The sequence below is a fragment of the Nuphar pumila genome, chromosome 3 (genome assembly GCF_984573655.1).
Source record: "Nuphar pumila chromosome 3, dmNupPumi1.hap1.1, whole genome shotgun sequence".
NCBI lineage: Eukaryota > Viridiplantae > Streptophyta > Magnoliopsida > Nymphaeales > Nymphaeaceae > Nuphar > Nuphar pumila.
In genome coordinates, this window is record NC_143251.1 from 143874591 (window position 1) to 144003381 (window position 128791).

The 128791-nt window shown below is 38.0% G+C and overlaps 4 protein-coding genes across 9 annotated transcripts in view; 1 reads left to right on the plus strand and 3 right to left on the minus strand.

Moving 5' to 3' along the window:
* The window catches only part of LOC149844227 (sucrose nonfermenting 4-like protein), a 16932-nt gene extending 1269 nt beyond the window's left edge, over positions 1 to 15663 (plus strand). The window contains exons 3-14 of one of the 4 annotated variants that reach the window (XM_090000431.1): positions 1373 to 1460; positions 1896 to 2075; positions 2315 to 2449; positions 2560 to 2619; positions 4882 to 4971; positions 9476 to 9592; positions 12918 to 13062; positions 13149 to 13319; positions 13572 to 13635; positions 13787 to 13856; positions 15051 to 15168; positions 15237 to 15663. In XM_090000431.1, coding sequence (XP_089856557.1) covers positions 1373 to 1460; positions 1896 to 2075; positions 2315 to 2449; positions 2560 to 2619; positions 4882 to 4971; positions 9476 to 9592; positions 12918 to 13062; positions 13149 to 13319; positions 13572 to 13635; positions 13787 to 13856; positions 15051 to 15168; positions 15237 to 15328 — 1330 coding nt within the window. In that variant the 3' untranslated portion in view covers positions 15329 to 15663. Of the gene's footprint in view, positions 1 to 1350; positions 1461 to 1895; positions 2076 to 2314; positions 2450 to 2559; positions 2620 to 4881; positions 4972 to 9475; positions 9593 to 12917; positions 13063 to 13148; positions 13320 to 13571; positions 13636 to 13762; positions 13857 to 13935; positions 14506 to 15050; positions 15169 to 15236 lie in introns of those variants that run through there. The other 3 variants (XM_090000430.1, XM_090000432.1, XM_090000433.1) reach the window with 3 other exon arrangements.
* A 3091-nt stretch (positions 15664 to 18754) lies between these two features.
* On the minus strand, positions 18755 to 44836 carry LOC149844228 (zinc finger CCCH domain-containing protein 32-like). 2 transcript variants are annotated; one of them, XM_090000428.1, is made up of 7 exons: positions 44484 to 44836; positions 44189 to 44340; positions 43310 to 43360; positions 41400 to 41513; positions 40855 to 41142; positions 40375 to 40755; positions 18755 to 19875 (listed from the first exon to the last, which is right to left on the minus strand). In XM_090000428.1, the coding sequence occupies exons 1-7, from the start codon at positions 44575 to 44577 to the stop codon at positions 19495 to 19497; spliced, it is 1461 nt and encodes a 486-aa protein (XP_089856554.1). In that variant the 5' UTR covers positions 44578 to 44836; the 3' UTR covers positions 18755 to 19494. The 2 variants fall into 2 exon arrangements, with proteins under 2 accessions (XP_089856554.1, XP_089856553.1); XM_090000427.1 differs by having other exon boundaries at positions 43310 to 43363.
* Positions 44837 to 61357: 16521 nt separating this feature from the next.
* LOC149844229 (uncharacterized) lies at positions 61358 to 62320 on the minus strand. Its single transcript, XM_090001059.1, has one exon. It carries the CDS (start codon positions 62318 to 62320, stop codon positions 61358 to 61360), a length of 963 nt encoding a protein of 320 aa, XP_089857185.1.
* A 26390-nt stretch (positions 62321 to 88710) lies between these two features.
* MFP2 (multifunctional protein 2) lies at positions 88711 to 116774 on the minus strand. Of its 2 annotated transcripts, XM_090002102.1 has the most exons (18): positions 116557 to 116774; positions 100293 to 100364; positions 100142 to 100207; positions 100006 to 100062; positions 99866 to 99933; positions 99699 to 99780; positions 93026 to 93081; positions 92629 to 92931; positions 92446 to 92532; positions 91335 to 91509; positions 91091 to 91212; positions 90852 to 91015; positions 90521 to 90775; positions 90021 to 90142; positions 89799 to 89920; positions 89430 to 89578; positions 89203 to 89341; positions 88711 to 88942 (listed from the first exon to the last, which is right to left on the minus strand). In XM_090002102.1, the coding sequence occupies exons 1-18, from the start codon at positions 116651 to 116653 to the stop codon at positions 88907 to 88909; spliced, it is 2172 nt and encodes a 723-aa protein (XP_089858228.1). In that variant the 5' UTR covers positions 116654 to 116774; the 3' UTR covers positions 88711 to 88906. The 2 variants fall into 2 exon arrangements, with proteins under 2 accessions (XP_089858228.1, XP_089858229.1); XM_090002103.1 differs by lacking the exons at positions 100293 to 100364; positions 116557 to 116774 and having other exon boundaries at positions 93026 to 93095; positions 100142 to 100153.
* Positions 116775 to 128791: the final 12017 nt, after the last annotated feature.

The following is a 128791-nucleotide window of genomic DNA, read 5'->3' on the forward strand; positions in this document are numbered from 1 at the left end:
TGAAGCACTGTCAAACCAACCAACAAACATTATCTTTCTGTACATATGAAACCCCTATATGTATATTATCACAAATCTTCTTTTCGCATTCATTCTTATCTAGAGCTACAAGTCTACTCGCTTCATAATTGTTCATATAACCTCTCACTGCCTCTCTCTAAGAGCCCGTTTGTTTCATACACATGATTTTATTTTTTTATGTTACTAAAATCGTGTGAAAATCATTTCAATATGAAAGTAATTTTTGAGTGATGGTTACATGCTACCTGAGAAAATGGTCCTACGACTGGGTCCACCAAAAAGAAACTGTCATGACACTTGTGAAGGGATGCATTGTGAGAAAGAAACATGAGAAAACACTGCCCAGGGGGAGAAGTAATTCAAATTTCGTAGGAAAGGGTTGGATAACAGGAAACACAAAGCCCATTGACTGTCCCACAATTTTGATGAGTTCTGTTTTACATGAGAAAACAGGCATTTTTCATGTGAAAATGGGTAGTTTTCTCATGTTTTACTGTTAAATAAATGCACCCTAAGCCTTCAATGGTCTTCCTCTTCCTACTTCCTTATACTTGCATTATGTCATATATATATATATATATATATATATATATATATATATATATATATATATATATATATATATAGAGAGAGAGAGAGAGAGAGAGAGAGAGAGAGAGAGAGAGTTGTGTGTCAGTTAAGATGTGCATCACACTGATTTTTTACCAAGTTAATAACCGTTATTTCATTCAGTCTGACCCATAGTGTTCTCAACATGATTTATTCACTTGGGATCACATTCAGAAAAAGATCACAATTTTTAGAGTCATATACATTATGGGCTGTTGAGTTTTTAAATCTTTGGATATTCTCCTTATCACATGGTATAAAACCTGTTAGTTACTAAACAAACCACGTGGATCACATCTGTAGTTTTTTTTTACTATGATAATTTGATTGGATGGTACAGGGTCGTCATATGCAGGTGCAACACCTACCAATTTTTCAAGTACATGCATACATGCATACCTATCTATATATATATGTTCTCACAATTCTTTGTACTTTTATACTGCTTATTTTTCAGTTTTGGCTTCAGATTTTCTGTGGTTCTCAATTCAGTGTTGATGTGTTTTTTTGCCTGGTTGTGAGTCTGTAAAGTGTCATTTGACCCAGTACCTGTGGACCATGTTGCATTTTCTCAGTAGTTGATTGTGAACTACTTAGTGCATCATAGGAGTCTGATCAATGAAGTTTGAAAGAATTTGATGCAACAGTTTTCTAATTTTTTCTTGTATGGAAACTGAGAGGTGTTAAGAGTGCTAACCCTTTTTGTTAACATGCTTACAGTGTTCTTGTTTTCCCCTCGTAGGTGGTCTGAGCCTATATCGATGTCCCCAATGGAGGGTTGTCCTACTGTATTTCAGGTTATCTGCAGTGTGATTCCTGGATATCATCAGGTCAGTATCTGTTCCTCTGATATGCATAATGGTATCGTTTGTTTGTAACTTTGTATTCTAGGGTAATTGGTGGGCTTAATGCTGTTTGAATCTAAGTAATTTACATATGAATGCATTCTAGCATAATTGGGTATATTTTATGGAGGATGTTATCCGGCAAATGGAGTGTTGTTTACATAAATGTATTGAAATTTTGTTCTCATAAATAAATAGAAATTCCTGTATTTCCCTTGTAGTAATTTGTTAACATGGTGAGATTTAGGAGCTTGAGCAACTATTTTCCCCTCCTCCAACCTCTCATGCATTAAAGGATGCAATTTTAGTAGCTATCTTTTCCTTTTTTTCCCCTCCCCTTCTCTGGATTACATAGTTCCCGTTTATCTTATATGTGACACACTTAGAATGCTTGTGTTTTTTCTATTTTTCTGATTGCAGTATAAATTTTTTGTTGATGGGGAATGGCGTCATGATGAACATCAGCCATGCACTAGTGGGACTTATGGAATAGTGAACACTGTCACGGTCACCAGGGAACCGGACCCAGTTTTATTGAGCCTGGAGACTACTGGCTCTAGAGTGAACATGGATGTGGATAACGAAACTTTTGATCGTGTAGTAAGTTTCTTTCTTTTCTTTCTATTTGTTAAAATACTGTTTCTTTACACCAATTCCTTGTGGATTCTCACAGTTGGCTGTGTGATTAGTTTGTTTTTGTTCAAAATTCTTCTGAAGATGTAAAGTTCAGTCCACGCTTTGGTTTCCAATGACTTCCCTTTGTCGGGCAGTACACTTTCAAGTTTACTGGACTGAGCTGTTTTAATTGTCTTCATGACTATTCCTGTAACACCAAACAGGTCACATTGTCAGATGGTGCTCTGCCAGAGCCAATGTTGAGAATGTCAGACACTGATATAAATGTATCACGCCATCGAATATCTGCATTCTTATCTGCTCATACTGCATATGAGTTGATGCCTGAGTCAGGCAAGGTTTGCATTCCTCACCCGCCTTTTTTGAACCATTGTGCAGTAATCACTTGATATTTGTTTCCTGCACCAATGTGTATTTCTCTTTCTGATACAACTAAGGCATTCTTTAGGTGATTGCATTGGATGTTAACCTGCCTGTGAAACAAGCATTCCATATCCTTTATGAACAGGTATGTTCTCATGTCTTATTGCAGATGAAAAAAAATATACCATCTGTCTAACCCAAATATGAATTTGTAATCTATAGCTGCTTCAGTCATCCATCCCTTTTACATAAAGAATCTTTCTGTTCTTTTTTGTTTTTAGCCTGATGAAAAGTGATTAGACATGGTCATAACAGTTTTAACTATGTGAAGTAATACAGATAAAAGATAGTTAAGTAAACAGATAAAAAGAAAGAGGGAAAAACTACAGTGCTCTTCTGATTATTATGTATTATGATTGCAGATTGAATGAAGGAATGAGTAAATTGTTGCTATACTCTTCTGTGGTGTCTCCATGAGACAAACACATCAAAGATATTCAAACCTGTCATGTTCTTGTTGGCCTCTTATCAATTTTTGCAAAATTCTGATCACGGCCAATTTTGCTTGCCTCCAAACAATTTTCAAGGGTTTGGTTAACGTGTCCTGTTAGTTCAATTTTAGAGATTGTTGATCTACCACCAGGCTGCATCACCAAGAGTGGTGGCTTTTAGAAGTTGAGAGAGATTCATGGTAGCTAAGATTGTTTTGGTAAAATGTGGACTTGAGCGCATGTCATAGACATGGGATTTAAATGCTAAACTGTAAAAGGGTTCAGGGTGATTGACAGGTCAAAGATTGCTTAGGCTCGAACAATATGGTTATATAGTTTTATTATATAATACACAAATATGTCACATAGGTGCGGGTGTGCGTGCGGCTATACGGCATTTTCAAAAAACTTGGGTGTAGGAAGGGGGTATGTATATAATTTATTTATTTATTGGTCAGTCTGAGTTTAGTTTGACCAAGGTCTGACTCAGAGCTGAGCCAAAATAGATCCTGATCTGGTTCAGATCTGAGTTGCTTCGACCCAAGTCTGGATTAGACCTGGGTATAAACAGATCTAGTCCTGGTTCAGATCTGGGTCAGTCCAAGCCTGGTGTGAGTCGTGACCCAGGTATGATCCAGATCCAGGCCTGGTCCAACCCACGTATCATTCAGATTTGTAACACCTGGCTGCTTGTTTGTGCCAGATGTTATAAGGTTGTATAAAAATTTAGAGAGAGAGAGAGAGAGAGAGAGAGAGAGAGAGAGAGAGAGAGAGAGAGAGAGAGAGAGAGAGAGAGAGAGTATCAGCGTGGAGAAAAGAGGCAGAGGAAAGTGGGGGAGGAGGAGGGAGTAGCACAGGAGGAAAAAGAGGAGGCAGAAGAAGGAGAGGAGGAGGAAGAAGAAGAAAAAGGAGAGAGAGAGTCGGGAGGGGAAGGGTGGTGTAAGCAAAGGAGGAGGAGCAGCATCGGAGGGCAAGGGTGCATAAACGGAGGAGGAAGAGCAGTGTCGGATGGGGGTGAAAATCATACCCTAAATTCTCCCACCCTCCTTTTTGTTTTTTATTTTTTTTTACTTTTAACCAAAAAATGGACTGTCAGAGTTGACTGAGTCCATTTTTTTTGGACAAAAATAAGCTTTGGTGCGGTTGACCGTACCTAGTGCTGCAAGGCCCATGTCCTGCCGCACCAGGTGCTACACCCCCATCATGTCGCTTCAACGCGGGTGTGGGGGGCCTCTTAGGTGAGCCTATGTTACATAGATATGCAAATATTGTACAAGTAGTAATTATAAAAAATCTGTACCAATACCATTGATGTCTAACAAGCTAATATCTAGATCTGATTTTAATTGCTCATAAAGATTGGGGCATTTTAAACAAATTGTTGTGGAGCTTTTTAGTCATTGGTCTTCTTGCAATCGAGCTTAAAATCTTAATATTGGGAAAAACCGAAAAAGGGTTATTGGTTTTTTTGCTTGATTGAAAAGGAGAAAAAGAAAGCATCTGGTAAAAGAGGTGCAATCTCAGTAGGTTGGCATGGTTTGACTGGTTCTTGACCACTTTGTGAGGGCAACTTGAAGCTTGTTCTAGCATCGTTCTTGCTCGCCAATCAGAAAATTAGGCTGCCCAGAAAATTGAAGCTCATTTTCCTAAGCCACGTCAGGATGATCAAGAGAACAGAACGCAAGATAACGGAGGAAAATTTGGACGATATTGTTCAGAATGAAAAGGAAAAATGTTGCGCTGGAATCTGTGGTTCTATAATCATAATCTGGTGTCACCTATTGTGTGAAGTATTTTTTATATGAAGTTTCTTTCTAGTTTTTGCTTTACTTGTATAATGCTTGATGAATTGCTTTTAAGCTTCTCTCTCTCTCTCTCTCATCTGAGCATTAAATTTTTTTAATATAATGTTACAGGGAATTCCTGTAGCTCCTCTTTGGGACTTCTACAGAGGACAGTTTGTAGGGGTGATAAGTGCATTAGACTTCATTCTAATTTTAAGAGAAGTAAGCATAAATTATTTTTTTCTATTTTCTCTTGTTTGAATCTTCTTCTTTTCTTATGGCTATATTTTGTCCTTTCACTTTGAAAGGGGGATTATTTTGATGGAGTTATTTTAGTCATGGTCTTATCCATGGTATGCAAATTGTGTCATGTTTGGAAATATCCATCAGGAAACCTTGTTATATGCTGCATATTTTGATGGAGATTATGTGTCTTGTGCAACTGCTTAATATGTTGCCAATGTAAAGATCTGGCTTGGAACTTGGGTGTGTTGACATGGCCTTATCCGACTCTGTGATTAGAATTATGAATCTTTAGGTATGTCAAACATGTGGGTTTGGGTCAGATATCTGACAAAATTGGATCTGTTTAGTTGGGATTGCTAAAGAAACTTAAATCCAACTGTTTGTGTTGGATTCAGTTTAATATATTAGAATATGATCAGATTCAGGTTTGGCTTGTCACTCTGATCTGATTGAATTCTTATAATACATACATGCATACATATATATCATAGTCAGCAGTATTCTTCTCAGTAAGGTCTTTTTGGGGAGTGTTTTTTTTTCAAAAGGTTGTTTTTCTCGAAAAAATCTTGGGAAAATATCAAAGTATTAATTTTTGAAAAATATAATGTGATAAAAAAACAAAATAATAGGTTTTATAGTATTTTTCTTGAAAAAATATAAAGAAACAATTGGAAAAGTTTTATAATATAAAAGAAAGAAAAAAAGATACTTAAAACATACAAGAAAGATTTTTTTTTTGAAAATATTGGCAGACCTTGAAATATCGCTAATATAGCAATATTTTCAAAATATTGGTGATATCGGTGACTATATATATATATATGATATGTGAACCTCACATTTGGTGTTTGGAGGGCATACCTGGTGTCAGCTTGTTCTAAGGTCAAGCACAAATCAATAATATCTTTACAGCCTGCTGCCAAGTTGGAAAGCAACAATAAGAAAAGATGTTACAATATTTATACTGGGAAAGTAGCAGATAAGTTTATACATGACTCGAAGTTGACCAAATCCAACAACAGTTCCAATTTCGGGTCAGATTTGGATGTTGCAGTTTCAATTGGAGTCAAATTCAGTTGGAGTGATTTGACCATGAGTTTGAGTCCAAATCCAAATACGTGCATCAGATTTAGTCGTACTTAGTATTACCTAAATCCAAACCTAGTCCGATCCCTTTACATCCCTTTTTCACCTTGGTGGACTTGCTGAGTTGCTTGAGCTGGTAGCAATCCTTGAATTGCCTGACATCCTCAACTCTAGTTTGATGTCCAATCTTGGTCCATATCAATGTCACTGGGATACACCATTTTGGTGGTGTACCCTGGTGACATGACCAGACACTGGCTCATACGGATATTATTTCAATGTTTTTTGTATAATAACCTTAATAATATTTAAAAAAAATTATTGATTAAAAAATTTAAAAAATCTGTGTGCTCGTGTCCTTTTTTCCTGAAAGATTTGTGAATATGTGCTTAGTACTTGTGTTGCATGTTGGGTTGTACCTGTATCTCCATGACAAAGAATTTAGACACTCACTCATAGTGATAATGATGTTAAAGTTTTTTGTTGACATCTCATAATATATTTTTTGAGAAGCAAAAAATTTATTAGTAGAAAGCACATAAACTAAAGTCAAGTGAGAAATTTGTTTGCCAATCTCAGATGAACCATCCAAGATAATCAGGTGGAGGCCGTTTTTCTATTGAACATTCAGTGATATATTACTCAATTTCATGATGAATGGTATTTAGCCTGGAGAAATAATCCCTAAAGATTTGACCATCCCTTTCTAACAGAAAAAACCAGCAAGGCTACAATAGCCATCACTTCCATACAAAAGATTTGACCATCCCCTTCTAACAGAAAAAACCATCAAGGCTACAATAGCCATCACTTCCATACAAACCACCATCTTTTACTCATACAAGTCTTGATAGTATTGGCAATCTCTAATGCAATTATTTGATCCCAAAGAAGTACTTACATGAACTAATCCAAATAGGTCTTGGAAGAAGGAAATGTACCAAAGCAGGCGCTTAGTTGATTATTTGGCTATTTCTTACAGCTAGACATAATACATCAACCAATACTCTAGACCTTTCTTTGTAATGTTATTTTGGGTATGTGTCTTAACTAAGGTTGTCAGACTAGGAAGCGGAAGCGGAAAACGATACGGGAAGCGGAAGCGAGAAGCTATGCATTTTAAAATGTATAGGAAGCAGGAAGCAATGAATAAAAAAAAAGAAATATAAGAATTGAATGAGAATCAAAATGAAACTCAAATAAAAACTAAAATAAAAGTGACTAATATTAAATTTTATGACTTTTAGTTTTAGTATAAGAATTAAATTTTTAACAAAATCTAAAAATGATAACTACCAATTTAGAGAAAGCACATGGAAGTAAGTGAGAAGAGTGAGAGAAAACACATAAAAAACATGAAAAGTTGTAAGAGAACATATAAGAAGCTATGTCACATGGGTGCGGGGATTCGGCACTTCCAAAAAACCCGGGTGCGGGGGTGCGGCAAAGGCAAAAATGTAAATATATATATATATATATATATATATATATATATATATATCATGTATAGTGTATATGTATGAATGTATGATAGCTGTTAAGGTCCATGACATTTATGCATGTTAGCACGTTCACCACAATTTTATGCCCCTAACAAATTTAAAAATTGATATGGTGATTAGGTGTATTAATTGTCACAATTATGGACATTTTAGTAATTTTTATTAGGAAAACATATTAATAATTGTGCATTTTGAATGCACAACTAATAAGTGTGTAACTTATTTTTACACAAAATTGCAAAAATAGCTACTGGTGTCCATTAATGCATAGAACCGCCAAGTCATTTTTAAACTTCAAGGGTGTATTTTATGGTCATGTGTTAACACCTGCAGATGGCTATGGAAGTCAACACACTTATTAACTTCCTAGACTGATCCCTCTTCATGAGAAGCCTTTTGTTTTATGTTTGGAGAGGCATTGATTTTTTTTAGATGTATATCTGAATGTGTGCCCAACTTGCTTTTTACCATTTTTTTATCTTTTATGGTTGTCCGCAAAGATGAAAGTGATGAGTTGTGGAGCCTGATTCATTGTTTTTGCCCTTGCAGGAAGGGGGGTCCGGGGGCTCCTCCCGGCGTGGGTCCGGGGGGGGGGGGGGGGGGGGCTGAAGATTTTTTTTTAAATTCCGCAGCCCATTTCATAGGGCAATTTTTAAAAAAAAATCCAAAAAATGGACCAAAATGACCCACTGCTAGCCGAATCCCTGTTACATAGATAAGAAGAATAGATAAAGTGTGTGGAAAGCGTAGGAGAAGCATGGGGGAATCGAGGTTCTCATCAAGTTTCGGAAGCGAGGAGTATCGCCTGTCCGAAGCGAGTTTCTGAGAAGCGAGCTTCCCACCTATCTAAGAAGCTTCCAGTAACTCTGGTCTTAACTATGGGAATCAGCAAAGTGAAAACTTTTGATCTTTCAATGGGGACTGAAGTTCCATATGGTTTCCTTGGAAAGAAATGCCACACCAGGTTCAATCTGGGATTTGTGAAGAGCTTTAAATGATAAATAGGCATGATTTGCTGCACCTTCGAACAATTTGATCATCCTCCTTCCTGGCTTCCATTATGAAGTCAATAGTCCAATTATCAAAATCACTGTTCTTGAAGTTTCTTTGAAAGTTGACTTCCATCCCTCTCACCCTGTGGCCAAAAATTAATTTCTTGTTCATGTCTTTAGCAATTCTGAAAGGTACTGGAAACTTCTCAGTCAAAGTATATTAATGGCACCATTTATGTTTTGAGAATAGTTAAGAAATTCTCCTCCCCAATTCAGCCTTTATATCTGCTTTAGGTTCTTTAAGAACAGGAAATCATCCCCTCCCGAACCTGTTTTCCACATGCTTATCAGGACTTTGTTAGGAGGTCCTTATTCATTTGACCTAGTCTTCTGATGCCTTGACCTCCCAAATCAAGTAACCATATAACCTAGTTCTAATTCACTAAACTGCCTCCTCTAGTGTTGTTTAACCCCCTTGATAAGAAATATCTGATGATCTTAGTTATCGTCTTTCTAATTTTCCTTGGGATATTTTCCCTACAAAAATTTTTGGGATATTGAAAAAAATTGTGATTTGAATATGAAGGAATACTAGCTATGACATGCTTAATCAGAGTGCTTTCAGCTGGCCATGCTCGGGGTTTTCTTGGTCACTCTTTTGTAAATAGTTGCCTGTTTAGAGTCTTGGGAGCATCATTTGATAAAGTGACTTTCCAAGATATTCGATGCTGTAATATGCATTGAGTACTAACAAAAAGAAATAATAGATATTGTAATGTGTTGTAAGCTTGATGATAGGTGATGAAGGAGGGAATCTATCTAGAGAGCTGTATTACTGCAGTGTCTGAAGTTCATTAGTTGCATTTGGTTATAATCCTCTCTAATGTTTTCTTGGTGCAGCTTGGAAACCATGGGTCAATACTGACAGAAGAAGAGCTTGAGACTCATACAATATCTGCTTGGAAGGAAGATAAATTGCATCTCCACAGGAAAACTGTTCGAAGACCACTTGTTCATGTGAGAGTTTCCATCTTTGCATTCAATAAAAATTTTCTCCCTTTGTTGTACCCTTGTTCATTTTCTATCTTGGACCACCAAATATATTCTTGCCAATTGTATTTTGTCTCAGCTTGTGTGAGTTATGTCAAATTTGCTTCAAGATACTGCAATTTTTAACCTGCATATTCTTCAGTTTCACCATTGAATTTTTTTTCTCTTGGCATTGAGTGACTCATCTGCTTCAGCAGTTCAGCCCAAAACAAAAATTTAGTTTGCCATGGATCGCCTGTTTTCTGATTATGTAACCTTCTCTACTATTTCTTCTTTGTTATGGAGTGTAGTGGAGTGCACATCTTATAGTCTACTATTGAACTTTAGCATATAATCTAGTTAAACTATTGTTTATCAAGCCAAAGAAGCTTCAAGCCACAATAAAGATTGGCCTATGAATTTGTTCCTGCCCTGGTAGTATAATCCTTGCAATTCTGGGGCGTAGAACAGATGTTTTATCAATTAACTATGAAAATATAATGGAAGAAAGATTTTAGGATTTGGATGGTATGCTCTTGCTTTACTTTATATGAAAATCACATTGGAAATGTCTAGCGTCTTTTAGTTTTGATATATCTGATGAGTTGAGAACTTCTTGTTTGGATGCTTCCGTTAGTTACTTGAAGTGGTGGGCTTTCCTCACACAGGTGGTTCATGCTTTTTTATTCCTTGTTAAATTTCCTGGAAGGTTGAAAACTAATCCTTCACATGAATATTAGCGAGAATGTGGAACTTGGGGTTTTGATCTTTTGTGATGTATCTTACCTGCTTATTGCCTTTAGTTCATAAGCATTTTGCTTAGATTTGAAGTTAGATATCTTTTTGCAGGTCTACCTGTTATCTATGTTTGTGTTTTTTGTCTTCTTGATATATTCATTTGGAACTTTTTTTGCATTTCTTTCCTCTAGTCCTGTGCTTGAACTTGGGTTTGACATTGATTGTGCTCAGTGTTGTGAAAAGCGTTGAGGCGTAGCGAGGCGCTCTACCAAAAACTGAGGCGAGGCGTAAAGCGTAAGCCTCAAATTTTTTTGATAACTTTAAAAAAATTATAAAAAATTATCTAAAAATACAAATAAATAAAGAAATGCTTTATTGATGAAATAACAACCAATAAGACATAGAAAATCTCAAATAAGTACTAAAAAATATGAGATTAACATATAAAAGTAACTAAAAACTGATTACATAACTGTAAAATATATGAGATTCACCAAAAAAGTTAAAATATACTAGAAAACTGATTACATAACTGAAATAACTGGAAAATATATGAGATTATTCTAAAAAATATGAGATTAACATATAAAAGTAACTAAAAAAATGATTACATAACTGGAAAATATATGACATTAACCAACAAAAGATAAAATAAAATAAGAAACGGATCACATAACTGGAAAATATATGAGATTAACCAACAAAAGTTAAAATATATGAGATTATTCTAAAAAATATGAGATTAACATATAAAAATAACTAAAAAATTGATTACATAACTGAAAAATATACGAGATTAACCAACAAAAGTTAAAATATACTAAGAAACTAATTACATAACTGAAATAACTGGAAAATATATGAGATTAACCAACAAAAGTTAAAATATATGAGATTATTCTAAAAAATATGAGATTAACATATAAAAGTAACTAAAAACTGATTACATAACTGGAAAATACACGAGATTAACCAACAAAAGATAAAATATACTAAGAAACTGATTACATAACTGAAATAACTGGAAAATATGAGATTAACCTACAAAAGTTAAAATATATGAGATTATTCTAAAAAATATGAGATTAGCATATAAAGGTAACTAAAAAACTGATTACATAAGTGGAAAATATATGTGATTAACCAAGAAAAGTTAAAATATATTAAGAAACTAATTACATAACTGAAATAACTGAAAAATATACGAGATTAACCAACAAAAGTTAAAATATAGTAATATACTACGAAACTGATTACATAACTGAAATAACTGGAAAATATATGAGATTAACCTACAAAAATCTTGTTGATTATGCCTCAGAAATCTTGTTGTAAAAAAAATTAATTTTTTTACGCCTTGAGGCACAAAGGGCCTCCCCTTTTGCTCCTCAAGGCACATTTTTTATAACACTGATTGTGCTTCTGATATTTGATGGATCTGATTTTTGTCTTGCCTCTGAATGGTTGCAGAGACAGTCATTTATATCTTTGGGGAATTAAGACCATTCTTTTGGGTTTAGCATAAATACTACAAAGTGTGATATGGTACATCTTTAAATGCTCGGGAGCTTTGTCTAGGTGTTCCGCTCAGGGCTGTCTCTTGCATTATTATATTTAAAGTTTTTTTTCCTAGATGTGAGAGATTGGCCTAGTTCTCTCTAGAGGCTATTGATCTTGATGATCATTTCCTATCTCTCCCACCTCCTGTACTGTACATTGCGGATTCATGTTGTTCAGCGGAGGATTTTAACAGTCCATTGGTAATCTTTATTTTATTTAATTTTGTGCAGATGGCCTCTTTGTGTCCTTTAGCTTGGTCTTGTTCTTGTTCTTTCATTTACTGAACAAGTGAACATCTTATCATTAATTAAAATGCTGGAATATACTTCAAAATCTACTCATAATTTCATGGGTTTTGCATTTAGCTAGTTTCACATTGGGTGACTTCCTCTCTAAAGAAAACCGACTGATTGGGCATTGAAAGTCATCAGTCATTCTAATTAAACTCAGGCATAGCTCTATTTGGACAGTCGTCATTCCACTCTTCAAATTGGAGATAAGAAACTCTTTTAAGAATAATAGCCTTGCTGAGACATCTGCTACTGAACTGATAGTCACCTGTTTCCGAAATCCTTATCTAGTGCACACCATTATTTGGTGGGATAAGCTGTTATTTATTTCAGACTGCTTTTACTACTTTTCTTTATAATAATTCTGGATTTTCTTGTTTGTTTACCTATTCTAATTGCACAATATGTTGTATGCTTTTTACTTTTGTGTTTGAGTTGAAAAATATGACTTCATTTTTCTTTCATTTTCATGTGTTGGTCTTTTGGTCCTTAGGTTCCTTTCTTCTATGATTTTTTTTAATAGTGCAATTTTATTTCTTCTTTGTTTTTTTTTACTGTTCTAGTTATAGTTTTTTTTATTACGTAGTTATAGTTATTCCAGTATATATATTTTTTAAATTGTGTTGTGTTCAACTGAAATGTTGCTTATTACTCCTTTTTTTATTTATTGTACTCTTTCGCTTCATATTTCAGTGACCTTCTAATTAGTAGTCGGATATGTGCAGGCAAGTCCTTATGATTCTTTGAAGGATGTAGCTTTAAAGATTTTACAGAACAAAGTTGCTACGGTTCCTATAATCCATTCTTCTTCACGTGATGGGTGTTTCCCCCAATTGCTGCATATTGCATCACTTTCAGGAATTCTGAAATGTAAACTTTGTGCTGTATTTTTTGGATTATGATTGAAGACATTACTGCAATTATTGTTGACATTTACACCATTGAAAAAATTCCAGGTATTTGCAGGCACTTTAGACATTCATCCAGTTCTCTACCAATTCTACAGCAACCTATTTGCACAATGAATTTGGGTTCGTGGGCTCCAATTGGTGGATCAAATGAACGCCATTTAGCCACACTCAAATCAAATGCATCACTAAGTTCTGCACTATCTTTGTTACTCCAAGGTAGGTTCCTTTACTCATTTTTCTAAAGGTGCATGCCAAAACAACTTACTGGTAATTGCAGTTATGGGATTTCTATTCTTCACTGGTTTTCACATGCCTTACATTTTGGAACTCAAGCAGGGACTGACATGAAGATGCTTTCTTGGCCTTCAGTTCCTAAAAGTTTTAATTATCTGGCCTTTAATTTTTTATTTTTTATTCTATTTTCAACTACTTGGAAGATTTATGATCATGATCCTTGCCTCTTTGCAGCTGAAGTTAGTTCAATACCTATAGTTGATGATAACAATTCTCTTGTTGATATATATTCTAGAAGGTAAATCTTTCTTTCACCATATGTGCAACCTCTCATTCCATCTATAAATACTAATTTTACGAGACATATGATGTTAAAGCATTCTATGAATGGACCATCAAATGACTAAAATTCTGTTTCCATCCAGAAATAATGTCTTTTTCCCTGACAGTGATATAACAGCCTTGGCAAAAGATAGAGCTTATGCACAGATTCACCTTGATGAAACAAATATTCATCAGGTAATTACTATTTGTTTATTTTATTTGTTAATTCGTCCATTTCTTTTTCATTTGATGAATTGTTCATGTTCTGTTCTAGATTGCACTCTTATGTCATATCCACACTGCCTGAGCGCACAAGAGGCCTCAGACTGTTAGGCAACCTGAGGGGTCTGTATGGGAGGTTGTTGGTAGTGGCTATGTCGCATGGGTGGTTGCTGCAGAAATTCCGATCTTTGGATTTTTTACTAGGGTTCTTTCTGATGTGAGGACCTCTTGAGTATGGGTGAATGTTCTTTTGTGATGAAAGTACAATACTGTCATAGGCCAAGCCCATAAGGCAGCAAGCTTTTTGTCTTGCATTGGCGACTAGTGTGGAGGCATGTTACTTGGTTGCACTAGCGAGTGTTGTATCCCTTCTCCAGCTCCAACTCAAAAAAGAAGCCTTAATTCCTATGGAAACTCTTTTTTGGTCAGACTCCCAATGGAGTCATTAAAAAGAAGCAACAAGAAAAAACAAAAACCATCACCTATAGACTTATTATTACCTATAGTTCTTTGGAAAACGTCTGCTTGCATGGCCATTTCCAAGCATATTTATGTGGTCCATCTTTTAAAGGAGAGTCATTCTGCCACAGTTCACTTTATTTCCTCTGAATGTTATGTTCTTAATCCGTCCAAAAACTTGAAACGTTTTCTATTTGCTGTTTGAATTAGTGGTTACCTCATAACAGCAATAGCATACAACATAAGCAACAGTCTATTGATGCTGTTAGATCACAACAATTCCTTCTACTAGCCTATTATATTTGATGGTCAGCAAGTTCTGCTTCTCTCCTATATGCTCCACTGTTTTCTTTTCTATCCTTGTTTGCTGCTTTTCTTCTCCCTGTTTGGAAGAAACTTGACCTCTCACCAGACACCCACTTAATTCTTCTGGATCTGCCTTGCTGATGCATCCTCTTCTTGCTTATGTTTCTGTTGAATCCTGATGAGCTGACTGGCTTTAAAAGAGTAATAATGGGGTAAAGATTCAGAATCTTAATAACACCAGGCCATTTGATGTGTTGCCACGATTACAGAAATAGTTGTATTTGGGCATTAGGAAAAGTTAAAGAGTTTGCTGAAAAAGCAGTCAGGGGCTTGTTTTTGAAACCTAGTTTGGTAGTCATTTTCCATTTTGAAGACTTGGTTAATTTCAGTGGAATTTTCCAGGCATTGCAATTAGGACAAGATGTGAATTCGCCCTACAGCTTCTTTAATGGGCAGAGATGTCAGATGTGTCTTCGGACAGACCCCCTTCAGAAAGTCATGGAGCGCTTGGCTAATCCAGGTAATCATTTAAATGATGGTGAAATTTTGCCTAAAGGCTGAAATCTTAAGACCATTTGTCTTCCTTAGGGGTTCGACGAGTAATCATTGTGGAGGCTGGCAGCAAGCGGGTTGAGGGCATTGTGTCATTGAGCGATGTATTCAACTTCTTGCTTGGCTAGCTGACGTGCTTCACAAAGTGGCTGTTAAGGCATCGCTGGTGCTCCTTGCAATTGAAGAAAACAAAATTCAATACTTGCCTCTGCTATTTGTGCCAGTGGGGGCAGCTTAAATTTCATGGTTGAATATGGATCTCAACATTGTCTTTGATTGGATGGTCCTTGGTTTCAGAGCCTGTTTTATTGGGATGCAGGTTCAACTTGAGGCTGGAATTCAGGGATTTGATATTGCCTTTTTAAATTATCGATGCGCTACCATGCTAATGGCCTTCATATTTTATGATCTTGTACTTCGTCACACGATCATGAAATTAAGAAAATTTTCCATTCTTGGATTATTTTCCCACTTGAAGATCTTTTTTGGCATTTCTGGGAGAAATTTGATGGTTGGTAAACTCATGCCTTACAGGTCGTGCATTTTTTGGCCAAAACTTTATTTTCTGCCTTGGGAATTCACAAAAAGGAGGCAGCTGACTGTGATAACCCAAAAGTTGGGTGGCTTTATAATTTACTCTTTCTTTATTTCTCATCTTATTTCCCATCTCTGAGTGGTTCACGCAGCCTAGTGGATGCGAGTTTTGCATGTATGGCTGTTGTTCTTACACTTGCTTCAACTGCAGGGACCCTGTTCTGTGCGTCGTTTAGTCCGAGGGTGGATTGCTTGCAATTTTTTGTGGCTTTTTATATTTAGAGGTGCCAAATCGCATCATAACACGATAATGATTTCTTAGCTTTGGGGGATACGTGGTATACTGAATGAACCTGTTCATGAATGGCATTGCACTAGACTGCTCTTCTGCTTTCACTGATTGAACACTCTGTCTTGCTGTCTATATCTTGTTTACATTCCACACAAAGGTGTATCGTGATTCGTGCGTGTATAATGCATGGTTCTGATTAGAAGCCCTGAGCTGTTTGCTTTTCCCCAAATTTATGTCATTCCTTGGATCCTAGAACAGATTTCAGTCATCAAATGCAACCTGTGGGGCGTTTTGTTGTAGCTCAATTGTTTTGCAGCATTCCAAGAGCTCTTGGATTGGCTACATTTCCTTAAGCAATGCAGGCTTGAGAATTGAACTATGCATCATTATCTGATTCTTCTGAACTATATGAACCAAAAGCTCTTTTAGGCAACCCAAAGGGGTTAGCATAGTTGGAGCGGGCAGTGGGGGTTCAATTACTGAGGGCAGTAACCCCTTGCCCAAGCCAAAGCAAGCATAGGCCCTGTCATTTTCCTGCCCTTGTAACACAATGATGTCTCCTAGGCTGGGCTCAAGGTTTCCCCAGGTTAAATATGAAAAAAAAGGCTCTTTTAGGTTCCGTTTGGGAAATGCCTGTCCAAGGCAGTTAAGGTTGCAAATATGGAATACCCATGGTTCGCGGATTTGACAAATCCAGGTGACTTTTGGGAGAAGTGGTAGGCATTAACTGGGGTTTCACCACTTCCACTTCTGTGCTTGTTTGGAACGCAAAAATTTGGAACTGGAGTCGTCAAATACCAGTTCCCTTCCTACAACTGTATCTATTCCAAACAAATTTGGCTTTAGGTATTTACTAGTGATGGGGAGTTCCAAATAGAGCCTTACTGGATCGAATGGGAACTGAAAGCACTTATCTAAATACAATTGAATTGAGTTGGGAGGTATGGTTCTTCAAACCAAAGATAGAATTATGAGCCTGACAAGAAGTGATCTTGCCGAATCGCCTGATTCACCTAAATAAGTATGCTCAGATTGGTTTTTCTGCCAAACAAAAAATGGTTGCAGCACTAGGAAATCAGTGAGATCATTTGTAAAATGGCCCCATTGAATTCAGCATTTGTTACAAGAACTTTGGATTATGGATTGATTTCCACAGAGATCAAGTATTTAATGAATAACATGGTGCCCTCATTGGATAGGTCCGTCAAGCAGTTGGCCTTGAAAGGTTCGCATTCGAATCCGTGGTTGCACCACTTAGCCAGGCAAATGCATCAAGTAAGCAACATGAGATTCAAATTTGACACCCCACATGGTGGTCTTAACTTGATATATGCACTGCAAGAATAAACTTGTTACAATCGTTAAATGCCTAGGGGCGCAATGCAGACTCAACAACGATAATCATTAGTAAGTTTGATTTGAATATTTGACAGAATCCTAGGATAAATGGGAGAAAAGCAAGGAGCTTAACAAGTTTGTATAACATATTGTTGGTTGAAAATTTCGTTGTGAAGTTTATAATGGAAGAATGCAAAACACCATCACTTTCTTGGCCACCATGAGGAGCGGGTTCACATTTGACATGATTTTTTATTTATGTTTTTGTATTGTTTTTTTTTTTCAGCATTGCACAAAAAAAAAAGGTGCACTACCTGGGTTATAGCCCGTGTTCTATATATCTGATCACATAAATCACTTTGTCAATCTGGATATTACGTAATTTAACATGATGCATCCATCTCCCTTTCCTGTCAACAATAAGTCTTCTTTCGATCATTCTATTTGATATGGGTATCTGTGGATCAGATTATGGAAAGGTTTCTTGATGCACAATATTAAGCAATCTCCATCCACTTATGGAAGCAGAGAGAAAAGGATGATGAATATTGCTTTTTCAAAGAACAGTAACAAGAGACCTTTGCAGGGGAATAACACCTAAAAGCCCCAAAGACTGAACTGGTATATATACATATATATATATATATATATATATATACAGAGAGAGAGAGAGAGAGAGAAGGGCATAACAGTGGATGGAACATTTCATCCACTGTTATCGGACAAACGTCTGCCGCTGATCAGTCATGACCACAGCTAATTGTCATAATCTGATACTGGATGGGCGTTCGTCTGCGTGTCTGACAATTGGGCGTCCACTATTAAGCCCAATCGTGTATGTATACTTGGCTGAGCAAATCAAAGCAGGATATGGGAAGGGCTCCATGCAATTATTTGGTTCACTTGGGTTACGTTTCAAATGAGATTCACTTTGTAAATCTCATTAGAACTCAAATCTCATGAGGTCTCATGAGCTTCGAGTTCTCACACAAATGAGATTCACTTCTAAAATGAATCTCATTTGCAAATGAGATTCATTTTTTCATGAGGGTATTTTTTGTGTTTGGTTGCTTTTGCAAAAACAAAAGCAAATGAGATTCACTTTTTAAAGTGTAAGGAAGTGAATCTCATGTGATCGAACCAAACGTACCCTTAAAGTTGGACTACAGTGCCGGTTTGAGATTAGGCCATCCCATGTTTTAAATAGTGACAGAGATCATGAATCTGAGATCCCCAAATCTCATATTCGCACTTTCTGAGATTACCATGAATCTGAGACTGAGGCAACCACATCCACTAGAAAATCAGGGTTCTGCGTAGCTATGTATGATGCAATGCTTGCATGTTCATCTTGCATTTTTCTAAGTAATGGCCACAAGATAACTTATAATTATCTACAATTAAACAAAAATAGATGGTGTAAGTTACACTATAAATAATAACAGTCCTTGACAATGGCTTTCAATTACACAAGCCCTGAATTTAAATATAGGCTTTATACCAAATAACAATTGTTCAATGATGCTTCTCCTTGTAGGGGTGAGCATGAAGGCTTGGTTTTCTCTCCGTTCATCACTCCCTGAGCAAAAAAACAGGGGAAAGAAATTCTCCCAAGTCTTTGCAGTCTTAATAAACAAGCTAAATATAACAAAACTGGCAGCCTGTTGAGAAAACACCGGCAAGTCCATACAGTGCTGAAAAACAAAAAGTGACGGCAGCAGTGGAGATATACATGATACAATATACCTGATCTTCATCCTTCCAGAAAGATCAGAGCATAATTGTAGTAGAGGGGATCAAGGTTCTCCTTGTGGGGGATTTGGTTTTATTGGGACAATATTGAGGTAGAGGATTGTTGGGTTGATGTACCTTTTGACAAGGGCTTGTTTATTCAAGATAACAAAGATTGATTAGGACTAGTATAATATAAACACAGGACGATGAGACCTAACCTAGGTTAGACCTAGATCAGATAGAACCTAGAGGACCATCAAGAAATGGAGTGGTTTTTACTCAGACATATTTATGTATATATAAAGTTTTTGAAGGGAATAGAGCACATACCCGTACCTGGGTTCATGAAGTTTGGTCGAGGAGGAAAGTAACATGATTGATGTGTTTCACTCGGCGTCAACTAAGAAACTTGCCACCATGATCAGTACTACTGCTTGGAGGAACAGTACTCTGACTGGCGGCAGTGGAAACCTGTACATCCTTTGAGAAAACTGAACCACTTGATGTGGTTTCAGAAGAAAAGACTCCATGGCTCTCCCTGACTGGAAAAGAATCTTTGATGAATCCGGCCACATATTCAATCCGGATCTCAGAGGATGAGGAGGACGGAGCTAGAGTTGCCATAGACGATCCAACTGGATATGGTGCAACAGGCATGTCAGCAAGAGATGATGCAGAGGGGCTGTAACTTATATTTCCCATTGGATGATCAAATTTGCATGTTGGTCCGAACTTACAAACTCCATGCTGTGCGTAGAATGTACAAGTGGGAGCCCCCTGCAACATCCATAAAACAGGGGTCAGAATAAAAGAGTCAAATTATTACATTGGCAAAAGTGATCAAACTACAAAAATAATTCAGTTACGCTCTCATACAACAATTATGTTTTTGTCCAGTCAGTTCTCCAGGTATTCCTATAATGGTAATGTTTGGTCACTAGCATAGTTTGATTCCTTTCAGAAACTATGCCAGGTCTAGCATCATGTTGATCTAAACAGCATTTTATACAAAAGTTATGAATCTTTGTTTCAAGGTTCAACCATAGGAAATTTCCAGTCTTCCACAAACCCATTTGAACAGTGGATAAGACAAACGGCAGGGAAAGATTAGGCAGAAAAGGCATCGATAAGATGATCTCTGGAATAGAACCTCGAGAAATACTGATGCGCAAGTCAAAGATGGTCTTTACATCTCTTTTGGTCACACAAAGAGGCAGAGAGAGAGAGCTTTAAATCTCTTTTGGTCACACAAAGAGGCAGAGAGAGAGAGAGAGAGAGAGAGAGAGAGAGAGAGAGAGAGAGAGTTGCGCCAGAAGTGTACCAATTACTGATTTGTAAGAATCTTTACCTGGGTACCACTGACTAAATTGGAATATCACAACCCTAACAATCAAATCAACTGCACAAGGAACAGTCAGTAGGTTGAGGGTAATTAGTTCCTATATACAGGGCATTATATATTTGTTTTCCATTACTGTAATTATTCAAGGGTATTGGTAAGTAATTAAATGAGAAGGGTGATTGTCGTATCCTAATCCTATTCTCTCAATCTCCCTTCTCACCTGATCCTTCTTCCCCCTCATTTCTTCATCTCTTCTTCATTTCTCTACCTGTTTTATGTACCTAACCAACTAAAACACAAACCTTCAGAAGGTTGACAGAAGAACTCGGTATAATAAAAAGAGCTGTGACAGTTTGGTATGACCTCTTTTCTTTTCTTCTTTTTTTTTTCTTTTTGAGAGGAAGAAAAAGTTTATTCTACTAAAGCAAAAGAAGGATAAATGCGACAAGGTATCACCAAACAATTATGTACACAAAGTTTGAGGACAAAAAACAAGGGGGCCCTAGCCATGATAAACCAGAGCCTGGCTACTTAACTGAAGCACATAAAAAAGGATCAGATCGAAGGTGCTAATGGAGAATACAAAGTGAAGAAGAGACTTTCTGTAAATAGCCTATTGTTCCTCTCCAACCAAACCAGACACTAAGCAGTCATAATCCAACAATTCAACACAAATCACAATCTATTGCTCTAATACACAACTGATGCAGAATATAGGCAGATGGTTCTACTGCAGCAGAACTGGCTAAATCATACGTGGGCAGTGGATAACAGGCTTCAGAGGAATGGTATGATACATCTGCTACTAAACAGAAAGGGAAGATGAGCCATGACTGGTCTGTGGACAAGCTAATAGCCTAATACCAAAGTGTTTGTCACGAAGAAATTAAAATTAAAATCATAAGCCTCCCACTGAAAGGAACAATGTGTTCATTTTCAAGCACTTTCCAGGTAGTTCCTTAGTAAAAACTTCAGTTTCTTCATTTCCAGTTTCTATCAATATAAATTACAAATAAGTAACCCTCCTACTGTTTTTGTCCAGTCAGTTCTCCAGGCCATGTTTGGAAGCAAGAAAAAATATCATAAGAAAAGAAAATTTTAGCCATGAGAATTTTTTATATGAGGACTTTTCCAAATGAATTTTTTTTACTTCTTTATGTGTAATAAGAAAATCAGGGTTGGAAACTCGCCCTCTATTGGAGGAAGATAGGGATAAGGGGATTGATTCCCTTTCACACACACACACACACACACACACACACACAAACATGAATGAAGATGGAGGTGGAAGATGAAGGCAGCAGAGTGGCAGCCAATGGGAATGAAATGCTTTGAAGGTGAGGCATTGCTCTAATGAAAAACAAAAACTTTCGACATGAAAATTTCCTCCACCCACCCACCCACCCCCCTAGGTGAGGAACTTTTCCTATCAAAAATATGAGTTTCTAGAAAAAATCTCCTTTCCTCATTTGGAACAGAAGGAAAAGTTACCATTTTTTCTTTCCTACTTGCATTTTTCCTACTATTTTCTCGCTTTCAAACATGCCCTAAAATTTTAGATGAGGGTGAAATGAAATGGGGATCTTCGAAACACGAGCTTAGATTCACAAGGGCAAGTGTCAAGAATGACACTAAAGCATAACCCTTAAAAAGGGTATAACTGGAAACAAAATAAAAATAAAAATGTATTCTTTATTGATATGAAAAACCAATTGCTTAAGAAGCATTGGAATGAAATACAAGAGGGGTTGCACCCCTTTATATACACAGCTGAAAGAGGATTCAATAGAGCTGTTGAACACAGTCCAACAGCTCTATTGCTAGTCAAGTCTGGACAGGACTTGGCTAGCAACAGTCATTCTAGTTCAAACTGAACTAGATAACATAAAGACAAAAAATAAAAACAAAAGAAAAAATTTACAGAAAAGAAAGAAATGAAAAATGTATTTATATATATATAATAATAATATAATATTATATATATATATATATATATGTACAATTTTACATTTTAACACTCCCCCTCAAACTTACAGTACAATGAGCGAAAGTTTGTCTAAGAGAAAGTGAAATCGGGGAGCAACAAGAGGCTTTGTAAAGAAGTCTGTTAACTGATATTCTGAAGTGACATATGGCAGATCAATTATCCCGTGTAGATATTCCTCTCTGACGTAGTGACAATCCATTTCGATGTGTTTGGTGCGTTCGTGGAATGTTCTGTTACTGGCAATGTAGATCGCACTTTTGTTGTCACAACACATTTGTGAATCCTTTGTTGTTTCAGCTCCTATGTCAGCAAGCAGTCGTCAGAGCCAAATTACTTTCATGGTCGTGGTTGTCATGGATCTGTATTCAGCTTCGGTGGATGAGAGAGATACCTTCTGCTGCTTTTTACACTTCCACGAGATCAATGATTCCTCTAAAAAGACACAAAAGCCAGTGGTTGAGTGTCTGTTATTGGGATCACCTCCCCAATCAGTATCAGTATATGCAATTAAATCAAGAGAAAAGGAGGAAGATAAGAAAAGTCCTCATGAAAGAGAGGACTTGATGTATCTGATAATACGCATGACTGCTCCCATATGAACAGAAGTAGGAGCATGTTGAAATTGACTTGCTGTGTAAACAACATGTGCTATATCTGGTCTGGTAATGGATAGATAGGAAATTGCCCCGACAAGTTGTCTGTAAGGAGTAGGGTCTACAAGAAGTTTTCCATCATCAATCTTCATTTTAACATTAACAACTTCTGAAGTGTCAACTTTCTTATCATCAGTAATACCAGACCTGAAAACAATATCAAAAGCAAATTTAGTCTGAGATAATAAATATCCTCTAGGAGAATAAACAACTTCAATGCCTAAAAAATATCTCAACAAGCCCAAATCAGTCATTTCAAAATGAGATTTAAGAAGTGTTTTGATTGTTTTCACTCCCTGTTTATCGCTTCCGGTGATGATCATATCATCCACATAGAGAAGAAGCACAATGATCCCTGCATCAGAATTCTTAATAAACAAAGCAGTGTCAGTTAAACAGAATTGAAAACCAATATCAATCATAACACGACTAAACCTATCATACCAAGCTTTTGGTGCTTGTTTAAGTCTATAAAGAGTTTTTTCTAAGCAAATGACTTTACCCTTAGGAATACTTAGACCAGGAGGGGGTTCCATGTATACTTTTTCAACTAGCTTTCCATTTAAAAAAATATTTTTGACATCCATTTGAAAAATAAACCATTTTTTGATAGAAGCTAAGGCAATTAAGGTTCGAACAATTGTCATACGAGCCACCGAAGCAAAGGTTTCTTCATAATCAATCCCATATTCTTGGGCATAAGCTATGTCACAGGGATTCGGCTAGCAGGGTGCCGCACCCGCGTCGACGCGGGTGCGGCACCGGGTGCGGTCAACCCGATCTTGGGTGCGTTGACCGCACCCAGGATCATTTAGGTCCATTTTTTTTTTTTTTAAATTTGCCCAAATGGTTGCGATTTTTTTTAAAAAAAAAATTATGCTGACAGCAGCTGTCTGTCAGCTGCTGACAGCAACTGACAACTGCGAAATTTGAAAAAACCCGCGTGTTCCCCCGACCCCCTTTATATATATATATATATTACATTTTTGCCGCACCCACGCACCCGGGTTTTTTGGAAGTGCCGAATCCCCGCACCCGCACCCACACTCGCGCCTGCGCCCGCGCCCGCACCCGCACCCGCACCCGCACCCGCACCCGCACCCATGTGACATAGGGCATAACCTTTGGCTACTAAACGGGCTTTATATCTTTCAAGAGTACCATCACTCTTGGTTTTAATTTTATAAACCCATCGATATCCTATAGTTTTCTTCCCTGGAGGAAGATTTGAAATATTCCATGTAGAAGCCTTTTCAAGTGCATCTAATTCTGCTTTCATGGCTTCTATCCATTTGATATCATTTTTTGCTTGAAAATATGTGGATGGTTCTTCATATGAGTGAGAAAGACTCGTATGATACAAACTTTCCTGGAGGCCTTGAGACTCGGGATGATTGTCTAGTTGGAATGTTAGAATATTTTTCAAGTGCACATGGAGGATTAGACTCTTGTCGCCTGGAATATTGAATATTAGTATCTCTATGAACTTTTTCATTTTCAACATTAAGATCAATAATTCTTTGATCATCATCAAAGTTACAGTCAAGGTCATATTCATCAGACGTTGATGTTAGATCTAGCAAAAAGGAGTACTCAGTGACGTCTTTTAATTTTCTAAAATCAAAGAAGCTCTCCTTTTCAAGAAATGAAACATTTTTAGACACATATAGTTTATTATTTTTGAAGTCAAAACATCTATAACATTTCTGGTTTTCAGCATATCCTAAAAAGGCACAGGGAATCGCACGAGGGGAAAGTTTATCATTTTTGTCAGTAAATATGAAACATTTGCACCCAAATATTCTTAGTCTAGAGTAGTCTGGAGAAATGTTCATAAGTTTTTCAATGGAAGTGATATTTTGTAACGAAGAAGATGATATCCTATTAATAAGATAGGTGGCAGTTAAGGCAACTTCTGCCCAAAAGTCTTTCGGGACTTGATTTGCTATTAATAAAGTCCTAGTGGTTTCTATAATATGGCGATGTTTTCGTTCTGCCAGTCCATTTTGTTGAGGTGTATAAGGACAAGATCTTTGGTGTGTGATGCCATGCAATTTAAGATAATTTTGAAAATCTGTGGATAAAAACTCCCTCCCTGAATCTGTGCGAAAAAATAGTAATATCATTTTGAAACTTGTTTTTAACCATATTATGAAAAGTTTGAAAGTATGAAAATACTTCAGACTTATGTTTGAGAAAGTACATCCACGTATGTCGGGAGAAATCATCGACAAAAATAACATAGTAAACAAATCCTCCTTTAGAAATTACTGGTGCAGGACCCCAAACATCCGAGTGTATTAATTCAAGTGGTCTTGAAGAGAAAAAAGTTCTGTTCTGAAATGGTAATCTTTTCATTTTGCCGAGAATACAATCTTTACAATCAAATGATTCAGAGTTACAAAATTTCCCTAGATTTGGAAAATGTTGGATTTTGGCTATATGTGGGTGACCAAGTCTCTTATGCCACAGTTCCAACTCTATTTTTTGAATATTATAACAAAAAGATTTCTTCGGCATTTCCAAAAAATCCATGTAATAGAGTCCTCCTTCTCTATGGCCTTCCTCAATCAGCTCGCCTGACTGGCGATCCTGTACCTAACAACCATGAGAAGAAAAAAAATATTGCACCCATAATCAGAAATTTGAGATACAAATAAAAGATTTAAATTTAATTTGGGAACATGTCTAATTTCTGGAATAGAAAATTTCTTTGTTTTATAAATTTTTTCAAAATTTCCTATTCCTTCTATTTCAAGAAAAGTCCCATCAACAGTAAACACCTTTGACACACTTGTTTTATTTTTAACACATTTGGATAGACTTTGATTATTTGGGGTCATATGAAAAGATGCACCAGAGTCAAGGAGCCAAGAAATTTTACCTAGATCAGAAAAAGATGAGGCTGCTGCGCCGGTTGAAGCTTCAGATGAGAAAGAGGCACCTTTGATGAGAGGCTGAAGAATCTCCATTAGTTGGGCCAGGGAAACTGGTGCATCCTGATCTTTAGGCTCCGATCCAGCAATTGCAACTCTTTTTTCTCTCAGCTCCTTAAGTTTGGGACATTGTGGCCTGTAGTGTCCCGGTTCATGACAGTGATGACAAATAACTTTCTTCTTATCATAGTCACCATTTTGTCGGTTAAAGTGAGGAGGCCTATATGATCGAACATGATTCCCTGGTCTAGACACGGCTAAAACAGAATCATCTTCAATTTTTAAAGAACCTTTCCGAAGACGATTTTCTTTCATTGTTAACTCTTCAATAGTTTCAATAATAGAAGAAATTTTTCCCCAGTGAAATAGGGCCGATTTAGTGGTTTCAAATTCCGGCCTTAATCCAGTGATAAACTGGCAAAAATGTTCAGCATCGAGTTGTTTCTGACGAAGCTCGATGTCTTCGGCACAATGCCACTTTGGTTCTAAAAGAGAAAGTTCTTCCCAAAGTTCGGACAACCCATTGTAATATTCACGAATAGTTTTGTCTCCTTGTATCATCATTCGAACTTTTTCTTGGAGGTTGCACACGCGTGCAATATCTTTAAGGGAATACATATTCTTAAGGTATTCCCATGCCTTATCGGCATGATCAAATTTGGCAAGACTTGAGCATTTTTTAATGTCAACGTTATTGATAAGCCATGACATTATCTTCGCATGAGATATTCTCCATTCTTTCCATTTCTTCTCGTATGAGGCAATAGCCTTGATTTTCTCTTCTTCCGATAGAGTGACATCTTTATCTCCCTCATTTTTAGTAAGAGATAGCTTAGGTTCCGAATCGGAACCATCCACAATCCCCCATAGGCCTTTTCCCCATATATGGTGTTTCATGATTGAAGCCCATGTTACATAGTTAGTATCGCTTAGTTTCATAGGCATGATGGTGACTTTATCATTGTCATCCATCGATTACAAGGAGAGAAAGAATAGGGATAGAAGAGAAACAAGAAGGAAAATGAAAAAAAAGAAGAAAAAAACAATACAACAAGATGTGAAATCTTCCCCAATGAAGTGATAAAACACTTTTCTTCAAGTGACGAACACTTTTGCAAACGGGCACGAAAACCGAGGCAGCTTTTCCTCAAGATTTAGTACTTCCGCGGCTCTGATACCATGAAATGAAATGGGGATCTTCGAAACACGAGCTTAGATTCACAAAAGCAAGTGTTAAGAATGACACTAAAGCATAACCCTTAAAAAGGGTATAACTGAAAACAAAATAAAAATGTATTCTTTATTGATATGAAAAACCAATTGCTTAAGAAGCATTGGAATGAAATACAAGAGGGGCTGCACCCCTTTATATACACAGCTGAAAGAGGACTCAATAGAGCTGTTGGAATGTGTCAGTCCAACAGCTCTATTGCTAGTCAAGTCTGGACATTGACTAGCAAGAGTCATTCTAGTTCAAACTGAACTAGATGACATAAAGAAAAAAAATAAAAATAAAGGAAAAAATTTACAAAAAAGAAAGAAATGAAAAATGTATTTATATATATATAATAATAATATAATATTATTATACATATATATATATGTACAGTTTTACATTTTAAGAGAGGGAACCTCCATCAGTCCAAGACACTTGAGAAATTCGTCATATTGGCAGAGTAGCAAGTTGAGAAGTTGCAGGCCTCCAAGTTTAGAATAGCATTAAAATCCCCCCGACGCACCAGGGGAGAAAGCAAGTGTCTCTAATCCCATGAAGAAATGACATTGGTTACAAGAGCTTTTGATACCACATGGACTCTTATATGCAGTTGAAGGTATTAGTCTTCCTTATAAGCACAAATAAGTATCAAAATGAATACAATTTGATGAAGAAATATTGGCAGAGATAGGCAGTGAATGATGAAATGCATGGTCTGTGTATTTGTGGCACAAGCATTTGGCAGATCCGATGAGAATGTCACAGAATAGGGATTACTTACAAAATTCAACATAACACAAATGGAAGTAAAAAAGAAGTGATATACAGCTTGCAAAAGATAATGGTTTTGGTTACAATTTTATAATCACATGTGGAAGCATCAGATTTCTTGTAAATGAATAAATGGTAAAGTTCAAAAATAGGTGTATATAGTTTATACAGCCTCTAAAATATGGTGAGATGATGCTAACTAAGATTTGCTAATTCAATAAGGGAGTCATGAGAACCCAACTTTGTGGCACAGCCACACAGCTTTCACCATAATCACATTCATAACTCATTCTTTACAAAAAACCAACTCTGACATGCTCCTTCATCCAAAAAAAACTGACATGACCACATTTTTTTATGTTAACAATGGTAGTTGCATGGAGCTTGAAAGGATAATGTGAAAGAGATCCAAAGGAACAGTTTCAAATAAATAAAATAATTTCCTCGAGTTAAAAACAGACAAGGAAGTAAACTAATAAATTTACAAAAAAATTATATTGCTGAACGAAACAATCTAAGTCCTTATCAACCAATCTATTGTAAAAAAGGTCAAGAAAAGACAATAGAGAACACTATATCTGGATCATAGTCACCTGTATCGTTCAAGGTAATTTCTCGGCAAGGGTATTTCTCAGAGATTTTCAAAAGTTGATAAATCTCGGGAATATCTTGGGGGAGTTTAAAAATTAACAACAAAAAAGCTAAGAAAATAATAAGTTTTTCATTATTCTTTCAAAAATATAAAGAAACATGTTTTAAAGGTTTCAAAATATAAAAGAAACAAAAAATAGGAAATGCAAAATTAAAATAAATAAATAAATAAATGAAATTTTCTCAAAAAAATTCATGATATTTTGTTTCTGGCGATATTTTGAAAATATTGCGATATATTCCCGATATTATCAGCTACCTTGAAATAGCCGATAATATCACAATATTTTCAAAATATTGGCGATATCGGTGACAGTGATCTGGATCAAGTTAGAAACATTACAGAAAAGCATCGCAATGCACTCACTAGTCATACAGATCTGCTTTAAGTTGTAATAAAGCCTTGCCAACTTACCCATCCTGTTTTATCTAGTTATGAAGATTTGAAAACCCAAAAGGTGTAATCATCAACACATAGCATCTATCATTTTCTTTTTGGATGTGGAGTGGATGAAACGTGATATATGTTAATATGTTTTAGGATATTGCTCACATATAGAAAATTTAACTTGAGCAACAAAATCGATTTAAAAATGGACAATCAAGTAGGAATGGAATATCTATTAAGGCCACCTTTTACTTAAAAAAATATGACCCTAGAATTTTATGAACTACATATCCACAAGGCTACAATGGCACCAAAGTATCAGTACCACTATCTTTTCCAATAAGTAATGTTTTTTATTATGACCAAAAGCAATAAAACGTGGCTAAGATAAACCCACCTTGTAAGGGAGTTAATAAAAGATCACAAATCAGAAGCTCAATCCATTGGAAAAGATAACTACACTAAAAGTGCTCTCACCAAATAACTAAGAAAAGCACCAATATTCGGAAAGCTGCAGACTGTTTTCATTAGGGGTGGCAATCGGGTCGGGTTGGCGGGTTGGCGGGTCGGGTTGGCGTGTCAGCATACCTCAACCCGAACCCGACCCGTTTGTTAAACGGGTCAGCTGTGGCAAACACGAACCCGACCCGTTTAATAAACGGGTAACCCGACACGACCCACCAACCCATTTAATAAATGGGTTGGGTAAACGGGTTTTCAGGTTCGCGGGTCAGGTTGGCGGGTTGACGGATCGGGTTGGCAGGTAGTCAGGTTGGCGGGTCGGGTTGGCGGGTTGACCCACCCGCCTAACCCGTTTATTAAACGGGTCAGCCGGGTTGGCGGGTTGGCATACCCCGAACCCGACCTGTTTAATAAACGGGTTATGTGGGTCGACCCGTTTATTAAACGGGTTGGCTTAAGCCCAACCCGAACCCGCCTAAGAGGCGGGTTGGCGGGTCGTGTCAGAAATTGCCACCCCTAGTTTTCATCAGTACACAACTTGAGTAGGGCTGAACACGTGTAATTTACATGTGGATAATCTTTTGATATAAATTGTACTAAGGGGTACTATTGAAAAACTATGAGTCTATATGGCCACTACGGATAAAGTGGGCATGAGCAAGAAGGTATTATTTCTATAGTTGATCACTTTGCACGTGTATTGTTTGATTCGGGTGCTTCCCATTCTTTTATATCAATAAATTTTGTGAAAGAAGTGGTCACTCTTCTGGGAATGAACACAATCTGTGTTGAATACATTCCTAGTATAGAAGTGTCTATTGAAGGACACAAATTACTAACTAATCTCATTCTATTGAATATGACAAACTATGGCATCATACTTGGGATGGATTGATTATACAAGCACTTTGCCAGTTTGAAGTGCTGTGAAAAAAAGGTTATGTTGGAACGACCAAACCACCTGGGCGATCGAGTTCAACTCAGTAAATCACTCCAAGGGTAAAAAGATAATTTTTGCAATAACAATGTGAAAATACATTAAGCAAGGATGCCTGGTTTTCTTTGCAAGTGTAATAGCCTTAAGCAGTGTAGTAGTGATAGAAGATCTGAAAGTAGTTTGAGAGTTTAAAGACATACTTCGAAGACTTGCCAGGTCTACCAACTTTGAGGGAGATTGAGTTCTCCATCGACTTGATGTTTGGGACTGCTCCAATCTCGAAAGCACCTTACCATATAGCTGCAGCTGAATTGGCAGAGCTAAAGAAGTAACTGCACGAGTTAATGGATAAGGGTTTTATTAGACCTAGTGTATCTCCATGGGGTGCACTGGTTCTTTTCATGAACAAGGACAGATCAATGCGGTTATGTATTGATTACCGCATGTTGAATCAAGTCACAATAAAGAACAAATATCCTTTGCCCAAGATTGAAGACTTGTTTGATCAATTAAGGTTAGTCAAGGTGCTCTCAAAGATTGACTTGAGATCAGGCTATCATTAGTTGCGTGTCAAGGCTGACGATGTTCAGAAAACAACATTCAGGACTAGATATGGCCACTATGGGTTCTTGGTGATGCCATTCGGACTCACCAATGCTCCAACGACTTTCATGAATTTAAATGAATTGTATTTTCAAAAATTTCTTGGACCAATTTATCATAGTATTTATCGATGACATAATGATACATTCTAAAAACGAAGAACACAGGATCCATCTCTGGATCATACTAGAAACACTAAGAGAACACCGGTTGTATGTCAAATTCTTGAAATGTGTGTTATGGTTGGATCGTGTCTTACTCTTAAGACACATTATTTCTAGTAATGGCATGGAGGTAGATACAATCAAAGTAAAGGCAGTATTATCATGGGAGCAACCAAAGAATGTCTCAGAGATCTAAAGTTTTTTGGGATTAGCCAGGTATTATCGTCGGTTTATCCTGAACTTTGCGAGGATAACAACTCCAATAACTAAGCTACTGAGGAAGGGGGCCAAGTTCGTGTGGACTCCTCAGTACGAGGAGGGCTTCCAAGAGCTGAAGAGGAAATTGACCACAACTCCAGTATTGACATTACCCTATGGATCAGGAGGCTTCATCATTTACAGTGATGCCTCAGATATTGAGTTAGACTGCATATTAATGCAACATGAAAAGGTAATCGCTTACGCCTCCACATAGTTGAGAGTCCATGAGCAAAAACTATCACACCCACGACCTGGAGTTAGCAGTTATGGTATTTGATCTAAAGATCTAGCGTCATTATCTTTATGGTGAGAAGTTTGAGGTCTTTTCTAAACATAAGAGTTTCAAATACGTATTTTCTTAAAAGGAATTGAATTTGAGGTAGAGAAGATGGTTGAAATTCTTGAAAGATTATGAATTCTCCGTTACGTATCACCCAGGAAAGACATTTAGTTGCATATGCCTTAAGCAGGAAAGCTTTAGCCTCCTGTTTAATCGGTCAAAGTTAGAAACTATTAGAGGATCTCATTGCCCAACAGATATTTTTGGAGTCAGGACAAATTCAGTGTTCGAACCTGGGTGCACGACTTGAGATTTTCAATAGAATCACAGAATCGCAAAAATCAAACCTGAAATTAAGAAATTTATGGCTGCTACACGAAAGCTTGACTCCCAATTCATTTATGATGAGAATGACACCATAAAATTTATGAGAAGATAGTGGATCCCGAGCAATCAGGCCTTGCGAGAAGAGCTACTTGCAGATACACACAGATCCAAGTACTCTATCCACCCAAAGAGTACAAAGATATTCAAGGATCTACAACGAACCTTCTAGTGAAACGAAATGAAGCGTGATATCATTGAATTTGTGTCGAGATGCCTCTATGAAAATCTCTACAAAAAGAGATTGTGTGTAACACCACAATACAAGAAATACAAAGAGTGCACAAGGCACAAAGGAGAACACTCACAAGTGCACGAAGGCACGAATACACATGCACAAAAGCATGAAACAAAATGAACTTCAATTCATAAGTTCCCAAGAGGGGCTTTACAAAAGCATTGTTATTGCATATGCACTCACAAAAAAGGATATGTTTACAAGGGCCACTAAGGCCTATTTATAATGCAAAAAGAAGCCACAGGTGCAGCTCAATATGACTGTTGGAGCTGCACCCAACGGTCACATTTGTGACTGTTGGGGCAACTCCAACAGCTATATGGAGTTGTCCCTTTCACAACAGTCAAAAAGAAAAAAAAGTGTAAAAAGCAAAAGTAAATAAAAAAAGAAAAAGTAAAAATGTTAGCCCATTAGGGTGGCTGACACCTATTGAGTAAAAGGACTGAAATACCCCTGATGGGTATTTCAGTTTACAGTTAAAAGAGACATAATATTTTAACACTCCCCCTCAAACTTATGGTGTCACGACCGAAAGTTTGCCAAGAAGGAAGTTAAATCTTGGAGAACACAGCGCCTTGGTGAAGAAGTCTGTCAGTTGATATTCCGATGTAACATAAAGAAGGTCAATGGTTTTTCTTAAATATTCTTCACGAACATAGTGGCAGTCCATCTCGATATGCTTCGTGCGCTCATGAAATGTGTGATTTTTGGCAATATAGATTGCACTTTTATTATCACAACATAATTTTGTGGGCCCTTGAACTTGAATATTCATATCATCCAACAAGTTGCGAATCCAAACAATCTCCATGGTAGTAGATGCCATGGCTCTATACTCTGCTTCGGTGGATGAAAGAGATACTTTTTGCTGCTTCTTGCATCTCCAAGAGATTAATGATTCACCTAAAAAAATACATAAACCAGTGGTGGAGTGACGGTTATTTGTGTCACCTCCCCAATCAGAGTCAGTATAAGCAATTAAACTTAATTCAGACGTAGAAGATAGAAATACTCTCTTGTTTACTGTACCCTTTATGTATCTGATGATGCGAAGGATGGCGCTCATATGGACTGTAGTAGGTGCATGTTGAAATTGACTAGCAACATGTACTGCATGAGAAATTTCAGGCCTGGTAATGCTGAGATACGTTAGGGATCCAACCAGTTGCCGGTAAGGTGTGGGATCTTTTAAGAGAATCCCATCATCAATCTTCATCTTCGAACCTACTATTTCAAGAGTTTCGCAGACCTTGTCATATGTGATTCCTGATCTATCAAGAATCTCACAAGCAAGTTTAGTTTGAGACAAAAAATAGCCTCTCTGAGAATAGGCAACCTCAATTCCCAAAAAATATGTCAGAAATCCTAAGTCTGACATTTCAAATTTTGAAGTCAAAATAGATTTAATGCTCTTGATTCCTTTGATATCATCACCTGTTATTAACATATCATCAACATATAACAATAATATAACAATCACTGCATCAGATTTCTTAACAAACAATGCAGTGTCAGTATAGCATGAAGTGAAACCATTTTCAGTCATTACATTGTTAAACCTATCATGCCAAGCCTTGGGTGCTTGTTTCAGTCTATAAAGAGCTTTACGAAGACGAAGAACTTTATTTTTAGGGATTTTCATACCAGGTGGAGCATCCATGTAAACTTCTTTATTAAGATCTCCATTTAAAAAGGCATTTTTGACATCCATTTAGTAAATATTTCATTTTCGAATTGAAGCAATGGTGATAAGACATCTGACAGTAACCATACGAGCTACTGGAGCAAATGTCTCTTCATAGTCAATCACATATTAATGATTGTACCTTTTAGCTACAAGACGAGCCTTATACCTTTCAAGAGAACCATCACTCTTAGTCTTGACCTTGAACACCCATCGACATCCTATAGTTTTCTTGCCATTGGGAAGAGATTGAAATTCACTCTCCATGGCTTTCTTAAGAGCTTTGAGTTCACTCTCCATGGCTTCTCTCCATTCAGTACATTGTTTGGCTTCTCCAAAAATTTTTGGTTCAAAATAAGAGTGAATGACACTCAAACAAGCTCGATATTTAGGAGAGAAAGAATCAAAAGATACGAATCTAGAGGGAGTCCTAGTTCTTTCAGTTCTCCTAGGATGAGAATCATGAGTGGAAATAGTCTCACTAGGTTCACTATATAGTTCAATAGCACTCCTAAAGGTGCTTCTATCTCTATGCGAATAAGTGATGGGTTCTCTAGATACATTTTCTTCTGGAGGGGTAGAAGGGTTAGAGTTATTGTTGATCACAACCATTTCATTTTCACTATTATATGTTGATTCATCATCACTAGAGATATCATCATCCTTAGATAAAAGGTCAAAAAGAAAGGAGTAAACGGCATTTTCTAAATGAGATTCATCTTTTTCAAAACCACTATCATTTTCCAAAAAAGTTACATTCCTTGAAACATATAATTTATCATTCTTAGAGTCATAACATCGAAATCCTTTTTGAGTTTCCGAATAGCCAAGGAAAGCACAAGAAATGGCTTTTGGTGAGAGTTTATCATTTTTATCGGTAAGAACAAAGCACTTACAACAAAAAACTCTCAACCTATTATAATCAGGTTCTTTTTCATATAGAATCTCAAAGGGAGAAATTTTATCTAAATTTTTGGATGAAAGTCGGTTGATAAGATAGACAGAAGCAAGAGCCACTTCGGCCCAAAAATTTTTAGGAATATTTTGGGAAATGAGAAGGGTTCTAGTGGTTTCAATGATATGTCTATGCTTTCTTTCGGCCAAACCATTTTGTTGTGGGGTCTTAGGACACGATCTTTGATGGACAATGCCACAATCCTCAAGATATTTCTTAAACTCATTAGAGAGATATTCACCTCCGGAATCGGTCCTAAATATCTTTAAATTACTATTAAATTGATTTTTAATCATCATATGATATGTTTTAAAACATGAAAAAACTTCATGCTTATGTTTGAGAAAATGTATCCAACAATATCGTGAGAAATCATCCACAAAAATCACATAGTAAGCAAAACCACCTTTGGATATGACAGGTGTCGGTCCCCAAACATCCGAGTGAATAATTTCAAAAGGTTTAGTACTAAACATAGTTCTTGGTTCAAAAGGTATACTTCTCATTTTTCCAATAATACAATCATTACAAGAGAAAGTATTTTTACAAAGATCTTTAACAAAATGTAGATATGATAACTTGGTAATGTTGGGATAACCAAGTCTCTTGTGCCAAACATTTATGTCCTTATGTTGGGCCACATTACAAAAGGTGTTTTTAGGAATTTGAAGAAAGTCCACATAGTACAAGTCTCATTTCCTAGAGTCTTCCCCAATCAATCTCCCGGACCGGTGATCCTGTATTAAACATTTATTAGATGAGAATTGAATGTTACACCCAAGGTCCGTGAGTTGAGAAACGGAAAGCAAGTTTAAATTTATTTTTGGTATAAGTCTAATTTTTGAAATAAAGAAGTTTTGGGTTTTAAAATTTCTAATTCCCTTAATTTCTAGAGAAGTACCATCCGCGGTCGAAACAAAAGAAGGTGACACATTTTTAGAATACTCGGAAAGAAATGAAATGTTTGGGGTCATATGAAAGGATGCACCCGAATCTAAGAGCCAAGAAGTTTTACCTAGAGGAGAAGAGGTGGATACTACGACACCGGAAATAGCTCCATTTAGAAGAGGTTGAAGAGCCTCCACAATTTGATTGAGAGATAGAGCTTCTTTTGAAGATTCCTCTTTGGATGGTTGAGATGTAGTTGCCATTGCTAGAAGTTTCTTCCATTTTGGGCAAACCGGTTTGATATGACCCGGTTCTTTGCAAAAGTGACACGAGATTTTGCTATAATCTCTTCTTCCTCCTTGATTACCTTGATTTTGATTCTTAAAATGAGGAGGTTTATATGTTCTTAAATTGTTACCGGGTCTAGAAACGGCATTAACACCATCACATTCTTCTTGATTTGTGGACATTGCAAGCACACTAGGATTTTGCTTGCTAATGCCCATACGGGTTTCCTCTCCACTTAATTTAGTTAAGACATCTTAAAGAGAAGGAGAGGTAAAAGAGGATAGGAGAGAAGATCTTATTTGCTCAAACTCGGGCCTTAGCCCATTCAAAAAATTGAAGAAACGTTCTTCTAATTGCTTATGATGAAGCTCTATGGCTTCTCCACTCCACTTGGGTTCAAGTATGGCAAGCTCATCCCAAATTGAAGAGAGTTTCGCAAAATACTCTCTTATAGACATATCACCTTGAACAAGAGTTAACGCTCTCTTTTGAAGATAATACTTATGGGACAAGTCCCTAGAAGTATACATCTTCTCAAGATACTCCCACGCTCGAGAAGCCTTTTTAAACTTTATAATGTTGGCATTAATCCTTGTCTCAACGGAAGAGAAAATCCAAGACAAGATCTTGAAATTCTTCATTTCTCATTCCTCATGTTTCATACTATATTCCTCAAGAGCATTAGTTCTTTCATCTCCCTCAAGGATTTTGATTTCCCCTTCTTTAACCAAAGTAATTTTAGGCTCGGGTTCCAGAATCGAGCCTTGAATGTAACCCCAAAGCCCTTTCCCTTTGATGTGAGCTTCCATATTTCCGGCCCACACATGATAATTTGAGTCATTTAGCTTGAAACCAAGAGAAAAATTAGAGACTTTCTCACCCATTAGAGAGGAAAGAAGAAAGAAAAGAATACGTACCACAATAAGATTTTAAATCTTTCTTGTTGTAGTAATCTTCTAAAATATTGAATGAAGAAGAGCCTCCACTCCAATCACCAAAAAGTTGAAGGCACGTTTTTCGAGGCACTTGATATTGAGAAGAATCACACCAATTTCTTTTTCCAAACAACCTTGCTTTGATACCATATGAAAATCTCTACAAAAAGAGATTGTGTGTAACACCACAATACAAGAAATACAAAGAGTGCAAAGGCACAAAGGAGAACACTCACAAGTGCACGAAGGCACGAATACACATGTACAAAAGCATGAAACAAAATGAACTTCAATTCATAAGTTCCCAAGAGGGGCTTTACAAAAGCATTGTTATTGCATATGCACTCACAAAAAAGGATATGTTTACAAGGGCCACTAAGGCCTATTTATAATGCAAAAAGAAGCCACAGGTGCAGCTCAATATGACTGTTGGAGCTGCACCCAATGGTCACATTTGTGACTGTTGGGGCAGCTCCAACAGCTATATGGAGTTGTCCCTTTCACAACAGTCAAAAAGAAAAAAAGTGTAAAAAGCAAAAGTAAATAAAAAAAGAAAAAGTAAAAATGCTAGCCCATTAGGGTGGCTGACACCTATTGAGTAAAAGGACTGAAATACCCCTGATGGGTATTTTAGTTTACAGTTAAAAGAGACATAATATTTTAACAGCCTCACCTACCAACTTAGTTGTCAAAAGTTGCGCCCAGGTTAACTAGGCATAGGGCCATCGCCTAGGCTTATGGGTCTAGGCGGTAGGGCCCTATTTTTTTACCTAGGTTGCCTCTAGGTTGTCCATGCCTAAGCCACAGGGACATAGTTGTCATATTTTTTTAAAATTTGTTTCTCTTTTCTTTATTTTTTTTTCTTCTTCCTCTTACCCCAAAAGCTTTCTTTTTTTACTCTCGCATTTTCTTTTGTTTTTATTTTTTACCTTATTTTCTTTTTCCTTCTTTCACCCCTCCGCTTAGTTGTCAAAGGCAGAGCCTAGGCAGCCTAACAGAGGTAGTCTCTCGGTCTGATGTGTAGTTGCACACACATGTATATATTTTCTGTGTAATTGTATATAATTATATATATACATATTTGTGTACTTAATTCATATATAATCTATAAGCGTATGAGTTATCTATTTGATTGTTTTTATGTAATATAATTGTTTTATAGTGTTCGACAACATATTATTTGTCTACTGCTTATTGTTGATTGATTTAATGTTGTATACATGCTTGTTATTAATTTTAGTAGTTTGTTTATATATTTTGTATGTTTTTTTAGTTTTTTTATTTAGGGTACCACCTAGTCCGCCTAGGCCTCGCTTAGTCTTTTTTAGAGGCTCACCGCCTACGCTTTGCCTAGCGCCTTCAACAACTAAGCCTGCCAAAAGGTCAAGATAGAACACCAAACACCAGGCTGTTTGTTACGGCCTTTGGAGATTCCAAAGTGGAAGTGGGACAATATCACCATGGATTTTATTATTGGGTTACCTCGAACCCGCAAGCAACACAATTCTATATAGGTGATTGTAGACCGTCTCACTAAGTCTACACAATTTTTGTCTATTAGAATAAATCAAACTCTATAAAGCTTGGTAGATTTATACGTTGATGAGATAGTTCGATTACATGGAGTGCCCTTGTCCATAGTATCTGATCGTGACACGTTATGGTTCTGGCAACAGTTGTAAAAGGCACTAGAAATAAAATTACAATTCAGCACAATGTTCCACCCACAAACATATAGACAATAAAAAAAGACCATCCAGACCTTGGAAGATATGTTTATGACGTGAAATTTGGATTGGTCTGGTGAATGGAATCAATATGTGAATGTTAAAATGTATCTCCAAAAACATTGTTGTAAGTATATATATATATATATATATATTATTCTTTTACCCGAAAAGGGTATTTTTTGTAATTTCACATCTTATGCATATTCCACTTGGAATATGTTGTAATTTCTTTTTTATTTTTCTGTATTTTTCTTTTTTTTCTTTTTTTTTTCTTTTTTACGTTTTTTTATAAAGTTACATTGGGGCCCCCCCCCAATAGAGTCGTTGGGGACCCCGAACGGTCACAAATGTGACCGTTGGGGGCTCCCCAATGACTCCTTTGGGAGCCCCCCTCTTGTACCCCTTTGCTTTTGTATATATAGGGGTGTTCCCCCTTTACTTTGATAAGCTTGAGAGACTCAAGCATTGCTTTTTTATGAAGTGCATGCCTGAAGTTGGCAAAATTCGCCTACAATAATAGTTATCATGTCAGCATTGAGATGGCACCCTTTGAGACATTATATGGTAGGCCTTGTCGATCACCGACATGTTGGAGTGACGTTGGAGATAGAGCACTGAAATCACCGATCGTCATCCAACATTATCCAGATTAAGTGAAAAAAGATCCGACGACTACTAATGGTACATAGTAAACAAAAGAGCTACGCAAACTAGAGATGCCGCAAACTCGAATTCGAAGTTAGAGACCATGTATTCATAAAAATATCGCCGACCGGAAGCGTATTTAGGTTTAGTAAGAAGGGCAAGCTTTGCCCTAGATACATTGGTCCGTACTTGAAAAGGTAGATAAGTAATAACAATTCATAACATGATAACAAGAATCATAAGCTGGATGACCCTAATCATAATATTCTTTCATCAATTTCCAGTATACTCCACCCTGGACCTTTGCTTACAGGCCAGTTGGATTCACACCTGTTGTAGGCTTTCTCAATTAATTTCTCAGCTACGATGTTTGAGGTAAATCAGAAAAAAAAAGAAACTGTTAGAAAATTTTGAAGAATGAATCTAGATGCAAAATAGAAAACTTAAACACAGCAATACAACTCAATTTTGAGAAGTTCTTAAGCAATTAAACCCAAAACTGATTTATTATTGTTTCTTGTCATTATAAAGATACAGATCTTCAAATTTTAAGTTAATTCAGATGGAAAGTATCAGAAAAACCAAACTGGCATAAAGCAGAAAGGTGATAATAATAAGATCATTATGGAAAGATAGCAAAAACTCTTTGTCATTATTCATATTATTAATTTCCACCGCCACCACCACCACCACTGCCATCATCATCATCATTATCATAATTATCATATCTATATAATTATTAGAATAGTATTACCCAAAGTTGCTGTTGCTTCTACCACTGCCACTACCATCATCATCATTATTACCACTGCTACTACAACTACCCACCATTACCACTTCTCAAGATATGGGAATTATCAAACATTACAAGAACATACCAGGCGCATAGGCAGACCCATGGGGCTGAGAACATAGTTTGTTTTTGGAGTAACCCGGTCCTGTGGATGATGATATCTACAGGTGGAGCCAAATTTACAATCCCCTGTTTTCATGTAGAACCGACATTCAGGCTGACCAGGTCTTTCAGGAAAAATATTTTCCTTCTGGCTGCTGCTTGAAGGTCCAGCAACAGAAGATAAGGAAGAAAAGGATCCTTGATATGCAGCCGCAGAAGGAGATAGCTGATGTGTCAAACCATAGAGTGAGCCTCTTCCGGCTGGATATTGTGTACCAGGAGATAGCTGATGTGTCAAACCATAGAGTGAGCCTCTTCCGGCTGGATATTGTGTACCAGGAGATGCTAGAGGTGCTATTGATGACTGTTTCACATGTGATACCAATAATCAATGCAACATACTATCAGATACAGCCACCAAAAACCAATTGAATGTTGAAGATTTGACAGTAATTAGACTTACTTGGTAACTACTCCAACTTGGAAGTGGAACCACTCCTGGATGTAAAAGCATTGGACTATAAGGCCCTTGGACATATGAACTGGGTAAAATTGGTGGCCGAGCAACTTGCCAGCTAGTCACTCCTGCTCCATATGGCTGAGGAGAAGGAAGAGAAGGAGACTGCACCATTGGATAAAATGCAGGCGCAGTTGGCAGTGAGGTGCCAGATGGTTGTGGATGATGGAATTTACAGGTTATACCAAATTTGCAAAGACCTGTTTTCATGTAATAATTACACTCTTTTTCACCCTGCAAAACATAGGTTATCTCCAAATAAGCACTTTTAATTTATCCAGATAAGATGAGATACAATGAACTGTGTTGCAGCTATTGATCAAATTCTTCTAACTAGAAGATAACATTTTGATGCACATGAAGAATGGTTTAAACCTCAAGGACTACACGTGTAAATGAGAACAAAATGCTAGTTAGTTAGTATGTTCCTCATTGGCATTCATGAGCAAAATTTTCTCAAATACTGCATGAAGAATGATAGGGATTCCAACCGGTCGAAGTGGATAGCCAAAATAATTTACTGGCACTGTGTTCATTGACCCATATCTTGGATGGTGGTACTTGCAGGTTGCACCAAACTTACAAGTCCCAGTCTTCAGAAAATACTGCACAACCATAAGGAGAGTAAGTTTGATTGCACAATTCCAAGTGAACAAATTAAATGAATCTCAAAAATATAAAGCACCCACAGAAAGGTTCAAAATAAACCACCATATCTCCAACAACAAATTGATGCACTGATAGATTAGACAAGGAAAGTGATAGCCAATTTAAGTGGTATATAATGTAATCTCTGAAGTTTAAGAGTGGTTCGTTCACAACATAAGTTCTGCTTGGAAAAAAGTTATGCCAGGCCTTCAGCGGAATGGTGTAGATTTCATAGAATCAGCAACATAGTTAACAAGTGAGCTTTAAAAGTGAAAATTGCTTGCATAAAAGCAGCCAATTCCTGGTTATAACACGACCTTATCCTAAAACAAGAAGTATGAAGTGAAGTTGTGCAAGTTTGTCATTCACACATTAGGGAATAAAGAACATACAAGACTTCAAGAGATAACAACTAATTATAAACCAACTGTAAAAGCATAAGATAAGATAGATGTATAAAAACAACAAACAGGTAAAATTAACTCCCACGGATGTGACATATTGATCTTCAGTTAAGCAAACACAGGGAACTAAAGACAGATGATTAATTCTCATAGATGTGACAAGCCAGTGAATTTAATGCCAAATAAACTATAGGAAGTTATAAGTAGATGATTTGACAATGAGTTATCTCACTACTCAAAGCAAACTATGACTTCAATACATGTTTGATCCATCTCAGAAGTCAAAGATATTGTTAGTTGTCCAAGCCAGGTTAATATGAACTGCATATATTGTTAATTCTTTGAAAGTATTTTATAATTCAATGAAACTTCTAGGGATGTAGTGATAGTGCATTAATTAAATGATTTAAATCAACATTCTACTCACAAAAGCTAGATTTGGGAAAGCCTACATTATGCAATATCACGTTCTATCTTTTATGTCACGAAAATAAGGGGATCATTTAGAAAGGTGCAGTTCTGTATGTTGGTTGTTTCCTGTTGTGGCCAGAAAAGGGCATTTTGTGGGTATGAATTGCAAACTAAAGTACACCCACCTTCTAATTCCATCCTTTACAACCAAGTCCATCAGCCCATCTCCCAAAGAAGACCAAAAATTAAGAAAGAAAAAAATATATATACAATATCATGGTAGGATAACAGTCAAGAGAGGTCCTAGAAAAGTACTTTAAAAGTTTTTTGTTTTCCCAGGCTCTTTCAAGGCATGGTGTGGCAAGAAGAGAGGGTGCAGTTCCCTCCTGTCTGGAAAGAACCAGGAACAACTTTCCAAGGCTCTTATTGAAGAGGAGGCTATCCAGTGAGATGCTGGTTGCAACCAATATGCTGGCTGTATGCATGTTAAATGTCTGGCATCCATGCTTTTACACACAATCTGATGGATCCTCAGATAAACCAAATGGATGAATTACCAGATGTGCAAAGTTTTTATCAGAAAAACTCAACTGAGGATGACATTGAGACTTTCTGGTAAAACAATCATAATGATATGCCACTAAGGCCAGGGACTCAGCAAATGATTCATCATATTTCAGTGAGATTAGGCATGTTTCCGTATGAGTTACTGTTTGTGTGCCTAAAAGAAGCTTTGGTTGAATAAAAAAATGTACAATGAAAAGTGCTATGCAGAGAGAAACTAGTAGACATGGATTTTAGTGCAATGATGACAGAATTGGCCAATAACTAAGTCTCATTTCTCATGAAGGAGAAACACAAGTCTTCTTTTGATGTTCACATATACCAAAAACGGGATGGGGGTCAACAGACATTGAAAAAGACATGGAAGGATGTACCTGGCAGACAGGCTCACCCACTCTTTCTGGGTACTCCCCTAAAACTGCAACCTGCTACAATGTATAACACAATTCACAAAATTAATATCACTTACGATTATTGGTAAACATATTTAACAATATATGGAATTTAGAGAATACATTGTTGACGAAAGACAGCTGCAAAGGACACCCCTAGAACAAAAAACCAGGGAAGACGAAAGGTCCCAAGTAACACACTTACCAAGTGCCGAACAACCAAAGAGCCATCATTTAGATAACACACTAAACTCATCCAGTCAATACAAACATAAAACTATAAATATAAATAAGCCAATTGAAAGCAGAGAAATGGAGATAAATTCTTCTACTTATGAGTACAATGCCTACTAACAAAATCCAATATCCCTCATATAACAGCAATTATAGAACACCATGCATAACACACACACACACACACACACACACACACACACACACATCTCAATCCGATGTCCGAAAAGGGAACACCATGCAGACTTCCAAGAAAGATCTAAAGCTACCCTTCAATCATCTCAAATTCATTATTATAGCTGCACTAAGTGCAAGCACGATTACAATGCCCAAAAATGGATACAACTCCAACATGATATTCTAGAACCAAAATGGATGCTCCATCTCACCATGAAAAGCATCTGAGATAAAAGAAGCATGCACCCAATCCTACAATCGAACAACAATAAGTAAAGAACGAACTGAACAATTTGAATCTCATTAGCTTTAGAATTTGAATCGAATCAATTGATGTCTTGGATGTCTCACACAAATCATAGATCAATCCAAACAAAATCAACGGACTGCACTGTTCGATCCAAATTAAGAAACCCAACTTAGCAAATGCAAGAAAAGCAAGCAAGATACCAGATTCTGGTCGCGGGGATGATTGTACCGGCAACTCATGCCGTACCCACAGAACCCCGTCCGCATATAGAACGCGCAATCAAGCTCCCCTGGCCGCTCCGGATACGATTCCCTGCCGCCGTCTCCACCGAGTCCCAGCTGCCACATGGGTTCTACAATGCGAACGACACAAACCCATCAGCCATCCGATTCATCAGACCCCATTCCCCAATTCCCCCAAAATCCCACCTGAAAAAAACCCAAATTCCGGCTATTCTGCAACCGGAATTCATCAATGCAACCGCAAAAACCTCACCTTCGAGCCCGGTCTCGGCAGTCGAGGGGATCCACTCTAGGGCAGGACCAGTAGGAGATCCCTCCATTGTAGGGCTCCTACCATAGAACTCCATTGACAAGACGACCTCTCCCGGGTATCCCCCACCGTCCCCCGCGTGAGAAGAGAAGAAGGTAGAGTCGGGGGAGGGAAAGCGGGAGACTTTCGGCTTCTGGAAGGTCGGAAGGGGGCTCTATATGAGGAGGGATATGTGGAGGCAGAAGCACAGACGTGAACCCTCTCACTCTCGCTTCGCTGCTTCGAGCCCACCCTTCGCCCCCATGCTCTCTCTCTCTCTCTCTCTCTCTCTCTCTCTCTCCTGTTGTACCCGCCAAAAGATTGTTAATTGGTAATAAGGATTAAATATTTCATGTTTTCTATTGTGTTAAAATAAATGTTGTGTTAGATTTGCCCGGAAGAGCTTTGTTCATTTTTGCTCAAATGACTTGTGAATTTCACCATTGACTGAATGTCACGAGCTCAAAACCCATAAACAACATCCTTTATTGCAAGGTCAAAGCTAAGTGTATACCCCCAATAGAAAAAAAGACCTCAAAAGTTTTACTAATCAGAGGCCTACCAATGTGAGGTCTAGAGGGTTTTCCCTTTACCTATTTAAAAATATATATATATATATATATATATATATATATATATATTGTATTTCATAAAATTTAATTATTGTGTTAAATTTTTGGGACTTGTGAATCTCACTAAGTTGATGGGACATCATGAGCTCAAAACTCACATGAAACATCTTTTACCACAAGGTCGAAACTGAGTGTACTTCCATGGACATGAGACATCAAAGATTTTACCAACTAGAGAGGCCTACTAATATGTGGTTAGTGATTGAGTGTTTTCTCTTGGCCTATAAAAAAAAGAAATACAGTGTTTTATTTTTTTGAAGAATAATTACTGTGTTGAGTATTGAAGCAATTTGGTTTGAGTTACTTGGGTGCACACCTTTGATGGGACTGGCTTCATGTTGGTTATTGAATTGTGATCAACATGAGACCAACAAATATTGTTGTGGTAATGCCTTTTTTTTGGTGTTTTCATGTTTAAGGGACTGGTAGGTGTGGTTTTGATTGTGATCAACATGAGACCAACAAATATTGATCCAAGACGTGTATGCCTATTGGAGAGTTTTAACTGGCTACCATTTGTCCATTTCTTTGACGGGTGATTGATGGTGCAGATGAGAAAATACAAATGATTTCCATGAAATTACAACAATCAGTGATGCAATTGGGTATTACAGGCTCTGTGACAAATATCATGAAATTTATAAAATCCCCCCATATATTGCGAGAAATTGTGATATTTATATATTTTTAAAATATTTATCATAAAAAAATCCGAGATTTTTATTTTTAAATGTGTTTTATTTATATTTTCTTATACAAATAATTTTTTTGTATTTTTTTAATTTATTTTTTATTCCCAAGATTTTGCCAATAAAAAACAAGAATTATGAAAATTTTCCAAATCTCCAAAGTATTTTTTCTGCGGAGATTTTGCCGTTTTTAACTTTTGTCACTATGATTACACTTTCACAAAGATGGACAGTACAGACAAGAGGAACTTAGGGTTTTAGGCCAACGAATGAGGGGGGACAGTTTTCCTCTAATCGTCCAAAAAAGATGAAATTGGTATTTGGTACCTCTTTTTTTTTTTTACGATGAAAAACCCTCACCGAGAACCGGGTCACTTAATGGGTCCACGTCTCCTGCAAGGTAAACCCCGTGTGAGTCACCGACACTTAAGCCCTTATGGAGCTCACCATTTTAAGGCACCCACCCGCACACCCAATGAGGGTTGAACCTAGGACAAAGGAGTCTGCACCTTTTCCTCAGGCCGGCTGCCACTCAGGCAACCCGGGCAAGTGTAGATTTGTACGAATCTTAGTGTGGTTTTTTCCTTTGATGGATTTGTTGCTACTTGGTACTTTCTTCTTGGTGGGACCTCAATGCAACCTTCTTCTAAACCCTATGACAGGTGTCAAGTTGGTAAAACTCTTGAGGTCTCCCTGCCTACCAAAAAATACACCTTGCATGTTAAATCTTACAACTACCAACCACAATCTTTATGTTAATTATATGCCAACGGTCAATTTATAAATTGGCACATGGCTTTGTTATGTAAATTGGATGTGGTATCTGATATTGTTACATATAACTAGGGTGTCAATGGACCTGGCTTACCTTGACCCGACCTGAACCAAACCCTATAGGGTTTGGGCATGGTGATAAATAAAATGATCCTATTAATACTTGGGTCCAGACTCAAAGGTCAAATTAATACATAGACCCGAGTATAGTATGTGAAGTTTTATACTATACCCAGACCCAACCCGAGTTCCAATTAAGACCCGCAAATTTTTAATGTAAAAATGATAAAAAAAATATGGTTTTACTGAGTATGGTTCGTGTAGTTGTTATAGGGTCCGAGTATGATTTTTTTATAATGGACCCGATTAGACTCGGCTACAGACCTGATACCATACTCGAAAATCTTGTCCAACCTGGGTCTGAACCAAACCCTACCCTTAGACACCCCTCCGTATAAGTTGAGATTTTGCTTTACCCTTCTTATTTCAATAAAGTTTTCCATGTGTGTATGTTTGTGTGATGTACCCAACCAACCAAACTTCATACAATTATTTGGAAAATATTTATGTGGTAAGATGTAGCATGTACCAACATAGATATCTGTCTGTCACAAAGACACGCCATTTTGGGTGCATATCCTTCGTGACACGAGCTGACAACTCTACTCACACTGACATGTATGAACATTGATCATCATGCAAAAAATGAAATAAATTACGCTTTTTTACCTATGTTTATGCCAAACTGTGTTTTTTTTTTTGCGCACTGACCGTCCATCAAGCGCACGATGGACGATCAGTGGGATTAAGTATGGGTTCAGCACCTACCCATCACTTTATTTATATATATATATATATATATGTGTGTGTGTGTGTGTGTGCGTGTGTGTGTGTGAGCGGGCTTACTCAAATTTTCCATGTAGGTGTGCTTACTGTGATGTATTCACTAAGAACCATATTTTTAAATATAATTTATTTGATTTGAAGCTTGATTTTTGTTTATAAACAGTTCTTGTGTGTTCAGAATAATAAAGCATTTGTTGCAAACATCAAAAAATCAATGTGGCCGTATAAGTCACAACAAAATTTTAGATTTCATTTTACATTTATAAATTGTCATAGATCAGTTATGTTGCATACATGGATAAGTTAGGGGGTAAACCCTAGGGGTGGCAAAACCTGACAAAACCCCGCCAACCCGACCCGCCAACCCGCCGCTTAGGCGGGTTCGGGTTGGGCAAAAACGAACCTGTTTAATAAACGGGTCGACCTGCCTAACCCGTTTATTAAATGGGTCAGGTTCGTGTTAGGGGTATGCCAACCCGCCAACCCGGCTGACCCGTTTAATAAACGGGTTAGGCAGGCGGGTCAACCCACCAACCCGTCCGCCGACCCGCCAACACGACCCAACCAGTTTATTAAGCAGGTTGGCAGGTTGTGTCGGGTTACCCGTTTAATAAATGGGTCGGGTTCGTGTTTGCCACAGCCGACCCGTTTAATGAACGGGTCGGGTTCGGGTTGAGGTGTGCTGACCTGCCAACCCGACCCGATTGCCACCCCTAGTAAACCCCATCACCTACCGCACATTGGCAGGCCTTCCGGCCCGGCTCATTGAGAAGTACCACCAGCTTTGACCTTGCAGCAAGTAATGCCACTCGTAGGTTTCGAACCGTGATCGTCCCATGTCAAGTGACAAATCACAGTGACACGTATAATTTTCACGCAAAGATGAACTGATTTCAGTTAAACACAGTTTTAGAAGAGTATTGTATCTAAAGCGCCACTATTTCTCCTCTTTTCTCATATTTTCAATAGTTATTGATTGTTCATTTATAAGAGGAAAGAGAAATATATATTTTTCGGCACCATGACTAGGTATGGCAGGTTAAGCGAGTGCAACCAGGTCTTAGTGCCGGGTGCAGTTTCTTCGAGTTATAAACTAAAAAGAAATGGCCGCCTTATAACAAAGCACTCCAAATACACTATTTTATCTAAAAATGTTGGTGCTAAATTGCAGAATGCTTTACAAGACCATCTTGATATCCACTTACACTTGGGATGGGGATGTAAATGGGTTAGATCAAGGATGCAGGTTTTGCAATTTTTGGCTATTCCGAATTCAATTCCGATCCGAATCACTATGTATTTAGCTGTTTCGGATCCAAACTGTTTGCATCCCTAACTTAGGGGGTGTTTCTACCATGGGAAGCGGGCTGTCCGCCCTGAGACGCAAGAGTCAGACCTTTCCCCTTCTGACCCTTGGGTTTCAAAAATATGAGACAAAACACATGGGGCAGGATGAATTTTTTCCGGTCCCCATGTGTCCCATGTTTGCAAGGTAGATTGGTGTCCGTGTGTGTTGCAGGGGGCACCACTTATGGGTCTTAAGTGTTATGCACCATGCCCATGCTTTAACCAATAAGCCAGCCTTTTTTTAAAGGCAAGCTGGGGTTAGGCAGACCCCTACCAGTTATACAACTATATCATTGGGTTTTGAACCTACAACGTCCCAACAGAAGGTGACCTGCACTAGCTGCTCCTACCAAACAGGTAGAAGCACAAGCTAGTCAAGTTCCATCTGTTTTTTCTATCTTCCAATACTTGGGTTGTTTAAATTTGTTCTTTTAACTATTTCAGGAGTTATTGTGGTAAAAATTAATCCTTGTGCACTTTCGAAATTGGATTCCAAATTGGTACCAATCCAAAAAGCCACAAAGCTTAATCCACCAAACTTAGTGGGAAAAAGAAGTGTGATCGGTAGAGCGACAAAGATCCAGGTTCACACAATCTCACTACAGGGATAAGATGTAAGGTATTATTGTTATCAAAATGCACAAGAATCACAAACTTTTTTGAAATCCACAAATTATCAAATTAAGTGAATCTCAAACTATGCATCAAATGTTAAAACATATATTAATTAAAATAAAAAATAATTAAAAATGCAAAAAAAAAAGAGGACAAAAGAAGTCCAAATATGAAAGGATACTAGTTGAATCTAGACATCTTTTAAGTAGTTCCATCCTCATCTTCTCCCCCATGCAGTTATAGCTTGGTCCAAAATGCACCACTAGACCATATATTATATACAAAATTACCTTACATATCAAATCGAGGGTTGGATTATTTATCTGACGAATGAGGAATCATTTAGGGGTCATAGGGGGTAAAAAAAGATATGATCTATGATAGAGACGGCGGAGGCAAGGGCATTACTAAGTCATTAAGAAGATGGAATTTGGTGTGAGACCCATGTCAAGTCTATGATTTTTAGAAGCAAATAGTACATCAAGATTTAGGGATGGCAATGGACCGGGGCGGGGGCAGGGGATAAGGTCTCCACCCCCGCCCTGTCTCAAAATCTGAACTTCCATCCCCCCACGGGTATGGATTTTAACCTCCACCCCGCCTCCATCCCCGTTTCATGTCTTTCATCCCCAGTCCAAACGGGGGAAAGGCAGGGTGGGGCCCCATTTTATCTCGATTTAGTGTCATCCCTTAGAAGGATTAGGGACGGGGCGAGACGAGGCAAGGCAGGGATCAAGACGGGGACGGGGCAAAGCAGGAGAAAGCATAAGTCCATCCCTGCCTCCATCCCCGCACGGGGATGGATTTTAACCTTCATCCCCACCTTCATCCCCGTTTCATGCTCTTCATCCCCGGTCCAAACGGGGCAAGGAAGGGCAAGGCGGGGCTCCGCTTTCCCCCGGTCCACTACCATCCCTATCTTGATTCATGATTCACTGCTCGAGGTGAGACTGGGAGAGGATTGGGTCACAACTCATAACTCTCTCTCTCTCTCTAACGCACGTACACATACATTATCACACTAGATTTTAAGTTTGAGGGTGCCTTTGAATGTTCAGATCTCAAAATCACGAATAGAATCTAGCGTGGGTCCCACACCAAGATATAAGATAGAAACAACTAAGGGGGCATTTGAATGGTTCAGATCTCATCTCAGATACTCCTAGTATTCTAAACACGACCTAAAGGTGCCAGATCTCTCTGATTCCAAGTGGGAGATCGTTGATGTGTCACCGAGCTCAGATCTGATGTTCTCTCTCCTCCTCTATCTGTTATAACAAACACAAACCCTCACAGAGAATCGGGTTGGGTATAACTGGTAGGAGTCTGCCTAACCCTAGCTTTCTCTCTGTCCAAAGAAAAAAAACTCCAGATTGAGATTACAACCATCCAGCGCAATGACAGTCCCATGATCCTGAGCCTTCAACTTGACACTGACCACTCGGTGGTAGTTTTTTGACTCATCAAACACGGTGAGACCATGATTCTCCTATCATTTCAAATTTCAACCCAATGAAACTAGGGATGGCAGTGGATCGGGGCGAGGGTGAGGGACAAGGTCTCCACCCCGACCCTATCTCAAAATACTGCCCTCCTTTTTTATTTTAACTTACATCCCCGCCTCTATTCCCATTTCATGTCCTCCATCTCCCGTTTAAATGGGGGTGAGGCAAGTCCTCGTTTTCTCTCGATCCATGGCCATCCCTAAAAAAAAGATTGAAAATAGGGTAGGGCAGAGCAAGACGGGGATGAAGTAGAGAAGAGGAAAGCGTAAGTCCATCAGCATGGGTTTTGATGTCCTCCATCCCCACCTCTATCCCCATTTCATGTCTTCCGTCCCTGGCCCAAAGGAAAAGGGGCGAGGTGAGGTGGGCTGTCGTTTCCTCCTGGTCCACTATCATCCCTAAATGAAACTCAAACAGAGAAATTGGTTTCCAATGCCAAATTCCACCAATTCCAATTTCCTTGGAAACCTAGACTCTTTGTAAACAACGCCACATGGGAAGATGCCAGTGAGTGACGACTCTACTTGAAAGTAAGCATCTTGTTGATTATAAATGGGTCTATAAAATTAAATTTCGGTTTGATGGATCCATTGAACAATATAAAACCCGCTTGGTTACAAAAGGGTATACTTAAATTGAAGGCCTCGATTATCATAAGACTTTTGCTCCCATTGCCAATATAGTCATAATTGTTCGTTGCCTTCTTGCCATTGCTTCTATTTGTTGTTGGCATCTCTTTCAAGTCGATGTCAACAATGCCTTTCTCCATGACAATCTTGATGAGGAAGTTTACATGTGGCTTCCTCCCGGATTCTCTCAAGAAGGGGCGCCCTCAGTTTGCTGCCTACACAAGTCACTTTACGATCTCAAACAATCATCGCAGAATTGATTTGCCAAGCTCTCTTCTTATTTATAGAAAATTGGTTTTGTTCAATCTAAGACCGACTATTCTTTATTCTCTCAAGCAGGGACTGGTTATCACTTATTTTTCTTGGTATATAGATGACATCATTCTTGCATGTGACAATCTCGATCAGATTTGTGCCCTCAAACAGAATTTAAATCAATAATTTTGCCATAAAGATATTAGTATTCTCAAATATTTCCTAGATATTCTGGATGACATAAGATATCTTGGTTCTAATCCATGCTCCTTTCTCATGGAGCAATATTCGAAGTTCAATAGTACTGATGGTTCGATCTTGGAAGACCCAAGCATGTTTTGTCGGTTGATTAATCTATCTCACCATTACTCACCCTGACATCACCTACGTTGTGCATCTCTTAAGCCAACTCTCCATTCAACCACACACTCTTCACATGGATGCAGCCCTCCAAATATTGTGCTACCTTAAAGGCACCTCGGGCCAAGGCATTTTAATGAATGCATCCAGCCTGCTAACTGTTCTCGGTAATTCTAACTCTGATTGGGCCTCTTGCCCCATCACTCGTAGGTTTACCTCTGGATATTGCATCATGCTCGGCTTGAGTCTGATTTTCTGAAAGTCTAAGAAACAGTCAACTGTCTCTCGCTCTTCTGCAGAGGTCGAGTATCATTCCATGGCACTCATCACTTGTGAGCTTATTTGGGTCAAATATTTACTCACTGACTTCGACATCTCTCACCCTCAACCCATGACCTTCTTTTGCGATAATCAAGTCAGTCTATATATTGTCGCTAACCCTATCTACCATGAACGCACCAAACACATCAAAGTCGACTATCACCTTATTTGGGAGAAAATTCAAAGTGGGCTCATTAATACTCAACTTGTTTCAATCCACTCACAGTGTGCCGATATTTTTACCAAAGCCTTGGGTAGTGCGCAACTATCACTCTTGAAGACCAAGTTGGGCATGCTCGATCCGCATGCTCCAACTTGAGGGGGCATATTAGTCAACACAAAATAACTCGATAATGAGTTATCGTTTGGTGGTTACAGCTAACATTATCGGATAACTCATACTGAGTTATTGTTCCTCTCAAACTCTTAGGTTGTTATCGCAGACCATTTGGTCATACTGGTATTCTTCTAAAGATAACCATTGACCTACATTTGAGGCAACAAATCAGGATTATTGTCATTTGTAAAATACTATAGAATATAAAACTCTTCTCTTTCCTGTATTGCTGATAATGCATATATTATAACATGTAGAGTTAATGCAATGTGTGAATATTCAAAGAATAAGAATTATTGTCTTTTTTCCTGCTTTTTTTTATCACCATGTTTGATTATTGTAATAAGAGTACTACTTACAAGTTGACATTTTTGTCTAAAGACTAAATGTCAATATTGTGTTAGGTATCTTGTGATGGGGTTCACCATATTTTGAATTTGTTAATTACAGTTAATGCATCTATATATGTATATTGATTGTGAGCTTGTTGTGGTGTGTTTGTTTTGTTCTTGATTAAGTAAATGCTTTTGTTTCTATAATATGTGCAAACATTAATTCAATCATTGTTTTGAATAGCACAAACTTCAAAAACTAAAAAAAAATGTTATGATTGTTCTCGGGTGTATGGATTTGGATCTTGCACTTCGAGAAGATCAACCACCTACTCTCACAAATAAAAGTTTCGTTGAGGATAAAAGGAACCATGAGAAGTGAGATCAATCTAATCGCATGAGTCTTATGATCATGAAACGTGCAATTCTGAAAACTTTCAGGTGCGCTATGTCTAAAGTGGTTAATGCCAAGAAGTTTCTTGAGGAAATTAAGAAACGTTTTGCTAAAAATGAAAAGGATGAGACAAGCACTCTCATTACGAGTCTTGTTTCAATGAGGTATAAAGGAAAATGAAACATAAGGAAGTCCATTATGAAAATGTCTTATCTTGCTTCAAAACTAAAGGTACTAAAGTTAGAGTTGTATGAGGACTTACTCGTGCATCTAGTTTTGATATTTCTTTCTGTATAATACAGTCAATTTAAGGTCAGTTATAACTGTCAAAAGAATAAATTGACTCTAAATGAACTCATTTCTTATTGTATGCAAGAAGAATAAGGGTTAAAGTAAGAAAAGACTGAAAGTGCTCACTTGACAACTACCTCTAAAGACAAGTATAAGAAAAGGAAAAAGGGTAAAGAAGCTACAGTAGGACTTTCATCACATAAGAAACATCATGATACAAAGTTTAGTTATTTCTTTTGCAAGAACTAGGGTCACACGAAGATGGATTGTACCAGATATTATGCTTGGCGTGAAAAGAAAGGTACTCTCCTTACTTTGGTTTGTTCTGAGGTTAATTTAACTTTTGTACTTAATAACACTCGGTGGGTAGATTCTGGTGCTACCACTCATATAAGTATGTCTATGCAGGGTTGCCTAAGTTGTCAAACATCAATTGATGCTGAAAGATTCATCTATGTGAAGTGATGACAAATCAGTTCAAGTTTAGGCAATAAAGACTTTTAGGTTATTGTTAAAGACTGGTTGTTATTTAGATTTAAAAGAAAATGCATTATACCGTCATTTAGATGAAATTTGATTTTTATTTTTGTGTTGGACAAATTGAATTATTCTTGTTCATTTGAAAATAGTTAGTTTAAATTGTTTCTTTATTCAAATCTTATTGAAATTGATTTTTTATCTGTGGTTGATAAGCTATATTTGCTTGATACTGTTGTCTCGTCTAATGAAACCTTACATGCAAGTTCACGTGGTATAAAATGTAAATTAGTCAATGAGAATTATGCTACATTATGGCACAAGCGTTTGTGGCACATTTCTAAACAAAGAATAGAACGACTTGTGACAAGTGAAATTCTTGATTCTCTTAATTTCACTAACTTTCAAGTTTGTGTTGAATGCATAAAAGGGAAGCAAACAAACATAAGGAAATTAGGTGACAACAAAAGTATAGATATCTTAGAACTCATTCATACAGATATTTGTGGGTCATTCCCTACAACTTCCTAGAATGGTCAACAATATTTTATTACGTTTATAGAAGACTATTCACGTTATGACTACCTATATTAGATTCATGAAAAGTCTCTGTCACCAGATGTGTTCAAATAATTTAAGGCTGAAGTTTAAACTCAACTTGGCAAAATGATTAAATCCATCAGATCTGACCATGGTGGTGAATACTATGGTAGATATGATGGTTTAGGTGAACAACGTCCAGGGTTATTTACTAAATTCTTAAATAAATACAGTATCATTTCACAGTACACCATGCTAGGCAGTTCTAGCATGAATGATATTGCTGAGAGACAAAACAAGACTTTAAAGAACATTGTAAGAAGTATGATTTGTTATTTTACTTTACTAGAATCCCTTTGAGGAGAGGCTCTGAAGACTACAACTTATATACTAAACAGAGTACCAACTAAAACAGTAACCAAAACCTTATATGAACTGTGGAAAGAAAAGAGACCTAGTATGAAGCATTTTCATATTTGAGGATGTCTAGCTGAGGCAAGGCTATATAGGTCACATGAAAGAAATTTGGACTCAAGAACGATTAGCTGCTATTTTGTTAGATATTCTAAAAGATCTAAGGGTTATAAATTTTATGACCCTTTGAATAAGTCTTTTTTTGAGACGAAAAATGCTTAGTTTTTGAGGATGTTGAGTTTGGAGGAGCTTATAAGGTAAGAGACATTGCTTTTGAAGAAAAAATTGTTTCTCTTACTACAATTGTTGTTAACAATAGTCAGATTTCAATTTCTGACATTATTCAAATAAATCCAGAATAAATCAATGTTCAAGATCTCTCTATCCAAAACCAAGAGTTTACTCTTTAAGAACAAACTCAAGACCCTCAGGAAACACCTCAAGAAACTCAAGAACAAGTGTCATTGAGAAAATCTACTAGAATGAGGAGAAGGGCAATTTTAGATGATTATATTATTTTTCTTCAAGAACATGAGGATGACACTGGCTTAAAGAAAGACGATCTAATCAACTTTCATCAAGTTATACATAGTTATAACTCTCAAAAGTGAATCGATGTCATGCATGAAGAGTTTAAATCTATGAAAGACAATAACGTATTTGATCTTGTCCCATTACATGAAGGTACGAAACCCATTGGTTGCAAATAAATATTTAAAACCAAACGAGATTCAAAGGGTGATGTGAAAAGTTATAAGGCTTGTCTTGTTGAGAAAGGGTTTACTCAAAGAAAAATCATTGACCATACAGAGACTTTCTCTTCAGTTTCTATGAAAGACTCTTTCAGAATAATGATGGCACTTATGGCTCATTTTGATTTTGAACTATATCAGATGAATATAAAGACTGCATTCCTTAATGGTGACATTGACGAGACAATATATATGATGCAACCAAAATATTTTGTCTCAGGCAATGTAAAGAAAATGGTTTGCAAATTAAAGAAATCTATATATAGACTCAAGCAGGCTTTGCATCAATGGTATCAGAAATTTTATCAAGCCTCGGTTGATGAATGCATATACTATAAATTCAATGGTGGTAAATATATTTTCCTAGTTTTATATGTCGATGACATACTACTTGTCAGTAATGATATAGGCTTATGTATGAAACCAAGAGATTTCTGATAAAGAAATTTGAAATGAAAGATTTTGGTGACACCTCTTTTGTATTAGGGATATAAATACATTGAGATCGTTCTCAAGGTATTCTTGGATTATCACAAAAGAGCTATATTGAAAGGATTCTTGGTATATTTGGCATGAAGGATTGTAAACTAGGTGACACCCCTGTTGCTAAGGGAGACAAGTTTAGTCTCGCTGAGTGCCCCAAACACTAGTTTGAAGTAAAGGATTTGAAAAAGATTTCCTATGCATCAACTATAAGCAATCTTATGTATGCTCAAGTGTGTACACATCCAGATATTGCATACATTGTTGGGATATTAGGCAGATATTTGAGTAACCCAAGAATAGATCATTGGAAAGCAGTCAAACGGGTTATGTGATACTTACAAAGAATAAAAGATTGCATGCTTATATATAAAAAGTCAAATCAGTTAGAGATAATTGGGTATTCTGATTCTGACTTTGTCGGTGCCAAGACAGTCATAAATCCATATCGGGTTATGTTTATCTATTAGCTGGAGGAGCTATCTCTTGGAGGAGTACTAAAAAGACACTCATTGATTCTTTCACTATGGCGGCATAGTTCATAGCCTGTTATGAGGAATCCAATCATGGAATATGGTTGCACAATTTCATCACTGAGCTATGAATTTTTGATAACATTGAAAGACCATTAAAATTATTTTGTGATAATAAGTCGGCATTACTTTATTTCAACAACAACAAGAGCTCGTCAAAGTTAAAGCATATAGATATCAAGTTCCTTGTTGTTAAAGAAAGAGTGAAAATGGTCAAATGTCTATTGAACATACTGACACAAAATCTATGATTGCGGGTCCACTTACCAAAGGTTTACCACCCAAGGTATTCCACAAGCATACTCTTTGAATGAGTATTGTATCATTTAATGATATATTGGTTTAGTGAAAGTTTATATTTGGATGTTCTGGAACAAAGATAAAGTTTTTTTTTACTGCAGTATAAGGTTCAGGTTCCAATTTCACTCTATATTCATTTATTGTGATCTCACTAAATAATAAGGCATGACCAGTTAGAAATAGGCATGTTCAGATAACATCACATATAATTTTCATGTTTTACATTCATACTTGATCTATATCGTTGGTTATATCAATATATATGATTATTGATGGGTCTATTTATGATGAATGTAATAAATATTGCTTTGGTTCTATGCTGACATGATCAATGAACCAAATTGTTAGAGATGTCATTTGGTAAGATAGTGTTATTGAGCTCATAAAGTTATTGTATAATGCATAATTGTATAATGACATATGTGCCCAAGTGAGAGATTGTTAAATATTTTGTGTATGCCTACATATTTAATTAATCACTCATTATAAACTATAAGTTATGAGCCCATTTAAAGTGATCTTATGTGGTTGGGTCATATGACATCTCATAAAGTATGGTTATAGTAATGCGTAGATACCTAATATACACTCATATATCAATTTCTGATCTTATGATGAGTTGAATTGAAAAGAAAACAATATGGCGATTACAAATGGGTTATGGTTCCCAAAACCATATATAGTGGTGGTTTCTTTTTCATCTCCCACCAAGAAAGAGACTGCTCCTCTATCATTTGACTTAGAGAAGAAGGAAAAACCACTAATAGAGGTTTTGGAAGATCAAAACTCCATCAAGATCTACTGGCGCAATGATGGATTCGGGTACGCTTATGCACTATGCTTTATTTTATTTTTTTAGATAAGTGGTTTGACCAAGACGCCAAAATTTTCAAGCAGCAAAAGGGTAAAATTATCAGGAAAAATTAATTGGCCAGATTTGTCATGTTTAAATCATGAATTGGCCATGTTTGTCATATTTTCTCGCAAAACATAGAAAAGTGAGTGCCTTCAACCTAAAAAAAAGTACTACAATTGAAAAAATTGTTAGAAACTTAGAACACGGATTTCTTTTTAATAACTGTTTATTTAGGGATGGCAGTGGCCCCGCCCCGCCTCGCCCCGCCTCGCCCCGTTTGGTCCGGGGATGAAGGGTATGAAACGGGGATGGAGGCGGGGACGAAGGTTAAAATCCATCCCCGTCCGGGGATGGAGGCGGGGATGGACGTGCACTTTTCCCCGCCCCGCCCTGCCCCGTCCCCGCCACGATCCCCGCCCCGACCACTTTTCCCCGCAATATCCCCGCCCCGCCTCATCCCCATTTGAACCGGGGATGGAGGACATGAAACGGGGATGAAGGCGGGGGTGGAGGATAAAATCCATCCCCGCCGGGGATGGAGGCGGGGGTGGAGGATAAAATCTTGAGGCGGGGCGGGGGTGGAGACCTTGTCCCCGCCCCGCCCCACTGCCATCCCTATGTTTATTAGGCACTTGCTCAGGATTCTTTTGGCATCACTTAAAATGTGGTCAAATTCCAAGCACCAATTTTCATTAGCTCAAGTTCATGGCCACACTCTCCGCTAAGGGTGTGAACGTGTGGGACCTTCACCAACAGTGGGTGCGTCTAGATACAGATCCAACTAGAAGTTGCTGGTTCTGGCCCAGACCCATGCCCGATTGGATCTTTCATAAGAAAAACCACGTGTCTGATAGGGATTACTAAACCAGACCAGGTCCACACTCTGAAAAATGAGTATTCTTTATGCTTTTTATATTGAAAATTTGTGGATCTTAATAGGAATGTAGTCAGACACCATTTTCCAGACCATGGTCCGTTTATCAATCGAAACTCACATCCAACCCAAATAGTTAATCGGACTGCTTCCTTTGTAACCAAACCCTGACCTTACCGTATTCGGGTTGTGACCGGATAGTAACCGACCCATTGACACCCCTAATCTTGGCACATTTGCTTGGTCCCTAGCGAGAATTGGTCTCACATTTGTGAGACAATGATTATCGCCAGCCTCATTTTCTCACGTCTATGTGAATGATTCCCATGAGAATCCCTCGAAGGGCCAAGCAAACGTGTCTGCATGTGCTACCGGGATTATTACCAGAATCTCAAACCAAGCCCAGTCCCCCAAGTCAATCCCAACCAACTAGTTTAAGCTGACCCGGGCACCCCCTAACACACTCTATAAGCCTCAGAATTCTGATGATGTTGACCTCAGTCATCTTTCTTACTCACTAGCAATAGAACCAACACAGGACCAGAAAATAGGGATGGCAGTGGACCAAGGAGGGGGCGGGGGGACAAGGTCTCCACCTTCGCCCCGTCTCAAAATCCTGCCCTCCATCCCTGCGCAGGTTTTGATTTTAACCTCCATCCCAGTTTCGTATCCTCGATCTCCTGTCCAAACGTGGCGAGGCGGGACAGGGCCTCGTTTTCCCTCGGTCCATTGCCATCCCTAAAGAAGGATTGGGGATGGAGTGAGGTGGGAATCGGGACGAGGACAGGGCATGGTGGGGGAAAGCATAAGTCCATCCCCGCCTCCATCCCTGCATGGGTTTTGATTTTAACCTTCATCCCTGCCTCCATCCCCGGTCCAAACGGGTCGAGGCGGGGCGGGGCCTGTTTCCCCCTCCCTTCCACTGCCATTCCTACCAGAAAACTTAGATGGGAAACCAGTGGACTTGGTCTGAGTCCATATAGATACTAGGAAGAGAACTCAACTCATCCTAAGTCGAAACACCCCAGCTGAAATAACTCAAGCCTTGGTCAAGCTGCTCAAGCCACCGAATTGGTCAAATGGTCCTGGTCTCGAACCAAGTTGGCGAGCCACACACCAAAGCTGTTTAAGCCTTGAGAAGTCTACCAACCCTTACTGAGCCAACATCATAAGTAGTCCTGGTCTAAGCCCAATTGACCAAGTCAAGGACCTTGTATAGTCAATTGAGTCGAGCATTGACTACGTGAGCATACATATACTCTCTGTGACAAACACTGGCCATATTTTGAAGAAAAAAAAAGACAAAAGATAGCAGCTTTACATGTCAAAGTATCACAGTTTTTTGTTAAAAATGTAAATATCATTGCATCACGTTATTTATGTTTTTATCGGCTATTTTTAAGAAAATGGGTGATAATATTTTTACAATTTTCATTTGATTTCTTCTTACTTATATTTTTACAATTTTAATTTATTTGTTTTTTTTTCAATATTTTGCTGATAACACTTTTCAACTTCTCACAAAAAATCAGCAGCCATTATTTTGCCGTTTTAAACGTTTGTCACTAATATACTTCATTCAATAGGAGAAACAATGCAGTTAAAATCATTCACAATCTGTTTCTTAAAGAACCCCTGACTCGAATTGAATCGACAACATTTTAAACATCAGATGACACATGTTAGACAATAACAAAATATTTAAAAATATTAAACAATGTTCTAGCCTATTAAAAATTAAGATTGAAGTGACAGGTGAATCGGTCACTTCCGAATCGGTTAGGGACCGCCGATTCAGACCAATTCTCACAACATTGGGAGGAAGTCTTCTTTAGCAAAAAAAAGTCCCATCATCAGACACATAATCTATGTCGATCCAAAACGTCCAACTGATGCATTAGTCGGTTGGGATTGGTCCACATGAATGTGGACTAATGCAACCCATTGGTTGGAAACTTGGACGGCTAGGATTAATAAGATGGATCCCATCATATCTCCTTCTTTGGTTCTCCAAAATTTGATTTCATCACGTTCAAAACACACATACACAAACCAGAGAGAGAGATTTATATAGATAGAACAAGTCCATGTTGATTCTCTCTGCCACGAAGGAAACTGCTCAGAAAATTTCTCTAGCATGAGGAGTCAAGTTTAATGATGTGACCATGCTGTCTATCTAGAGGAGTCCCAAGATCTCAACATTCAGAAAGCTTGAATAAGAAGAAAAAGAAAAACCAAGTACTAATAACAACAAACTGCAAGACTACAGGGTCACCCTCAAATCAATCCTCAGATTGGAAAGAACCCAAGTCAAAGAAACCATCAGTGAGTGCAGGAACCGACTGATTGAGCCCTTCTGGTACCTGAGACATGAAGCACCCAAGGAAAGGGCTCTGCATGACCTGTGGGTGCAGGAGCCCTAGGCACTCATCCACCATGAAGGGTTTCTCAATGGCAGCAGGTAACTCACAGTGTCTCTCTTCCAAAGGTGGCAGCAAGAACCTCTCCATTTCACCCCACAATCCCTGACTGATGATCTCATCAGGATCACTGCCTCCAGTACTGCTTGAATTCACATCACCATCTTGGTTGTGGAAAAGATAGGCACCCTTTGAAGCCTCCTCAGCTTCCAAGCCTCCAAAGTTGCAGTTTCCATTGTTTGGCAAAGTGGGGTCTGCAGTTTCAGTTGATCTGTGCAACTGGGATTCTGGAATCATGCTGCTCAAGCAGCCTGACTCAGAATCAAAAGAGGCCAAGAAACTACTGCCACTGGTACTTCCAAAGTGTGGTGAAGTGCAACAAGCATAGGTGGCAGGAACTGGTTGGGGGACAATGTGGGGTGCATGTTGGTGTGGGGTGCTGTGGTTGGCAGTTTGAATGGGGAGGGGGTGTAAAATGATGGGTGTCAGTTCTTGGGAAGTGTTGAAAAAGGGCTTGGTGTCAGAGTAGATGAAGTTGGTTTTGGCCTGTGTGCCCTTGATGGAAAGAGCAGCTCTGTCATAGGCAATGGCTGCTTCATGGGCAGTGTCAAATGTGCCAAGCCAGTGCCTCTCCTTGGTTGTAGGGTCTCTGATCTCAGCAGCATACCTTCCCCAGGGCCTCCTCCTCACCCCAAGAAACCTACCTGGCTCATTCTGTTTCTTTCTCCCTCTCCTCTCATGCAGAAATGAAGATGGGTTGGCCTGGTTGAAACAGAGAATTTGGGTTGTTGGGTCAATTCCTCCTAAATTTGAAGGATTGTCCATTCTTTTAGACATTGGAGAAAATGGTTGTGGAACTATAAGGAAATTAATGAATATCTAGAAAACCAGAATTTGGGTGGAGGAAAAAATTGGAGAGTTGGATGAAAAAAGAGTGAATTTTGATGGCAGTTTGAGGAAAAGAAGAGATTGAGAGAAATGGAGAGGTAGAGGTTGAGAAGAGTAGGTAGAGAATTTGAAGGGAGTGGGGGTCTTTAAAAGGATGTGGTTTGAACACAGTGGAAATGACACTTGAGATGGGATGGAGGAAGGTGTCAATTGAGTTTGCTGACTTTTCTTTAATTTTTCTTCCTTTTATGTCCCACCATCTTTTGATGTTATATATGGTGCCCGTAACATTGCGCGCCTTAGAGGACTGCAAAACCATTCAATTGAATTATTAGCAGATGGAAACTAATGGATGGTAATTAGAATGTAGGGGGCAAGAGCATTCATTGCATGTTGAATCTACACATTCATTCTTATTTTCAGCTTTAAATATTGCATGCAAATTTCCTTTCTATCCTTATTGATTTGTTAATATAAAATTGAAATATGGTATCCTAATAATAATCTCCTGTCTAGTTTTTAGCGTTTCCTGCTAGCCTATTTTCTTATAAAACAACTGAGATTTTATTGGAGTGGGAGGCATCTAATATTCCCACCTATAATTATACACTGGTAATAGAGAAACTTGTTGGGGGCCTAGTAGTTGATAGGAGGCTTTGTTCATGGGGGAGGTAGTGACAAAACCTTCTCCTAGATCTTTGAAAGGGACAAAAATTCCACCTAATTTTAACTTATGCATAGCTAAATGATCAAAGCATCTCAAACTTATAATTTTTTATTGTATAAACATGATTTAAGGGTATGCTCGAAGCATCATCAAAAAGAGCAAAATTTCCTCCTTTTTTGGCATTGCTACTAGTTGAGGAAATTGAATAAAACTCAGAAAAATCAGCAATTTTAGTGGCGCACAAGTGTATGCTGTATTAATGCTGCCATTTCCATCTCTTGGTCACAGTCACAAATCTTCTTATCAGGATTTTCTCTGGAAAGGAAAATCTCACGGTAAATTGAAAAAATATTTTGAGAAAATTTTAGGGAAATATTCAAAATTTATATCTTAAAAAAAAAAATATATATATATATATATATATATATATATATATATATATATATATATAAACACTAAAATATTAAACATATATAAGATCTAAATATGGCATTAATAATTAGATAATATGGGGATACAAATGTGATAAGTTCGAAATAGGCGATATTTTGAAAATATCACTTTTTTTTAAGGTTTGTGTCTGTTTCTGAAAATCTCGTGGCAAAATTGTGAGATTTGGAGAGAAAAAAAACACGGCCATATTTTTGGCTATGATCTTGGTGCTCCTTCTAGTAAGAGGAAATTTTAAAAAGTTTAGGAAATCTTGGTTATTTGGTGAAACTCTTGGCCGTCACATCTTCCCTAGGTTCACATCCAACCCCAGTCTAGCTAGACCTTCTCTGGACTCGTGCATGGGCGCATTGCATGGGATACTCCCTAGTTGTAGCATCCAAATTAGGTGAAATAATGAACCATGGAGCATGTGATACAATTGCATACAATGATAAGGATAAGCAATCCTTGTCATCTTTTTTTTTATATGCAAAATAATGTAAGCTAAGTCTTAATATTGTCTTATAAAAAAAGACTTATTATTGGGATTTGATTTCAAATTATTTGAATGTTGACAGGCAAGCCCCCCCCCCCCCCCCCCCCCCCCCTGAACAGTACACACTGAACACATCCTAGTTCCTCTTTGTCCTCACTGTAGATACGCGTATTGATCCAATAGTTTAATTTTTAGTTGCCAAGCCTAATTTTCATCATAAAATAAGGGTGCCCATGTGCTCCCTTCCTCGAAGCAATATAACTGATGGAATTTATTCAGTGATACTTTATTCCAAGGATTTAACAATGGAGTAGGTGGGATGGTCTCAAACTAGAAAAAACATATAATGTAATAACATATATTTAGTAAGATCTTGGTTCATGTTGCACTCTCACGAGACAAAATGAAAGGATAGGAAAGAACTAATTGAGAAAGATTGGTTCTAAACAATCATCAAAGGCATTGTCTTGAAATTAGCAAGCAGTAGTCCTATTTGCAGTTGGCCCTACAATTTTCCGATGTCTTCTTCAGGCAAGTCCTTTTTATTGCCATTGATCAAAAACCTATGAGATATTGATCTCTCATTGCTTTTAAATTCTGAACAATAGCAGAGAGAGAGAGAGAGAGACAGCATGCTCTTAAACTGGACCTACTACAAAGTTTGGATCCAGGTCTGAGTCTTGACTTTTAGGGGCATTTAATTAATTGCCTTGGTTCTCAAATTTGAGGGTCTGATCCATGAAATATCATTTGTTTTCCAAACAAGGGATTTTAAATCCAATGGCTTGAGATCCTCAAAATTTTCTAAATACATTGATCTGATCTGAGATCCGAGGCAATCAAGAGGACAGATCAGGTGCCAGACTGCCCTCCATCTTTGGCATACAGCCAGTCTGGTTGCAGGACCTAACAGCTGATGGAGTGGTGCAGCAGCACCGCGTGCAATGTGATTGCACCTAATTTGCCATTGGCAATTAAACACACCCTTAGGGTATGGTTGATGGCTTGTTTAGGGTTGGACGAAATGAACAAAAAAGATCGAACAGAACATTAGTTCTGTTGGTTCCGTAACAACTGTTCCAAGTCCAATGTTTGATTGGACCGTACTCAGATGCTATGTTTCAAATGTCCGTTGTTTGATGACGATGTGCAGACAACTTGGACAGTCATGGATAATGGGTTGAATTACTTTGTTTTCGATCATATGACCCGATCCATCCATCATTTTACATGTTTTAACAAGTTTTAACAAGGACCCACCTTACACATACCAGGATTTTATCACACATACCAATGGGGGATCCACTTGTCAGGTAGGAGCAGCTAGTGCACGTCACCTTGGTTGGGACGTTGCAGGTTCCAAACCCAATGGTATAGTTGTATAAATGGTAGGGGTCTGCCTAACCCCAGCTTGCCTTAAAAAAAAGTATTTTATCACATATGACAATTGAAAAGGCTTTACCGGATTCCCTTCCTTTTTGGGTCCTTTTAGGTTTACATCTAAAATGTGTTGGGCCTGAATAGGGATGTAAACGGTTCGGATTCGGATAGGATGTAGCCAGTACCATATCCAACTAATCAGATCTTGGCTAAACGGATTTGAATTTGGAAGGTGAAAAACTCATACCAGATCTGCTTTTTAATTACATGTAACGGGCTTGGATATCCATCAACTTCAGATATGTCATATTCCGTAACAGAAAATCAAAACCATATCCGCATCCGATTATAATCGGATATGGTTTTGTCTTACCAAATGCAACTAAACAGAATCTAATTCAGTCTGATATCTGATAACATTCTACACATTGACATCCCTAGGCCTGAATTAGAACATTTTGTGCATCAGGCATGACCCAACCAGGGTTTCACTTCCACTGCAACTTTATATCCTAAACAACTGGATCTGGTTTTCTTAAGTTGGGTTTTTGTCCTGGATCCATGCTATTGATGGCCCAGTGGTGAAAATTACTCAAGTGACAAACAAGTGTATAAATTAGGGGTGACAATCGGGTCGGGTTGGCGGGTTAGCATGTCAGCATACCTCAACCCGAACCCGACCCGTTTATTAAACGGGTCGGCTGTGGCAAACACTAACCCGACCCATTTAATAAACGGGTAACCCGACATGACCCACCAACCCGTTTAATAAATGGGTTGGGTCGGGAAAACGGGTTGGCGGGTAGCGGGCGGGTTGGCGAGTTGGCGGACGGGTTGGCGGGTTGACCCGCCCGCCTAACCCGTTTATTAAACGCCGGGTTGGCATACCCCCAACCCGAACCCGACCCGTCTAATAAATGGGTTAGGCGGGTCGACCCGTTTATTATTAAACGGGTTGGCTTAAGCCCAACCCGAACCCGCCTAAGAGTCGGGTTGGCGGGTCGTGTCAGGTTTTGCCACCCCTAGTAGAAATGAATATATGACGGTTAAAAGTGTGCAGCAAACTCACATGGATTGCACACGTTTCATGGCTCCAAACTACATGCATAACAAAAGAAGAGAGAAGCTTGTCATGTGCCTTCCCTATTTAATACTTTCAAAGTTCAATTTTTTGGAGTCATGAAGTAATTGAAAATCAAATAGTTGGTCCATGGTCTTCATCTGGTCTATGGTCTTCATCCATTATTGAACTGGAGATAAAGAGGGAAAATAGAATGAATAAAAAAACAGCAAATTTATTAATATAAAAATTAACTCTAAGATCATAACATGAACATTCTGATTTTTATATCACCTTAGAACTTCCATCTTCATTATAGTTGATTCATAAAATACTTCAATTTCATACCTTTTTCGAGTGTATATGACCTAGATTGGAATCTCTGACTGTTGACTTGGGCACTCAACTTTTGGGGCATTCTCAACATCATTAGTCACTTTTAAATAACATATTGTATTTTTGTTACATGCTGCCTTTTATTCTGGTTGAATAAGAAAACACAAAAAATCAGACAGACTAGTTGCATACTTCTTATTCAGTAGAAAAAAATGAGTGCCCCAACTAATCTCCCATTTTCAATTCTCGTCCCAATGGGCCCCACAGTTTCTTATTCAGCTTGAGGGTCCCACCATATGTGCATTGCATACACATCTAGAGGATCACCTATAAAGATTGAATATACAAACACCAAGGGTGCTTAAGCTTTTGTGGAGTATTTTTTTTATTTTTTTTCCTTTTTTAACAAGGAGAAACCACCCTTATGATTTGGACGTTCCATTATGTTTTGAGAGGCGCCATGTTGATCGTAGGGATGCAAATGGGTCAGATCTAGGATGGAGTTTTTGCAATGTTTTAGCTCTTTCGGATCCGATTCCGATACAAACCTCTATGTATTTAGCTGTTCTGGATCCGAACCGTTTTCATCCCTTGTTGATCATGACTCTATCTCAGTGTCTATGGTGTACGTAAAACCCAATGAATACTTCTTTCAGCCTAATAGACATAGTTTCCTGTTGATTTCGACCCTGCACACCTCGGGTATTGAACTCAGTGTCTTTCAACTTGAATGCCTTGAGCTGACCCATCTAACTTAGATGTGCTGATCCTTTATGAGCTTTTTTGGAGGTTATAATGAAAAAAAAAATCATTATGTTTGAATGACCAGCAAGAGCAACATGGGCCCAGTATATTGTTGGTTTCTTCTTGTTTTTTTCTTTTTTTTGATAAAAAAAATGCTAGCTAGCACTATGAAAAGCGTGGAAGATATATCAAATTTCCAGCTACGAACCAAGGAAATGAGTCAAACCTATCTCAAAAGATGCGTATAAGGTGACCCAATTGTGCTTATTTTAGAGACATTTACTTTTGCTTCATTAATGTCATTTTCCCAAGTAAGATAGATTGTGGTTTGTTGGGCTTTGAATGCATTTGCCACTTTTCACTTTTTCACGGAACACATGTTTTGTCCGAAGTGAAGAGTCGCCCGGGTTTTGAGGGAACACATAGAACTCTTTTATATATATATATATATATATATATATATATATATATATATATATATAGAGAGAGAGAGAGAGAGAGAGAGAGAGAGAGAGGTCTTCTTCATGCAATTCATATTCCCATTCCCTATGCATATTTTGGGCACTATGCTCCTCCACTATAACGAGAGAGAGAGAGAGAGAGAGAGTTAATTTGGGTGAGCACGCACAAACTCACACGTGCTCATAATGTAACATGGTTCGACCTAGTGTAGGTCTGGGTTCACGATAAAAAAAAATTCTCTCTATCTCTCTTCAACTGATTCAGAGATGAGAGGTTCCTTTAACGAGTATATATAGATTACATATGTTTGTGCAGGAGAGTCTGCTCTCTCTTTGATTAATTTAATATAAGTTAGACTCCCACCAGGAGTCCTGCGCCCTTGCCTGTATGTAACATGTTTTTGCAGGACTCTATTAACCGCAACAGTCCTACTGATCTTTCTTGCAGGATCAGGATTCTTGATTGCTTGGTGTTCTTGATTCTTGAGTTCTTCATCTTGACCAGGATTCTTGATTTCTTGGAATTCTCGATTCTTGACTTCTTGATTTCTTGTAATTCTTTGATTGTTGCTTTCTTGATCTTGATCAAGATTCTTGGAAGTTATCCAATGAGGTGTGGGACCCACTACTTGGGACATCTCTGAGGCATCTCTTTCGAATGTGGGGTCCAAACCTGAACTTACATTAACCCCGCCCCCCCCCCCCCCCCAAGCTCAACAGCCTAGGCAAGGTGTTGAGCTTGTCCGGCAAGCCATTGAACCCACAGGGGTTTAGTCATAATGTCAGTCAGTTGAACCATAGAAGACATATATTGAACTTGGAGGTTCTTCTTAAGAACATGGTCTTGAATAAAATGTACATCAATATCAATATTTTTTGGTGGTGTTATAAAAGACAGGATTAGTAGAAAAATACATGACACTAATATTGTCACACCAAAGCATGGGTGGGCTAGAACTAGCAATGTGAAGATCTTTTTAGTATAAATGTGATCCAAACTGCCTCAACAACAGTATTAAACATAGATATGTATTCAACCTCAGTGCTCGAGCGAGCCTTAATATAATGTTTCTGAGCTGACCAAGAAACACAGCAAAGCCACCAGTGGATTTCTTATCATTGACATTGTCAACCCAGCCTGTATCTGAGAAGGCATATATGTTGAAGTTAATGCACCTGGGAATAAACATGCTGAAGTGCATTGTATGTTTGATGTAGCAAAGGATCCATTTGACAAGAGTCCAATGAGTAGCGGTAGGTTAATGCATATACTGACATACTTTGTTTTCCATAGAGGCTAAGTCAGGTCTGGTCATAGTCAGATATAGTAGAGCACCCACAACTTGCCTATATTGGGTTTGATCCAAAAGTGGTTCGCCGTCACGAAGTGACAACTTAATAGAAGTAGCCATAGGTGTGGTTACTGGCTTTGCCCCAGTCGAGTTGGTATGGTCCAGATCAATCTCATAATTTTGTTGAGACAGAAACATGCTATCAGAAATAGAAATAAATTCAATAGCCCAAAAGAAATGCAAGTATGATGCCACTGCTTAACAAATGTTTTCTCTTCATTTTGTTAATTGATTGAAATTGTAATGATTAGTAATGTAAGTTTGAAAGTTTGTAATTGTGAACCTAGATGATGAAATGAGGGATACCTTGATGTATTTGAGTAGTCCTTAAGTGAAAATTTCACTGACGAAATTTCTTTAAAGAGTGTAGAATGTAATAGCCACAATTTTTTTGGGATTTATTTAGTTTATATGGCATTTAATTGGGAATCTATGAGGTATTTGAAGTGCACCTTAGTAGAGATCCAAGATGATCAACCCTCACATGCACAAGCTCAAACTATTCGAATAAGTACATTGGATCCACTAAATCTTAAGTTATCCAGATTTGGATCTCTGAATAATTCAAGTCAACCCAAATAGGTTTGGGTAAGGTTTATACCCATATTGAGATTTAAACCAGATATAGAAGAATTTTAGATCCATCTGAGACCCAAATAGTTCTAGTTAAGGATTTGGATCCACTAAAGACCCAAACAAATCTTTTGAAGGTAAACAAAATTTTGGATTCATTTGAGACCCAAATGGATCTTACTAATACTAAATAATAATTTAGATCTAGTTGCGACCCAAATGGATCTCACAAAAATTAAATGAGGATTTAGATCCACTTGAAACCCAAATAGATTTCAATAAGGTAAAAATGATTTGGGTTCATTCAGGACCCAAAAGAATCATATTAAATATAATATACATATATAATATTATATATATATATATACACAATGGGTTGGTTTTGATAAGACCTAAATGGGTCTCACCAAAGCCCAAAGCCCCTTTATTGTTTTCACCTCTTGTTTTACAACTCATGGTTTTTACCCCTTGTTTTACAATCCACAATTTTTATCCCATGATTTTTACCCCTTGTTTTATCTTTCTCTCTTGTCTATAAAATAATTTTCATCCTCTTTCCTTTTCATATCTCACTCTCTCATAGTGGTTCACACCCTCACCCAGTTCTCTTCTGGTGAGCAGAAGTCACCTATCAGTTGAATCATTATGAGTTTCCTTCCCTTCTTTTTCTCTCTGAGGGGGTCAACCCTCCATGCTGTAGAGTCGACTCACCTACTGCCACCTCCCAACATGTGCCATGATGCTCTGTCGCCATCATCGTCAGACCCGCTCAAGTTTCCATACTTGACACAAAACCCATGGCACACGAGTTTGTTTTGTCGCATTCGCATCATCGATGAATATATACTAGCCTCATGCATTTTGAGGTAAGTTAAATTTATACTAACTTTGGTATTTGTGCAATTTTAATGCATGATTTAAATGTTATAGATGCTCACATGCATGATTTATATATATTTATATTGAAACTATATATATCATATTTGAAGATTGTATAGTTGAATACATGTATGAGATACATGAAGTTGCTCGTATGCATGATTTGAACTGCGTATGTATGACATGAACTATATAGAAAATGCATATGCTTGAGGTTTAAATATTTTTATTATAGAATATGCATGTCTATGTACGCATGCGTGGAATATCATGTTTTATATATGCATGCTTGGATTCATGTACACATGATTTAAATTTACTTGTTTTGTCGATGCATGCTTCGAGATTCAATTTACGAATACATGATGAATATGATGTGCATGTAGCTATGTTATGATATTAATGCATGTGATAAAATGTTTCTTTATGATTGAAATGTCACATGATGTAAAGTTATGAATGCATGTGATAAATGTTTATGCTCGGGATTGAGCTATGGTTCATGAAACCCTATTGGCAATATCAATGTGTGTGATTTTATACCACATGATGTGATGAATTGAATTGAATGCTCGAGCCCAAATGAGTGGCTCCCAACCTTATGAATGGTTAAGTGAATTGATATGTGCTACTGCCCCCAAAGTGGTGGCCAATAATCTTATTATGACATTGCCATATGACATAATTTATTATGTGATGCATGTTGAATGTATATATGCTTGCACCCAAATTGATGGCCATTGACTCCGTGAACGGTCAACTATGTTTATGCATGTATAACAATAAAATCTACTTGATAAAATATCTCATTGAGGAACTATTTTTAAAATGACGATCTTGTGGAGTTTTACATATCCAAGACCAAATAGTCCAGCCAAGATGTGTGTGTGAGGATGTATAGGTCCAACACCAGTAGTTTAAAAGAGACAAGCATGTAAAGGTGTATAGGTTCAATACCAGTAGCATGTCTAAGACGATTTTATGAGGGTGTACTGGTCCAATACCAGGTAATCCAGCAAGAATGAGCCTGTGAGGATGTACGTTTTCAAGACCAGGTAATCCGATAAGAATCGTGTTTCAATGTGTGGTAAATCACGGTGAGTGTGAGTATGTTAAATATATTAATTATGATGGATTTTGATAATCGAATGAGCTGGTTGAGATATCCAGTTGTGAATCTATGAATTTAACTGTACTCCAATTGGTGTATCATGATTACATGTTGAACTTAGATCGACTATAGATCACGGTATGATTGAAATAAATATATTAATATGTTTGGTGAATGACACATCTTGCCTACAAACGAATATGTTGACTTATTAGGTGAATGACACATTACATCTACTTAGTCATGTTGCTAATAAATGCATTAGGTTTTTTTTATTGACATATATCACGTATGTGTACCATGATGTATGTATATCATGGATATCTGATTAAATAGATTATGTTATAATTAATGTCCTACATGTATTAGCTTTGTACATTCACGTATGTTCTGCTGTAAACCTACCAGGCTTTCATGAGTCTGGGCCATTTTTATGTGCATATAAGTAATTACAGATTTATCTACGAATGCGGGGTGATGTGACGGCATCGACAAACCAATCATTTTTCTTTTTCAGGAACTGAATTCGAATACATGCTATTATTGTGTTGGTTTTGTAATACTCTATTCTTTTGAAATTGAAGTATTTTAAATGAGTCATGTTATCCGCATTTAAATTCAGTATAATCATTTTTTTGTGAAATGTAACTCGCCTAAGGTTTTGAACTAAAGTTAAAAATGTTTTCACTAATGATTATTCAATAAAATAAATAGATTTAATTTTTATGTATTTTACAAATAGTTAAAAATCTTAGGTATTACAGTCTAGGCAAAACATGGGTCCAAGTGCCATTTTTTAAAAGTGCATTGAACTTCTGAGCCATAGCTTGACACCATTAAGGAAGCTTGTGAGCTTTAGTGAAGGAAGAAGGAGAGTTCAGTAAGAAATACTTGAGGGATAGGATATCTGGTGGGAAGATAAGCTTTGGGTTTCAGGAAACTTGTTTGAGACCGAGTAACCATAGAGTGAGCATGACCAGATGGTTGGGTTGGTTGAGGGGCTGGATCAATAGGGTGAGTTTTTGGGTCCCCAAAGGGAGGGCAGAACAGGGGAGGGAGATATAACAGACAAACTGGTAGGATTAGGGAGAAGGACCGAATCAACATGAGAACTTGGAGCACTTTGGGGTTGGTCCAGGGATAGGGGAACAAGTAAAAGGGGAATAGTTGGAGACACGGGAGGTAGTGGTTGAGTGGATTAGCTTAAATGAAAATTTTGTCTCATCAAACTGGACATTACAATTGATGATGATTTTATCAGTCATAGGGTTAAGCCAAATATAGCCTTTGTGTTGACCACTATATCCCAGAAAAGCACATTTTTTGCTTCTAGATTAAAGTTTGTGTTTGTTAAACGATCTGAGACAAGGAAAGTAGGCACACCCAAAAGTTTTGAAAAAATTATAATTTGGTACAATTTTAAACAAGATCTGAAATGAGGACTTTTTCTAGGTGACATCAGATGAAAGTCTATTGATTAAATTGACAATAGTGAAAAAAACATAGTCCCAATATTTCTATGGAATATTGGCTTGAGCCTAAAGGGTAAGCCCTGTTTGAATAATGTGAGTGTGTTTTCTTTCAACACAATCATTTTCTTCGTGTGTATGTGTGGGCAAGTGATTTGTTGCTTAATACCCCTCATTTTCAAATATGTGTAAAGTGGCTTGTAGTCTCCTCCTCAATCACTCTGGAGGGCTCTTGTATGTCTATTGTGTTTGGTTTCTACAAGCTTTTAAAAACTTTAAAATATAGGAAACACTCGATATTTTCGTTCAGCAATAAATATCCAAGTAAATCATTAATAAGTATACACAAATGAAACATAATAAAGATGTCCTTTAGTATTGAGAATAGGGGCTAATCCTCATACATCAGAATAAATTAAATCAAGAGGTCCATGAACATTATGAAAGGAAGCCTTAAAAACTAAAGCATGACTTTTACCCATTTGACGAGTCTCACATAAGTGACTGGTATTATTAGGTATAAAGAAAAATCCATGCTTATTCAAAATCTAATGAACTATATGAAATGCAGGATGTCCCATCCTTTGATGAAAACCAATGTTTTCTCTCCAATATAAGTAGACACTCCACACAATTTCTCGGTTACCTGAGGGACGTCAAATTTGTAAAGACCATGATCATTAGTACCTTGTAGAACTATTTTTCTTGTGTTGCAATCCTTAACATAGCATCGATCATGATGGAATTCAAAAAATACATTATTGTCTTTGGAAAATTTTTGAACTGATAACAGATTACGAGTAATAAAAGACACATGCAATATATCATTCAAAACAAACTTAGAATTGGGAGTGTTGAAAATTGTATTAGCAATATTCTTTATTTGCAAGTGAGAGTCATTACCGATTTTAATGTGATCATTGCCTTGATATGAAATTTAGTGAGATAAATTGTTCAGGTCAGTAGTTACATAATGTGTAGTTCCTGAGTCAGGAAATCACACACCATCTTCTATATGATTCACCATTGTTGCATTATATGCTTCAGGAGCAATATGTTTTTTTTTTTACTTAAAGACCTTATATTGAAGAGCACCATGCCCTTGCTTCTGACATGCTTGGCACATAGATTGACACTATAAGGCAATATGACCTTCATTGCGGTAGGCATGGCAGATAATATTAGACAATCCACTAAAGGGTGTTGGATTATATCCCTGATTTTGACCATGTCAATTTGTGGATCAATTTGTAGAATACCCCTCCTATCACATGAGGGGTTAAAATGAGCTTGGGTTCCACGCCCTCCTTGGGGATGTCCTTGATTGGATGGTTTTTAAGTCAATTTTTCTGCTAGTGGTTCAAGCTCAATCAACTCTTACAATTGTGTTATTGACCAATAAAATGCTGAGAAGATCTTCAGGGTTAATGGGATCATCTCTAGTATGCAAGACAATCCCCAAGGACCCATATTCACTCATAGAGAGTCCCGCAAAGATATGCATATTAAAATCTTTATTGAAAACAAGTTTTTCAGCTATTGCAAGATGATAAACTATACTTTTTGCTTTATGAAAATAACTGGTGATATTGTCAGACCCCTTTTCAAATTTTGTAATTGTGACTTAAGTTATGGTACCCTGGCTCTAGAATTAGCAACATGTCCTCAGTTTATTTCAAACACTATATGAAGTGGGTAATCTCATAACCTAACAATGTATTGTATCTGACAATGAGGACATAATCCAACTTAACAAGAGTTGATCCATCCATTCCTATTTAACATATTCGGGATTTTTCTTGGACTCTTTTTCAGACACATTTAAAAATTCAGTAGGACAGGGTTTTGATCCATCAAGAAATCCCATATGATTGTAACTTTTGAGCAGTGAGATAAAATTTGATTCTCACAAAAGAAAATTGGTTTTTGATAGTTTTACAGACAGAAAGTGTTGTAGGCTTGCAGAAGCCAGAAGTAAAGGAAATGGATCAATCAAACTTGATATAATGTTGTTTTCTGTAGCCATTGAAAATGATTTCTGAAGGGAGCACACTGAGCTTGACAAACGCCTTTGGGCGATCAGGGAGACAGGCTGGAATCGATTATGAGATCAAAGGGGCTTTGATACCATGTTAATTTGGATATGCATACATACAAACTCACATGTGCTCAGGATGTAACGTGGTTCAACCTAGTGTAGGTCTACGTCCATAATTAAAAAAATTCTCTCTCATTGTATCTCTTTTCAACTGATTCAGAGATGAGAAGCTCCTTTAACGAATATATATAGATTACAGATGTTTAGGAGAGTTTGTTGTCTCCTTGATTAATTTAATACAAGTTGGACTCTCAGCAGGGTCATGCGCCCTTGCCTGTATGGGACATTTTTCATGTAGGATTCTATCAACCGCAACAATCCTATTGATCTTCCTTGAGCTAATTTTGGCTTGATCAAGGATTTTTTATTTCTTAATGTTCTTGATTTTTGACTTCTTGATCTTGATCAGGACTTGGTTTCTTAGAATTTTTTATTCTTGATTTATTGATCTTGATTTTTGGAAGTTATCTAATGAGGTGTGGGACCCACTTGTTGGGACGCCCCTCAGGGATCTCCTTCGAATATGGGGTCCAAACCTGAACTTAGGTTGAGAAAGAGAGAGAGAGAGAGACAAAAGAAATTCAACATTACCACTCATGAAGATCAACAAAATGTTAAACCCATGAACTGAACAAGAGCAAAAGCCAAAACAAATAAAGAAAGCAGAAGAGAAAAAAAACATCAGACAAATAAAACAGGCTCACGTAGGAGCCGCTTGCCTAGATTGCGGCAAAAGAGAGGTAGCATCAGCAGGAGGGAGCGGAAGATCACTAAGATGCATACGCAAGATCGCATAAACATCTATCAAGATTTTATGCACCAAGTTTTTAATGTTAACCGAAATTTGACGAAAATGAGCATCGTTTCGCGCCATCCAAACAAAGCACCAAGAAGTAAGCAACCACGTCCACCAGATGAACCTCCACCTCGTGCTACGCCTAATACAAACCGGGCCCAAGATCAGATCTAGAGCAAAGGACTCCTCCTTAACAAACACTTCTGAATGCCTCCAGGTCCTGCTAAAGAGTTCCACAAATATTGGGCAAGATCAGAACAAGTGAAACGTGCATTCTTCTGCAGCTTGACAAAGCACGCACCAACTCAGGAGCTCAATGCCCCACTTCTTTAAATTACTGTGGGTCTGGATCCTACCGTGCAAAATTAACCAAGTCAGGACTCGAGAACGGGGAGAAGGACCCTTCACCCAAAGCACATTCTCGGACAACCAATCAGCCCTCGGGGGTAGCAACGATCTATAGACTTTTGAGGTGAGGAACTCTCCGCTTGGCGTCAGCGCCCACTGGAACCACTGACCAAAATTTTTGGAGTCCTCAAAATGGTCTCTAAAGCATGCTAAAGCCCTCAACCACGATTTACACAAGTGCAAGAGCGCCAAACCCCGGGTTCCCAGACGAACCGGGATAAGAGCAGGAGCCTCATATTTAGTAAGAAGCAAATGAGCATAAAGGTTATCTGGTTGGTGGGCCAACCAACATTGCTTGGTGACAAGAACAATGCTCCGTAGTCTGGGCGCAGGAATGCCTAAACCAGCCATACGCCGAGGTAAGACCACCGAACGTCAACCAATCAAGTGACGCTTACCCTTGAGTTGACACCCAGACCATAGAAAACCTGCCAGCAAGCACGTCAGTTGTTTCTCTACTCTCACAGGCATCACAAACATAGACAAAAAAAATCTGGAATAGTTGAAAGAACATGTTTGACTAAGGTTAGACGGCCAGCGATGAAGAGATAAGACGACTGCCATGAAAGCAATTTGTGCTTCACTTTTTGAAGCGTCAAAGCCCATGCAGCAGAAGAGAGGTGCTTCACTTGTAATGGCAAGCCCAGGTACATAATAGGCATGTCAGAAATAGTGCAATTAAAATTTCTCTTCCCAGTTGCAAGCATATTGGCATGAACATTGAACATGGTAATAGAGCATTTTGTCTCATTTAGAGAAAGCTTAGATAAGGAGAGGAAGAACTGAATGATAAGTTTGAACCTAAGCATCTGCTGAACATTTGCACGATAAAAAATGATCATATCATCAGCATAAGTAAGAATATGACCCGGAAAGTCTGGAACCTGCAAAGGATCAATGAAACGTGATACCGCAGCTTGCTTAAGCAAGACCACATGACCCTCAACAACTGCATTGAATAACAAAGGCGAGAGGGGGCACCCTTGCCGCAAACTCCGCCCCAGCTTGAACCAGTCTCCTCTAACACCATTGATATTTAACATGGCCTGGGCATTTGAGACCAGCTCCCTCACCCAACCAGAAAAATGATGACCAATACCGAAATTTGCTAACATTTGAAATAAGAATGGCCAATACACAAAATCAAAAGCTTTATGAAAGTCTAATTTAAGAACAAAGTAAGGTTGACCGCTATGCTGTAAGGAATGAACAACCTCAGACGCCATGATGAACGAGTGTTGGACCCTCTTATTATGGATGAAGGCGAACTGAGAGTCTGAAAAAATCTGGTTAGCCACCGATTTCAGCCTATTCGCCAAAACCATGACAAACATCTGATAGAGAGCACTCATAACTGAGATTGGGCGAAACCGAGAAATATCAGTGGTCTCATCATCTTTCGGAATGAGCGAAATAATAGCTACATGAAAATGATAAGGCAATTTTGAGTTACGATAAAACTCATTAAACATGCTCATCACGTCCGATTTAACACAGTCCCAAAAGATTCTAAAAAGTCGGCATGAAACCCGTCAATGACAGGCTCTTTTCAACCCGACATATCCTTAATGGCCCTAAAAATCTCATCGTCAGATAACCTCCTTTACATAGATCTGGCTTGCTCATGCTGAATTGACCCAACTAGGACATTACCAAAGACATCCTCCGCAGTTAAAGAAGCAGAATATAAATCCTTAAAATATAGCGAGACGACCAGATTAAAGTGCTGATTGAGAGAGAGAGAGAGCATACAAGTCCTCCTAGTAATGTCCAAGTGAATAACTTGATGTGGGAGCTCGGCAAGGGAACAAAGCAACGTTTTGAAATTTCAATATTTTAAGGCAAACTGTGCTCCTGCTACTAGTACTACTACTAGTGCCAGACTTTGAGAAATACAAGGAGATGTTTTTCTAAGTAAATATCTCTTCGTAAATTATTGATGTAATGATATTTATAATTATTTATCTTCCAATGTCATGGTGTTGTAAATCACTATGCAACAATGTCGTTGCATTCACACACACAGGCACACAATGATCTGTACATGGTGTAATGAGTAGCTCTTAAACAGTTTTTATCTCTTAAGCCCTTTCTTATAAACAGCTTGAAAAGACGAAAGTTTTTTGTATTTGCATAAAAAAAACATGTTAGATTAGATCATTTTTCATGTTTATACGTATTTCTAGAGTGATTACAAATCAACAGTTTATATTATACTAAAAACTTGATAAAATACAAATCAATTTTTTCATTAAATTAATTTAATCCGAAGCAGGATTTTTTTAATAAGCGAACAATGATGAACACATCTAAAGACTTAGACCAAGAAAAAAACACTTGCCACCATATTCTTTTAAGTGTTTAAGCGAGTTTAGGACATAAACTATTTAAGAGCTATATATATATATATATACACTGAACTAAGCAGTCATGATTAAATAAAACTGAACCCATAGTGCCATGTTGGCGAGGAACTCATATGGAGGCTCGAGAACTAAGCATCTTGCAATGCACATGATCGTACAAGCAGTAGAAGCAGCGGTTTTGTTTTTTGTTTTTCCTATAAAAAGAGTTCACAAGTTAGTAAATTAATCTTCTAGAAGCACCTAGGGATGGCTGTGGAATGTGTGTGTGTGTGGTCCACTTCCTCTCCATCTCAAAATTCCGTCCATTCCTGCACCGGTTTTTATTTTAACCTCCATCCCCGCCTCCATCCCCATTTCATGTCCTTCATCTTCGATCCAAACGGGGCGAGGTGGGTGGGGCCCATTTTTCCTTGGTCCACTGTCATCCCTAAAGAGTATTTTAGCATTTTACTAACGAGGATCAGAGACGAGATGGAGTGGGGAAAGGCCGGGCAGGAAAAGAGTAAGTCCATCCTGGCACAGGTTTTCTTTTGGGGGAGGTGGGTGAGGGAGGATCAATAGGGGTAATGTGAATGCACACTTTCAGTGTGCCGCTGGACCTGCTCATCCATCATCATTTTTTGGGCCCCACAACTGACAGGTCCTCCAAGATGGAGGGTGATCAGGTGCAGCGGCTCACTAAAAGTGTGCAATCACATTGCACCTTATCTTTTTTTCGGGTTTGGGGGAGAGGGTGTTAAGAGCATAGTTGCCATAATTGGGTATGGGTACAAGGTACTGGTAAGCTTAAAAAGTTTCGGGTAAGTTTTTACTTGAAACAGATATTGATACGATTCTTAAAAATATCGTTACAAGTATCATTGTTTTATGAAAGAATTGGTATGGCTTTTTAAAATGTTGATATATACGAAGTTTACATAACAGGTCTTAACAAGATAATTGGGTTTGGATGGGTCTTTGGTGGCAAACCCATGTTTGGAAGTAGGTTGTCATCGGATTGGGATCTAGTCGGATACATTGACTCGGTATAGCAGTCGGTAATCATATTTGTATTTGGAATGGAGTTTTATGTTCGAATCTGGATCTGATCCTGTACCTGAATTTGAGGGATAATCCGCTGGATTAAGTATAAAATGTATCCAATTAGCGAGTTGGATCTGGACTTTGGATTACCTTTTCTCATTCGGCTCTGAATCCGATTAGGTGGTTTTAGTAATGCCCAAGTTGAAACCAAATCCGACCCGTTTACACCCTTGTTTGGAGGCACGATAACTCGATTAACAGTGACAGGAAAGGCATAAAAGTCAATCTGGCCCCTACTTTTATGCAGAAGGACCAGGAGGTCCGCGCTCCCAGTACAACCCCTCACTCCCGTCATGGCCGGACGCTGACGTCCCAAATCGATCCAAAATTAATGGGAAATCTTTTCCCTGGATTTTTTTTCTGAACTATTGACTTCCTTTCCCCATCACGTGAGGGTTCCACTTTCGACAGTGGGAGCCTGCCACGCAAGCGTCCAGCATGTGATGAGACACGTGGAAACTGTAACCACGTCATCAGCGGACCGCAACCCAGGGAGATCTTCACCCACTTTCGGTAATCGGTGACAGACACGGTACGAACTGACACCATCTTGTCGGCGCGTCATCTATTCGCCACGTGTACGGTCCTCGTACGCTTGATTATGATAGATGGTCCTTCCTCGGTTGAGTTGGAAGTGATTCATGAGATGGACTCCCTTCCCTGTAGGAAGGGCCCCACTGTGGAATAGGTGGCGTGTCTTGCTTCTATGGGTAGATACTGCCACGTAAGCGTTTCTCGTGACGTGTACTTGGCTTCAACCAGGCTAGGACGTAATGACACGTTTCATTCTTTGATTGGATAACTAGTAGGGCCTTTACCACGTAAGCCTTTTGCCGATTGGTTAGATTTCAGGAAAAAAAAAGGACATATTGAAATATAGAATGATCCATCTATGTGCCCAACAAAAACGTTTGGGCTCGGTCCACTTGTAAGATTGGGCTCAGGCATGGCTTAGTCAGGTGACTGTTCGGGCTCGTAAAATAGGTTAAGCAAGCTGAGCTATGAGCTACTACGGAATGCTTTGTCACAGAGATACGTGGACACGAGAACACATGACCGAGATTCAATAAGTTGGAAATGTTTTGAAAAAAAATAGGACACAAGGACATGAAATTTTTAAAAAAAATTAATCAATAAAAAGCTAATATTTTGATATTTTAAAATTAAAAAATAGGTTTTTATTGAAATAGTACTTAAAATCATTAAAATAAGATTAAAATATTAGCCACACATGTCGGTGTCAATGTCGATGTATTGAACGTGTCATGGGGGACACCCCACCAAAATAGCGTGTCACTGTAAGAACGAGGATGGAATGCACTTGGGCTTGCAATGCGCTGCATAACTTGATTTGTGCAAGCCCATAAATGTAAAGAAAAAAAAGAAGGGCAAATTGAAAATTTTATTATACCTAAACAAGGTCTAATAATGATTAACCAACTCCAATTAGAAGAGATGACACTGTCTAAGAGATTAACAAAAAACAGTGAAAGATCGGGTCAGCCTGGGCAGTGACCACCTCGACTCCACTGCCCACCTAGAGAAAGATCGGGTCAGACATGACCTATTTTACACGACACCCCAAATATCCCCCCTTCCCTGACCCTGCCTCCTCTCTCTCTCTCTCTCTCTCTCTCTCTCTAAAATGTTGGGCTGCATTCGGCCATCTCTCGTGGCTGGTCTTCTTCTTTCTCTTCTTTTTTTTTCCATTTTTTTTAAAATCATAAATGAGTGCTTGATAGTGTTTTGATTTTAGGGATTATACATATTTTTTCAATTAGCATAATGCATAATATTTTTTAGGAATTAGGTTATTGATTTAGTTTATTTTTTAAATATCATGAATGTTTAATTAAGATTTGTAGGGTTTTTGTGTTTTTTAATTAACATTAGGCATGTAATAAATGCTTAGTTTTTATTAAAATATTAAAGGTTTTTTTAATTAGCATAAGTGTATGAATTTTTTTAGGATTTAGGGTATTGATTTGGATTTGTGCAAATATCGTTAATGTTTAATTAAGGTTTTAGAGTTTTTTTGTGCATTCTTTTTATTTTAAATTATCATTAAGCATGATTATATTAATTAATGTTTGATTTTAGTCATCACCTATCAAATGCTTAAATCTTTGATTTTTGTTATGATTTGAGTTTTTTATTTTAATATTTCAAATGACATGAATATTTAATTAGATATTTTTTGTGTTTTTTTCTCAAACAAAATTAAACATGCTTCCATGAATTCATGCTTGATTCTAGTTAGAATTTTAAGGATTTGTTTTCAAGTACTATATTTATGAGTGATGTTTGTTAGAATTTAGAGATTTAATTTGGTTTTTTATGGCATAAATGTTGAGCTATGGTTTTAAGTTTTTGTTTATTATTATTAGGCATGAATTTATGAATAATGAATGAATGATATTAGTTTGAATATTAGAACTTCTTATCAATTAGCATAAATGCATAATTTATTATGTTTGTAAGAATTAGGGTTTTGATTTAGTTTTTTTATATTGGCATGAATGTTTAGTTATGGTTTTAAGGTTTTTATGTGCTTTTCTTTTTCAATTAGCATTTAGCATGAATCCATGAACAATGAATGCTTGATTTTGGTTAGAATATTGATATTTTTTTGTTTAATCAATTGACATAAAAGATCTCTCTTTGTGTTCTGCCTCAATCCGCTTGACCTGACAAACGTCAAGCCGTTTTTATTGTGTGTTTGTGCCACCCTACTTTAGATTTTTGGCTTCGTTCTTGCTCACATATATTATATTTTTAAACTTTAATAATATTTTAAATCAATACTTTCTCAAGTACCATGTTGTTGTATTGATTAGGCAAAGTCACATTATTTGATGAGATTATTGAAAGGTATCTTGGAATAACAACACACATAAATGATGGTATAAATATAAGTTTTATATTATGATTTCTCTTAATCTTATTTGCAATCACTTTATGGCATGAACATATTAAATAAATTAAACATATTTTTGTGTAATAAAAATATATTTACTTCTTGGTTGTAGACTATATTGATCAACAATTCAAATTGACAGGTTTATTTGTTTTCAACATGAAAGACAACAAGATGCTATATAATATCGATAATATATCTATTGTGAAAGTTTGAAAACTTATTTGGGAAATAGAGACAAAATTAACAATGGATCAAGTACATTCTAGCATTCAAAATTAAATGTATATATATATATATATATGTGTGTGTGTGTGTGTGTGTGTGTGTTTTCAGGACACTCCTCTTAAAAAGAACATTAGGAATATTTAGTTATGTCATTATGTGATTAGTATATTTCAACTAGGAGTATTTAATATTATATTCATATAATGTATTTGATTTTATTAATTCAATTTACTTTTTACGAAGGTATATTTGAAGTTGCAAATAGTATGCGCATGATATCATTTGAAGGTTAGGTTAGACTATCATATATGTACACAATCTTACACCTGTCTTGTTTCCTCGATTTGTAAAATTCCAATGAATGTGCAGTTTTCGAAAAGAAGAGTAGTCCAAACTTATGCAATTTATTTAATCTTAAATGTTTGTGTTTTATGATAAGCAAATACAAAATATTTGCTAGAAACTTGCATTTTCATACAATTGATTTTGTTGCTAAATCTCACTTCTTTTGCCTACTTTTTGTTGTTTCTTATTTAATTTTCATTGATGTTTTACGCTTGTTGCTTCTTTCATGCATTCTAATTGTGCCCATGAGTAGGTACACTTGCCACATCTTACCAAAACTGTTTATGTTTAGCTTAGGTTCTTTTTCTTAAATAGAGGTAGATCATCAGATATGGAGGTGTTCATTTTTTGTTTCTGGATCAAATGATCGATAAAAAGTAAATCATGTGCACATTTGTTTGAATGTATGTTCTTCTAACCTCTCTCTCTCTCTCTCTCAGAAACACGTAGAGGACATCACTGTTTTGTTCATTTAAATGACCAAAATACCCTTTTTGTCTTTCATTTTTAATGTTATAACAGTCAAATAATGGATGGAAGCATTGCAGTTCTATTGATATTTTTGTCATTATGATCTCATACAAGAGCTTACCCCGACGTACCCGAGGGCTAGCATTTGACTGCTTGTCCTGAACAGAACACACTATCCAGCACAGATAGATAGGACACTATTCTTGTCCAGGATACACTATCCTGGCAACCTTTCTTTTTTTCTTTGAAAAAAAGTGTCATAGGCCAGCGAGGCACGGCTCCTCCTTACCGCCGCAAACCTTCTGATCGTTCGCAGCAAAAACTTTGATAATTGAAAGTGCAAGAAAGCAAAAGAATAGAGAGAGAAAAAAATCGCAATCACTCAGAAGCAATTTCAACTAAGGTGAACAAAAAAAAGCTCTTAGCATTTACATTCATTTATATTTTTGCTCAAAGACTCGTTACAATTTAGATCTACGGGCTAACAAGGTATTTTTTCAACCTGAACCAAAGAAAATGAGTGGTCCAAAAAAAGTTACAAGTGACTCGACACTTTATATCAAGACTCAACCACAGCTTCATAAAATTGGCAATGATATACCAAGGGTGATGATGATGGGCAATATCACAGTAAAGGAGAATTGTGTCCCTAATGATCATGGAATTGGGAAGTAAGGACAGAGGTTGTTCTAAAGTGACCACCATGAAGCTTAAATTATAGTTTTACTGTTGTTTTTCGTTGAAAATGATAGTTGGTGCCCTCAATAGTGGTTGAATTAAAGTTTCAAGGGAAAGAAATGTCGTACTGAAAACAACTTTTCAGGACTAGTGGCATGTGTATCCTATTCCTTATTATGGTGACGTTTTGGAATTTAGTGGTTCAGGCCTATGATGGTCATTTTGGAAAAAAAGATCCATTTGGAGAGCTAACCAGTTTTTTTGCCAAAATGAAGGCTACCCTTTAACGGCCAGATAGCCATTTCCCAGCACCTCGTACTACTTGCTTGGTTGCCAAACCTTTAAGTGAAACTCATAGATGCGAGCCTTATTTGATCAATTCTATCTTGCAGATGTGTTCAGCATGGTCCATTGATTGAAAATGAGCTTTAGAATGGTAGTTTCTACATAAAAACATGATTTTATCAATAGTGAATTTTCAACGCATTGTGAATCATTGAGTTCTGAAGCTGTTAAAAATATCTGCTTATAGAACGCAATCTAATGATCTGCAACATGCTTTTGACTAAACAAACCACAGAGATCATGTCTATAAGGCTTGATCCACACACAAAAAAGGGAGGAAAAAAAAAGGTGAGGAAACAGGTGACTTCTGCTTACAGCATTAATTCATGTTGTATTTGAATGTAATGGTTATAATCCCTGCATACACTTTGTAAAATGGCAATGGTCACCATAATTTTGAAGGATTTTAAATTGAGGACAAAAAATTCGTCACAAAGTGTTGATATTGGTAGATGGCTAGATTTTTGTCTTTTTATATCATATAAATGGCTACTGCTGAACAACTGCAACTATCAAAGATTAAGCATGATTTTCTTTCTTTCTTGTGGATGTCTGTGAGGAGAAAATGAAAACCAGATGATTTCTATCACTGTTATTTGAGACTGACAGCTTTTGGACTAATACGGTTTGGAAGGATAGCTAGGAAAGAATGAATTATTTTTTGTTTAATGCATCAAGCAGACAGCCAAAAAGGTCCTTTTGTTATCTCTGAACCTGTTTTCCATGTGAAATCAAAGTGGCTCCAGCATGCCTGCCAAGGACATCTTCCTGCTTTTCATGCATGGTCACTCTCAACAAACCTTCAGTTTAATTAAAGCCATCAATTTATGAGTCCTTATCCTCACACACCTTTTTTCATTGTTTGGGTTCGGTCACTTATCCTCACACACCTTTAAGGGTGGTTTGGACATATTCGGCGAAGGCCTAATGATGCTCCAGTTAGAAGGATGGAGAAATGAGAAAATATATTAGTTAAAAGAGGTTGGGGTAGGCCTAAGAAGGCTTGGATGGAGATGATAGGAAAGGATATGAATGCTTTGAACCTCACCGAGGACATGGCATTGGATAGAAATGATTGGAGGAGAAGGATTCATGTGGAAGACCCAAAATGATTTTCTTTTTTGGTTCATATCGCCGACCCCAATTGTTTTGGGACGAAGGCGTAGTTGTTGTTGTTGTTGTGGGTTCGGTCACTTGGCAGCCCAACTTCGCTCACTTCTGCTCTACAATAATTTGCAGTCACGCAATCACTGGACTCATCCCTATTGATAACTTGGATAGGGATGGCAGATCAAGTCAGTTAACCAAATTCAGGATGTCTTTATCTTCTTCAGGTTTATTTAGTTAGCATCAAAACTGGATTTTACTGCTATCATATAATGATACAACAACCACTTGTTAGTTGTTTCTTAAACTACAGATAAATTTCCAGTTGCTTAATGAAAGCTGATGCTTCACTATAGATGTATACACTATCCTCTCTAATTTGTTGAGGATTTGACAAATCAATGTGCCACAATATTTCTGTCTAGAATACAGTAAAAACAAAGAGGCTGCTCTTGGTGGTCAATTCATTGATATTTCCAAGTGGGATTCAAACCTACAATCAGTTAGTTAATAGCCGACCACTCTACCGCTAAAATACTAAGGAACAATGGGAGGTTAGATCCGATATAATTTAACTTCCGTTCTCAATGCATGATAATATGAGCCGGAAGCTTCCCTCAACTCCAAGAGCATCGTTGTGGCTCCATTCCGTGACTCGTTTTGCAAGGAACCTCAAAGGGGCTCTATTTCAATTTATTATATCAATATTCCAATTTTATTCAGTTCCCTATGGTTTGAATATTATTCAGACGACTATCACTGGCAATAAGAGGTCATTTCTACTTATCTCTTTCTATTTGTTATGAAAAGTAAATGATTAACACAAAATAATTGATAGTCAGATTTATTAGAGATTTCTAACTAGAAGACAAAAGTTACTCTATTTCACTTTTCTCTAGATACTTCCACTGAATATACCCAAAGAACAATTCTTTTTCCATTTATAAATTTCTCACAACGCATATTTTCCTTTTGCAGGTTCATCCTAATATCAAGGAATCAGAGTGTTACCGCCTCTGCAAAACCATTGACTGTCAAAAGCTATCTCAAGATGCCTGCACCCATGCTGCTCAGAATGAGAGGTTGCCTGTACAAATGGCAGTGCAAATTCTGTACTTCGAACAGATCAGGCTTCAAAATGCCATGAATGGAGAGGGTCATCATCACCACCACCATCATCATCTCTTCTTTGGTTCCACTGACTCAGCAAAAACCCCACAAACTGAGCAGTGGTGCCATATCACCAAGGCACAATTATGCTTCTGTAACAAGAGAAAACAGAGAGCTGAAGATGGAGATCGCAAGGATGAGGATGAGGGTGACTGACTTGGAAAAGGATCATGTGTCAATCAAACAAGAACTCATCAAATCAAATCCAGTTAAGATGCTCAACTCCTTTGTGAGAAAACTTAATGCTCAACTCCATCAGTTAAAGGAAAGCACGTGGATGTTCGTTTTCTGTTTCAGAAGCGATGGCGTCATTCTGTTTCTTGATAATGAGTGATTAAAAAAATTATTGTAACAAGTCAATGTGTGATAACAAGTAGATATTATCTGTCCTTTTTTTCATTTGTTTTCTTCTTTTGCTTATTGAACTCGTTGTGGACCAAGCTTGGTAGTGCCAACTATCTCAAAAAGTGTGGGTTTATCCCAACAAAAAAATCAAGGAAGCAACATTAGCACTGATAAGAGGGGCATGCCACAAATAAAATAATGGTGTTCATTGAAGAGATTGGAGAGTAGGTATGGGTTGGATTTGTTCTTGTTGTAGGCTTACTGAATCTGACGTAATTGGATTGAGTTGGACTCAGGTTCTGATGGGAAAAGGATAGTACCAAATCCAGATTTGACTAGCATAAAATAGCTAATTGGACAGAATTTTACATATAATAATAACATTTAGGCATCAGTCTGGTTTAGATTTGGTTTGGAACCAGATGTAATACCCTAAACTGAATCTGATTGGTAATGGAATCCTTCTTGCTTTACCAAATCCAACTTAATGAATATGGATTAGAACAGATATTCAACCCAAATCTGAAGAAGATTGAAGAGGGAACAATTTGAAATCGAGCACTCTATCAGTGTGCTACAACATCCTGCAGGTGAAATCATTTTCCTCAAAAGGTTATGACTGTTTTGTTAATTCCCCTATATACCACCTAACTTTTTATAATTGGGGGGCACATTGGATGCCTTGATTTTTATGAACTATATGTGATCACCCTATAACCTTGAAGTTTATGCACTATATGTGATCACCCTATAAACACCCACCAAAAAATGCCTGGATTGTTATTATTAATGCTAACTTTTGAGTAGCATAAAAGGTACAAGCAACGCAATGAGCCCATGATCAGCTTAGACATCTCAATCTACAATAGTCAGTTAAAATCCATTATTTATCCCCTTTAACGTTAATTAATCATATGCTTTCTTTTCAGACTGCATATAATTACCAATCCCACTTAGATTGCTTGGAAATTGAATGACAGATAAAAGCATATGGTAAACGAGAGAGGAAGGATGAGAAATGTTGCAATAATGAAATTCTGCAATTACATATAAAGCTAATACAATATCCCAACTCACTGTATTCACAGTAACCATATTGCTGCTTGATAGCTTTGCTGCTCCTGAGCATGCATTCTCCTACTCTTGTTATTCAATTTTAGGGATGATGGTCTTTTCCTCAACTACGTTGCATGAACTTACCCAGTCTTATAGCCGCGACGTCAGATGTTCAACCTTTGCATCCTGCAGCAGTATTATCCAGTTACTCATCCAATATAATATTAGGACTTGTGAAACTCTCTCTCATGACTTGGTATACAGCACAAGATTAGATGCCTCAGACAACAAGATCACCTGTTGGCTCTTGCGAATTGCACAAAGTTAATAGGATCTACTTTGAGGTCCCACAAATCAGTAATGAAATGTGGTGACAGCAACATGAAATGTGATCCTAATGACAATAATGACAATGAAAAAATGGCAATGATGCAAATGATTCTTACCAGAGAAATTCCCTTGGCTGCTCTTTCCTCTAAGTAAGCACAAGGTTTAAAGAAACTGCCATATGTTCCTGACCACTCATTTAACCTTGAGACAATGTATTTGGATCCAAATGAGCCAGCCCAATGCATAACTCCTCCCCTGGAATAAGATAATAAGATCAAAACTGGAGTTACTTCTGCAGCATGTTAAAGTGAAAGTCCATATCCTATAGGAAGGACTGAACCACCTGTACGGAGGGAAACCCATCCCCATAACTGAGGCAATGTCAAGGTCAGATGATTTTACTGCTATACCCTCTGCAAGAACACGGCAGGCCTCATTTATCACAGGAAAGAAAACCATCTCCACAATATCTCTGTCTTGCAGTTTCAGTGGCTGCAACCAACAAGAGCAAGATACTTCATTAATGTCACAAACTAATACCATTAAACCTTACTGAAGAACTGTGGCATGTGACTTAGGAATCGGCAACCTAAATCAGAACATGTTGCTAGTTAGTCAAGTGCATGATTAGATGGTCGACTCAAGTTGGTGATTATTATTACAAATCCCAAGCAATATCACTTCCCCACATTCTGTATAACAAAACTTTTACCTTTGCATCCTTCATAAGTCCAGCAATACTCCGTGACTTCTCAATATACTTCTTTATTTCAGGGTCTGGAGTGGCCTTGCGCCTTTCATCATATATATAGAAGCCTTTGCGTGTTTTTTCACCTAAAAAGAGCCATTATTCAATTAAAAGTTTCTCTAGAAAAGCATAAAGTCAATCACTAACACAAATGCCAAAATTTTCAAAAACAGAGTTGATGCTTACCAGCTCTCTTGTCTTCAAGCATGAGAGGTACAAGCATGGACTTGTAAACCCTATCAGGAAAATTCTCAAGGTATTGGAGACCAGTTGCAACTCCTATGTCAAAGCCTACCAGATCAGTGAGCCTGCATCAGGAAGAAATGACCACCATTTTTTAAGAGAACTTATTACTACAGTTTTTCAAGGGAATTGCAAACCAAGGCCTTCAGCTGGGATACGACAACTCAAGGCTCAATCTCTAAACTTTGATGACTTTCAATTCACTCGAGTCCAAAAATATAATTAGTTTCAATTTGACTCAGCTGAGTCCCACATCTCATGTCCCTGGAATATCAAACGCATGCTAAAGTGGATTGAGTTTCAAGTTAAATCTCCGCCTCAAGCCAAACAACAGGCCCGAGTTCTTTGACTAAGTCTTGAAAGTTGAAATATTTGCACAAGTTATTTACAGAAGCACATGAATTTTGTATTCCTAGTTAGGAGTGCATTTCATTTAGATGTACCTGAATGGCCCCATTGGCATTCCAAATTTGGTAATCACATGATCAATGTGATAAACATCAAGACCACGGTCAACTAATAGAAGAGCTGACTGTGTATAGGGAAAGAACATCCTGTTCACAGCAAAGCCAGTGCAGCTTCCAACCACGATAGGGGTTTTGCGTATCTTCCTTCCCACATCTATCAAATCAACAATAACCTGTGGGGATGTATGATGGCTACGGACTATTTCCAAGAGTGGCATAACATGGGCAGGACTGCAAGAATAGCACTATCATCTGGTCAAAAGATGAAATGAAACCAACACAGAAGCTTCTCAAAAAACATAATTACCTAAAAAAGTGTGCCCCAACTATTCGACCATGAGACTTTGTCTTTTCGCCAATCAAATTCAAGTCTATTGTAGATGTATTGCTTGCAAGAATGCAATGTGATGGGCAATATTTTTCAAGGTCAGCAAAAATTTGTTGCTTCAAGGTCACATTTTCAATGACAGCCTAATCAAAGACATTTTGCAGAATGAATTGATAGAAGCAACAGAAAAACAATTCACGCAATGTGTTTCACATCACCTCAATAACAAGGTCAACATCTTTAAAGCTTTCATAGTCAAGAACACCCTTGAGAAGAGAGAATGTTTGCTCAAACTTTGCTTGGGTCATTTTTCCTTTTTTGACGCGGCTTTGCAGATTTGCTGAAAATATCCATATGCCACGGATTTTGCAACATACGTTCATTTATCAGCAGCTAAATTTGACAGCTTGATTGAAATTAATTTATTGTGAGTACTTAATGCACAAGCATCACATCACTAACCTTTCACCCTATCTATTCCTGCCTGCAGAAACTGGGCATTTACTTCCTTGAGGATTACAGGGTAGTTGCTCAATATCAAGGCAGTTGCTATTCCAGAGCCCATCAAACCCCCACCAAGAATGGCAACTTTTCTTACTTTCCTTGGAACCAAGCCCAGATCAGTAACCCCAGGAACCTGTGATCTCATAAAAAGGAACTGTAGGTTACGTCTACATGTATTTACATGGATGAAACCACAAATACAGGCATATCAAAGATATTCAACCGCAGGGAAACAAAAGGCTGGCTGGTCTGGTCTAATGAACCATAGCCACCATCATGAGCATGGTAGAGTAGACAATGTGCAGAGGCTAAATATGTCATGTTTCTTCTCCTTTTTATCGTCGTGCATAGGGCTGCACAGTGCACACCCACATAACTGACCAAACCTACAATATTCAAGCTCAGTCAACTAAGCTTAACTGACCTCAAGCTTGAGTCAGCTATGCGTGAGTGGAGCAAAGCCAAGCCTTTTCATAAATCCTTTCTTTATTCTTTATAGTAGAGTGACTGCAGGTTTTGGACCCCATAACCTCTCAAAAAATCGCCATTACACAACCCTTGATGAAATAAGCAATACATATTATGTGATAAATACAGTTTAGTATTTACATAACAAAAATGCTTTAATAAATCCAAACTCTAAGGATTCGTCTCAGCTCATTCAAGTAAATGAGCCTAAAAGCATGCCTGAGTTTGGCTCGTTTAGCAAACAAGCAAGCCCAAGCCAAGCCTTAACAAGCCAAAACTTGAACTTGCCCGTGCTTCCAGTGAGAAGCTCAGCTTGTCGCACAGCCCTATGTTTATGTTGGTCTCTGTGTGTGTGTGGTGTGTGTGCATGAGAGAGAGAGAGAGAGGAATAAGGAGAATCATCAGCACCATTCTGAGCCATTATTGATTTTAATGCTTACAAGTGTCAGTGAAGAATATGAAGAAGAAATCTTGACATGCTTCAGACCAGTTTGTTAAGACAAGGCTGGCTTGGACCAGTCGCTACTTATCTTGGTCCAACATAAAGACCATACCATGATCACCCTAATTCCACTATACATGCATCAGATGATAGGAATACCTTTGAGGTTGCACCCTCAGCGAAAAAAAAGTGAAGCAAGCTCTTGGCAGTGTCAGAAACAACAAGTTCCTGAGATGCATAAACCTCCTGCCAAGCCACATGGAATATCAAGGTTTAAATGGTCCTATGTTTTTCAAATATAAAAATTAAAGGGAATACAAAAGTAATAGGACTGATATCAACCTTCCAAAGTCCTGCAACAGGACCAGATACAATTCCCTCTTCAATAACATCAATGCAAATCAATGGATGTTGGAGATTTGGAGCCCGTTTCTGTGTTTGAACCCTTGCAAACTTAAGTAATTCCCTCGCCTCCCCAAGGGGTTCAAGTTTGTCATTTTTGTAAAGACTGATAACTTTTGGTCTTCTATAGTCAGCAATCTCAAGTGCCCATTGGCGTGCCCTTGCCACAATTTCCTCTGGTTTAGCTATTTCATCAACAAGGCCTGCATTAAGAGCTTCATGTCCTCTTATTGGTTTTGACAACTGTGGGAGGATAAGAAGCAGTTTAGGTGATTTGCCAGAAAAAGAGAACCTAACTGAGATTAACAAACAAAGGATTCATTTCATGATGATGTACCAAAATCATCTCGAGTCCCTTGGTGAGGCCCACTAGTCGAGGAAGTCGTTGTGTACCTGGTATCATGAGCCTGAATTAAATCAACCAACAAAGATAAGGTGCTAGCAAAAGCCAGAAAAATTTCCACGCTTTGATAGTAGTTTTTTCTTAAATTAATTTGAACATAGAAGATAGAATATTGGTGAGTGAAATTAAAATTACTTGGCTGCTACAGAGCTACTTGGATCTTCATTAATTTTTTCGAGTGAAGTTATGGTACCTGATATTCTGGTGATACAAAAGTTATTTTGATTATTAGGTAAGGGTGGTCGATTGCTTTCGGACATATGGAAGGGTGCCAGGCTCAAGCATTTAGTTCTTTATGAATGTCAGTCAGTTAATGAAGCAAATCAATCACTTATCTATGTTGATTGGGGATTTTCCCAGGACAACACAAGTGCTCAGAAGTGATCTTAGAGTCAAAATAGTCATTTACTAATTGATGTTAGTTTTGCGGCCGATTTATACATAAATCTTTTGAAATATTTTTAGGGTTTTGTTCATATAAATAAAATGTTAATGAAGCAAGTCCTCTCTATTAACATTTTATTTATTGCAAATGGTCTTTCACAGGCATCTACAGGAATCGGATTCCATCCTTTTCTTTTTTGTGCAATTAGGGTGTTTCACAAGAGTCTTTAAGAAAAAAGAAAATGTTTTGTGTTTGACTAATAAGATGCTTCCAATAGCTTGAAGACATGAATTACCATCTGGTTCCTCTTTTACAAAGAAAAACACCAGATCCAATACATTTTTTTTAGGAAAAAATAACTTCCAACATGTCTTAATTCATATACCAGCAGAAATAATATTTGATGTGTTGAGAATAGGTGGTTTTAGGTTAAGTTATCTTATATTAGAGGTTTTCTGAAATTTTGTTCTCATAAGGACCTAGTTGTAATTCTTCCTTTTTGCCTCTCTCTATTTAATATAGAGAGAAGCCCTAATCTAATTAACGAGTTTTAGTTTTCTGTGCAGCCATCTCTCTCTCTCTCTCTCTCTCTCTCTCTCTCTCTCTCTCTCTCTCTACACAGGTGGCTGCCTCCTTCTACATGGTATCAGAGCCCTCGATCTCGGGAGCGTGATCACGAAGAGGACTGATCTTCACCAACGAAAAAAAAAATTCAGATTGCGTGAAAAATCAGGTTTACTGTTGCACTCGTGTGGAAGGTCTGATAACAGATCTGGGATGTTACCCAGATCTGTCGTCAGATCTAAGGATGGAGCTCCTGTCGTGATTTCCTGGAGCCGTAACCATTTCCTTTGAATCTGTTTTTTTGGGGTTTTGTTTTGTCATCTCCTGTCGTGATTCTCTGGAGATTGACGAGTTCCTGCTGGTGCGTGCCTGCCGCGATTGATGTGCCATGATTGACGAGTTCCTGCTGTTCCTGTTGTTCCTGCCGTGATTGACGAGTTTGGGTCACGCAACAGGCTTCTGTGCTGCTGCGTGTCAGCCGTGAGATGTTGGCTGTTCCTGCTGTTTGGGACACACAGCAAGTTCCTGTGATGCTGCGTGCCAGCCGAGATTGTCATGTTTTCTGTGCTGATTGCGTGTCTGCCGTGATTCTGGAATTTCTTTTATGTGTCAGCTGCGTGTGATCGAGATATGATTGCTCTATTTAATTGTCTTCTGAAGACTTATTGGTCGTTATGCTTTATATGTTTGGGGAACAGCAGTTGTCGTGTTCATCTGTGTTGCAACTGAATATTATTGTTGGTCGTGGTGTGTTTGGTGCAGCAATGGTCGTGACTCCCTGCTGTGTCGAGTTTTGTTTCGTGTTGTGTTAGTTTCAGCTATCCCTTTGTCGTAACAGCAGCAGGAGTGATTACCTGCTGGTTGTGGACTGTTTTTTTTTTTTGGAAACAGTAGGGTTGATTCCTTACAGTGTTGAAAATTCTACTTGAATACTTGTTGTTCAAGTGAGCAGTATGGCTTAAAATTCGAAATGTGATTCTAAAATGGAACAGATTGGGGAGTATAAGGCTTTTGCCAACCCCTTCTCGTACGGCTCTTCCGTAAGGTTGAATGAAACCAACTATGCCAGGTGGTCCAGAACTTTTATGATGTCGGTATCTGGACATTGTCGAAAACATATTCTGTTGGAAGACGAATCCCCTGAAAAATTGGGAAAATATGTTACTTGGGATGAAGATAATGACATAGTTATGTCATGGATCATGAATAGTGTCAAACCCCATATTGCAGATGGATTGATTTACTATAATACAACCAAACTGATGTGGGACAATCTTCGTGATACATACTCACAAGAAACTAATGTGAGTCGTATCCTGCAAGTAGAACAAGAGATTTATAATTTGCAGCAGGGAGATCAGACCTTGGCCCAATACTATGCCTCTGTCAAAGCTGCGTTTGAAAGACTTAATGCTCACAGGCCTCTTTGTTGCTCAAAGCAAAAGGATCATCAAGAACAAACCATGGTTGCTCGTTTTCTTACAGGTCTTTCTTCAGAATTTTCTGTTGCAAAAGTTCAAATATTGACTGGATCAGATGTTCCCACTCTTGCTGATGCATACAATCGTCTGAGTAGACTTGCGATCTCTCTGCCACAATCTCAGCAAATAACTCAGTCATCTGCTCTTGTTGTCCCATTTAGTTATGGGCGTGGAAATATTCAGAATATCAGAGGACGAGGATGTGGTATGGGAGGCAAAGGAAAGCTTCAATGTACATTCTGTGGAAAATCTGGACATTTAGAAGATCGTTGTTGGGATAAGCATGGTCGGCCAACCTCTTCTTCATCAAAGTCATATACTCCTAAAGCAAATGTGACTACTATCGAGGCAACAAATGTACAAAAGAATATAGCTGAAAATGAGAGTAGTATCACCCTTAGTCGTGCGGAATATGATGAGTTGATAGTTCTTCGACCTTTGAGTTCCAATCCTCCTGTTGCTGGTGTTGCATTTTCTACCACAAATCATCTTCATCCGACTGATAGTAAGTGGGTTATTGACTCTGGTGGTTCCAGACATTTGTGTGGCAATTCACGTGTTTTTTCAGATCTAAAGGATATTAAGGCTCAGATTGGAGTCTCCTTAGCCGATGGGAGCTCCTCCCCGGTTGTTGGTCAAGGAAATATTTCTATATCTTCCTCATTACAGTTGAAAAATGCTCTTCATGCTCCAAATTTTCCTCAAAGTTTACTCTCTGTTAGTTGCCTTATAAAAGAACAAAACTGTAGAGTAATATTTGATCAAATGGGTTGTCATTTTCAGGATTTGCTGACGGGGAAGAAGATTGGTGGAGGCTATGAAGAAAATGGAATTTACTACCTATATCATCCAATGGGTATTGTTCATGCTGCAGTGGAACATCCATTCAATCCTGTTCAGTGGCATCGTCGTCTTGGTCATCCTTCATTGTCAAAGCTTAGGTCGGTCTTTCCTCAGATTCCTTCCACCACATCATTTCAGTGTGAGGCATGTCAGTTGGGCAAGCATCATCGAAGTTCGTTCCCTTCGAGTCAGAGTCAGTCTAGTAATAAAGTTTTTGAACTTTTTCATGCAGATGTATGGGGTCCTAGTAAGATTCCTACTAGGACTCAGTGTCGTTATTATCTTGTTATTGTTGATGATTTCTCTAAGTTGTCATGGGTATTTTTAATAAAAGAACGATCTGAAGTTCCAAGTATTATCAAATCCCTAATTCTTGAAATAGAAACTCAGTTTGAATCTATTGTCAAGATTGTTCGCACTGATAATGCTCTCGAGTTTAAATCAAAAAGTCTGTTACAATTTTACCAAGATCATGGCATCCAACCCCAAACTTCCTGTGCCTATTCATCTCAACAAAATGGGGTGGCGGAGCGAAAACATCGACACCTCCTTGATGTTGCCAGGACCATTATGATTCAATCCAATGTTCCTGCGTCATACTGGGGTGATGCGATTACCACTGCTTGTTATCTGATCAACCGCATGCCTTCGTCTTTTGTGGGTGATCAAATTCCATTACATATCCTAAAACCTAATGCTCCACTTTTCTCTTTATCACCAAAAAATATTTGGATGTGTTTGTTTTGTACACAAACTTGGCCCGGACCGTGATAAATTAGCCGCTCAAGCTACAAAATGCATATTTATCGGTTATCCAAAAAATCAAAAGGGCTATCAATGTGCATGCCTTCGTCTTCTGTGGGTGATCAAATTCCATTACATATCCTAAAACCTAATGCTCCACTTTTCTCTTTATCACCAAAAAATATTTGGATGTGTTTGTTTTGTACACAAACTTGGCCCGGACCGTGATAAATTAGCCGCTCAAGCTACAAAATGCATATTTATCGGTTATCCAAAAAATCAAAAGGGCTATCAATGTTATGATCCTATTTCTCGCCGAGAGTATGTCAGTGCGGATGTATCCTTCCTAGAATCCTCTCCATACTACTCTATTTCCGGTTCCTCGCTTCAGGTTGATCCAGCTGAGTCTTTTCCATTACCTATACCTCATTTTCCTTTGGAATCTGTGCCCTCATTACCGAACCAAACTTCATCCACTTCCAGATTTAATAATCCTCCATTGGTATATGTGCGTAGAGCTCCACTTCCGCAAGAGCCTTCATCTTCTTCTTCTCCTGAGGTAAGTTCTACTGACAATAGTGATCTCCAGGATGATGATAACAGGCCTATTGCTCTACGAAAGGGGACAAGACAATGTACCTTATATCCCATATCTCATTTTGTCTCTCATGCCAGAATTGGACATCAGATGAAGTCTTTTATTTCAGCCTTATCTGCTGAAACTATTCCTCTGAACTATCAACAGGCAGAACTTGATACTCGCTGGAAGCTGGCTATGCAAGAAGAAATGACAGCTTTAATATCTCAGCATACCTGGGATCTAGTTGATTCCCCAGCAGATGCTGACATTGTTGGATGTAAATGGGTATATACAATAAAGTATAAATCTGATGGTTCTATTGAAATGTACAAGGCCAAATTAGTCGCGAAAGGGTATACTCAGACATATGGAATTGACTTCTTTGAAACTTTTTCTCCTGTTGCACGGATGGGTATCATCTGTCTTGTTCTCTCAGTAGCAGTTCAGCAAGGTTTGAGCTTGTGCCAATTAGATGTGAAAAATGCATTTCTATATGGGGATCTATCTGAGACCATTTACATGCAACAACCTCCAGGATTCGAGGTTGAGGGGGAGTGTCAAAAGGTGTGTAGATTGAGAAAGGCGATTTATGGCTTGAAACAAAGTCCTCGTGCATGGTTTCAAAAGTTGTTTGAAGTGATGTCAAGCTTTGGCTTTAATAGATCAGCAGCAGATCATACACTTTTTATAAAGAAAACTAGCTCTGGCATTGTTGTTATGATGGTATATGTGGATGACATCATTCTTACAGGAGATGATGTGAAAGCTATTGAAGCCACAAAGGCTCATCTTCAAAAATACTTTGTTACAAAAGACCTTGGTTCACTCAGGTATTTTCTGGGTATAGAAGTTGCTAGAGGCCGTGAAGGGATGGTTTTGTCTCAACGGAAGTATGTTCTTGACTTATTAAAGGAAACGGGCATGTTGAGAGCTAAACCAGCAAATATTCCCATAGACCATAAAGTTCAGTTGTTTGAAGAAGGGTCAAAACTAGTTGATAGCAAAAGCTATCGCTCCCTAGTAGGGAAGTTATTATATGTAACTGTGACCAGGCCGGATATTGCTTTAGCAGTAAGCAAAGTTAGCCAGTTTATGGACAAACCAACTGAGGTACACTGGAATGCAGCCATAATGATTCTCAGATATCTAAAATCCTCTCCTGGAAAGAGGTTATTGTTCAAAAAAGGTGGAACTCTGGAGATAGTAGCATATTCTGATGCTGACTATGCTGGATCTGTAGTAGATAGAAAGTCTACCACAGGATTCTGTGTGTTTTTGGGAGACAACTTGATTTCATGGAGAAGTAAGAAACAAAATGTGGTTTCCAGGTCGAGTGCAGAATCAGAATATCGGGCTATGGCCCAAACAGCTGCTAAATTGATATGGGTTCGCATTGTTCTTCATGATCTCCAGGTGAAGGTTTCCTCTCCAATGACCATGATGTGCAATAACAAAGCGGCAACATATATAGCAAACAATCCTGTCTTTCATGAGAGAACAAAGCACATTGAGGTTGATTGCCACTATGTAAGAGATATGATTCAAGCTGGTCATATCACTACCAAATACCTAAAGTCGGAAGACCAAGTTGCAGATATGTTTACAAAGCCTCTTGCTAGGCCAAATTTCTCAAAATGTTGTGACAAGCTGAGCATGATTGATATCTATGCTCCAGCTTGAGGGGGAGTGTTGAGAATAGGTGGTTTTAGGTTAAGTTATCTTATATTAGAGGTTTTCTGAAATTTTGTTCTCATAAGGACCTAGTTGTAATTCTTGCTTTTTGCCTCTCTCTATTTAATATAGAGAGAAGCCCTAATCTAATTAACGAGTTTTAGTTTTCTGTGCAGCCGTCTCTCTCTCTCTCTCTCTCTCTCTCTCTCTCTCTCTCTCTCTCTCTCTACACAGGTGGCTGCCTCCTTCTACATGATGAATATACTTCAAAGAGAAATCTTACTCATTATAACAAAAACAACCCCATAAATTAAGGACAAACTTTTGTTGAAGAATTACCTCCAAATCCAGGAATTATTCCCAGTTGAAGTTCTGGCAGACCTAATTGAGCAGAAGAGGTTGAAATGCGTCCATGGCATGCCTGATTAACACACAGACAAACAGTATAACTTGTGAAGAAATAGGTATTACAGCAAGAAAACCAAAAAGAAAAACAAAGTGTATACCATTGCAATCTCAAGCCCACCACCAAGAGCAATTCCATCAATAGCAGCCACTGAAGGTTTCCTTGCACCTACATCAGGGAACAATAAATAATGCTACAACCTTACAAAGATAAAGCCAATATGAGAATGGTAAGCACTACCTTCCAACGTGTTCGTTATAAGATCGATTGATATCAAACCTGGTTTCGGCTGTTCAACTGAACAAACATGCACAAATATTTTACCATAAGCAGCAACAACTTTGGCTTTGCAATTATAAATAAACATTTTACATACTAGTCTTCTGTTGTACTCCCTCAATGGCAGTAATATCAAAACCTCCAGAAAACTTTCCATTTGCACCTGCTCAACCAAAGATAACAAGGCACATGCAGATCAATCAACATCTGTTCTCACCAAAGATAAATCGTATTTAGTTCTTCATTACCTGTAATCACAATTGCCTTTACATCATTTCTTTCCAATGCTTGCTCGTAGTTCTCTTTCAAGCTGTACAACACTGGACAAAGAAAAAATAACAAAACATGATTTAAAGGAATCAATCAAGCATTACCAAAGCCATATAACAATCATAGGAAATAATAGCAACAACAGTATCAATAATTTGATAAATAATAGTTAAAGAGGGAAAAGCAAGATGACAATATTCAAGAACAATGATGGCCGTCACATCACACGCCCAAAAATGCAAATTGGTGTGTTCCTTTTCAAATAAAACATATTTCCACAAATTGGTGTTGTAAGTATGCTAGTTGATAAGTTGCACAGAGCCTCTTTGGGTGTGAGAATGATTAGCTGATATAATGAGGAGAACGATATGTAATGAAAAGAGGCGGAAGCACCAATAGAGCAAAAGGCACTCTTTAAGAGTGACCACTAGAGCCAAGAACACAAACACCAAATGTGCACACACAAAACTCTCAAAAGTAGAAAATGACTTAAAGTCATAAGTTGAATATTATTGAAGAAAGGAAGAGAAGGGTGAAAAACCCATGCTTACAAGAGGAGAATACATCCTCTATTTATAGAGGAGGGAGGCTCAAAGAAGGGACCACAAGGGGGCTCCCTTGTAGTCGTTGGGAGCCCCAACGGTCAGAAATCTGACCGTTGGGGCCCCAACGACTACAAGTGCGGGGCCCCTTGTGGTCTTACAAAAGGGAAAAAATAAAAAGAAAAAAGGAAAAAAGTAAAAACAAAAAAATACATTGGTTGTTTTACAAGAATACCCCTATCGGGTATTTCACTAAAAGAGAAACAGTATATATATACATATATGTATATATATACATATATATATATATATATACAGATGTATATATATATAAGTATATGTATATATATACATATTTTAACACGCCCCCTCAAACTTTACGGGGAGAAGACCGAAAGTTTGCTAAGGAGAAACATAAATCGTGGAGTTGGGAGCGCCTTGGTGAAGAAGTCAGCTAGTTGATACTCTGAAGTAACATATGGTAATAAGATAGTCCCTCTGAGGTATTTGTCTCGAACATAATGGCAATTCATTTCGATATGCTTGGTCCGCTCATGAAAGGTGTGATTGCTGGCAATGTATATCGCACTTTTGTTATCACAGCAGAGCTTGGTGGGAGTGGAAATGGGGACGCCCATGTCACCAAGGAGACTCCTGAGCCATACGATTTCCATAGTTGTCATTGACATGGCCCGATATTCAGCTTCAGTGGATGACAGTAAAACCTTCTGCTGCTTCTTGCATCTCCACGAAATGAGGGATTTACCTAAAAAAATACAAAGACCCGTTATTGAGATACGATCATTGGGATTTCCTCCCCAGTCAGCATCAGTAAAAGCAGTTAAGTCAAGAGATGAGGAAGAGGATAAGAAGAGTCCCTTGGATATAGTATTTTTGATATATCGCACAATTCTCATTACGGCTGCCATATGAACCAAAGTAGGTGCATGCTGAAACTGGCTTGCTGCATGAACCGCATGAGCTATATCTGGACGTGTGATGGATAGATACGTGAGAGATCCGATTAATTGACGGTAGGGGGTTGGATTCTCAAGAAGAACACCATCTCCAAGTCTCAGTTTTGCATTAATAACTTCGGGAGTCTCAACTTTCTTTTCATCAGATATTCCTGATTTGGTACAAATTTCTGCAGCTAATTTCATTTGAGATAGGATATATCCTCGCGGGGAATAAGCCACTTCAATTCCTAAAAAATATCTCAAATAACCAAGGTCAGACATATCAAAAGTTTCTTTTAGCATAAACTTTACATCATTTACTCTCTTTTTGTCATTCCCAGTGATGATCATATCATCAACATACAGTAGAAGCATAATAATGGAGTCACCTATCCTTTTAACAAAAAGAGCAGTGTCAGTATAGCAAGAAAATCCTAAATTGATTAATACATTACTAAACCTATCATACCAAGCTTTAGGAGCTTGTTTAAGTCCATATAAAGCCTTTTTTAATTTCAAATTTTTTTCATTTAAATTCATACCTGGAGGCGGTTCCATATAAACTTCTTCATTTAAATTATCATTCAAAAAGGCATTTTTGACATCAAGTTGAAAGATTGGCCATTTTTTAACAGAGGCTATAGCAATAAGAGCTCGAACACTAGTCATTCGAGCAACTGGGGCAAAAGTTTCATCATAATCTACCCCATACTCTTGGGCATATCCCTTGGCTACCAACCTAGCCTTATATCTTTCCAATGAACCATCACTCTTAGTTTTTACTTTAAAAACCCATCTACATCCAATGGGTTTCTTGCCATTGGGAGGATCAATGATTTCCCAAGTTTGTGCCTTTTTAAGAGCATTAAGTTCTAGTTCCATAGCTTCATTCCAATGAGCATATTGTTTAGCATCATTGTAATGAGATGGTTCATGAAAGGAGTGAAGAGCAAGTAGGCATGCTCGAAAGTTAGGAGAAAAAGAATCATAAGAAACAAATCTATTTGGTATTTTGGAAATCCGATTTGATTTTCTTTGAGAGGTCTCTTCGATTGACTCACTTTGGGAAAATTTTTCAAGGGCACGAGGATTTCTTTCATTCCTTCTAGAGTAGACTTGTATTTGTCTTGAAACATTTTCTTCTAAGTTTTGATCATCACTTGGATGTTCAAAATGATCTTCGCTAAGGGATTCACTAGGATCAATATGATCATCTATGATGTTTTCTTGAGGCAACAAGTCAAATAGAAAGGAATAATCAATATTTTCATTTGGTTGGTGCGAAAAACCATTTTCCTCTTCAAGGAATGTGACATCTTTTGAGATATAAAGTTTGTTCTTAAGTATGTCAAAACACCGATAACCTTTTTATTTTTTGCCATATCCCAAAAAGATACATTCAATAGCCCTAGGAGAAAGTTTATCATTTTTGTGAGTTATAACAAAACATTTACATCCAAAAATTCTTAGTCTTTTATAATCGGGAGACATATTGTAAAGTTTTTCAAATGGAGAAAGATTTTTCAAAGAGGAGGAAATAGTTCTATTGATAAGATATGTTGAGGTTAGAACCGCTTCGGCCCAAAAGGATTTTGGGATATTTTTTGAAATTAATAACGTTCTTGTAGTTTCTATTATGTGTCTATGCTTTATTTCCGCAAGATCATCTTGTTGCGGAGTGTTGGGACAAGAGCGTTGGTGACAAATTCCATTTTCTTTTAAATAGCTTTGAAAATCATTGGACATATATTCGCCTCCCGAATCGGACCTAAGAATAGATAGATTTCCCAAAAATTGATTTTTAACCATTGCATGAAATTCTTTAAAGGAGAAAACTTCGGATTTGCGACTTAGGAAGTAAATCCACGTAAATCGAGTGAAGTCATCAATAAAAACCACGTAATACGAAAATCCTCCTTTAGACAAAATAGGGGAAGGTCCCCACACATCGGAATGAACAAGTTCAAATGGCCGAGTGGTAAAGTAACTTCTTTGAGGAAATGGAGTAGCTTTAGATTTCCCAAAAATGCAATCTTTACAAGTCATGTGATTGCCTTTACAAGTATTGTTTAAAAACGGAAAAAGAGACATTTTTACAAAATTTGGATGGCCAAGTCTCTCATGCCAAATTCCAATACTTTTGTCTTTTACAAGATTGCAAGATGACTTCGATGGAAGAGTCAAAAAGTCCATAAAATAGAGATCACCCCTTCTATGGCCTTGTCCAATCAGCTTTCCTGACTGGAGATCCTGCGCGGTGCAATCTTTAGGTGAGAAAGAGACTTGGCATCCATGATCGGTGATTTGAGAAACGGAAAAAAGGTTTAAATTAATTTTAGGAACGAAAAAATTTTTAAAATCAAGTGTTCCAATACTTTCAATTTTTAATGATGTTCCATCGGCCGTTGAAACACAAGAGGATATGGGTTCGAAAAAAACATTTGAAAGAGAGTTTTTATGAGATGTCATATGAAAAGAAGCACCAGAGTCTAGTATCCACATACCTGGAGGTGATGAAGAATAGGCGATGGCGGCTCCGGAAGTTGAAGAAGAAGTCTTGAGAAGATGTTGGAGAACTTCGGAGATATGATTAAGAGTTTCTTTTATATCTCCCTCTTTGGCACTTTCTTCTTCCTTCTTTGGAGAATTTTCTCCAACCGCGGCTACTTTTCCCTTAAGTTTGGGACAAACAGGTCTAATGTGCCCCGGTTCATTACAATAATGGCATATTATTCCCTTTCTAGGCCCATTGCTATTTTTGTTAAAGTGAGAGGGTCTATATGCTTTAACATTTGATCCGGGCCTAGTAACAGCCAAAACTTCATCACTCTTAACACTTAAGTCAAGTCGAGTTTCCTCTTGTCATATTTCGGCAAGGGCGTCTTCAATAGGTAGAGCTTTGCTTCTATGGAGAAGAGATGCCCTAACTTGTTCAAATTTCGGGCAAAGACCATGAAGAAATTGAAAAAAATGCTCCTTTTCAATTTGTTCCCTTCTTAATTCAATGTCTTCCGGAGCCACCCATTTAGGCTCAAGAAGAGCAAGTTCATCCCAAAGAGGGGTTAGAGAGCTAAAATAGTCCCGGACACTCATATTCATTTGTTTGGTGGAACGAATTTTTTCTTGACAAAAAAATTGTCGAGCAAGATCCTTTTGGGTATACATACCCTTAAGGAAAAACCAAGCCTCATTGGCCCTTCTAAATTTGGCAATATTAGCACAATTTTTAAGGTCTACATTGTTCATAAACCATGCCAAAATTTTGGCATGGTTACTTTCCCAATCCTCAATTTTGGATTGATGGTCATTAATAGCTTTGATGCGCTCATCGCCATCTAAAGCTTTTTCAACCTCATTTTCGATTTTGGTGAGAACAAGAGAGGGTTCGGGAGTAGTTCCCATAACAAAACCCCAAAGTTTCTTACCTCTTAGATGATTTTCCATAGCGGAGGCCCACATGAGATGGTTGGACCCATTTAGCTTAAAAGAAAGCTCCACTTTAGAGTCACGTTCCATCGACACCAAATATCCTTCCTTTCTTCGAAAATTTGAGAGGCACACGTTCCAAGATAACAAAAAAAAGCTCAATCACCAACCGAGCTCTGATACCATGTAATGAAAAGAGGCGGAAACACCAATAGAGCAAAAGGCACTCTTTAAGAGTGACCACTAGAGCCAAGAACACAAACACCAAATGTGCACACACAAAACTCTCAAAAGTAGAAAATGACTTAAAGTCATAAGTTGGATATTATTGAAGAAAGGAAGAGAAGGGTGAAAAACCCATGCTTACAAGAGGAGAATACCTCCTCTATTTATAGAGGGAGGCTCAAAGAAGGGACCACAAGGGGGCTCCCTTGTAGTCGTTGGGGCCCCAACGACTACAAGTGTGGGGCCCCTTGTGGTCTTACAAAAGGGAAAAAAGAAAAAGAAAAAAAGGTAAAAAGGAAAAAGAAAAAAGTAAAAACAAAAAAATACATTGGTTGTTTTACAAGAATACCCCTATCGGGTATTTCACTAAAAGAGAAACAATATATATATACATATATGTATACATATACTTATATATATACGGATGTATATATATAAGTATATATATACATATTTTAACATGTCCCCTCAAACTTTACGGGGAGAAGACCGAAAGTTTGCTAAGGAGAAACATAAATCGTGGCTGCATTCCTGTGGTAGTATACTCGACCTGGAAACCACATTTTGTTTCTTATTTCTCCATGAAATCAAGTTGTCTCCCAAAAATACACAGAATCCTGTGGTAGACTTTCTATCTACTACAGATCCAGCATAGTCAGCATCAGAATAGGCTACTATCTCCAGAGTTCCACTTTTACTGAACAATAACCCCTTTCCAGGAGAGGATTTTAGATATCTGAGAATCATTATGGTTGCATTCAAGTGTACCTCAGTTGGTTTGTCCATAAACTGGCTAACTTTGCTTACTGCTAAAGCAATATCCGGCCTGGTCACAGTTACATATAATAGCTTCCCTACTAGGGAGCGATAGCTTTTGCTATCAACTAGTTTTGACCCTTCTTCAAACAACTGAACTTTATGGTCCATGGGAATATTTGCTGGTTTAGCTTCCAACATGCCTGTTTCCTTTAATAAGTCAAGAACATACTTCCGTTGAGACAAAACCATCCCTTCACGGCTCCTAGCAACTTCTATACCTAGAAAATACCTGAGTGAACCAAGGTCTTTTGTAACAAAGTGTTTTTGAAGATGAGCCTTTGTGGCTTCAATAGCTTTCGCATCATCTCCTGTAAGAATGATGTCATCCACATATACCACCATGACAACTATACAGAGCTAGTTTTCTTTATAAATAGTGTATGATCAGCTGCTGATCTATTAAAGTCAAAACTTGACATCACTTCAAACAACTTTTGAAACCATGCACGAGGACTTTGTTTCAAGCCATAAATCGCCTTTCTCAATCTACACACCTTCTGACACTCCCCCTCAACCTCGAATCCTGGAGGTTGTTGCATGTAAACGGTCTCAGATAGATCCCCATATAGAAATGCATTTTTCACATCTAATTGGCACAAGCTCCAACCATGCTGAACAGCTACTGAGAGAACAAGACGGATGGTACCCATCCGTGCAACAGGAGAAAAAGTTTCAAAGAAGTCAATACCAAATGTCTAAGTATACCCTTTCGCTACTAATCTGGCCTTGTACCTTTCAATAGAACTATCAGATTTGTACTTTATTGTATATACCCATTTACATCCAACAATGTCAGCATCTGCTGGGGAATCAACTAGATCCCAGGTATGCTGAGATACTAAAACATTCATTTCTTCTTGCATAGCCAGCTTCCAGCGATTATCAAGTTTTGTCTGTTGATAGTTCAGATGAATAGTTTCAGCAGATAAGGTTGAAATAAAAGACTTCATCTGATGTCCAATTCTGGCATGGGTGACAAAATGAGATATGGGATATAAGGTACATTGTCGTGTCCCCTTTCGTAGAGCAATAGGCCTGTTATCATAATCCTGAAGATCACTATTGTCAGTAGAACTTACCTCAGGAGAAGAAGAAGATGAAGGCTCTTGCGGAGGTGGAGCTCTACGCACATATACCAATGGAGGATTATTAAATCTGGAAGAAGATGAAGTTTGGTTCGGTAATGAGGGCACAGATTCCAAAGGAAAAGGAGGTATAGGTAATGGAAAAGACTCAGCTGGATCAACCTGCAGCGGGGAACCGGAAATAGAGTAATATGGAGAGGATTCCAAGAAAGATACATCCGCACTGACATACTCTCGGCGAGAAATAGGATCATAACATCGATAGCCCTTTTGATTTTTTGGATAACCTATAAATATGCATTTTGTAGCCTGAGCGGCTAATTTATCACGGTCAGGGCCAAGTTTGTGTACAAAACAAACACATCCAAATATTTTTGGTGAGAAAGAAAAAAGTGGGGCATTAGGTTTTAGGATATGTAATGGAATTTGATTACCCACAGAAGACGAAGGCACATGGTTGATCAGATAGCAAGCAGTGGTAATTGTATCACCCCAATATAACGAGGAACATTGGATTGAATCATAATGGTCCTGGCAACATCAAGCAGGTGCCGATGTTTGCGCTCAGCCACCCCATTTTGTTGAGATGAATAGGCACAGGAAGTTTGTGGTTGGATGTCATGATCTTGGTAAAATTGTAACAGACCTTTTGATTTAAACTCGAGAGCATTAGCAGTGCGAACAATCTTGACAATAGATTCAAACTGAGTTTTTATTTCAAAAATTAGGGATTTGATAATACTTGGAACTTCAGATCGTTCTTTTATTAAAAATACCCATGACAACTTAGAAAAATCATCAACAATAACAAGATAATAACGACACTGAGTCCTAGTAGGAATCTTACTAGGACCCCATACATCTGCATGAAGAAGTTCAAAAGCTTTATTACTAGACTGACTCTGACTCGAAGGGAACGAACTTCGATGATGCTTTCCCAACTGACATGCTTCACACTGAAATGATGTGGTGGAAGGAATTTGAGGAAAGACCGAACGAAGCTTTGACAAAGAAGGATGACCAAGACGACGATGCCACTGAACAGGACTGAATGAGTGTTCCACTGCAGCATGAACATTATCCATTGGATGATGTAGATAGTAGACTCCATTTTCTTCATAGCCTCCACCAATCTTCTTCCCCGTCAGCAAATCTTGAAAATGACAACCCATCGGATCAAATATTACTCTACAGTTTTGCTCTCTTATAAGGCAACTAACAGAAAGTAAACTTTGAGGAAAGTTTGGAGCATGAAGAACATTTTGCAACTGTAATGAGGAGGATATAGAAATATTTCCCTGACCAACGACCGGGGAGGAACTCCCATCGGCTAATGAGACTCCTCGATGAGCATTAATATCCTTTATATCTGAGAAAACAAGTGAATTTCCACACAAATGTCTGGATGCACCAGAGTCAATAATCCACTTACTGTCAGTCGGATGAAGATGATTTCCGATTGAATAGGCAACACCAGCTACAAGAGGAGTGGAACTCAAAGGACGAAGAGCTATCAACTCATCATATTCAGCATGACTGAGGGTAGGGGTGGCAATCGTGTCGGGTTGGCGAGTCGACCCGACGGGTTGGCGGGTCAGCATACCTCAACCCGAACCCGACCCGTTTATTAAACGGGTCGACTGTGGCAAACACGAACCCGACCCGTTTAATAAACGGGTAACCTGACACGACCCGCCAACCCATTTAAGAAATGGGTTGGGTCGGGTAAACAGGTTCTCAGGTTGGCAGGTTGGGTTGGCGGGTTGGGTTGGCGGGTTGACAGGTCGGGTTGGCAGGTTGGCGGGTTGGCAGACGGGTTGGCGGGTCGGGTTGACCCACCCGCCTAACCCGTTTATTAAACGGGTCAGCCGGGTTGGCGGGTTGGCATACCCCCAACCCGAACCCGGCCTGTTTAATAAACGGGTTACGCGGGTCGACCCGTTTATTAAACGGGTTGGCTTAAGCCCAACCCGAACCCGCCTAAGAGGCGGGTTGGTGGGTCGGGTTGGCGGGTCGGGTCAGAAATTGCCAGCCCTAACTGAGGGTGATACTACGGTCACTTGCAGAGATATTCTCCTGTACGTTTGTTGCCTCGATAGTAGTAACATTTGCTTTAGGAGTATATGACTTTGATGAAGAAGAGGTTGACCAACCATGCTTATCCCAGCAACGATCTTCTAAATGTCCAGATTTTCCACAAAATGTACATTGAAGTTTTCCTCTGCCTCCCATACCACGTCCACGCCCTCGTCCTCTGATATTCTGAGTATTTTCACGCCCATAACCAGATGAGACAACAAGAGCAGATGACTGAGTCACAGGCTGAGATTGTGGCAGAGAGATCGCAAGTCTACTCAGACGATTGTATGCATCAGCAAGAGTGGGAACATCTGATCCAGTCAATATTTGAACTTTTGCAACAGAAAATTCTGAAGAAAGACCTGTAAGAAAACGAGCAACCATGTTTTGTTCTTGATGATCCTTTTGCTTTGAGCAACAAAGAGGCCTGTGAGCATTAAGTCTTTCAAACGCAGCTTTGACAGAGGCATAGTATTGGGCCAAGGTCTGATCTCCCTGCTGCAAATTATAAATCTCTTGTTCTACTTGCAGGATACGACTCACATTAGTTTCTTGTGAGTATGTATCACGAAGATTGTCCCACATCAGTTTGGTTGTATTATAGTAGATCAATCCATCTGCAATATGGGGTTTGACACTATTCATGATCCATGACATAACTATGTCATTATCTTCATCCCAAGTAACATATTTTCCCAATTTTTCAGGGGATTCGTCTTCCAACAGAATATGTTTTCGACAATGTCCAGATACCGACATCATAAAAGTTCTGGACCACCTGGCATAGTTGGTTTCATTCAACCTTACGGAAGAGCCGTACGAGAAGGGGTTGGCAAAAGCCTTATACTCCCCAATCTGTTCCATTTTAGAATCACATTTCGAATTTTAAGCCATACTGCTCACTTGAACAACAAGTATTCAAGTAGAATTTTCAACACTGTAAGGAATCAACCCTACTGTTTCCAAAAAAAAAAACAGTCCACAACCAGCAGGTAATCACTCCTGCTGCTGTTACGACAAAGGGATAGCTGAAACTAACACAACACGAAACAAAACTCGACACAGCAGGGAGTCACGACCATTGCTGCACCAAACACACCACGACCAACAATAATATTCAGTTGCAACACAGATGAACACGACAACTGCTGTTCCCCAAACATATAAGGCATAACGACCAATAAGTCTTCAGAAGACAATTAAATAGATCAATCATATCTCGATCACACGCAGCTGACACATAAAATAAATTCCAGAATCACGGCAGGCACGCAATCAGCACAGAAAAATGAAAATCACGGCTGGCACGCAGTCAACACAGAAAACATGAAAATCACGGCTGGCACGCAGCAGCACAGAAACTTGTTGTGTGACCCAATCAACAGGAACAACCAACAGCACATCAATCACGGCAGGCACGCAACAGCAGGAACTCGTCAATGTCCAGGAAATCACGACATGAGATCACGAAAAAAAAAACTCCCACGAAGAAAAAAAAAACTCCAGATTCAAAAAAAATGGTTACGGCTCTAGGAAATCACGACAGCAGCTCCATCCTTAGATCTGACGACAGATCTGGGTAACATCCCAGATCTGTTATCAGATCTTCCACAATAGTGCAACAGCAAACCTGATTTCACGCAGTCTAGGGTTTTCTTTTCTCGTTGGTGAAGATCAGTCCTCTCGTGATCACGCTCCCGAGATCGAGAGCTCTGATACCATGTAGAAGGGAGCAGCCACCTATGTAGAGAGAGAGAGAGAGGAAGAGAGAGAGAGTCGGCTGCACAGAAAAATAATCTTGTTACTACTTAGATTAGGGCTTCTCTCTATATTAAATAGAGAGAGGCTAAAAGGAATGATTACATCTAAGTCCTTATGAGAACAAAAATTTCAAAAGACCTCTAATATAAAAGAACTTAAACTAAAAACCACCTATTCTCAACATATCACATGCACGCATGTGCTCATATCATCAGAGAATTTTGTTTGATACCTAGCCTGTTGTTTTACGTTCTATGCATGTGCTCATATCATCAGAGAATTTTGTTTCATACCTAGCCTGTTGTTTTACATTCTTCTTTTCCAGTTCTCACTGCATTTAGAGCTTGCATTGATGTAAACTCTTCCACGAAAGGTACAATCATTACGGTGAATGATTTTCCAGAAAAGAGAACACATTTTACAACTATACTTTAGTGTAAGTTGATTATCAGACTAAGGGGAACAAATTTGTAGAATTCCTTCTTCTTCTTTTGATGGTAGTTTTGACCAATAGTTACTTGCATAGAATGTTGCAGGTCATAACTAAACAAGTGGGCAAAGACTCTGGTACGCTAGGCTAGGTTTATTTGATTTAAAAAAAAAAGGCCTCGATAGCTTGGTACACTAGAAACACTGGTTCAAGGGTTGCGAATTGCAGCATCAAGTAGATAGACCAGGTAACAACAGTTTTGACAACTATTAAAAGAAAATCATATGCCCCATGAACAATAATCTCTTAGGAATATCATATTCTTTCTCATATTTTCCCGCCTACGCTATCAGTCCGCTTACAAACTCTACAAAATCATAAGTATTAATTCCTAATAAGTATCATTTTTTCCTTGGATAAGTCTTGGTGTAAGATTCACGCACCACAGACTTGGTATGAATGAGTGAAAAATCTCATTACCCAAGGAATTTGAAGTAAATTTGACTCACAGATGGATTTTTCATAGTTAATCTTCACAATATACTTTGAATATAAAGTTTAAAAACTAAAGAATCAACAACAACAACAACAACAACTATGCCTTCATCCCAAAACAAATGGGGGTCAGCGATATGAACCAAAAAAGAAAATCATTCTGAGTCCTCCACATGAATCCTTTTCCTCCAATCATTTTTATTCAATGCCATGTCCTCGGTGAGGTTCAAAGCATTCATATCCTTTCCTATCATCTTCATCCAAGTCTTCTTCGGCCTACCTCGACCTCTTTTGACTAATATATTTTTTCATTTGTCCATCCTTCTAACTGGAGCGTCATTAGGCATTCACCGAATATGTTCAAACCACCGTAAACGATTTTCTCTCATCTTATTTTCAATGGATGCAACGCCTACCTTCTTACATATCTCCTAGTTTCAAATCTTATCTTTTACTATATTTCCACACATCCATCGAAGCATACGCATCTCAGCTACATTCATTTTTTGAATATGATGTCTCTTGGCCGCCCAACATTCCGTATCATATAATAAAGTGGGCCTAATTGTCATCCTATAAAACTTTTCCTTCAACCGCAATGGCATTTTACGATCGCACAGCACTCCAGTTGCACTTTTCCATTTCATCCACCCAACCTTTATCCTATGGTTTACATCTCCATCAATTTCTCCATCATTACGAATGATAGATCCCAAATATTTGAAACAGTCATCCACCGATATTTCTTTCTCGCCAAGCTTCACTACACTCTCATCACTAGTGCGTTGCTTACTAAACCGACATTCCATATATTTTGTCTTACTCTTACTCAACGTAAAACCTCTTGCTTCCAATATCTGTCTCCATAATTCTAACTTAGCATTAACCCCAGCTCTAGACTCGTCAATCAAAACAATATCATCAGCAAACAACATACACCACGACACATTTTCTTGAATTGATTTCGTAAGCTCATCCATCACTATAGCAAATAGGAAAGGACTTAAAGTAGATCCTTGATGTAACCCAACTGTTATAGGAAAATTGTTTGTCACCCCTCCACAAGTGCAAACATTGGTTACCACTCCTTCGTACATATCTTTAATTATACTAGTGTACTTGAGCGAAACACCTCTCTTCATCATTGTCCACCAGAGAACATCCCTAGGTACTCTATCGTATGCCTTCTCTAAATCAATAAAAACCATATACAAATCTTTGTTCCTCTCTCTATATCTCTCAATAATTTGTCTAAGAAGATGTATAGCTTTCATAGTTGATCTTCCACGCATAAAACCAAATTGATTCTCAGATATCATAACCACCTTCCTCAACCTATGCTCAATCACCCTCTCCCAAAGTTTCATAGTATGACTCATGAGTTTTATACCACGATAGTTTGTGCAATATTTTATGTCACCCTTATGCTTATATAGAGGCACCAAAGTACTCTTCCTCCACTCAGGCATCTTATTTGTCTGCCAAATCTTGTTAAAAAGATTTGTCAACCATTCTAAACCATTCTCACCCAAGCATTTCCAAGCCTCGATAGGTATACCATCTGGTCCAACTGACTTTCTTGATTTCATTTTCTTTAAAGCCTCTGCAATTTCTTTCTTTTGAATCTTGCGCATGAAGTCACGATTCATCTCATGAGAAGAAATGGAGAAGTCTACAAGATCCTGAGCATGACTTCCATTAAAAAGCTGATCAAAATAATCTTTCTATCTCTCCTTGATCTCCTCATCTTTGACTAAAACCCTTTGAGTTTCATCTTTGATGCATCTAACCATACCCAGATCTCTTGATTTCCTATCTCTTATCTTTGCAAGCCTATAAATATCTTTCTCTCCATCTTTGGTATCCAACTTGTCATAAACCTCCTTATATATCTTATCCCTCGCATTTCGAACTACTTTTTTAGCTTCCTTCTTTGCTATCATATACTTTTCCAAATTCTCATTATCATGACTTTTACTTAGATTTCTATAACACTCTCTTTTAACCTTAATAGCTAATTTGACATCCTCGTTCCACCATGATGTATCATTACCTAGCAGTGCACCGCCTTTAGACTCACCCAATACCTCCTTAGCCACCTTTCTCATGCAACCCGCTATCTTATTCCACATTGATTCTGAATCCTCCTCGAGACACCAATCAGCTTCCTTAACTACCTGCTCTACAAACATTCCTTGTTTAGCTCCTTTCAGTGCCCACCACTTAATTCTAGGATCTATCTTATGTCTATCTCTTTTGCGGCATTTTTTAATTCTAAGATCTAAAATTAAGACTCTGTGTTGTGTAGCTACACTTTCTCCTGGTATAACCTTACAATCGATGCAACAACCCCTATCTCTCTTTTTAAGTAGGAAAAAATCTATCTGACTCGTATTAACCCAACTTTTAAATGTTACTAGGTGAGACTCCCTCTTCCTAAACAAAGTGTTGGCTAAAATCATATCATAGGACAAACCAAAATCTAAAATCCTTTCTCCACTTTCGTTTCTTTCTCCTATACCATAGCCTCCATGGATACTCTCAAATTCATCCCTACTAATGCTTACATGTCCATTAAGGTCACCGCCGATGAAAATCTTATCTCCATGAGATATCCCTTGTACTACTCCGTCTAAATCTTCCCAAAATTGACGCTTAATGGAATCATCTAAACCTACTTGAGGTGCATAAACACTAATAATATTAATGATATTCGTACCTAATACTAATTTAATAAGTAAAATCTTATCCCCCTTCCTACGGACCTCAACTACATTATCTATAAACCCACGACTAATAACAAACCCTACTCCATTCTTATTCCTATTTATTCCTATATACCAAATCTTATATCCCCAAGGGTCTATCACTTTTGCCTTCTCACCTACCCATTTGGTCTCTTGTAAACATAAAATATCAATCTTTCTCCTACACATAACATCTACTAACTCTATCAACTTACCAGTTATAGACCCTATGTTCCAAGTGGCTAACCTAATTTTATGGTCTTGAACTATCGTCTTTACTTTAACTCATCCAACAAAGTGAGGCAACCCTTGCCTATTTGACACCACACTCGAGCACTAGTGTGACCCGGCGCTCCTGGGCAATGACCTAGCAACCCTTGGCCATTTATCACTGCCTCCCGGCCTATAGAGTACAGCGCGTCGCTCAGTAGGGAACGCCCCAACGAAATTCTCATATTGGTTCATATTCAAAGGGTGTGACTAAGTTTTTATGTTGGCTGTCACTGGCCTACCACAACCCTCCTCCTATATTAGGGATTGGGACCAAACAGAAAGAGAAAATGGATTTACACACACAAAAAAATAAACCCTTGATGATGAATCATCACCAAAACAGAAATGCCGCACAATGATCACAGATAAAAACTAAAGAATAATCAAACAAATTATCCATATTGCACCAAAAAGTCACTATGGGAGAAAAAAGATAAAAAAGGCATTCCAGACCCAAATGGACCAAACCGTTAGATGAAAGACATGATCTGCGCTATGTAGACCATGCTAAACCCATCTGCATGGTACAATTCTACTTGGAAATGCGTGAATATGTGACATTCCACTCAATGACACAGTATGGACATCAACACCAAAGACTTATCCCTTTTTCTTGTTTTGTTAAAGAAGAAAAATAAAGGAGCTTCAACAAGTACAGTCAGGCACTAGGAAAACCAATCACCCAATCAAACATATCTTATGGGTTTTCAACTCAAAAACAAACAATTAGAATATGTTTTGACGCTTTCAAAAAGTTACTGACCAAAACTGAAAGGTATGAAACCACAATATATAGAAATTGAATTTAAAATAATATAAATAATATTAGTATTAATATTAATAATATCCTTATTTAATCCAGCCTCATACCAACCATAATAGACACCATAAATTTGTATCCGTCGACCTTCCACTAGAGGATTGTCTTTCTCTATGTGTTTTCTGGAGTACTTCACTCAGATAATTACTGAAGTAAACCAAAAAATAGAACATCCAAATACCATATAAATAAACAAACAACAAAAGACCACTATATATTAAAAGAATGCTTAAATTTTGAGCCAAAAAAAACATCAGCAAACCAACTCAACAAAAAAATAATAATATTAATAGATCCCATCCAACAAAAAAGCAATATAACAGCGGAGGAACGAGTAAGAAACTGGTCAAACAATTGACCATATTAGTGAATAGAAGAAAATTTTCGAAATTAATGGTAATGAAAAACACCAATATCCTCAAATATAAAAACCATGAAAAAAAAAGGAATCATCAAATGATCATACAAAGAAACGGACATAATCGTTATAAACAAATTAACCCCCCCCCCCTACCCCCAACAAAAAAGAAGAAGAAGAAATGGGTATGCAGAAATCGATATGAACAAAGAAGAGTAAGTACCATCGATCGATAACGAGTTAACGGGCGGATTTATGATGGTGATCACGGCAACCCCATCGGCACCAACCTCCATCTGAGCCCTTCCCTTCCCACCCATCTCGTCGAATGACGAACTGCAGCACCAGAAATGGAGAGAACAAACAGAAAGAGAGTGTGCGAACGTGTGAGAGAACGAGGAGAAGAAGAGAAAGCCCCCAAATGACTTTCTCTCGATGGTGAAGATCAGAAGCAATTAAAGCAGGGCGGTCAGAGTTTGTTGCGGTGAAACAGCCGATTTTTAGTAACGGTGACGGAGAGATACGGATAATCACAAATATCTTGAAATGTCACGATATTTTGTCGTCTATTCTAAACAGTATAATTATCGGCAAATTCATAGCGTCAAGTAGGGATGTAAACGGGTCGGACTCGGGTCCGACGTTATTGGATTCGGAGTTAGATGGAAAAGATAAAACTGAACCCGGATCCGACTAGCTTAAAACCCAATATTTACTCTTAATCAGTTCGGTCTTTTAGTCGGAATCAAGTTTGGGTTTGAATGCAAAACTCAATGCTGAATCCAAATTTGAATCGGATACAGATTTAGCTACCGAACCTGACTAATCGGATTCGAGTCAGATGTCGTGACCTGTTGACATAATAACTTCTTGTGCCATGACTCTGTAGTGTAATTCATACCCACAATCAGGCCCAACCTCGTCAAGTGAATGAGCCTATTCATAACGTGTCGTACCATGGTTATGTTAGTGTGATTCATATCCACTATGGATGTTAAGATCGGGCGATACTTGATCCAACCCAATAATGATTCTGTACGGACTCAACAAAGTAGGTCTGATGGTCTAATTCGGACAAATGTCTTTTAATTTCACAAAAAAAATTACATTTCAGGTCTGTGTTGGAGAGTGATAATCACATTTAGGGATGCAAACGCATCGGACAAGGATCAGCTAAATACACAGAAAAGCCAGTTACGAATAAGGTTGGGCTAAAAATCATAAAATATCCATGCTGGATCCAATCCATTTGCATCTCTACTCAGAGAGAAATGATACCCACCAGCTGAAATGGCTGATATTGACTACCATCCAACTTGTTTTCAAAGGGAGAAGGGGATGGAACTACCCCTTTTTTCATTAGGTTCCATTGCGAACTTCTAAAAATTATATTTTTAAGCATAAGTATTATACTGTATCGTACTATAAATATCGTTATTTTTGGGTTTTGTGATATGATACACACTCGTATAGTGATATGAGTATGCATTGTATGATATAGCTTTCGGCATACTTTAAAAAAGTTAGAAGTTATATTATTTTTTTCATTTTGGGTTTTAAATACTTTTTGAGGATAGACTTCTTCATTTGTCTAAAGGCCATTATAAGTGCATTTCTACTATTTTTTCATTTAAAGAAGTCGGTAAAGGTAAAAAAAAAAAATTTGCTATTTTTTCAATCAAGAAAATAGATTAAGGTAAAAAAAGTTATCATAACTAAAATTACAAAGCTACTATCTAAAACAAATTTGTCTCGGAAGGCACTATCCCTCTAGAACCTCCCACCAACTTACCACAAAATTGTTTCATGAACATTAAAGACTTATATCATGATAGAAATCGGGCTCCATACTCCTCTAATAAAGATGGCATAAGATAATATGGCATTTGATTGAAAATCGAGTACAACTAGTGTCATAATATTTTTGTTTTTGCAATATGAAAGTATGAGTCTTGTGGCATGTTATTAATTGCAGGATATTTAATATTTTGCATTGTTCTTGTGAGATAGTTGATGTTTGATGATGTCTTATGTTGCTTATAGAGACATAGATGCTTTATATGTGATTTTATGGTTAATATTTTGTGCAATTCATCATTATTTTATGTGATGATTTTTTTTAAAATATATATTTTTTTATTATTAAAAACTTATAATATTTTATGCTATAATACTATACGGTCTTAATTTGGGTCTAATCGTTAGGGATAACGATACGATACTTACAACCTTGCTTTCAAGTATTTGTTTGTTCGACCTAACCCATTTGATGTGTTTAACCCTCCTTGTTCAAGGGTTTTTTCAATTGATTTTATGTGATTCAATGGTTGTCTATTCTAACTTGTATTTTGTCATCAAACTTTTTGTTTTATAAGCTTTAACATCAAACATTGGTTTTTTTAGCCCTTTTAAAAGGCTTGTATGAGCATAAAAAAATCTTGATCGGCGTTTTCTATCGAGTAAACAATGATAAACACATATCCAAGAGTTCTAAGATGACCCAACGAAAAAAAAGGGGTAGGATCATCCCCCTTTTCTTGAAAAGGTGAGACAAGTAGGTTGGCGAAAATAAAGAAGCAACCTAGATCAACGTTTCTTCCTTTTCCTTTATGGTCAAACCAGCATCCAAACCTATTTAGACCCATCCAAGCTCTACTTATTGTCAAACCTAAAAGGGTTGCATATTTGAATTTGAGTTTTTTTTTCAAGGACAAAGTAAACTCAATTTTATTAAAAGAAGAAAAAAAGCTTATGACAATGAGTTATCGACCCCCAGCGTTACAAGAAATGCAGGGCACACAACGAAGATGAACCTAGACCAGCCCATGGCCGTTGCAGGCCATTACCATCAGATATAATCAGAATAATCAAAGAGGAGGACACATCTCAAAAATACGTGTTCGCGCCCATCCCTCGAAAGTCATTGCATTCCTCTCCCACCAGATTGCCCATCAAACTGTGATCAGCCAACATCTCCAAACAAAATACCACCTGCTTTGCCTAGGCGGCAGGTGCTGGGATGCACCCCTTTTTTTTATAGTCTAGCTGGGGTTAGGCAGATCCACATAAGTTATACAATGTAGTGCCATTGGGTTTTGAACTAAGAACATCGCAACACAAGGAAACGTGCACCAACAGCTCCTACCAAACGAGCGGAGGCCCCAACAGCTCCTACCAAACAAGCGGAGGCCCTGTTGGTAAATGCAGCCTGAATTTCACAAGTTGGTCAATGTCTAAAAGATAGCCAAGCCTATGGAAGCCAGGCCACCTCAACCTGTTAGGTCATCCAGACCACTACAAAGTAAGAACCAGTAACGCGTTGTTACAACATCGAGATAATAAGAGCATCCATGGTTGAACACGCAATTAATAAGCCAAGATGTCATTGTCCATGTTCATGTGATAAAGTAATTAAATAAGAAATTCAAGATGATGTTGGAAAAAAAATAGAAATGATTTTATTATCCATGAAATTTGGTGTGTTTTTGCAAATACCTATTAATTCACCAAAATTCTCCGCCTTTTCAAAAATGTTGATTCTCGACTTGTGTTCAACCATTTTATCCTTCGTAGTTGTTTTGCGCGGACCTGCAATATTTGCAAAAAAATATTATGTATTTCCTACCAAAAGTGAATTCATACTTTTACGACGAATACTAGTTGATGTTTGGAGATCAACATATATTTAGTATGCATCTATCCTATGAGATTTATATTTTGTTTCAACACACTCAAGGAGATTGACGTATATTTAGTCTCGGATGTTCATATTTAATAGGAGGTTAGTAACATCATTGGATAGTTCTGAATTTATTCATTCATTCATAGGAGTTTAGCAGGTAGTAAACGCGTAGCTAAGTAGATATGCATCCATTGGTCTCGGATGTTGGTATTTAATAGGAGGTTAGCAAAATCATTGGATTGTTCTAAATTTATTCACTTGTTCATAAAAGGTTAGCAACTATTAAACATGTATATGTGTTGGTCTGCATCTATTAGTCTTGAATGTTGGTATTTAATAAGAGATTAGAGAAATTATTGTATAGTTCTAAATTCAATCACTAGTTTATACGAGGTTAGCAACTATTGAATACGTACTTGAAGAGATATCATCTATTAGTCTTAAATGTGATTGTTTTCGTATTGGAGGTTAATATATTCATTGGATTATTCTTAATTCACTGACTTGTTCATAAGAGGTTAATTATTAAGGGTGTAACCGAAGACATGTGTATCTATTAGTCTCAGATGTGATGGTTTTTGCATAGGTGGTTAATGAATTCATTCGATTGTTTTGAATTCACTTACTCATTCATAGGAGCTTAGCAGCTATTAAACATATAGTTGAGGAGATGCACATCTATTAGTATTGAAGATCTGCATGTATTAGTCTCAAATGTAATGTTATATATATACTAACCCTTAGACAAAAATATTTTCTATTCGATCTTTCGTGGTTGCTTAGGGTTTTGTTGTGGAGTGAGTTTGTCACATTCCTCAGTCTGATCATTGGCATTGATTTCTCAAATCTCTATCATTGGCGTCGTTGTGCGATGAGGCTACTGGCGTTCATGCATGACATTTGTCTCTCTTTCAACACTCCAAAAGGACATTGTTAGTGAGGTTTTGAAAAGTAATCACATTGTACACATATTTTTTTGAACGGATATTGTTTGAATAGAATGTGAAACATCATTTCTCGTGTTGCTTCTTCCTTAATAATGTCCTTCGACCTAGGTGCCTAAACTTTAGTTGGTTGAAAAATCTTAAAGAAAATGGTTAGATGTCCATAAAAAAAAGTTAAATAAAAAATCTCTAATACTCCATCTAATGCATTTAGAAGCTAGGCTATTATTTTATTGTTTTCACATTTAATGTTTTTCACGAGTGAACACTTTGAATGAGCATTGCAAACGCTTTTTATTTGCAGATTAAATGATTGGCTCATCAATCATATGTTATGTTGGATGGAATTGACTGAATGAAGTTACAATCGGTACTAATAAGAGATCCACATGTCATTTGAGAGGATCCCCATAAAGTAAAGGAAAAAAAATCAAGTGCGCTTCGATCTTCATTACGTGATGCATTCATGTTTTTTAGCTTATACCTTGAATTCAAAGTGATGAACCTGTTAGTTTTTCACACACAAAAGAAAGGATTATTCAAAAAGTCACGAACCACTCTATACGAGCCTAAAATAAAGGAGTGAACGTTTTGTAAGAGCGTTCGAATTATAAGAGTTCAAAGGATCTCTAGTCAAACCTCTCTCAATCAGACTTTAAATCCCTAGATTTGTTGGGGCTTTGGCTTGTGGTGAGGATCTTTGACCCTCCATTTGAGTCAAGGTTGGATCATACTTTGAATCACCTCAACGATCCATGACATTCAAACCCACTCTGATCATATATATATATATATATATATATATATATATATATATATAGGAAAATGGGTCTGTGCTAAACTCATTTTGGTGCTAAACCGCATGCTAAATGGGTTTTTTGAGCTTCTCTGGTGCTTTTTATGTGGTCCTGGCCCCATAAATGTGTTGGGCATGATCAATTTACTAAGAATCCACACCTGGATCATGTGTTTTCGATGAAAAAAATGATGTTTGGAGCCTTAAAATTTACAGAGATTTTAGATTGTTGATTTTTCTAACTTTATAAAATCCCACCCATGTGTTGGAATCAAACTCTTCAAGAGCTGATCCTTCTAAAACCAAGAAAATAGATCACATCTGTACCGTCAAAATTTAAAAATAAAATGAAAAAAGCCCAAAAAACCCATTTAGCATGTCGTTTAACATCAAATGGGTTTAATACGGACTTATTACTCTCTCTCTCTCTCTCTCTCTCTCTCTCTCTCTCTGCGAATTTGGATGGCTCGCTATCATCGGCATCGACCAAACTTGGGGGCTTTCTGGGGAATCAGTTCCCGTTAACCTCGCGCCACTACCCAGGATGCCTTGCGAGTTTTGGGGGATTCTCTTAACGATTGGGAGCAGCATCCTGCCTTAGAAGGCATGGTGCTCCCGTTCAGCTGTCGTTTGTGTTATTTGCTTCCTTCTTTCATCATCTAGCAGAGGTTTTCGGAGCTTGCTTGGAGTCCCGATCCTTAACGCTCCTTGACATTAGATAGTTCCTACGAAATGTGTGAAAGGAGGCGGGATGGGCATGCTCCGTCGAGATCATTCTTCACTCACCCTTCTTCTTCAGAGTTACCGTCGATGAGTTGATCAAAGGCTGGTAACTTGTCCCTTCTCCATGGCAATCATCTTTCACCAACCTCATCGGGAGGGCAGAGATTCATAGGGTTCGGCGATTGGATTGGTGGTGTTCTAAATGTCTATCTTTAAACTTTCATATTCAGGAAGGTTGCTTTCATTGTGGATTCCAGCGTCGGGGACGCAGAACTCCCGTGAGCTATGCTTCATGTCGCTCCCGTGAGCTATGCTTCATGTCGCTTCCGCCTTCTTGCTCCCTTACCATCTGCTCATCGTAAGCCACCCGCCAAGTCCCGCACGAAAGTCTCATTCAGCAACTTGCAGAAGCTTTGTTTCTTTGAGAAAATGGCAGCTCTGGTAATTTCGGCCTTCCGAGTGGGCTCCATTTGGGTGCCCATACGGCGAAGTATCCAGCTTCCTACCGGAAGGACACCATCTTTACCAGGTTCATCTTCTCTGGTCGTCGACCGACGCAATGATTTGATGGCACGGCGGTTATAGTCCCCCACAATTTCAGACTCGCCCTCCTCGCACGTGGCACAACAATTTTCGTGAGCTAATCGTGCCATCATTAAATGCACAACACCCTATGCACAATAAATGAGCAAGTCGGCGGCTACATTACACTCATGATAAAAAACGTATTGTCATAGGTCCACGTACCACCACAATGCCCCACGTCGTATCTTTTGGGCGTTTAACTAACAGTGAACTAGATCATACTAAGGGGTTAGGCATCATTATTTCTACATCAAGTCTCGGGGAGGAGCAAACGAACTTCCTTTGTGCGCACGCAAATGCCTTGCATGCTTTGAGGGAGTGGGGCTTTTTTGAACACTCAAAGACCGTCTTCAGCGCCATCATCCTTGGGGACGATGCGACGCCGATCGAAATCTTCTTGGTGGATATCGGGTTGAAAGTGCATTTGGAGGGGAGGGCCACCATATTGTCCTTTTTGCCCTCTGGATCACTCTCGTTGCAGACATTTGTTGGCCCTATAAGGACAATAATAAACTTTTGCTTTCCGCCAAATTTTTTTAGCATACCCCATAATCGGGTGCCTACTCTAGAGTTTGATACAAACTCGAAGTTGAGTTGTAGTCGTTCAAGGGGGAGAGACGACTCCGCTCAATGCCAATATGGAAGGGCAACACAAAGAATTTTAGGGATGCAAATTGGAGAGGTGCTCTTGAAACTGCAGGTTTGTCTGTCGCAGGAGCAGATTGTTGCTTTAGAAGAGACAGTAAACGAACGTGTTGAACCAACAGCAAGATGCATGAATACCTTCAGGAGAACCAAGCAGATGGCGCAGAACACAGATGTTTACGAGTGTATCACACTTTTGAGACAATCCTCTAGGCCTAGGAGGCCAAGGGCCTTTTAAGATTAATAGCCATGAAACTCATATGTTGGAATTTATGGGGCCTAAACTGTCTGTAGAAAAAGATCTTCTTATCCCAATGGCTAAAGGAGACTAGGCTAGACGTTGCAGTCATTATCGAGACTAAGATGGAGTCTGTCTCCTTAGCAGATGTGGCTTCCGTTTGGAGAGGTGCGGGACATGCATACAAGTCAGCAGAAGGGCACAAAGGCGACATTTTGGCATTGTGGAAGTCGGGCCTTCCAGCACAACATGTCGATTTGGGCCATTTCTCTATATCCATACACTTCCCCTTGCTCTATCCAGTCTCAGAGGTGGTTCTCACTTGTGTGTATGGCTCTGTCACTTCGGCCTTTCATCCTGCTTTCTGGAATGATCTTCAGCGTATCATTACGATTTCCCCAACCACAACTATTCAAAGGAGATTTCAACTGCTTGCTCAATTGCAATGACTCTAGCGCTTCAGTTACTTTGAATCCATCTATACGAGTTTTCAAAATTTCATAGATAACAACAACTTGTTTGTACTTGATCATATTGGAGAACGCTTCACTTGGTCCAGCAAGCGCTTACAACCCTGTCTAAGGATTTTAGACCAGATTTTGACAAATCTTAGCTTAATGGAGCAAATTTATAACATTGTGGTCAGTGCAATGCCACGTACGATTTCAGACTATGCGGCATTGATCATCACCTAGGGCATGGGTTTCACAAGGGTGAGACCCTTCTCGTTTGAACAATGGTGGATCAGAGATGCTGAATTCAATTCTACTGTTCAAAGAAGTTCGACGAAGTCAGTGCAGGCATCTAAGACTGCAATCATATTATGTGTGAAATTAAAATGATTGACGACTGGAATTGTTCTGTGGATTAAAGAGAGAGGGGTGTCTCGTCTTTCTCATTTGGGGGAATGAGAACGAGAGCTATCGAATCTAGAGGATTACCTGGCCTCTAACCCCAATGCGCCTGAAACACTACAGCGGACCATCAAAGAAAGCATGTGGGATCTTACAAATTGGATCATTGAATGGAGAATTAGGGAGGAGATCAAATGGAGACAGAGATCGAAGATTCGATGGTTGGCATTAGGTGATGTTAATACCTCTTTCTTTCATCAAACAACATTTGTGCGCTATCGTGGGAGCAAAATCCAATCTATATCAATTGAAGGGAGAACTTTCACCAGGGATCAACTGTTGTCGGCCATCAACAATTATTATGCTCAGATTTTCTCACTTTCTGCCAATGAGGGTGGGGATATGGGCACTCTCCACTTTCGCTTTTTGTCGTCCCACCGAGCTCAACAATTGCATATACCATTTTCTTTAGAGGAGATCAAGCAGGCTATTAGGAAACTATCTGATTTTAAATCTCCGGGATTGGACGGTTTCCCGATTGACTTTTACAAATTTTACTGGGAGACAGTCATCCGAAACCTTTACGGTCTTTTTGCAGAGTTTCACCGGAATGCAAGATTTCCCTTTGATTACCATCGGTTCATGATGGTGCTGGTCCCAAAGAAGGGTGCATCAACATACATAACATATTTCAGACCGATCTCAATAATGGGTGTTTTAAGAAGGATCATTGCTAAGGTATCGGCAACGAGACTGAAAGGCGTCATCTCATCTTTTATTTCTCGCAGCCAACTCGCCTTCATCCCAACTATAAGCATCATGAATGATTACATCATGGCATCTGAGGTGGCACATTCTATGCAGTGTAGCTGAACACCTTTTTATATGTTAAAGCTCGATGTTTGCAGGGCCTTCGATTCAGTATCATGGACCTATTTCTTTCAGACTTTAGAAGCTATGTGATTTGGGCAAAGATGACAATGATAGATCAAAGAGATTATCTCTAAGGATGAAGCAGTGATAGTGGTGAATGGCAAAAAGGGAGGATCAAAGAGACTCTGATAAAGATGCCCCTTATCACCATTGCTTTTTAATATTGCAATCGAGGGGCTAGTCGTTTTGATGCACATAGCAAACAAAGTAGGACTTCTGAACCCCCTTCCCTTCGATGGTTTTTTCGAGCATGTGGTTCAGTTTGTGGATGATATTATCATTTTTGGAGAAGCTTCTTTACCACAGATGACCATGATGCTTCTCATTCTAAAGATTTTTGCTACTATCTCAGGGATGCACATCAATGAAGGGAAAAGTTTCATCTATCTATTCAACGCCAACAGAGACACTCGAACGAAAGCATCTACGATTTTTGGTTGTCCGGTGAAGGAGTTTCTGACCACCTACTTGGGGTTGCCGTTACAAGTAGCTCAACTGCGTGCCTCGGTGTGGACAAAAGTTATTGAAGCAATTTATTATCGATTAAGCTCTTGGAGGGTCAGATATTTGTCCATAGCAGGCCGGGTTACAATGATAAAGTACATGCTTTCGTCGTTGCCTTCTTATTTCTTAACGGTGTTGCAGATGCCTTCTTCGGTTGTCAAAGAGATCAATAAGATTTTAAAAAGCTTTCTATGGAACAGATGTCTTGGCAGCAAGAAGAAGCACCTAATTGCATGGCCATTGATAACACAACTTGAGCAGCGAGGAGGCTTAGGCGTTTCGAACCTTAAGCTTGGAAACATGACCAATATTCTCAAATGGTGGGCTGATTTGGAGTCATCGTTGAGTCCCTGGGCTATTTTTCTTAGATGCAAATATCACCTTTATAAAGGTGATTTAATTGATTGTCTGAATATGATGTGCATGCCGAGTTCTCATTTGTGGAAAGCATGAAAGCGGGTCCTCACACAGTGCAGACATTTCCGGGGGACTTCACTAGATTTCTTTGAATGGGTAAGGGACACATCTGGCGCATATACCATTGCTAAGGTTTATGGATCGCTGCATCCTCTTGGGGTCGATTGGTTTTCCAGGGATCAACTGTGGGGAAATGGCCCCACTCCACGATCTAGGATCTTGGCATGGCTTATATTGTATTATCGTGTACAGACCCTACTCAACCTAAAATGGTGGGGCTTTCAATTGGCCAGTAAATGCATGTTGTGTGGGTCACAAGAAGAATCCATGGAGCACCTCTTTTGGTACTGCCCCATCACGCAAGAAATGTTTTAGGCTACATGGATGGTACCTGAGCTGCAAGTCAGAATTGATTTCATTTTCAGAGATCTTATTTGGGGTCCCTTACAAATAAGGCATAGCAAAAAATGGAGATTCATCTCGAGAACATGGTTGTTTACCTTGTGATAGGTGATTTGGATTACATGAAACAACATGATTTATAGGGGTGGGCGTGTAGTCTTGACGACGCTGGTGCACCAGATCAACTATGATGTCCTTGTTGTCATTCACATTCGGTGAGAGAGTGGGGGCTGCATGGTTTGCTGGCTAAGATTGTTTAAGCTTAACTCCTATTTTTATTTTTTTATGTTTTGTTTCTGGTCTTGGGTTCAACTCTAGTTGGTTTAGGAGTCTTCTTTTTTGTCAATGTCAATGGAATTCTCTCTCTCTCTTTATTTATATATATATATATATATATATATATGAAGTGACTGTGTCCGTTTGCCAAGGTACTAGATCACATCAAGGGTCCTCCATAATGCATTTTGTTTTTTTCTCTCAGCTCACCCATTTGAGATACTATAAATGCCATTCATCTATAACATAAATACAAATTGTGGGGTCCATCTGAAACATAAGCAGTGTTGTTGGATTTTGTCCTTGGCACGGATGAACCGCATTGGAGGACCTCTTGAAGGTACCCTTGATTGATACAAAGGTTGCGTTTGATGACCTTACATCATAGGACTGCACATGACTCCGCTCACCTCAGCAAAATATTTTAGTGTTCAAGATCGGCTCAAGTCGAACTCAAGCTCAGCTCGGCTCGGCTCTACTTAAACACCTTCAGGGTAAAAACAAAAATTTGATGTGAGATTCAAACCCGCCACATCCTATGTAAATGCCTAAGGTCTTGCCCACTAGTGTAAAACACGTTGTTTTTACCTTATATTAAAAAAAAAAATGTACATATCTTAAACCTGTAGGTTCAATAAGATCATACAAACCCAGCTGAATCGGGCTAACCGAGAACAATAGCCTGATCAAACTCGTTTCATTTATGGGAACCTAGCTTAAGCTCTTTGCTCAAGCTGGGCTTGTTTATTTTCTCAGACGAATTTGACTTGAGCTTAAACATATTGAACCTGAGCTAGCTGGGCTCGTTGTGGAGATCCAAGAAGCATCTTCTCCACACCTAGATCTAAGGTAATCATAAGTTGTATATGAGAAACTCATTCTTCAAGAATGTGAGACACATTATTGTACGCGAATTCACAGTTCTTTGATGCGACTTAAGAGAGGCGATGGGACCAGAGATCCTCGATTCAAACTCGGCCAAAGTGTGGGAGACATGCCTACCGATATAATTCATGGTCAGGGGAGGCATAAAGTTTGTGAAACTGTTTGGGCTGACCTCATTAAGGGTACATCCTTACTCAGGTGTGTCTCATGAGATCATCGAGCTGAGCCAAGCCAGAGCTCTCAACGAGCTGAACTTTATAAGCCAATAAAGGGCTGAAAAAAAGTTTGTCTTTTAGGGGTTGTTTGGTGGCTTGTCCAAGATTGGACAAAATGAACAAACAGAACCAAACACAACATTGGTTCCTTTCTTTTTGTTCCAAGTTCAACAAATGTCCTTTGTTTGATGGGAGAATAATGAAGAAAAAGAAGAAACCCTAATAAATGAAAAAAAAAACCAATCAAGAAAAAAAAAACCTAATAAAAAAGACAACCCTAATCAATAAAATCTAACCAAAACCTACTATATGAAAATCAAACAAAAACCCTTAATTTAAGAAAACCCTCACATATGAAA

What these genes read in the sequence shown, in the direction of transcription:
- LOC149844228 (XM_090000427.1), bottom strand. Translation starts at nt 44,577, where the DNA reads ATGGAGTTCTATGGTAGGAGCCCTACAATGGAGGGATCTCCTACTGGT. An exon ending in ATCCCCGCGACCAGAATCTG is followed by an intron (nt 43,364 to 44,188) that starts GTATCTTGCTTG and finishes TATACATTGTAG; the next exon opens with CAGGTTGCAGTTTTAGGGGA. An exon ending in TTGGCTATCCACTTCGACCG is followed by an intron (nt 41,143 to 41,399) that starts GTTGGAATCCCT and finishes TATGTTTTGCAG; the next exon opens with GGTGAAAAAGAGTGTAATTA.
- LOC149844229 (XM_090001059.1), bottom strand. Translation starts at nt 62,320, where the DNA reads ATGGACAATCCTTCAAATTTAGGAGGAATTGACCCAACAACCCAAATT.
- MFP2 (XM_090002102.1), bottom strand. Translation starts at nt 116,653, where the DNA reads ATGGGTGGGAAGGGAAGGGCTCAGATGGAGGTTGGTGCCGATGGGGTT. An exon ending in AGGAATAGATAGGGTGAAAG is followed by an intron (nt 91,213 to 91,334) that starts GTTAGTGATGTG and finishes GGATATTTTCAG; the next exon opens with CAAATCTGCAAAGCCGCGTC. An exon ending in ATGGGTTTCCCTCCGTACAG is followed by an intron (nt 89,342 to 89,429) that starts GTGGTTCAGTCC and finishes ATCTTATTCCAG; the next exon opens with GGGAGGAGTTATGCATTGGG.